General features: G+C 39.7%; 2 protein-coding genes and 2 non-coding genes across 7 annotated transcripts; 1 reads left to right on the forward strand and 3 right to left on the reverse strand.

Moving 5' to 3' along the window:
- Positions 1 to 15,759: 15,759 nt before the first annotated feature.
- On the forward strand, positions 15,760 to 43,075 carry Smn1 (survival of motor neuron 1, telomeric). Of its 3 annotated transcripts, XM_046427447.2 has the most exons (10): positions 15,760 to 15,893; positions 19,844 to 19,915; positions 22,302 to 22,421; positions 23,625 to 23,825; positions 24,346 to 24,501; positions 26,165 to 26,254; positions 27,588 to 27,695; positions 31,239 to 31,289; positions 39,533 to 39,558; positions 42,715 to 43,075. In XM_046427447.2, exons 1-8 carry the CDS (start codon positions 15,813 to 15,815, stop codon positions 31,284 to 31,286), a joined length of 876 nt encoding a protein of 291 aa, XP_046283403.1. In that variant the 5' UTR covers positions 15,760 to 15,812; the 3' UTR covers positions 31,287 to 31,289; positions 39,533 to 39,558; positions 42,715 to 43,075. The 3 variants fall into 3 exon arrangements, with proteins under 3 accessions (XP_046283403.1, XP_046283413.1, XP_046283417.1); XM_046427457.2 differs by lacking the exon at positions 39,533 to 39,558; XM_046427461.2 differs by lacking the exon at positions 26,165 to 26,254.
- On the reverse strand, positions 41,427 to 41,494 carry LOC124082851 (small nucleolar RNA SNORD42). Its single transcript, XR_006848517.1, has one exon. It is a non-coding gene; the product is annotated as a small nucleolar RNA SNORD42 (small nucleolar RNA).
- A 5,265-nt stretch (positions 43,076 to 48,340) lies between the features above and the next one.
- On the reverse strand, positions 48,341 to 83,269 carry Naip (NLR family apoptosis inhibitory protein). Of its 2 annotated transcripts, XM_046427470.2 has the most exons (16): positions 83,148 to 83,269; positions 77,423 to 77,993; positions 75,667 to 75,766; positions 74,024 to 74,105; positions 72,191 to 72,242; positions 70,324 to 70,443; positions 68,473 to 68,572; positions 64,824 to 64,905; positions 62,296 to 62,353; positions 58,894 to 61,011; positions 55,695 to 55,862; positions 53,891 to 54,043; positions 53,222 to 53,308; positions 51,135 to 51,299; positions 49,346 to 49,399; positions 48,751 to 48,866 (listed from the first exon to the last, which is right to left on the reverse strand). In XM_046427470.2, the coding sequence occupies exons 2-15, from the start codon at positions 77,988 to 77,990 to the stop codon at positions 49,392 to 49,394; spliced, it is 3,861 nt and encodes a 1,286-aa protein (XP_046283426.1). In that variant the 5' UTR covers positions 77,991 to 77,993; positions 83,148 to 83,269; the 3' UTR covers positions 48,751 to 48,866; positions 49,346 to 49,391. The 2 variants fall into 2 exon arrangements, with proteins under 2 accessions (XP_046283423.1, XP_046283426.1); XM_046427467.2 differs by lacking the exon at positions 49,346 to 49,399 and having other exon boundaries at positions 48,341 to 48,866.
- On the reverse strand, positions 63,723 to 63,826 carry LOC124082873 (small nucleolar RNA U13). Its single transcript, XR_006848528.1, has one exon. It is a non-coding gene; the product is annotated as a small nucleolar RNA U13 (small nucleolar RNA).
- Positions 83,270 to 109,031: the final 25,762 nt, after the last annotated feature.

Consider the following 109,031-nt stretch of genomic DNA (forward strand, 5'->3'; position numbering starts at 1 on the left):
AGACGCTAAGCAACTCACTGAGACCCCGACTCGAAATAAATTACAAAACAGGGCTGAGGATGTGGCTCAGTGATTAAGTGTCCCTGAGTTCAATCCCTGATATCCCCCCAAATTTAAAAAATACTGTCTTAGCCAGACATGGTGATGTTTGCCTGTGATCCCAGCAACTCTAGAGGCTAAGGCAGGAGGATCCCAAGTTCAAGACCAACCTCAGCATTTTAATGAAACCCTATCTCAAAAAATAAAAAGGAGCTGGTGGTGGCAGACATCTATAATCCCAATGGCTTGGGAGGCTGAGGCAGGAGGATTGTGAATTCAAAACCAGCCTCAGCAACTTAGGCCCTAAGCAACTCAGCAAGACCCTGTCTCTAGATAAAATATAAAAAATGGCTGGGAGGGTGCTGTAGTTGTGGCTCAGTGGTAGAGCACTTGCCTAGCACATGTGAGGCTCTGGGTTCAATCTTCAGCACCACATAAAAGTAAATAAATAAAATATAGGTATTGTGTCCGTCTACAACTAAAAAATATTTTTTAAAAAGGGGCTGGGGATGTGGCTCAGTGGTTAAACACCCCTCGGTTCAAACCCCAGTACAAAAATAAATAAAAAGGACTTGGGGTGTGATTCAGTGGTAAATCACCCCTGGGTTTAATCCCTAGTAGCAATTTTCTTAATTCTTTTTTTTTTTTTTTTTTTGAGGGGGGTACCAGGGATTGAACTCAGGGCACTCCACCACTAAGCCACAACCCCATTTTTTGTTTTTTATTTTATTTAGAGACAGGGCCTCACTGTGTTGCTTAGTACCTTGCTTTTGCTAAGGCTGGCTTTGAACTCGTGATCCTCCTGCCTCAACCTCTAGAGCCACTGGGATTACAGGCATGCACCACTGTGCCCAGCTGACTTAATTTTTTTTTTTTTTGTACCCGGGATTGAACTCAAGGGTGCTTAACCACTGAACCACATCCCCAGCCCTTTTTTATATTTTATTTAGAGACAGGGTCTTGCTAAGTTGCTAAGTACCTTGCTAATCTGCTGAGGCTGGCTTTGAACTCAAAATCCTCCTGCCTTAGCCTCCGGAGTTGCTGAGATTATAGGCCACCCCGCTCAGCTTGACTTAAATTTTTTTTTAAATTAAAAACTGTCTTACATCATCCTCAAAAGGAGGTAGTGCATTATCCTTAGCAATTTTCATGAGTCCTGTTGAAAATAAGGTGTACTGAGTCAGTTTCACAAGTTACTTGATTCTTTTTTTTTTTCTTTACTTAAAAAAGGTTTATTTTTGCTCGCTTGCTTCTTTCTGAAAAAATTTTTTTTATTAGTGGCATGTATAAGAAATTGTGATCCATTTATCAAACAGTAGCCTGTTTGTGAAAAATTAAGCTAAAAGGGAAAATTGATCACTGATATTTTTCTGGCTTTAAAAAATTATATTATTTCCTAACTTTTAAAATATGCATTTTTGTTCTTTTTCTTTATATTTTTACAGATGAGAATAGTTTACCCACTTCCAAAAATTCACAATCTTTTTTGTATAAGATTCTTTTCAAGGGCTGGGGATGTAGCTCAGTGGTTGAGCACTCATTTCACAGGTGAGAGGCCCTATGTTCAATCCCTCGCACAGCAAAAAAAAAAAAAAAAAATCCCTTTTAAGCACAGTGATGCTTGCCTATTATCCCAGCTACCTGAAAAGCAGGAAGATGACAAGTTCAAGGCCAGCCTCGGTGACATAGCAAGACCCTGTTTCAAAAGAAGAAAAAGATTCAAGTTCTACCTTGTAAAGAAAGCTTTTCTGTTCAAGGCAGTACCATGTAGTACCTTAGCTTTGAATCTACAGTCTGCTTCAAAACTAGTGTACTTCGAAAAATATCCCTAAAGTGAAACCTAATAAAAAAAAAATTAACTTTGAAAGAATATGATATTTTTGTTTTATCCTCTGTATCAGGGTTTTCTAGCAGTGATATAACCTAAACAGGGAGCATGTTAACTTCTTTAGATTAATTCTAATTCCTTTTGGTGATGAGGACCCATTAAAGCAATTCCAACAAAGAAAAATTCAATTCCTAGTACCGTCAAAAAAAAAAAAAAGTCTACTATAGTTATCAATCAGTTCAGAACATCTATTAAACCGCCTCCTTGGTTGGGCATGGTGGCACATGCCTATAATCCCAGTGGCTCGGAGGCTGAGGTAAGAGGATTGGAAGTTCAAAGCCAGCCTCAGCAATTTAGGGAACCTCTGAGCAACTGAGAAAGAACTTGTCTCTGAATTAAATTAAAAAAAAAAAAAACTGGGGATGTGGCTTAATGGTTAAGCACTTGTCTTCTATCCCTGGTACCACAAAAGGGGGATTAAATAGGACTGTCAATTATAGCCGGGGATATGGCTCAGTGTTAATGCCCCTGGGTTCAATCCCTGGTACCAAAACCAAAAAACCTGCCTCCTACAACTTTCTCTACTAATGTACTTGTTATATGGTAACTAAATGTTAGAATTATTATCTTTAGAGATGGCCAAATCATAAAAATATCACTGAAAAAGAAGAATGACAAAAGTCTGGGGCTGGGATCGTGGCTCAGTGGTAGAGTGCTCGCCTAGCATGCATGAGGCACTGGGTTCGATCCTCAGCACCACATAAATGTAAAATAAAGACATGTGTCCACCTAAAACTAAGAAATAAATATTTAAAAAGTATGCTCAAACACACTTCCCTATAAAGTCCATGAATAACCAGGCCTGGTGTCCTATTCCTATAAATCTAGGTAGTGAGGCTGAGACAAGAGGATCACAAATTTCAGCCCAGCCTGGGCAAATTATCGATACTTGTCTCAAAAAACAAAAAGAACTGGAGATGTGGCTCAATGGTAGAGCACCCCTGGGTTCAGTTCCCAGTATTGGGAGAGAGAAAATAGATGTTTCTGTAGCACAAATAATCTAATGCACATTAGAACTTCATAGATTAGTCTACAATTGGATCATTTGCCAAGAGAAAATTGAGATTTTCCTAATTTGATATAATAATTTGTAGAAATATTTTCCATGCCACATACTATTTTTGCTACTTTGCCAACTGTGTATGACTTTTCTTACTGGATATAATATAGAAATGTTTCTTTAAGGACAACATAGTTTTGTTTGCTTGTTTTTTGGTTTTGTGGTACTGGGGATTGAACGTAGGGCCTCACTTGTGCTAAGCAAGCACTCTACCATAAAACTATATTCCTTCTCCACAGGCAGCATAGTTTTATTATTGAGCTTTTTTTCATACTTGTGTGTTTACAAGAAATTTCCCTACCAATCTGGCTATAATTGACAATCCTATTTAATTCCCCCCCCCTTTTTTTTTTTTGGTACTGGGAATAGAACACAGTTGAGCCACATCTCCAGTTCTTTTTAGTTTAGTTTTTTTTTAATTTTTTTTTTTTTTTAGTTGTCAATGGACCTTTATTTTACTTATTTATATGCGTTGCTGAGAATTGAACCCAATACTTTACACATGCTAGGCCAGCACTCTACCACTGAGCTACAACCCCAACCCTCTTTTTAGTTTTTGTGATAGGGTTTCACTGAAGTTGATTAGGGCCTCCCTAAGTTGCTGAGAATGGCTTCAAACTTGCAATCCTCAGTCACTGGGATCACAACCATGAGCCAACACTCCCAGCCCTATTGCATATTTTTATAAGCATTTACTACATGACAAAGACTCATTATTAGACTTTTGTTGTTGTTGGAGTGATGCATACCTGTATCCCAGCGACTAAAGCAGGAGGATCTCAAATTCTAGGTCAGACTGGGCAAGTTAAGTGAGATCCTGTCTCAAAACAAAAAGAGCTAGGAATGTGACTTAGTGGTAGAGCACTTGCTGGCAAGTACAAGGCCTTGTATTCCATCACCAGTACTGGGGCTGGGGAAAGCTACTTTCTGTTGTTCAAAGTCTCATTTGACCTTGAATCACTAAAGGTGACTATTAGAGTAGCCTATGAATACACAATATAGAGTCAGATTGGTTGTTTTTTTTTTTTTTGGTACTGTGCTTTGAACCCAGAGTTCTCTACAATTTTGAGACATGGTCCCGATAAGTTGCCAGGGCTGACCTTGAACTTTTGATCCTCCTACCTCAGCTTCCCAAGTGATTGGGATTACATGTGTACACTACCATGTATATATGCTTGAAGAAGTACCATACCAGCCAAGTGTGATGGCACATACCTCTATTCCCAGCAATTTGGGAGGCTGAGGCAGGGGGATCACCAGTTCAATGCCAGCTTCAGCAATTTAGTGAGACCCTATCTCAACATAAAAATAGAAAGGGCTAAGGATATGGCTCAGTGCTTAAAGCACCCCTGGGTTCAATCCATGGTACCAAAAACAAAACAAAACAAAACAAAAAAAACACACACACACTCACACAGAAAACCTCTGATTTCATATTAGAATTTTTGTTTGCAAGGAACAGAATGAGATTAATTTATTAATAACAAAATATTCGAATGGGTAAGACTCCAGAGTCAAGGAAAACTTGAAGATTCAAAGTTCTAGAAAGATCAAGAATGGGAATAGCTCCAGGTTCCTTATGAGTAGGCGCTGTAAAGTTTTTTTTTTTTTTTCTCACAGTGCTGCTGCTAATCAAGTTGAAAATTTGACAACTATGTATAGTCTTTATGTCAGAGTGCTACCAACTGAACTAATTTGGGTTATGTTTCCAACTCTCAGCAAGGGGAAGGCAGGTTGCCTACATTGATGATAAAATCAAGACTACATCCTATAACCAATTGGTAGTTCCTCCAAAGAAATTGAGGCTCATTGCCAAAGGGAAAATGATTTCTGGGCCAACTAAAACAATAGGTGTTCAACCCTCTTATTACAAGGCTAAGACTAAATCTTATTTATTTTTAAGACTAAATCTTATACATACAAATACATGATAAGGCAAATCATGAAGGAATTAGGTGAATGTTTGATTTGTGTCTACCAACATTTCAAACCCCCAAACTGCAGTGCTTCCTCATTTCAGAAAATCTGGTAAAATGAAAAAAAAAAAAAAGAAGAAGAAGAAGAAGAAGAAGCAGCAGCAGCTAAAAGAGACTTGACATTAAATTCTAAATAGAAGTTTCTTAGAAAACATCTTTCCTTTATTTTAATCCTCCCCTTCCCCCAGTACTGGGGATTGAAACTAAGGACACTCTATCCCTAAGCTACATCCCCTTTTTAAAATTTTCATTTTGGGACAAGTTCTAAGTTGCTAAGATTGGCCTTGAACTTGCAATCCTCCTGCCCACTGTACTTGGAAACTTTTCACTTTCTTAATGGTGTTTTTTGTTTGTTTTGCTCTGTTTTGTTTTGTGGTATGGTTTTGGGTATCAAACCCAGGGCCTCACACATACTAAGCTCTCCACTCTACCACTGGGCCACATCCCCAGCCCTTAACCAACCTTATTAATGCTCTTGAATTTATCTTTTACTTTGTTCAGTGTTATTTATGTTGTGCTTACTTTAAAAACTGCCGCAGTCTGGCTGGGCACAAATCACGAGCCACTCAAGCAGGAACAAACTTTATTTCCTTTATTTTATTTAACTCCCACAGCATTCCTCGCACACTCCCCGGGAACTCTCCCAAATGCCATCCACGCGGCTCCTCCAGGAACACACTCCCTCCACCGGGCTCTGTCCAATCTCCCCGAACCCCCGGGAGAACTCGCGGGAAACCTAAGCTCAGACCATGAAGATGTTCTCTCTCTTTTTTTAAATTGATACCAGGGATTGAACTTAGGGGCATTTCACCAGTGAGCCATGCCACATCCTCAGCCCTATTTTGTATTTTTGCTGAGGCCAGTTTTTTTTTTTTTTTTTGGTGTAATTTTTGGTGCTGGAGATCGAACCCAGGGCCTTGTGCATTCAAAGCAAGCACTCTACCAATTGAACTATACCACAAGTCCCCTGAGGCTGGTTTTGAGCTTGTAATCCTCCTGTCTCAGCCTCTTGAGATGCTGGGATTACAGGCATGTACCACCATGACCAGCAAGATATTCTCTTTTAAAAGATATTTTCTCTTAAAGTGCTGGGCCACTGTACCTGGCTCCCCTTCTTTTTCTCTCACTTTTTTCCCCATGTCCTTACAAAAAAAATCTCAGACTGATGACTGACGCGGGGGCACTAGGGGCACTCTACCCCTAAGCTATGCACAGGTAAATGTGTGTGCTAAGAAATAGCATAGTAGACTTCTTTTCCTAAAGTAAATCTGACCTGCATCCACTTAGATTAGGCGCCCCTGCTGAGGAAGAGAGACAGGAGGAGTGGGTACAAATGGAGAGTTGAGAAGCCTTTTAGAATTACTAGCATTTGGATCTGGAATTGTTAGACCAGGACGCAAGAAAAGACCACTGACTCCAATTAAAATCAAATTAAAGCAAGCTTATTATTTCGACCGGCCGGGCTGCCTCTCCCTCCCAAAACGGCGGGAACAAGACAGCACCCCAGTTTTCCTGCAGCCCAGCTTTATAGCCCAGAAAGTTACACAAGGGGGGGTTACAGATAACAGAACTCTGACAAGCATCACACTAATGGTAGTTTACATTTTTTGCTGGCCCCAACATCAGAATTTATGGGGACCATTAGAGCCTCAGAGAGGGTCGTTGTCTGGCCAGGGAAGGCCAATATTTATGAGGTGTCACTAAAGTTTCAGAAAGGGCTGCTATCTGGTCAGAGAGCCAGGCATGGGTGAGTTCAAGGCATGGACAGGCATTCCAAGCAGGTTCAGAATTTGCAGTAATTTATAGTAAAGCCGAAATTATCTTTTCATGGCTTTGTGGCGAGATGCCCAATTTTAAGAAAAGATCAGGTTGGGTCTATCAGAATGTACCCCAGAAGCCCCTGTGTTAAAAGCTTGGTTCCCAGTTTGGTGATATTGGGAGATGGTAGAAACTGGAAGAGGTGGGACTTAGGAGGGAGCCTTCAAGCCCTGGAGACAGACCCTTGAAGGGAATTAACTGTGGGTCCCTGATATCTATCTCTCCCAGACCCACCTCTCTCCTTCCTGGAAGTGAGGTGAGTGGTGTTTTGCTCTGCCAAACACTTCTGCCAAGATGTGCTGCCTCATCACAGCCCCATGCAATTTGGCTGATCAATCATTGACTGGAATCTCCAAAACTGTGAGCCAAGATAAACCTTTTCTCCTTATAAAAAAAATAAGAGGCTGGGGTTGTAGTTCAATGGTGGAGTGCTTGCCTACCACATGCGAGGCACTGGGTTCGATCCTCAGCCCTGAAAAAAAAAAAAAAAAAAACAGCACTGTCCTTTTAATTTGCACATAACCTGTGTCCATCTTGAATTAATTTTTGTATATGGTGTGAGAAGAAAGCACAGTTTATTTCTTTTCTTTTTTTTTAAATAAATAAAGGTTAAATTTATTTTAAAAAATGATCTTAGGGATTGTTCTAGAAGAGCACATGTAGAGCTGCCATATCCTTTTTCAGTAGCTACAGAACAGAACATGGCATTATTTAGATGGACCATTGCTTATTTAGCCAGGTTTTAATTGTTGAATGTTTGGATTGTACAATTTTTTTTTTTGCCATCTCAGCAACAGTTAATGGTATATCCTTGAACATGCATCTTTGAGCGCACGTGCTGATTTATAGAATCAGATGGCACAAATGGAATTGCTCAGTCAAAAGGCATGTACTTTCTTGTATGAGTAGAGCTTGCCAAATTGCCCTCCTCAATAGGATTTTTTTCCTTTATACCTGCCCAGCAGTACATAAGAGAGCATATCCCTAAGGTCTTTTTCCCTGTCCCCATCCCTCTCTAGGCCATATCAGAGTCTGTTTTTGAAAGGAAAATGATTTCAGTCTGGACATGAACATTATTGTTTTGAAAGTTCACACTGTGGATGTTAGCAGTCTTTCAATAGCAAGTCACAGAAAATCTACATCAAACTAATTTAAGCTGGAAAAAAAAAGTTAAAGACATTGGGCTGTGGTTATGGCTCAGTGGTAGAGTACTTGCTTGCCTAGCACATTTGAGGCACTGGGTTCAATCCTCAGCACCTTATTTAAAAAAAAAAAAAAAAGTCAAGACATTTATTGGCATGTGTAACAAAGGTCCAGGGTCAAAATGTGCTTCAGGCATAGATGATTTGAGGGAGAGCTACCAAGTTGTTCAACAGCTTCCTGGGGTGCATGCATAATCTATTAGAAGAGTGCGAATGGGGCTTCCTAGAGTTAGGGGCTGTATTTCAGGGACACAATTAAGATCGTGAGGACTTGTCTCTTCACATTTCTCAGCCCTACGTCTTTGGGGGTTGCTTTGTTCTCAGGCAAGACTTTCTCTAAGCTCTCCTAGTTGTAGTTGTAGGTTTATATTCTATCCATATTCTATTTATAACCTTACAACAAAGAGCCTCCCCTTCTCTGTAGATGCAGTAAATATCCCCAAGTCACTTCTCATTGATCTGACTCATCCCTAATAGTGGTCACTCTTGGAAACATTTTTTGGTTTGCTTGCTTGTCATCCATTCCCTGTTCTTCTAATAATAGTACCTTAATTTATTTCCTAGCTCTCGGTCCACAAGTTCAAGGGCCCTGCCTTCTTCTAGGGGGGAGCATGCCACCCAGGCTTGGCCTGTCAGCCAAAGCCATTCTGGTTCTCAGCCACCATCACCACCCATGCCACTAATCTTTCTGTAGCCTAGATGAGTTCTTCTCAAATTCAGATACAACTGTGCATACAGATTACATGAGGGTCTTGTACAGAAGCAGTTTCTGATTTGCTGGATCTGAGGTGGGCCTGAGGATGCTGCATTTCTAACAGTCTCTCAGAGGATGCCAGTGCTGTGGATCCAAGGGCCACACTTGGAAGCAAGGGGATATAGTTGTGCATCCAGTGACCTTTCTGGGTTCTTTCTAGTCTTAAAATTTTGAGATTCAATAGAAAACAGAAGGATGTGAAACAAAAATCTCCACATGCAGTCCATTCAGTTTGTCCCTGTTTCTTGTAGAAAAGGGAAGTCAACATTTTTAATGTCACATTTATCAGATAATATGAGTTTTATTAAAACATTCATTCATTGTATGAATACAGTTTTGTTTCCTGCCTTGTAGGATGGGGGATATTTCTTTTCTATATGGATATACAATTGACCCAACAACAATGATTATTTGTTTCCTTGAACTCCAATTTCTTTTCTTTAATTAATTTATTTATTTTATAGTAGAATGAATTTTGACATATTGTACACAAATGGAGCCCAACTTCTCATTCCTCTGGCTGTACATGGTACAGAGTAACTCCAGTAGTGTAATCATACTACTATGTGTATAGGGTAATACTGTCTGTCTCATTCTACTGTCTGTCTCATTCTACTGTTCTTCCCATCCCCACAGCCCCACCCCTGCCCTCACTCCCCTTTATACAAACCAAAGTTCCTTCATTCTTCCCTATCTCCCTCCCTCTCCCCTCATCCCCCACTATGGATCATAGTGCAAATGCCATAATTTCATTCTTCTTCAAGGCTGAGTAATATTCCATTGTGTATATGTACCACCTTTTCTTTCCCATTCATCTGTTGAAGGGTACCTAGGTTGGTTCCATAATTTAGTTATTGTGAATTGAGCTGCTATAAACATTGACGTGGAGGCATCACAATAGTATGTGGATTTTAATTCCTTAGGGTATAAACTGAGGAGTGGGATAGCTGAGTCAAATGGTGGAGCCATTCCAAGTTTTCTGAGATACTATGGTCATTTTTTATTGACAATTACCAAATGCCATTTCACACAGTCAGGTAAAATGAAGAAAAAAATAATTACAAAGAAAAAAATTAACTTTCCAACTAAATACACCCCTCAACAAACTTATCTCATTCTCCTGAGCAAACCAATGTCAATAGCTACATATTTCTCTTAGTGCTCATGCAAACATGTATGAACACACATACACATAAGTAAGGGATATGGGGTGTATTTGTTTCTGGGAGCTGCCACAACAAATGAACACAAACTGGGCTGGGGTTGTGGCTCAGTGGTGGAGTACTTGCCTAGCATATGTGAGGCACTGGGTTCGATCCTCAGAACTACATAAAAATAAGTAAATAAAAATAAGGTATTGTGTCTGTCTACAATGAAAAAATATTTAAAAATAAAACAAATTACTACCAACTTTCTGGCTTAAAACAATAGAAATTTACTTGTTCACATTCTATAGGCAGAGTTTCAGCAGGCCCACACTCCCTATGAAGGCTCTAAATTTTATTTATTCCAGACATTGCCTGGTTTGTGGCAGCATAACTTCAATCTCTGCCTGCATCTTCTTGAGATTTTTATATCTTTTGTTACATCTTTCTTTATTTTTTTGGTTCTTTTTAGATATATCTTTAATTTTTTTAAATTTTTTTGAGGGGAGGTACTGGGGATTGAACACCGAGGAGCTTTACCACTGAGCTACATACACCCTAGTCCTTTTTTATTTTTAAAACAGGTTCTCATTAAGTTGCTTAGGGCTTCACTAAGTTGCTCAGGCTGGCCTCAAACTTGTGATTCTCCTGTCTCAGTCTCCTGGGTTGCTGGGATTATAGGCAGGTACCACTGGAATGGTTGCAACTTTTGCCACTACAACAATTCTGTAATATATAGGGTCATACTTGTTTATCTCTATTTATTGGTGCTTTTATTTCTTTAAGAATGGATTTTAAATGTAGCATTCCTGTTTTAAATCTTTATTTTTCAACACGAAGGAAACTCTTCATTTACCAAAACTCTTGATAATATCTCTAATATTACCAACCTGAGTGGAAAGTGGTTAGTTTTTTTTAAATTAATTAATTTATTTGTATGTGGTGCTGAGAATCGAACCCAGTGCCTCATGCATGCTAGGCGAGCACTCTACCCCTGAGCCACAATCCCAGCCCCAGAAAGTGGTTAGTTTTTAATTTGAAATTCCTTGATTCTAGAAGTTAAGCATTTGGGGGGGTGGGTACGGGGGAAACGGCCAGCATCTCATTGGAGGGATTTTCTGTACAGAGGCATCCAAGCCACGCTAAACGGCCACCCTAAGTGTTAGTATCTCAATTAAACCACACTAAATCTTAATATCTTAAATAATTAACAAATAATAAAGCACAAACACTCAGAAATATATTTACAAAAGCGAAGCCCCTGATAGATCTCGTCCACATGTGTTTATCCCACGTGACAACTCCAAAATATATTATTCAAATTGGAAATGTGATTACTAATCATTTAAAACTTTTTTATTTGGTCATAGAGAAGTTCCAAGAATTACTGAAGAAAAGGTTTTGGGCCAGGCACAGTGGATTACATGCCTATAAACCCAGTCACTTGGGAGGCTGAGGCAGTAGGATCATAAATTTGAGGTCAGCATGAGCAACTTGGTGAGATCCTGTCTCAAAAATGAAAGGGCTGGGGGTGCAGCTCAATAGTAGACTGCCCTGGGTTTGATCCCTAGCCCCCCACAAAAACAGTTATTTATCTTATGGTAAGTTAATTTTGCATATATAAAATTGTACAGATGCATGAGATCCTAGGTTGAAACACCCAACTCCAAAAGAATTATGCATGCACACACACACACACACACACTGTGTGGGGGGGTACTGAGGATCAACCCAGGAGCACTTTACCACTGAGCCACAACCCCAGCTCTTTTTATTTATTTGAGACAAGGTCTCACTAAGTTTCTTAGGTCTCATTAAGTTGCTGAGGCTGGCTTTGAACTTGCAATTCTCCTGCCTCAGCCTCTCAAGTTATTTATGCCACCATATCTGGATATATATATATATATATATATATATATATATATATATATATCCTATCTCATAAATCTCCACATGAGATACTTATTTCCATCATATATATATATATATATATATATATATGTGTGTGTGTGTGTGTGTGTGTGTGTGTGTGTGTGTGTATTTTTTTAAGAGGAAAAGTTTATTTTGGATCATGGTTTCAGAGGTTCAGTCCATGGTCCATAGTTCTGGACCTGAGGAGAGGCAGAACATCAATGGTGGAAGGGCATGTGGGTGGAAAAGTGCTCAGGACATAGCAGCCAGGAAATAGAGAGAGAAGCCTTTTTATTTTTTTGTCTTGAAATAGGGTGTCATTGGGGCTGGGGATGTGGCTCAAGCGGTAGCGCGCTCGCCTGGCATGCGTGCGGCCCGGGTTCGATCCTCAGCACCACATACAAACAAAGATGTTGTGTCTGCCGAAAACTAAAAAATAAATATTAAAATTCTCTCTCTTTCTCTCTCTCTTTAAAAAAATTAAAAAAAAAAAAAGAAATAGGGTGTCACTAGTGTCACTAAATTGCCCAGGATACCCTCAAACTTGCAGTCTTCCTACCTCAGCCTCCAGAGTCACTGGGGTTACAGGCATGTGCACCATGCCTGGGAAAAATACGTATATTTACTATGTACAAATTGATATTTTGATATGCATCCTGAAATTATCACCACATTCTAGGTAAACGTAACCACTACAGTTACTATATTTGTACTCTTTGACCAATATCACGCATTCTTCTTTCCCCCAATTCTGTGTGTGCATGTGTGTGTACACTAGGGCCTCACACATGCCAACCATGTGCCCTACCACTGAGCTACATGCCTAACCCTGGTATTTTGAATACATATAGAAATCAAAGACATTTAGGGAGGATCCCTTGAACTTCCTTTGCTGGATTTAAAAAAAAATGTATAGCCAGATCTGGCAGTGCATACCTGCAGTTCCACAGACTATGGAGGCTCAGGCAAGAGGATCACAAATTTGAGAATACGAGGCCAGTTATGCAATTTAGAGAGTAGGGCTGGGGGTTAACTCAGTGATAAAGTGCCCTTGGGGTAAATCTCTAGTAGTTCATGAGAACACAGACACACATTATGTGCATGAAAGGAATTTGATAAACTCAGAACATTAATAAATACTTTGGCTTGGTTGTAACTCAGTGGTAGAGCACAATGCTGTGAGTTTGATTCCTGCTGCAGTTGTAGCTTAGTGGTCAACAAGTACTTAGCAGGTTCCAGGCCCCAGGTTCAATGCCCAGAAACAAAACAAACAAGATACTAGAAAAGTGAATGGTAAGTTCTTATAAAGAATTTAAAACCTGTTTGATTAAAAAATAAAAATAAAAAACCTGTTTGATCCATGTAAAGATAAAATATGTTTTGACAGTCAGGATGGTGGTGTGTAGGAGGGCAAAGATCCTTAGTCAAAATGTAGAGAGAAGGCTGTGTCCTGCCTGGTCTGAGTTACTCCATGATATATAGAACAACAATTTCAGGCTGTATCTAGCCCCAAGGTGGTCCATTTTACAAAATAGCAGTTTGCCATGAGTTCCTCCATTTGAGTACAAGTGCCATGGTGGAATGACTCTATACTTTTTTTATACAAATAAACAATCACCATCTGCTCAGCCCAACTATAAGGCACAGTTAATAATTTATTCCTGCCTACTTACCATATTAAATAAGGAACACATGGACTCTTGGACATATCAAATCATATCAGAAACACCAGATATAGGAGCTTATTGAGCTCACAAGATGTAACTCCCTCATAACACATAAAAGGAGACACACCCTAAGACTGGACACAGTGGTACACACAAACTCATGAGGTTTAACAGGCATTGAACTCCTGATTCTGTTCCCAGGGCTCCAGCACAGCAAGATCCCCCTGCTCGCCATGGCCCACTTTGGAACTGCCTACAGTCAATACCCACACCTAGATCCAGTTCCATGCCCCCAAACAGCTCTCACACACCAGTAAGTTTTTTGGCTGGTTCCTGATTAGAAACTTTTCTGATCGCTTGCATTTGTATCTGGTCTTTGCCTTTGTTCTTGGAACTGCCTCTTAAAACTCTGTGATCCCCTAAACCTTTTTAAAATTTTATTTTTCTGAATTGTAGTTGGACACAATACCTTTGTTTACTTTTATGTGGTGCTGAGAATCAAACCCAGTGCCTTGCACATGCCAGGCGAGTGCTCTACCGCTGAGCCACTATACCAGAACCCATTCCCCACTTTTTTTTTTTTTTTTTTGATTGAACCTAGAGGATGCACTACATTCCCAGCCCTTTTTTTTTTTTTTTTGAGACAGTCCCACTGAATTGCTGAGGCTGGCTTTAAATCTGTGATTCTCCTGCCTCAGCCTCCCAAGTAGCTGAGATTAGAGATGTGTGCCACTACACCTGGCTTCTCTGAGCCTTTCTTAGCCATTCTGTAACTTATATATCCTGTAAAGTGTGATGTGTGACGTCAATGTTTTAGTTGTTAGTAATTAAGATTGGAATGGAATAAAAGAACCTGTTATACCCTCAGTCACAACACCAAGTGAACTATGTTTCTGTGAATTGAAGTGGATGAAATTAATGTAACTTGTAAATTTATTCTGACACTGTGGGAAGATAAAATGTATCCAGTTTATGTTGATAGCAAAGCTAGCTCAAGATAATCTATACAGTATTTTATAGGGGGAAACTGGGGATTGAACCCATGGGCTCTCTATCACTGAACTACAACCCCAGTCCTTTTGATTTTTTTTATTATAGGAGACAGGATATCCCTAAGTTGCTGAGGTGAAGGCTGGCTGGAACTTATGATCCTCCTGCCTCAGCTTTCCCAGTCACTGGGATTACAGGCTGGCGCCCAGCTTTTTTACTTTTGAGACAGGTTTTTGGTAAATTGCTGAGGCTGGCCTTGAACCTGCCAATCTCCTGCCTCAGCCTCCCCAGTTGATTCTACTTTTTTTTTTTTTTTTTAACTTTTTAATTTTGGAGCCCAGGATCGCTTTGCGCAAGAAAGGCAAGCGCTTTTTTAACACGGAGCTACATTCCAGCCCACTTTTTTAAAAGAATATATTTTTAGTTGTTGATGGACCTTTTATTTATTTATTTATATGCAGTGCTAAGAATGGAACCCAGTGCCTCAGACATGCTAGGCAAGAGCTCTACCACCGAGCTCCAACCCCAGCCCTATAGCCCGCTTTAAAAACAAAACAAAACAAAGAAAACTTGTCGGGCCTAAGTTGTGGCTCAGTGGTGGAGCACTTGCCTAGCATGCGTGAGGTACTGGGTTCAATCCGCGACACCATACAAAATAAAATGAAGGTATTGTGTCCATCTACAACTAAAAAACAAAATAAAATGTTTATATTTTTGAAACAAGGATTTAACCCATGTACCACAGAGCCACATCCCCAGTCCTTTTTATTTTGAGACAGGGTTTCACCGAATTGCTTAAGTCCTCCTTAAACTGCTGAGGCTAGCTTGAACTTGAGATGCTCCTGCCTCAGCCTCTTGACTCGCTGGGATTGATTACAGGAGTGCGCCGCCACCACGCCGGGCTGCTGACCCTCATTTTCTTAATTACCTTCCATTAACATTTCTGAGAGTTCATTGTTTAAAACAAGGCAAAACACAAAACCCTGACGGGAGCCGTCAACTCCAGCAGCTAAGTGAGGCCCTAAGCAACTTTAGGGTCGCAAATTAAAAAATAAGGGCTGGGCTGTGGCTCAGTGGTTAAGTGTCCCTCGGTTCAATCTCTGGTACCAAAAAAGAAAGAAAGAAACACTGATGGAATCACTTTACAAAAATACAACAAAGCGAAATCAAAGAGTTGGCAGAGAGAGGAAAGAATCACCCACGCGACCAACCGGGAGGGCGGTAACAATTCAAAGCCAGCTTGAAGAGTCGCCCAAGCCGCCCTCCGGGACACGGTGCTCTTCCTGTCCCAGAAGCCCCCGCGGCGGAAGTCGTCACTCTTGGGTCTGCACCCCACGCCGTCCGTCCTCCAGAAAGCTCGCCATGGCGATGGGTCCAGGTGGAGGTAGCAGCGGCGTCCCTGAGCAGGAAGACTCGGTGCTGTTCCGGCGCGGCACAGGCCAGGTGAGGTCACGGTCCGCGGAGCCTCGGTACATGCGCCCAGTGCGTGCTGGTAGCGTTGGCCTCCGGGCAGGACCTGACCGGTCTGTTCGCGGGTGCTAAGGTCCTGCTTTACATCTTTCCCCACTCCCCTACTAGTGAGCCCCATCCACAGGCCCCTTCCGTGCGCAGTCGGGGGCTTTGATGGCTTTGAGGCGAGGCCATACTGCATCTTGATTTGTCTACTGGTTCCTGACCTGGGTGGAGGGTGGTCAGGGTCAAAGGGGAGCAGGGAAACCTGGTAGGAGTTTATTGAAATGATCCAGACCTAGATCGGCGTGTTAGCAGTGGATTTAAACTAAAGGTTTTGGGTTCTAGATATACTTTGTCATCAGAGAGACCAGGATTTTCAGGTGGATTCGATAAGAATGTTTTAAGAGAAAAAAGTCAAGGGTGACACTGAAATTATCTTGAGCAGTCGAAAAGCAAAGTTGCCATTTACTGAGATGCACTGAGATGGGGAAGAGGGAAGATCCCATAGCTCAGTCTAGGTCATGACATGGTGAAATCTGATTGAAGTTGAGCGTGGGAAAAGACAAATACTTAAAGGAATTTTATTATAAGTAGAAGTTAGAGCAAGTGGGCAATAGATGAGGGAGGGTATGAGGTAAAGAAGATTTAAAATTGTGGTATTTGTTTTTAAGATGCAAGCCACATGCTTCAGTTTCTTTATGGGCTATGATTGGAAAGATTCAGCAAAGTTGGAAAAATTAATTATTCGTGAAGAGAAGAGAATTCTGGAGCAATAGGTAAAGTAGGTGAGAGGGATGAATTTAACCTTTCTTAGAAGCATTGACAGTAGTGAAAGTTATTTGGATTACAGATCTCTGAAAGAGCAGACATGGTAGCAGGAGATTGTTAAAGTTTTCTTTTGATTTTTGCCGTTCTCTTAGAGAAAGAGGCAAGGTCATCAGCTGGATGGAAGGAGGGGGGAGGAGGTGTTGAAGGTTTGAAATATGAAAAGACAGGAAGTAGTTCCCTAGGAGAGGGGATCAGTGTTGGAGGAGGAAAATTTACAAATGGCTAAGCATCATGAAGGCTTACTTGAGATTTGGGGTTGTGAGCTGTAGGAGGTCAGACATGATTGTATTTTTCTCCAGTTAAGTTCAGGTGAGTGAGCGAAGGCATAGAATAAGCCAAGAGTTGAAATTAGCAGTATTATAATTTTGCCAAGTAGATAAGAAGTGAGGGGAGGGCTCACTCAGTGGTCCAGCGCTTGCTTAGTGTGAGTGAGGCACTGAGTTCAATACCCAGCAGTACAAAAAAATCAAAAAAATGAGAGAGAGGTACATATGGGTTATCCTTTTTAAAAAAATATCTGTTTGTTTGTTTGTTTAATGTGGTGCTGAGGATTGAACCCAGTGCCTCACATTTGCGAGCAAGTGCTCTGCACTGAGCCACAACCCCAGGCGCCCCCCTCCCCTTGGGTTATCTTAATGATGGACCATACAATTTAGGCTGGCTAGAAAAGGAAGTGAGGACATTAAAATGCTGAGAGACAGTTAAAAATTGTGAGGATTGCCAGTCTCAGTGAAGATAAATGATTGTCATCAGGCTACTAGAAGTAATAAATTGCAGATCTTAGAGGGTGGTTATTAGGGTGTGGGATTCTTGAAATTGAATTTATGGATAGGTTTTAGTTATTATTCATGATAAACAAAGCCCATAAAAGTGAGTAGCTGACTTTGAGGATGTCCAACCTTGTTGGCAGAGGAGTTTAAAGACTCAGAGGATATTGGAAGGATAATTTACATCTTTGTTTAAGTCACCAAAAATTCTGACAGGACTAGTGTTAGAATGCTGACATGTAAACTTTAAAGAATGAGGAAGAGTGACCCAGGAGGTTGTAGATGACTGCAACTGCAGACTGATGACAGAATTTTTTTGAGGGCAGGGTATGGGAGTTGAACCCTGAGGTGCTTTACCACTGAGTTACTCATCCTCAGCCCTTTTTGAGTCAGGGTCTCTCTGAGCTGCTGAGAGTGGCCTTGAACTTGTGATTACTCTGCCTCAGCCTCCCAATTAACTGGGATTACAGATATGCAATTGCGCCCAGTGGACTGGGAATGTTTTAGAGAGATGGGAAGGAGAGTAATCTGAAAATGGAAGTAAGAAACAAGGAAGATTCTTCCCCACCTTTGGTGTAGGGCTATGAAGAGTATGGAAGAGAAAATATCTGCCTTTTGAGATTGCTTCAAGGAAAGTGGCATCCTCAGGGAAAGGCAGATTTTGGTTAGAGCAAGATGATGGGAACTTCATAGAAGAGGTTGCTTTTTTTTTAACTAATTGCTCAAGAGAGCACAGTTGAAGTTCCAGGAGTTGAGAAGTAATAAAAGATGGCAGGACAGAGGAATAACTTTAGAGCTACTGAGAGTTACCTAATCTTCTGGATTGCTGTGTGATAAATCACTCAAACTTAGTGGCTTAATGGTAGTAATGATTTGTTTGAACCACTCAGGGTTTTTGTGGGTCAGGAATTTGCTAGGCAGTTCTTGTTCAGTGCTCTCATGTGGTAGCATACATACATTTGCGAGAGCTACATATGTATGTAGCAGGGGACTGGGCAGCTAGGGAGCAGCAGAGCATTTCTTCATGTAGTTCCAGGATATCTCCATGTGGTCTCAATGTGTAGATTGGTTTGGATTTCCTTATAGCATGGTGGCCTTGGAGCAATTGGATTCCACCTTTATGATGCTCTCCTTCCATTCCTCCTTTTCTTTTATCCCCAGCCACTGATTTACTTTTTTAAAAAAAATATTTATCTTTTAATTTAATTTTAATATATTTAATTTATTTATTTATTTATTTTGTGGTGCTGAGGATGGAACCCAGGTCCTTGCACATGCTAGGCGAGCACTCTACTGCTGAGCCACAACCCCAGCCCATGATTTACTTTTTTTCCTCCCTTCACTGATCTACTTTCTGTCACCACAGATTAGTCTGAATTTTTTAGAAGTTTATAAACATGAAATCATACAGTATCTTTTATAGCTGTTTTGATTTTCATCCATTTTGTGTATGTCAGTTTATCTTATTTTATTGCTAAGTAGTATCCCACTGTGTGTGTATGTTGTACTTTTTCCATTCACTTGTTCATGAACATTTGGGTTGTTTCCATTTTGGGACTGTTTTAGATTTCCCATGAATATTGGTATAATTAATTTTAGGAACAAATGCTTTCATTTTCTTTTTGGACATGGGGTAGATTATTTTAAGTCTTTTAGAAGTTGCCACACTCTTCAAAGTGTATGTATCATTTTACATTCTATTCAGCAGTGTATGAAAGTTCCATTTGCTCCTTATCCTTGCAAACATTTGGTATAGTAGAGCTTTTATATATATATATATATATTTAGTTGTAGATGGACACAATACTTTTATTTATTTATTCTTTTATGTGGTGCTGAGGATTGAACCCAGTGCCTCACACATGCTAGGAGAGTGCTCTACCACCAACCCCAGCCCTATAGTCCGTCTTTCTAATTTTAGATGTGGTAATAGATGTATAGTAGTATCTTAGGATTTTAATGAGTATTTTCCTAATAACTAATGATGTTGATCTTTGTTTTATGTGCTTATTTGCTATCCACATATCTTCTTCAGTTCAGGTCTTTTACCCTTTTTTTTATATTGGATTGTTTTCTTTTTATTGAGGTTTGAGAGTTCTTCATATATGCTTGATTAAGTCTGGATTAAGATGGCTCTTGGTACTAACATACTTTTTTTTTTTTTTTTTTTGTAAATAGCTTCTGATAACCATGTATTTATTTTTGTGGTGCTGGGGATTAAACCCAGGGCCTTATGTATGTAAGGCAAGCACTCTCTACCAACTGAGCTATATCTCTAGCCCCTAACATACATTTTTGATAAAGTGTATCTGAACATGAATTGTTTCTATTCCTTTCCCTTCCCAGAGTGATGATTCTGACATTTGGGATGATACAGCATTGATTAAAGCTTATGATAAAGCTGTGGCTTCCTTTAAGGTATGAAATGTTTATTTTTCCCTATTCCTTCATGTTATTCATTTGGAAAAAATAATTGGTAACAGTAAGACATTGAAGTACATATTATTTTGTTTTCATTTTGAAGCTTAGATAATAACATGGGTTAGCCAGGTGTGGTAGAACATGCCCGTGATCCCACTGGCTCATCCTGAGGCAGGTTCAAGGCCAGCCTTAGCAATTTAGCAATACCTTGCCTTTGGGAGGGATATCAGGAATTGAACTCAGGGGCACTAAACCACTGAGCCATATCCCCAGCCCTATTTTGTATTTTATTTAGATTTGCTTAGTGCCTTGCTGTTGCTGAGGCTGGCTTTGAACTTGCAATCCTCCTGTCTCACCTCCAGCTCTGCTGGGGAGTGGACCACCACACCGAGCTCAAATAAAAAATTGCACTGTAGCTCAGTGATAGAACACCCCTGGGTTTAATTCCCAGTACATGAAAATAAATAAATAAAATATGGGTGAGTTAATCATCCTTTAGAAGTTGATAGCATATCTGCATGTCATTCCTTTTGCAAAAGCAATTTCAGTATTTTAAACATTTATTTTTTTTAATACTTTTACATCATATCAAACTATAGATATCCTCTAATTTATCCAGGCATGGTGGCACATGTCTTTACTCCCAACCACTTAGGAGTTTGAGGCAGGAAGATCCCAAGTTCAAGGGCAGCCTAAGAACTTAGTGAGACCCTGTTCCAAAATAAGAAATAAAAAGGCTGGGGTGTAGCTCAGTAGTAATAGCACCTCTGGGTTTTATCCCCAGTACTGGGGGAAAAAAAAGGTGGGGGGAGAGGGAGGGAGGGAGGGAGGAGGGAAGAAAAAAGTGAGGAAGGGAAGAAAAGAAAGAAAAAGTAAGATGTCCTCTAGTTCAGATAAGTAGGAAAAGGACAGTCTGAATTACATTTTTAAACAATTAATAAGCTTTTAGTGAAATAATGATGATATAAATAGCAGTAGTACAATAATTAATAATAAATAACTATAGAGTATAACAAAATTCTATGCATTGTGCTTTACATATTTTGGTATTTGGGGTTTGGGGTTTTTTTGTTAGTGGTGTTGTTTTTGTTTTGTTTTGTTTTGTTAAGTACTGGGGATTGAATCCAGGGCTTGGTGCCTGCTAGATAAACACTCTACCACTAAGCTACATCCCTAGCCCCAATTAAATTAATCCTTCCAAATCCCATGAGTTGGGTGTCAAGTTAAGTGTTCCTGATGTAGGATTATACACGTTTTTTAGGAGGTAAAGTCTGGTTCTGTGGCTGAAATAAGAAGTTTATATAAATGTTTAACATCTTCATTTTCTTCACTGTTCAAAATATTTAGTCTTATTGAGCATCAAGTGTTTGTTGGTTATCCATCATCCTGTTTAGAATGAGCACACAGAACATATATTTATGCAAAGCACCAGACAGAGAGAGTCCACTTCTTTCCATAATTACACTTGTAACATGAGTTAAGGATCAGGTCATGTGTCATCTTTGTATCCAAATTCTAGATATTTTAATGCCTTCCATTATACAATGAAACTAGAAGTTGGCTCAGAAAGAGTTACTAAGAGTTCTGTAAAATACAGATTGAAATGGGGCTTAATGTGGGATAGGGTTGATCATATTGAAGGGTGAATTAGTCTGAGTAAAGGAGGAAAAGAACTGGTTGGGGAAAAGGTAATTAGGTTTATTCACTTTGAGTGTGAAAATGTGAAATTGATAATTCAAAATTTTGGGTTAAACTAAGGAGAAAATTCAGACCTGGATAGTAGCTTTGGAAGCATTATAATTGAACTAATGGGAATCAATTACCTTGAGCAAATAAAGACGGACAGCCAATTCCTGTTGGGAACGTGTAAGTGTAAGACTTGGTTAGAGAAATAACTAAAGCATTGGGGCCTTATTTTTTTTTATAATTTTTTTAGTATTTATTTTTTAGTTGTAGTTGAACCCAATACCTTCATTTTATTTATTTATTTTTATGTGGTGCTGAGGTTCGAACCCACAGCCCCACACGTGCTAGGTGAGTGTTCTACCCCTGAGCCACAACCCAGCCCCGGGGCCTTACATTTTTGTGTCATCTAAATTATCATGAATATCAAGAAGAAGGAGGTGATCAATTGTAATAGTAACTGTCTATTGTTACAGAGGCTGAGAGCATGGAGACTTGATTTGGGAGTCCTTAGAGCTGGTATTCAGGTGGACACCATCTTCATGGGCAGTTCCTGTAGAATGTGAGACAATGAAAAGAGGAATATAGGCTTTCGAGGTGATGAGCCTTGAGACCAGCTTATAGTAGAAACTGAGTTATACTCTGACATTTTTAAATGTATCACTCTATAATGTGTACATTTTTATTTCTATTTTCATAGCATGCTCTAAAGAATGGTGACATTTGTGAAACTTCAGATAAACCAAAGGGCACACCTAGGCGAAAACCTGTTAAGAAGAATAAAAGCCAGAAGAAGAATACTACAACTCCCTTGAAACAGGTTGTTTTAAAACTTTGAAATTTAACTTCAAAGAATTTCTTCTGTTCTTATTGAATAGTGTCAAATACCTTTAACTTAAATGATTAATTTGTTCAGTGTTTTCTATTGACATGTGATCTTGCAACTTTTAAAATGACTATTAAACTTTCTGTTATGTAGGAATGTTCATGTTAATAATAAAAGTATAGGGAATATTAGTTAGGATTGACAAATATTAAGATCAGGACAAAAGCCGGGTATGGTGGCACATGCCTGTAATCTCAGCGGCTTGGGAGGCTGAGACGGGAGGTTTGTGAGTTCAAAGCCAGCCTCAGCAATGGCGAGGCGCTAAGCAACTCAGTGAGACTCTTGTCTCTAAATAAAATACAAAATAGGTCTGGGGAAGTGTAAGTGGCTTGGGAAGCTGAGACGGGAGGATTGTGAGTTTAAAGCCAGCCAGGAGGATTGTGAGTTCAAAGCCAGCCTCAGCAATGGTGAGGCTCTAAGCAACTCAATGAGACTCTGTCTCTAAATAAAATTCAAAATAGGGCTGGGGAAGTGACTTAGTGGTTGAGTGCCTCTGAGTTCAATCCCTGCTACCAAAAAAAAAAGATCAGGACAAGATTTACTTTGAGGATGGAATAGAGGAAAGGTGATGATGCTGTTTGAGGGCCTTATACTGAATCAGCAGTGTTTATTTCTTAAACTGAGATGGATATCCTTTTTGTTTTTCAAAAACACTAAAATTGCTAATTCCAGACAGCCAAAAATTCTGGATTAAAGTAGTTTCTGTTAATTAGAAACAGTTGACTTGGAAGCTGTCTCCTTAGTCAACCTTAAATTCATCATTACCAAGGGAGAAGAGAGTTAACGTGGCTCTGTGGCAGGCACAGAGCTGGGCTGGTGCTGGGCATTTAATATACTTTTCCTGCTTCTCTTCACATCAAATATGGAGGTAAACTGTATTATAGCCAGTCTATAGACAGGTAAAAGATGACTCAAAAGTGTTTAAGAACATTGTCCATGATTATATAAATGCAAAAGCTGGAATTCAGATTTGCATGGATTTAGTCCTAAGCCTTTTTCTCTTTCTGCCTTCCAAACGTATTAATTAGAGACTGTCCACTATACCTGTCACCCCCACCCCATCTAAATAAGATTACAGTTTACTCTCTTTCAAGAAATAATTGTATGTGTATTTGTGTGCATATCTTTCATTTGTAGTGGAAAGTTGGTGATAAGTGTTCTGCCATTTGGTCAGAAGATGGCTGTATTTACCCAGCTACCATTGCTTCAGTTGATTTTAAGAGAGAAACCTGTATTGTGATTTACACTGGATATGGAAATAGAGAGGAGCAAAATCTGTCTGATCTGCTTTCCCCAACCTCTGAAGTAGCTAATAATATAGAACAGAATACTCAGGAGGTAAGGATACAAAAAATTTCGGTTCCTGAGCTGGGTAGGGTGCATGCCTCTAATCTCAGCTATTCAGGAAGCTGAGATGGATGATCACTTGAGTCCAGCTGCAACAACCACCTGGGCAACATAGCAAGACCCCATCCTTTAAAAAAAACAAAAAGGAGTAACTGCATACCAAGTTATCCATTTGATCCACTGAGACATTATTTCTTTCTCTTTTTTTTTGAGAATTTTTTAATATTTATTTTTTAGTTATTGGCGGACACAACATCTTTGTATGTGGTGCTGAGGATCGAACCCGGGCCACACGCATGCCAGGCGAGCGCGCTACCGGTTGAGCCACGTCCCCAGCCCCAGAGACATTATTTCTTTCTCTTTTATTTATTTATTTATTTTACATAGGGCCTCCCTGTGCTGCCCAGACTGATCACCTGGGCTCAGGTGATCCTCCTGCCCCCAGCCTCCCAAGTAGCTGGGACCGTAGGTGTCATTTTCATATAACACAATTTTTTTTTTCTTTTTAAAGAATGAAAATGAAAGTCAAGTTTCAACAGATGAAAGTGAAAACTCCTCTAGGTCTCCTGGAAATAAACCAAATAACATCAAGTCAAAAGCAACTCCATGGGACTGTTTTCTCCCTCCACCACCCACAATGCCAGGGTCAGGATTGGGACCAGGAAAGGTAAACCTATTATCCAGAAAAGGTTTCCAGAAATAATTTATATTGGAAATTAACTCCTCCATTGAGTAGTTTCCCTGTGAAACTTTGATAGCTCTCTTTAGATGTTAGACTTACACAGGTGAGAATTTTTTGAAAAGAAAATGATGCAAAATGGTTCATATTGAAAGACCTACCAAACTACTTTTGTGGAGTAGTAGGTATTAGACTTAATAATTTAGTTTCTTAGAAGTTAGAAGATATAGGGCTGGGGATATAGCTCAGTTGGTACAGTGCTTTCCTCGCATGTACAAGGCCCTGGATTCAATCCCCAGCACCACCAAAAAAAAAAAAAAAAAAAAAAAAAAGATATATATTATTATATGTACAATATAAGAATAATATTCTGTCATCACCTGGACAATATGCTATATATAGTTCCATGTGTTACCCATATCAGATATTTGGGGGGGGGGGAAGAATACAGTTTTTACATCTAATATGGATAAAATTTTGAGGAGTCCTCAGATTGTTTTGTGGATTTACACTATTTTTATTTGTGGCTCTTTCAGGCTGGCTTTGAACTTGCAATCCTCCTGCCTCAGATTCCCAAGTCATTGGGATTATAAACATGCACCACTGAGCCCGACAGAAATTAATCATTTTAAATGAAAATTATTTTTATGCCAGGTATGGTGGCAAATGCCTGTAATCTAAGTGACTCAGGAGGCTCTTGCAGAAGAATCATAAGTTCAAGGCCAGCTGGGCAACTTAGCAAGACCTTGTCTCGTTTTTTTTTTTTTTAAATATTTTTTAGTTGTAGGTGGACAAATACCTTTTTATTTTATTTATGTGGTGCTGAGGATTGAACCCAGTTCCTCACACATGAGAGAGGAGTACTCTACCGGTGAGCCACAACCCCAGCCCCAAGACCCTGTCTCAAAACTTAAAAAATAAAATACAAAGGGCTAGGATGATGTATGTAGCTCAGTGGCAGAGTGCCCTATGAGACTAGATTCAGTCCCCAGTACCAAAAAAAAAAAAAAAAGGTCTTATTATAGGGTAAGCTGTTTCAGAACCCAAGTGATGTCCCTATCTAGTTCTTTGTGAAAGAGTGTGGTATTCTGATAATAACTTAAAAATCAAGATTCTCCTTAAGATTTTTCATGATAGCTTTTTTTATTGAGTTAACACTGTATTAGAGGTTCTTGAACATAAAATGATCAAAGCTCTTAAAATTATGCGTCTTTAGTCTTGGGGCTGATTTTTGTTAGATGAGAGGTTTTGCTAATTTTTACAGTATGTGCTCTAAGCATATATGACAGGGCTTCATAAAAAAGATTATATAATGTAGTTAATAGAAGTAGGGGAGAGTATATAATCTTTTATAATTAAAATAGCTTGCTGAATGCACTGTCTTTGATTCATTAGGTATTTAAAAATCTTCCTTACTTTGATTTTATTTCCTTAATGTTTACACAGAAAAGAAATGAGAAAAATCTAGAGATTATTATTTGACTTATAGGTCTCTTTGACTGTAGGATTTAGTACATGAAATTCCACTTAATCTTTTTGATATGTATGATACAGTATTATTCTGGGTAATTATTTTTTTTTCTTTTGGGTTTCAGTTCTTTCCCTTCATTGAAATTAGTAAATTAATTTTCCTTTGAAACATTCTTTATAGCCAGGTCTAAAATTCAGTGGCCCACCACCACCACCTCCACCACCCCACTTCCTATCATGTTGGCTACCTCCATTTCCTTCTGGACCACCAGTAAGTACAAAAGAATTCATATTAAATTTTGATTTTATATATAGTTTGGAATTTAGCAGAATATAGGGGATTAGGAATTATCATCTTAGATCATTCCTTGGGCCACAGAATAATGGGAAAAGATTTGAACTAAACCTCAGTTTTCATTTTGAATTCCCTTCTGTTACTCAGACAGTGTTCTCAGAACCCCAATTCTGAACTATATGTATTGCCTGTTTTTTCCTGGCAAAAGTTGGTATCTTTTTATATGAGGTAGTTCCTAATAGGAAGAACCTCTGTGCCTTCCCCCAGTTACATAGCAGGCTGAGGCCCAGGGATAGAAAGCTCAAGCACAGTCTGGGTAACTTAATGAAACCCTGTCTCAAAATAAAACATAAAAAAATGGAGGAGAGGCTGAGGTTGTAGCTCAGTGGTGGAGCACTTGCTTCGCATGTGTGAGGTGCTGGGTTCAATCCTCAGCACCACATAAAAATAAATAAAATAAAGGTATTGTGTCCATCTATAACTAAATAAATATTTTTAAAAGGTGTGTGTCAGCAGGCAGGCTATAGCTCTGTAGTAAAGTACCCCTGGGTTTAATCTCTAGTACTTCCAAAAAAGGGAAAAAGGACATAGTTAGGACTGGAGGTATAACTCCACCAAAAAAAGGAAAAGAAAGAAAGGACTCAATTACACCACATATAAGACGTTGATTGTTTTATACCCCTTGGATATACTTTGGATATTAGCTTTTGATCATGTAACTTATTTCTGATGATGATATTTAGGTGTTAACAATAGATATAAATAGAGTTTGGCAGACTGTTTTGGGGTAGGGATAGGGCAAATATTCTACCTAAGACCTTTACTTAAAATGGTCATGAAGTACTGTGTATGTGTGTGTAGGGAAAATAAGGTATTTGTGCTTGGTCTTTCTACTCATATCTTCATAATGAAACAGAAAAATAGTCTAATCAAATTAGAACATCTAATATTTTGAATTGCATAGTATCTTTTTAAATTTTTAAATATTTTTTTTAGCTGACAATGGACCTTTATTTTTATTTATGTATATACGGTGCTAAGAACTGAACCCAGTGCCTTATACATGCTAGGCAACTGCTCTACCATTGTGCTACCACCCTAGGCCAGGCCTAGTATCTTTTGATCTTTGTTAAATTTAATTTTGGTCTTTTTATTACTGTTAACTTTTTCCAGGTATTAGATTCAAAAATAAAAACAAAACTTAAATAGGACATGCCATGATATGTTGGAGAAGATACAATTAATACCCAGCATCCTCTGTGTAAAACATATTTTTGTTTGCTGAATTAAAAATCTTTTTCCCTTTCAGATAATTCCCCCACCACCTCCTATATGTCCAGATTCTGATGATGCTGATGCTTTGGGAAGCATGTTAATCTCTTGGTATATGAGTGGCTATCATACTGGCTATTATATGGTAAGTAATGGCCAAGTCAGGCATTTTTTCTTTCTTTCTTTTTCTTTTTTTTGAGTCAGGATCTTGCCCAGGCTGGCCTCAAACTTAGATCCTACCTCCTCAGGCCTCCACGTATCTGGTAGCTGGGATCATAGGCGTATGCCCCTAGGTTCAGCTCAATTACTTTTTTTTTTTTTAATAGAGAGCAAGAAAGAGAATTTTTTAATATTTATTTATTTATTTTTTTAGTTTTCGGCGGACACAACATCTTTATATGTAGTGCTGAGGATCGAACCCGGGCCGCACGCATGCCAGGCAAGCGTGCTACCGCTTGAGCCACATCCCCAGCCCCCTCAATTACTTTTCTATCCATATTTTTCTTATTGGTACATTATAGTTATACATAATTGCGGGATTTATTGTTACATAGTCATATATTCATACAATGTAAAAGTATAATTTGGCTAGTATCATTCTCCAGTATTTCCCCTTAAGTTATTTTTTAATCTCAGTAGCTTTTTTGCTTTGATTTGAAATAAAATGAATTGTAGGTAATGGGGAAAAAAGGATTTTCTCTCTTTTTTGCTGTGCTAGATACCAAATCTTGGATCTTGTACATCCTAGGCAAGCACTCTTATCATTGAGCTACACTTAGCTCTGGCTGGTTGGGCTTTTTGTTCAATGTTTTGTTTGTGAGCTGAATCTACATTATTATGTGTAGTGATAGCTAGGTTACATTTCATTGAGTGGATATACTATAATCTGTTAATTCATTCTACTACTGATGAATCTTTATGTTCAAACCTTTTACTCTAGTTTGCAGAGTATGATGTGTATTTTCCCAGTTTGTTTCCAGTTTGGAGCTATTAAAAATTATGTTGCTGTGAATATTTTCTTTTTTCTAATAAAACCTTATTTAGATATAATTCTCATGACATACAGCTCCCCTTTTGAAGTGTACAAGTAAAAAGTTTATGTTTTTAATATATTAACTGCTATGCAACTGTCAGCATAATCAATTTTAGGACATTTCCATCACCCCCAAAACAAACTCTGTACTCTCAATTTTCCCAGCCCTAGCAGCCAATAAGCTTTCTGTCTCCATTGATTTGTCTATTTTGGGCATTTCATATATACAGAATTATACTATGTATAGTCTTTTATCTATGGCTTCTTTTATTTAGCATAGTGTTTTCAAGGTTCATCCAAGTTGCCGCATATACCAGTACTTCATTTCTTTTTACAGCTGAACAATCCATTTTATGCATAGTATACCTATTATACAATATCAATTCATCAGTTGATAAAAGGAATTCTTTTTGGAGCTATTTTGAATAATACTGCTATGAAAATTTTTACATAAAATTTTATGAGCATATTTTCAGTTCTTTGGGGTACATGTAGAATTGTTGACTCATGATTACTCTGTTCAACTTTTTGAGAAACTGCCAAATTTTTCCAAAGTTCATGGGAAAGAGTTCTTTCTTTATGTCCTCTTCAACACTTCTTATTATCTCTGTGCTTGATGATAGCCACTGTAGTGGGTATGAGATAATCCCTTATTGTGGTTTGCATTTCCTGATGATTGAATGATGTTGAACATCTTTTCTTTTTGGCTACATATCTTCTTTGGAGAAATGTTCAAATTCTCTTCCTAATTTCTTACTTGGGTAAAGTTTGTCTTTTTATTGTTGGGTGTGAATAACTCTTTGTATGTTTTAAATTGTCAGATATCATCATTTCTTACTGTAATAGTTCAGAACACTCCTTGCTTCTAAAATCTCACCTCTCACCCTGATAAATCCATTCTCCACGAAGCAGCTTGAATAATAGTTTAAAATGTAAAGTCCATCATAGCTGTTCCTTTGAGACCCTCCAATGGGTTTTAATCACACTTAGGTTAAAATCCAAGGCTTTTACACTGATTTGCAGAGTGTAATATATGTGTCTTCCCAGCTTATTTGCCCACATCTCATTTCATGCTCTCTCTTATCTCTACTAACACTGTAGTAAAAACAGAGATTTATGCTTTCTTCAGGGCCTTTGAGTCTCTCTGGCTCTTTGGTCTAAAAACTACCCCCAGATTTCACTCGTCCGGCTTGTTACGATTAGATATCAACTTAAGTTTCACCTTCCCTCTTCAGTGCAGAAGTGATACTCCTTATTCTCTTACCACTTTACCTCACTTATGTTTCTAAATTACATTTATCATTCACTCCCTGGTATAATTTTTCATGCCTGTTTGTCTCCTTCCAGTGGAATATAAGCTCCATAACATCAGGGACCTTGTCTGTCTTGATAACATTGGATCTCTGTAGAATAATACCTGGTTTATGATAAGCTTGGTTCAGAATAAGTTCATAGTTTCTCAATTGATGAACATTAGCAACTTTTTATTCTGATGGTAACCATTTTTACATATTAACTGTCTTGTGTATCCTTTCCTTATGATTTCTAGAAGTGTTATTTTCAGGTCAAAGAGCTGGGGATTGCACCCAGTAGTGTTCTACTACTGAACTACACCCCTCAGCACCACCCCACACACACACCTTTTTTTAACCCAGGATTTCTATTTAGAGACAGAGTCTCACTAAGTTGCTTAGGGCCTTGCTAAATTGCTGAGACTGATTTTGAATTCACAATCCTGCTTTAGCCTCCCAAGCCACTGGGATTATAGGCATGTGCCACCGTGCCTGCTCTAGCTCTAGTTTTTGATTCTGCTAACTGGCTTTTCCAAATTCTTATGCACTGTCTCCTGTGTATTTTGAAAATTCCTATTTTAGCCAGGTGCAGTGGCATATACCTGTAATCCCAGCAATTCAGGAGGCTGAGGCAGGAGGATCACAAGTTAGAGACAAACCTCAGCAACTTAGTGAGACCCTAGCTCAAAATAAAAGAGTAATGTTATTGGAATAACATAAAATGAGTTCTAACTTTTTTTTGTCCTCATTAGTAAAAAGTCAGTTCCAGTGTACCTTCTGGCCTCATAGGTATACATTGGTAATGAAGTGGAAAGCCTCTACAAGTGGTACAGATGTAGGGAAAGATAAAAGGCATTGAAACCCAGAAAGAAGGATACCTAAGACATTTGGGCTAGATCTGATGAGGAGAAACAGTAAATGAGTATTGATTTTTTTTATTTTGTTTTATCTTTTACATTTTTATTGAGTGCTGGTTTTATTTATTTTTTCTTTCTTTCTTTTTTTTTTTGTGATGCTGTGGACTTATCCCAGGACCTATACCCACATCCCAGTTTTATATTAACAAATGGGTGGATTACACTGTACCTTTTACTTCTTAGAAAGTGTAAGGGACCTTAGGAATATAATTGGCCTTGTTAAAATAAAAAATGTTTAATTCCAACTTAATATTTTACTTTGGAATCAATCACTTTGAAAACATGTTGGAAGCCAATAAATTTATTTTATGATGATATTTTGTTAAATAAAATTAATAAAATGAAACTTTCTTAACATCTATATAAAAATATGCTAAAAATATAAATAAATACAAATAAATGTGTATGCTATTCTTTTAACTTCCTTTATTTTGCTTTTCTTACAGGGTTTCAGACAAAATCAAAAAGAAGGGAGGTGCTCACATTTCAATTAAGGAGTAAGTCTGCCATCATTATAAAAATGAATTTTATTTTTGTATAAATTTTCTGATTTGTGGAAAACCAATGCTTTTTAAATATTTCTAAAAATTGAAATATTAAAAAGTTGGAAAGTTAAAGATATTTTAATGCCAAAACTATTAGATAAAAATTTGGGCTGGTGCATGCTTGTAATCCCAGCGGCTCAGGAGGCGGAGGCAGGAAGCAGAAGGATTGCATATTCAAGCCAGACTCAGCAAAAATCGAGGTGCTGAGCTACTCTAAATAAAATACAAAATAGGGCTGGGAATGTGACTCTGGTTGAGTGTCCTAATATGTGCCCCTCACCCCCAGAAAAAATTTTTATCTATATCCCCACTAGAATAATCTTGATGTCAGAATATCATCTCACCAAATACTTGCTGGTTGGTCATGTAGACAAAATGTAATTTATCCCTCCCCCCCAAAAAAAAATCCTAAGGATTACTTTGCATGACCAGCATCGGTTGAATAGCCAGGCAGCTTTTTAATTTGTGATGTAGTATAAAGTGTACTGCATTATCTATGAACTTTCTTTGTCAAAAAAGTTTAACTGAAATCTAATCAAGCCTTTAGGTCTATTTCCCATTTTGCAGGGAATATTGGAAATAGAACAATAAATTCAAAGACATTAATGAAAACACTGTGAAACAGGTTTTAGAATATGAAATGTTATAGAAGATAATTGGTTTTGTTTCTTCAAAATATCAGAAAGAAAAAAAAGAGATGGTTTGGGTAACTATTCTTGATTAAAAGTTACTTCAGAGACATAACAGACCAACGTAATGTGAAATCTCTTCTGGTACTAGTGATTAAAACCTGTGCAAGCCAAGCACCCACTGTACTACTGAGCTTTGTCTCTAGTTCCCAGTGTTAATAGCCTTGAACAGACTCTGACGAGAAAAGCCATTTGTAAAAACCTTGAGTTGGGGGCATTGAGGAAATTTTGAATATGGATTGGATTTTAAATATTAGATCATTTCTGATTTTGTGAGGTGTAATAAAACTTGTTTATAGAGTGATTTTTTAAATTAGTACACTGAAGCATTCTGGAATGAAATATTATAATGGCTCTAAAATATTTTTAAATGGTTTCACCAAGTGTGTTTGTGGAAGGTATATGGAAAATGTTAATCTAACTGGTATGTATATGAATATGCACTGTACTATTTTCCTATTTTTTGTATGTTTAAAAGTATATAATAAATATATTTAATTTTTTTAAATCAGCAAAAATTAGCTGTGTATGTCATTGTATTCCTTTTTTACATATTATTGTACACTGTCTGGGTTTTTTTTGTGTGTGTGTGTATGGTATTGGGGATCAAACTAGTGCTTCACTTAGGATCTACAAATGCTATACTACTGAGCCCCGTTTTATACTTTTATACTGGATGTCATCGTAGCATTTGGCATACACACTTGCATGTGTGTCTGTCTGTCCTAAGTCACATTTTGCATGTCTTTGCCTACTTAATATGCCACTATTCCTTTATGCAGTAGATTTTTCCATTTTGAATAGCGTTACAGTAAACACCTTCATGTATATAGTAATTTGATTCTATTTTGTCTTAGTCTCAGGATAAATTTTTCTGTTTTGTGACATTGGTAAGAGATTGTGGGTATGTTGATTCTTGGTAGATACTTTCATGTTTCTTTGAAAATCAATTTTTTTTTTAAAGATAGAGAGGAGAGAGAGAGAGAATTTTTTAATGTTTTTCAGTTTTCGGTGGACACAACATCTTTATTTTATTTTTATGTGGTGCTGAGGATCAAACCCAGCGCCCCGCGCATGCCAGGCAAGCGCGTTACTGCTTGATCCACAGCCCTAGCCCTGAAAATCAAATTTTTGAAGATCATATTTTCTTTTTTGTTTTTCAGAATGTGAGATGTAGTCCTAGGAGGAGTGCTTTTTAAATAATATAAATGATAATATTTAAACGTGTATTGCCAACAATGCAAAACAACAAAAGAAATTTTTAAAAAGTAATTACCATATTTCATTTTTTAGTTAAAGTTGTCTTAATTCAATTGAAGTTTTTTTTTTTTTTTTTTTTGATTTTGGTTTTTGTTATTGTTGGTGGTGGATTTTTTATTTTGTTTTAGAGAAAGAAGATTGTGCTGTTCAAGAGAAACCACATTCCTACTTGAAGAAACAATAGTTCTGTGGCAACTGTAGGGACAATATTGTATCACACAGAGGCTGGCTTCAGAATGGTGGGTTTTTTAAATCGGAAGAGGGCTGGCTGTGAAGACCTTGACCTTCAGAGGCTGCTCAGCACAAAAGAATACTATAGAACCAATTCAGGTGGCTCCTGTAGCCTCTACCTAGGTCCCATCCCTTTCTTCTTTGTCAGACCTTCTACTAGGCATCCCACACACTTTGATCTTTGTGCTGGGCTCCTGCTGGGTGACCTGATTTCCAAGCACCCTCTCCTTATTTCCAACTTCAAGCCTCCAGCTCCTCATTTCCACCCTCCTCCTCAGCATAAGCAAGGCCCGTATTTTAAAACACACCTTGACATCTGCATTTTTCTTCTTTTCTCTCATCAGAAACAAAAATGACTTTCTTCTTTGTTTCTCTCAGGAGTTTCCAACAGTCCCCCACTTTTTTTCTATTTCCCAATCTTCTTTTTTCCCTAACTTTTCCCTCCCTAATCTCCTTTTTTGAAGTTCTTTTTTTAAAATATTTTTTTAGTTGTCAATGGACTTTTATTTATTTTTTAAAATATTTATTTTTTAGTTGTAGTTGGACACAATACTTTTGTGTGTGCGTGTGTCTGTGTTTGATACTGGGGATTGAACACAGGGCCTTGTGCGTGCAAGGCAGGCACTCTACCAACTGAGCTATATCCCCAGCCCAATACAATACCTTTGTTCCATTCATTTATTTTTATGTGGTGCTGAAGAGGATCAAACCCAGGGCCCCCGCACATGCTGGGCGAGCATTCTATTGATGAGCCACAATCCCAGCCCTGCTTTTATTTATTTATATACGGTGTTGAGAATCGAACCCAGTGCCTCACACGTAGGCAAGCACTCCACCACTGAGCTATGACCCCAACCTTCAATTGGAGTTCTTTACCTAGGTTATTCACCAAATCTGAAAGGGTAAATAGAAAAATTAGCTGCGTATGAAATGAGTTTAGACCATTCCATGTAAATGTGCAAAGCCAGAAGTTTCAGGGCATAGTGTGTTTAGAGGCCTAGGGTAGTTCAAATGTATCTCTATTCCATTTTTTTTTCTTTTTTTAATTCTGTATTAAACTCAGGTTCCCTCTATCACTGAGTTACATCCCTAGCTCATTTTATTTTTTATTTTGAGACAGGGGCTTGCTAAATTGCTGACGCTATCCTTGAATTCATGATTCTCCCTGCCTCAGCTCTAGTCACTGGGATTACAGGTGTGTGTCTCTGCACCTGGCTTGAATCTCTATTCCTAATGCCACCCAACCATCTTACCTACTAGTCCCCATCCATGTAATTCACTCTCTTTGAATCAGCTTAAAAAAAAAAAAAAGAAAAAAAAATATTTTTTTAATTACATAGCTTTCCACAGAATCTTTCTTTTTTTTGGTGGGGGCGGGGTACCAAGGATTGAACTTGACCACTGAGACACATCCCAAGCCCTACTTTGTATTTTATTTAGAGACAGGGTCTCACTGAGTTGCTTAGCTCCTCACTTTTGCTGAGGCTGGCTTTGAACTTGCGCTCCTCCTGCCTCAGCCTCCCGAGCTGCTGGAATTACAGGCGTGTGCCACCTCACCGGCCACATAATTTTTCTTGATTACATATGTGCCTTTCCTCTATAGAAAGCTATATTCTATTCTTCATTGTACCTACAATATCTGGCAAGTTTTGAAATTAGGAAAGGTTTCAAGCCTAGACTAGAAGGAATGTCAAGAAAGAGAAAATGGTAAATAAAAGAGAAATTTCAGAATTGTTTTCAGATCGATCTTTGTTTATCATGAAGAAGTTGAGCATGCATTCTTGCTAGATTGAACAGTTTTTTAAAATGATGCCAGGGATTAAACCCTCCCAGCCCATTTTATTATCATTATTATTTTTATTTTAATTTTGAGGCAGTGTCTTGCTAAATTGCTTAGGGCCTTGCTAAGTTGTTGAGGCTAGCTTTGAATTTAAATTCTCCTGCCTCAGCCTTCTGATTTGCTGGGATTACAAGTGGGTACCACCGCATCCAGCTGAAGGTATTTCTTCTGATAAATCCTTTGTTAGGTGAATGGTTTTGAAAGTTGAGTTAATCGTAATAGTGTTTAACCTAGAGTTATTTTTAAATAATATTTACCTTAACTTAAATATAGAATAATGAAGCAGCTTCCCCCATTAGTACAGACAGAAAACAGCAAAACCACCAACCACACATCTAGAATAATCCTAACAATGAAATCAAAGCCGAGCTATTACAGCAATACCTACATTCAGAAGAGATGTGCATAGGTGCCCTATCTCCTTAAGGGATCATCCAGAGATTACTTAGTATCTGAGTCATGTTGTTAAGTTTAGATTTTTTGCTTGGTTACTCTTAGCAGAAAGAAACTACAGGTTAATGTTTTGTTTTTATGAACTTCAGTCTTGTGCTTGAAGCTCCTGGTAAATGGGAAAATAATATATTTAGTTTAGAAATCAAATTCTGAAAGTTAAGAAGAGCAACTCCTACTACTATGAAGTCCATGTTTTACATATAGAAAACAAAAGACATTCAATATTTGGTTATCTTAGCAAGTACTGGGCATTAAATAATTTTTCTGTATGAATCATGGCCTTCAAAAGAATTAATAATTTGAAGAAAGTACTCAACTTTTTTTCCAGTACTTTTTTTTTTTTTTGGTACTAGGGATTGAACCCAGGGGCAATCAACCACTGAGCCACATCCCCTGTCCTTATTTGTATTTTATTTAGAGACAGGGTCTCACTGAATTGCTTAGGGATTCGCTAAGTTGCTGAGGCTTGTTTTGAACTAGATCCTTCTGCCTCAGCCTTCGGAGCTGCTGGGTTTACGGGTGTGTGCCACCAACCCTGGCTCTAGTACTTTTTTTGAGGTATAATATTTATATGATAAAATGTAAGGATTTACATCAAGCTGAATCAGTATTGAAAGAACATTCCTTCAACCCAGGACATTTCTTTGTGCACCTTTCATCACACTTGCCCCTCACCGTTCTGACTCCTGAGCAAAAAATAAGTCTATTTTAGAACTTCATTAATGGAATCATACAGTATGCACTCTCACACAATTTTTTTTTTTAAGGTGTGTGAGTTTACCTGCTTTCTGAGATAATGCATGCAGCATATGTTTTCGTTTTCTTGTTTGTTCTTCTGTTCTGGGGATTAAACCCAGGCCTCACACATGTAGGGCAAGCTCTCTACCACTGAGCTCCTTTCAGCCCTCTTTAAAACTTTTGAGACAAGGTGTTTTAAGTTGCCCAGGCTGGCCTCAGAGTTCTGATTCTTCTTCCTTAGTTTTCCTGAGTAACTGGGATTACAGGTGTGTGCCACTGCACCCATCTTATGTAGTACATTTTAAAGATATTAGGTAATATATTTAGAAAAGCTTTGGTAAAGCATTCATGATTCTTTGTAATCTTAAACTTTTCATATGATTGTAGTACACAAATTGACCTTTACATTTAAAAATGGCATGTGATTTAGGGTTAGGCTATATTTTCTCTTTTAAATAAAAAGTCCTTGGTTACTGGATAAAAAATGAGAAATGTGAAGCAGTATACCTAAGCATTAATGAGTCTTTATGTTTCAATAAAGATTTTTAATTAAGAACAAATGAAACCTTATTTTATAAATATTAGTTTCTGTAGACTCAGATATATTTTAGTGGATTTGGGTTTTGTTGCAAAGGAAACTGAAAACTACCACATGAAAAATTTTTTACCTTTATAAGTAATCATATTAGCTTTACTTTGATTTCTGTATGATGTGCATAGTTATTTTGTTTAATCTTTATAGTATCCATAAAATTAGATGCTATTTTCCCATTTTACAGATGAGAAAACATATTCACAGCAGTAAAATGAGTTGCATTGGACCACATAGTAGTTCCATAGGTCATGGAACTCTGTATATTACCTCTGAACTCTCCAACTGTCAGCTCCCAACAACTGCTTTTTTTTTTGGTACTGAGATTGAGCCCAGGGGCACTTAACCTCTGAGCCACATTCCCAGCTCTTTTTAGATTTTTTTTTTTTTTTAATTTTGAGATTGAGCCTTCCTAAGGATGACTTTGAACTTGCAATGCACCTGGCTCCCCAGAAACTGCTTGTGCCATGCCCTGTAGAAACATGTCCTATATACATACAATTGAGAATTCGGCAAGGATCTAAGTGGAAACCTTCCAACATTTCTACAGCATTTTCTCTTCAAGTTCCTACTCTCTGCACCTTGCTTGCTCAGAGTCTAGCTGCCTTAGTCCAAGGCCTGAACTGGAGAACTGAATTCTATTCAGGAATATCAGAAATCTCAAGCTCCACTTATATATAGGCACCTAGTCTGGGAACCATAACCAGCCAAAAAAGGTGAATGCTAAGTCCATGTCAAAGGTTTCTCTGTTTCTCAAAGATCTCAGCCCTGCACCATTTGTTACTTAGTACCTGGAAATAGTGGTATATGTTATGCCCAGTTTTGTAGTCTTTAGTGGGAAGACAAGTCCACCTCCAGCTACTCACTTTTTCTAAAGACTAGTTGGTTTTAGGGCTGGGGTTGTAGCTAAGTGGTAGAGTCCTTTCCTAGCACGTGTGAGGCAGTGGGTTCAATTCTAAGCACCACCTATAAATAAATAAAATAAAGGTATTATGTCCATCTACAACTAAAAATATTTTTAAAAAGACTAATTGGTTTTAACAAATGTTTCATAATTTTTTTCATGAATATTTGGCTGGATGACGCAAATCATTATCATCTTTCCCATTTTAGAACAATTTCCTTCCTTTCTTCCTTCTCCTGTTTTTCCTACTCCTTTTTTTTTTTTTTTTTCCTTCTGATGCTGGGAATGGAACCAAGGGCCTTGCACATGCTAGGCAAGTGCTCTGCACTGAGCTATATCCCCCTGAAGAATAGAATAATTTTCAGTTGTTTCATGTTTTTAGAAAGATGAGTTTGTTGTGATGGTTAAAACAAAATGTACTACGCAATGATACCATATAAATCCCAAGTACATAGGTTTAGATGTAAAGTTTGAGATTACTGATACATATTCCTACATGGCTATAATCTATTTTGGTCTGGGTGCAATGGCATATGCCTATAATCCTAGCAGCTCTGGAGGCTGAGGTTGGAGGTCATAGTTTCAAGGCTAGCCCTGGCAACTTAGCAAGATCCTGTCTCTAAATAGAAAATGAAACGGGCTGGAGATGTAGTTCAGTGGTAGAGCATGCTGGGTTCAATCCCAAGGACCCAAAAAAGAAAATCTATTTTGAACTCTTTTGCTTACAGGTATCATGGAAGTGATTTTATATATTTATTAATTTTGTATATGGGTTCCTAGATTCTAAGTAATTCTAAACGTCATGTTGTCATATTGCTTCTCTAAAAAGAACAGTTAGTAAAGTCTTCATTCTGTGCACTTACCTAATTACTGTAGTCTTTCCTGTATTATTTTAAGTAGTCTTTCAGTTCTTGTTTATAAAAGTTCTAAAATAGTTTGAGTCTGTTTTTGAACATTATTCAGTATATTCTTTCAATTTACTTTTGTTAGATTGTTGTTTAACAATTTGTTATACTTTTTAATTGTTTTTTAAGAAGTAATATTGTTGGTATGGGGATATAGCTCAGTTGGTAGAGTGCTTGCTTCATATGCACAAGGCCCTGGGTTCAATCCCCAGCACCAAAAAAAAAAAAGGAATATTGTTGCTTTGCTGTCTATAAAATAGTCTAATAGGAAGGTCTACCTACATTTAAGTGAAAAAAGCAAGAGGCAGAACTATTGTATTATGTTAATCTGCTATTTGTGTAAATATATATTTATGTGTTTGTATGTATATATGTTAATTATGCCCGGGCAGTACTTGAATTACCTCTGGAGATATAGAAGACACAGGGACATGAGGGAGATTTTCCATAGTGTTTTTTAAATTTGTGTCCCAAGATAAGTTTTTTTAAAAAAAATCTATCTGAAATAAAAAATATATAATTAAAATAAATCTAGTATGATATATTATTCTCCCTTTAAACTTTAATTTTTTTATTTTTATAGGTAACTCATACAGTATTCTTTAATAGGTAAGTACTTTTCCCTCAATATATCTTAGAGAGCCCTCCATATCACTATGTAAAACCTTCTCATTCTTTTAAATAGTGCAGGATGTTCTTATGTGGAGATGCATATAGCATTTAATTGAGCTTTTGTAGATGAAAGTTTAGGTTGAGGCTGAGGATGTAGAATGAAAAAAGAGTTGAGGTTGTTTCCAGTCATTTAATATTTAATATGACAGTCAATATTCTTATTACATAGTTCTTTTGTAGGAATGAATACAGCTTTAGGATTAAGTACCGAGAAGTATAACTACTGGATATGCACTTAGCATTTTAATAAATTTTTGACAAATTACTCAGAGTAGAGGTTGTATTAGTGTAAATTTCCACGAGCATTGAGAGTTCTGTTTCCCACAATCTAACCAATAGTTTACTAAACCTCTGGATCTTTGTCAGTCTGTTTTTAATTTTATTTTTTATATTTTTGGCACTGGGGATTTTTTTGGCAGAGGTGATTTATCACTAAGCCCTTTTTATTTTTTATTTTGAGACAGGGTCTTACTAAGTTGCTTAAGATCTTAATAAATTGCTAAGGCTGGCCTTGAACTTGCAATCCTCCTGCCTCAGTCTCCCTATCTTTGTTAATCTAATAGTTGAAATTGGTCATTTCATAGTATTTATAATTTTTAAATTTATCTTATTGTGAGGTTTAGTATTTTGTTTATGTGTTTGAGAGCTATGTTAAATTTTTTCTCGGTGTTTATTTTCCCAATTATTTCAGATATTTATGTTTACTCTTTTTAAGTGTGTGTGTGTGTGTGTGTATTGCCAGGAACCAAACACAGGGCTGGCATATACTAGACAAGGGCTCTACCACTGAGCTTCATCCCCAGCTCTGTTTTGAGGCAAGGTCTCATTAAATTGCTGAAGCTAGCCTCAACTTGTATTCCTCCTGCCTCAGTCTCCCAAGTCCCTGGGATTACAGGTGTGCACCACAGTACCAGGCTGCTTATAAAACTGGTTAACAGTTGAACCTCATTATTTGTGGATGCTGTATTTGCTTATCTGTCCACTTGCTCAAATTTATTTTTAACCCCAAAGTCAATACTCATGACATTGTGGACATGCTCAGAAGACAAAACGCTTTGAGTACCCAACAGAGGTTCCTGATTGGGGTTGAACATGCTCTGTTTTCTTATTTTAGCTCCTATGCTATAAACAAGTGTCCCTTTCAAAAACATTTTATTTAGTACCACATGTTTCTCATTGTTTGTGGCTTCTCTTTGTGAGTTTTCTGTTTAAAATGGCCTGCATGCATTGTGCTTAAGTGTTGTCTTCTACCCCTAGGTGCAAAACACACCCCTCTGTGATGTGTTTTACAGAGGAAATACATGCATTAAATAACTTTGTTTAGAACTTCATTTGGGCATGAGTTATATTGCTGTGAGGAGTGAGTTCAATGTTAATGAATCATAATATTTGTTAAATACTGTGTCTTTTTAAACAAAATACACATAACGGGCAACCTGCTAAATAGGGTTCCCTCTTTCCCCTGCTGGAGTTCCATTTCTGTTCTTCACACTTGAAAGAAAAAAACATACTGTTTTCACTCTTATAAAAACAACAACAACAAAAAATATACACAAAACAAGATTATGTGTATTGATGGATGATGAAAATGAGGCCAGACCTGGGGATGTGGCTCAGTGGTAGAGCACTTGTCTAATATTGCATAAGGCTCTGGGGTTCAATCCCCAGCACTGAAAAAATTTTAAAAACTATCTTTGTTCCATAGCAGCAAAACATTTTTACATTCATAAGTACCAATAGAATGATCAGTCCAAATATTGTTTTTATTTCTATATTTTTACCTTCCAATTATTTTGTCCACATATGTTCATCAGTGGGTTCCTTAAAAGAGATCACAAGTCTCAGGAGATTAAGAATTTTTCATCTTATGCTCCCAATTACTTTATATATACTTCTATAGACTTTAGCAAGTACACTTTTTTTTTTTAGTTATAGATGAACACAATATCTTTCTCCCTTTCTTCCTTCCTTTCTTCCTTTCTTTCTGTAGTGCCGAGGATGGAGTGTACACATGTACTAGGCAAGCACTGTACTACTGAGCTACATCCACAAGCCTAGCAAGTACACTTGTTGTAGACAATCATAAAAGATTAAAAAAAAAAGAGAGAGCATTTTTTTCAACAATCGCAAAATGGGATGGTTCAGTTTTTGTTTTGTTTTAAAACAGGGTCTTATTCTTGCCCAGGTTGGATCTCAAACTCCTGGGCTTAAGCACTGGTCCTTCCTCAGCCTCACAAGTAGCTGGTACTTCAAGTACCATGCTAGTGGTTCAGATTTTATCACAAAATATTGTATTATGTAGTCCTCTGTTGAATGAACTAGCCTGATAAGACTCTTTTATCCTTAAATATATCAGTTCTCCACTCTTTTCTTTCTTTTTCTTTTGGCATCACTGGGATTGAAACCAGGGGTGCTCTACCCCACTGAGATAGAGACTTGCCAAGTTGCCCAGGGTGGCCTTGAAATTTGGATCCTTCTATTTTATCTTCCTGAGTAGGTGGGATTACAGGTATATACACCATGACTGATTTGTGATTCTTAAATTGAGTTTTGTTTTCAACCTAAAAACATTTAATGTTATAATTTCTAGGTGGTTAGGTTTACTTTCTAGTTATTAGTATACTATGGTTAAGAGAAGTTGTGGGAAAAAAGTTTTGCTGTTGTAATCATTTAAAATTTTTAACACATGGGTTTTTTTTTTAAAAGATTTTAGATGTTGATGGACCTTTATTCTATTCATCTATTTATATTCAGTGCTGAGGATCAAACCCAGTGCCTCACACATGCTAGGCAAGCACTGTATCACTGAGCCACAATCCCAGCCCCTTAACACAGTTTTAATAATTGTTTTATAATATTTTTAATTCTAGTAGGACCAATAATATACCAGTATTCCTTAATTTTTTTTTTAATTATTATTAAGTCTTTACACTGGCATATTTTTATTTTTTGTGTTCTATACAAAAGTGTTATATTTTTATTCTAGTTTGATGAGTGTATTACTTTATATTTTCTCATTTCTTTATGATTTTATAAGGTTTTATATTTTGTAATTGGACCTAGCCTTTATTTATTTTTTTCTTTCAAATTCAGGTTCAACTTTCTCCCAAGGAGAATGGTATTTTGATGTTCCTTGGTTGATATGAACAAAAGTCTCACCCTTATCTTCATGGATTATCTTCACAGACACTTGGTTGGGTGACACCATCATCTGCATTTTCCCCTGTGTGTGTTCTATGCCTAAATAACCAGCAAGGTGTTTTTAGGGAATAATCAGTTTAAGGGACTGAACAATGGGAATGTAAGTAATTAAAAAACTCAAGGTCATGTTCAGTGCATTAAGGTCAATCTGTCAAATTGTTATTGAGCGCATTTGTATAATTGTAACTTTCTTAGTATATTAAGCTTTTTATTACTGCCTTTAAAAATAAATGAAAAAATTTGAAACCCTGAACATATGAATATTTTTCTTTGGAATGTATACAATGAAGTGGAGTCTGTGTCTAAAGATGTGGAAAGAAAACTACTCAGGTTTACTTGTATAAAGGGTAATATTGTAAAGAAGGAACAATTGTAAAACACTCCTACTGATAATCCAAGGTTAGGAAACATGAGAAGGACATCATATTGCAAGAAATGGGAGCACATGCATAGGTTTTTTGGTCTATCTCCTTATGAAGCTACCAGGTTCAGTCATGGGGCCTCTACCTTATCAATTCCTAATCACCTCCTAAAGGCTCCATTTCTTTCTTTGTGTGTGTATGTGTGTGTGTGTGTGTGTGTGTGTGTGCGTGCGCGCGCGCACGCACTAGGGATATTGAACCCATGCAAGGCAAGCATGCAAGGCAAGCACTCTACCAACTGAGCTATATCCCCAGCCCTCAAAAGGCTCCATTTCTAAACACTGGAGTCAGAAAGAGTTTCTACTCTTAATACCACACAATGAGGATTACATTTTAACATATGAACCCTTGAAGGAACATGCTCAAACCATATCCAAACCAAAGCAAGAAAGAATCTTCCAGGAAAAGGAAATGACAAGTGCAGAGGCCTTGCACAAGAGTGGGTATGGAATGTTCAGGGAACAGCAAGGAAGCCAAGAGGGAGAGGGAAAGAAGAGATTTGGGAGGTAGAGGAACAGAAGTAGCAAAGGGTCAGGCCATGTGTAAGCCATTGTAAGGTTTTCAGCATTTACTTTGATCTGGGAGCCAGTGGAAGATTTTGAACTAGAGGTATAGTATGCTCTGACTATAGAAAGCCTTCCAGCTACATGTTGAAAACACTACAGGCGCCAAAGAAGGAAGTAGGCTAGTTCGGACCAGTGGGTAATGTTGGATCTGAGTGTGTTTTCCAAGTGCGGTCACCAGGATTTGTTAGTAGGTTAGATGCAGAATATGAAAGAGGAGTCAGGGATGACTCCAGTGACACTAAGGGTTTGGGCTAAACAACTGGGAGGAGAAGGTTTAGTGTGAAGGAAGCCTGTGAAAGGACTTTTTGTGGAGGGGAAGAATAGGACTTAGATTTTAGAGATGTGACATTTGTGATTCCCATTAGTATGAGTGGAGGGGGATAAGGGTGTAGCTCAGTGGTAGAGCATTTGCCTAGCATGTGTGAGACCCTGGGTTCAATCCCCAGTTCTCAGGGGTGGGGAGACGTCAGAGAATAGGTCTTGGCTAGAGATGGAAGTGTAGAAATTGGTGTAGACAGAAAATTTTAAAGCCATTCAACTGGTTGAGATAACTGAGGAAGTATTTTTAAGTTGAGAGGATGAACTGGGCACAGTGGCACATACTTGTAATGCCAGCAACTCCAGAGGTTTAGTTAAGTAGGAGGATCACAAGGTCAAAGCTAGCCTGGGCAACTTAGCAAGACCCAGTCTCAAAAAATAAAAAGGTCTGGGATGTACTTCAGTGGTAGAATGCCTCTGGGTTCAGAGATGTCAGAGAACCCTGGGATACCCCTAGGGTTAGATCAGATAGAAGAAAAACAACAAAGGAGACTGAGATGAAGCTCTCAATGAGGGAGGTTCCAGAAAGCCAAGAGCCATGTCCTGGAAGCCAGTGGAAAAAAGTGTTTTGAGGAGGAAGGGGAGGGGGTAACAGGCTATCTCAAAGCCACCAATAGATCAGTTCCATGCTGCTAACAAGATGAAGATAGGAATGTTCACTAATCCAGCAGTGTGGAAGTCATTCACGATGCTCAAAACAGCTATGACAATGGAATGGAGGAGATAAAAGCCTGGTGGGAGACAACATAAGGATGAAAGAACATTTATCAGAACATAAAACAAACTCTTTCAAGGAAATATGTATTTCTGTATTTTTATAATTATAATTCTTGTGTATTTCTGGATATTAATAAAATACTTGACATAGCTTTGTTTTAGTAAGTTATTTACATGACACTTGTATTCATGTATGTTTTTTAATTTTTTTGACATTTTTTTTTTAGTTGGACACAATACTTTTATTTATCTTTATGTGTGGTGCTGAGGATCGAACCCAGCGCCTCACACATGCTAGGCGAGCACTCTACTGCTGAGCCACAACCCCAGCTCTATGTGTGTGTTTTGATGTAAAATATATTTCTAATTGTGGGTCATGGTAAAAAAAGAAAAAAAGCCTGAAAATAAGAAGTTAGATCAAGAAGGTGCAGGGAATGTTTGGGAAAAGAGGTTGAAAATATAGGGGATTTTGCAAGCCCAGCACAGTGGCACATACCTGTAGTCCCAGCTACTTAGATGGTAAAGGTGAGAAAATCCTTTTGAGCTCATGAGTTCAAGTCTGGCTTAGGCAACACTGAGACCCTGTCTCAAAAGGGTAAGGGATTTTTTTTCCATGTGAGCACAGTAAAAGGATGCAGGAAGTCAGAGTGGGCTGGAGTGTGTACTCAAGGAGACAGAAATTTAGGTTCTTTTCCATCCACACTCTTACTGACTTACACCAGTTAATCAAGTTATCAGCCTTCATTGCTGGTCCTGCAAGACCCTCTAAAACTTGTCCTAACAGCAGGCTCAGTGTAAAGCCTTGTCAGTAGTGGGATACCGCTGAGGAAGGGGCTTCTTTTCCTAGTTCAGTGTGCTCCTACAGGCAGATGGTGCAGTGCCCAACTCCTATTACACCTTTTACAGAGCCCAATTCACCAGTACCAAGTAGTTAACCACATGCAGCCCTGTCCCCCACCCCTGACTCTTCTTAGCAAAGTGCCCCAAGCCCACACCTCTGTATGCTGCAACTAAATAGCACTAGCGAACCTGTCTCCTCTCCCACCGGAACTGGATTTTTTTTTGGGGGGGGGGGTACTGGGGATTTCAACCGAGGGGCATTCAACCATTGAGTAACATCCTCAGCCCTTTTTTTATTTTACTTAGAGATAGGGTCTCACTAATTTGCTTTGGGCTGAGTTGCTGGGGCTGGCTTTGAACTCTCAATCCTCCTGCCTTAATCTCCAGGTTATTATTTTTTGTAGCCCTTTTTTTGGGGGGGGGGGACAGAACCAGGGATGGAACTCAGGGGCACTCAACCACTGAGCCACATCCCCAGCCCTATTTTGTATTTTATTTAGAGACAGGGTCTCACCGAATGGCGAAGCGCTTCATCATTGCTAAGGCTGGCTTTGAACTCATGATCCTCCTGCCTCAGCCTCCCGAGCCACTGGGATTACAGGCATGCACCACCATGCCCAGCTTGCAGCCCTATTTTTTATTTTATTTTTAAAAATACTTAGTTGTAGATGAACACACAGTATCTTTATTTTTATATGGTGCTGGGGATTGAACCCAGTGCCTCACACGTGCGAGGCAAGCACTTTACCACTGAGCTACAGCCTCAGCCCCCTATTTTTTATTTTAAATATAATATTATAGGCAACTGTTAAAAAAAAAAAAACTACAGGATGGGAGTGAAAAATAAAAATGCCTTCTAGTCTCTCATCCCAGAGGTAAGTGGTATTAACATTTTAAAATAGTCTTCCAGAAATCTTTTTTCCTCAACTTTATTGAGGTATAATTGACAAACAAAAATCATATATTTAAGTTGTACCGACATGGATATTTGTTTTAGTCAGTTTTTTCATTACTGCGACTGGAAGACCCAAGCAGAACAACTGTAGAGGATAAAAAGATTATTTGAGGGCTCATGGTTTCAGAGTTCTCAGTCCATATATAGCCAGCTCTATTCCAGGGGGCTCCAGGTGAGGCTGAACATAATGTTGAAAAAGAGTGGCAGAAGGAAGCAGCTCACATGATGATTAGAAAGTGGAGAGAGAGACTCCCCTCCCAGATACAAAATATATACCTTAGAGCCACACCCCCAACCCCTTACTGCCTCCACCCACATCTCACCTGCCTTTAGTTACCACTCAATTAATCCCATCAGGTGATTAATTTACTGATTGGGTTGAGACTTACATAACCCAATTATTTCTTCTCTGAACCTTCTTGTATTATCTCACAATTGAGCTTTTGGGGGACACCTCACATCCAAACCATAACAGTATTCAATGTGATGATTCAACATACATTGTGAAATGATAAATGATTATCACAGTCAAGCTAATTAATATATCCAGAAATCTGTAATGCAACTAGAAATATTAAGAGGAGGGCTGGGGATGTGGCTCAAGTGGTAGCGCACTCGCCTAGCATGCGTAAGGCACTGGGTTCAATTCTCAGCACCACGTAAAAATAAAATAAAGATATTAAAAAAAAGAAATATTAAGAGGAGTTTAATTTTTGTGTGTGTGTGGTACTAGGAACAAACGGTGCCTTGTGCACAACTAGGCAAGCACTCTACCACTGACTTACTCCCAGCCCCAAAAGGTTTTTTTGTTTTGTTTTTTAAGTGGGATTCTATCATAGTTATACTGAGTAGAGTGGGTTCATAAGAAATCATAAGGGCATTATACATATGTTAAGCTCTCAAAAGCCTCTGGAATAAAGGCATTTTCCCCTGAACCCTATTTCTTCACATTGGCAATGTACAAAGAAATGGTACTCACTATACCAAGGCTAAATATGTAAAAGAAATCCTGCAAAGATTAAAAAATATCTCTTGGAAGAGATTCATCTGAATCCTGTGTTAAAGTCAAGTCTTGTCTTATTTCTGTGCGAAACTAATTCAATTATTAAATTAGCCACTTCTTACCCAAATTGAACGTTTCTTCATATTGTGGGGGTAGATTGTGTGCCTTTCACACCCTCTCCTTGTGGACCTTGACAGTGGAGGGTTCATTTTGTATTAGTGATTGTAGAGCTAATCAATAGCAGGAGAGCATCATTCAGAGCCTGCACAGGTACTGGTGATGATTTGTTTCTTAGATTCAGTAATGGGTGAGCAGACTTTTAAAATTATCATTATTACAAGTCTTACACATTTAATGATTATTCTTTAGTATTCAGTACTTAATAAGATGCTGGGTACAGTGGTGCATGCCTGTAATCCTAGTAGCTTGAGAGGCTGAGGTAGGAGGATCACAAGTTCAAAGCCAACCTCAGCACCTCATCAAGGCCCTGAGCAACCCAGTGAGACCCTGTCTCTAAATAAAATACAAAAGAGGGCTGGAGATGTGGCTCAGTGGTTGAGTGTCTCTGACTTCAATCCCTGATACCACCCCCCCCCCAAAAAAGATGGTTTTGATAATTAGGTTTTTATTTTTATTTTATGTTTTTGGTCTCGGAGATTGAACCCAGAGGTACTTAACCACTGAGCCACATCCCCAGCCCTTTTTACTTTTTATTTTGAGACAGTGTCTCATTAAATTGCAGAGGCTGGCCTCTGATTTCCAATTCTCCTGCCTCAACTCCTGAGTCAGTGAGATTACATGTGTGCCACTGTGCCCAGCCTAAATATTTTTTGAATCAGCAGTTCTTAGCTGAATTATTTACTTCTGAATGATTGGAGAGAATGGCAGTGTCCATTTCCATGAAATAATCAGGTGTTTCGATTTAGGATGTCTTTCTTTCATGGCATCAAGCAATGCAAGGTCTTCTGCATCCAGGAGCCAACTTAACATTTGAAGACTGGTGAGGCGTGGCAGGCGCAGCACACACTGACTCAAAGCCTTGACAGTGGTGGCCTGAGCTTTGATACAGGCTGTGAAATGCCTGGAGATGGTCAACTCTTGCAAGTTGGGCAGGTTGTCCAGTGCCCGAAAGAAATTTCTGTATCCTTCCTCTGTAATCTCATGATTGATGGAAAGATTTAAGTTCTCAAGCTTCTGGAAGCCTCCATTGATTGCAACCTTGGCTACAAAAACAAAAGAGAATCAGAAGGACTTCTATTTCAATGATGGTAGATGAGGGTTTTTAAATCAGCTTCCTCTCCCGCCACCACCATCATAATGAAGGTAGGAAATGCTGAATATAATTTTTTAATGTTTATCTTTTAGTTATAGGTGGACACAATATCTTTATTTTATTTTTATGTGGTTCTGAAGATCGAATCCAGTGCTTCACGCATGGCAGGCGAGCGCTCTACCTCTGAGCCACAACCCCAGCCCGCCAAATATAGTGTATTTTTAAATATCTCTTTAAAAGCCCCAAAGATAGCCATATTGCCAAAAGCAATATATAGATCCAATGCAATCCCATTAAAATACCAATGACATTTTTCACAGAACTAGGAAAAGCAATCCGAAAATTCATATGCAAGAACAAAAGATCCAGAATAGCCAAAGCAATTCTCAACAAAAATAGCAATGCAGGAGCTGGGCATGATGGTGATACCTGCAATCCCAGTGATTCAGGAGGCTAAGACAGGAGGACCCCGAGTTCAAGACCCTGTCTCAAAATATAAAAAGGGATAGGGATTTAGCTCAGTGGTAGAGTGCCCTTGGGTTCAATCTCCATTATTGAAGAGGAGAAGGGGGGGAAGCAATGATGTTGGAGGCATCACAATACCCAACTTCAAATTATATTACAGAGCCATTGTAACAAAAGCACCATGGTATTGGCATACAAAGACACACAAACCAGGGGAATACAATAGAAGTCAAAGATAAACCCACACAGCTACAGTCATCTGTTTTTGTTTTGTTTTGTTTTTGTGTGTGTGTGTGTATGTATGTGCCTAAAAATATGTAAGAGAAAAGACAGCCTCTTTAATAAATGATGCTGGAAAACATTAATTAATTTTGAGGCAAGGTCTTGCTAAATTAAGGAGGCTGGCCTCAAACCTGTGATCCTCCTGCTTCAGCCTCCCAGGTAACTGGAATTAGAGACCTGCACTACCACACTGAGCTGTGAAACACCATCTCTTTTTTTGCAGGGGTACTGGGGATTGAACTTAGGGGCACTCGACCACTGATCCACATCCCCACCCTTTCTTGTATTTTATTTAGACACAGGGTCTCACTGAGTTGCTTAGGGCCTTGCTAAATTGCTGAGATTGACTTTGATCCTCCTGCTTCCGCCTCGCAAGCTGCTGGGATTATAGGTGTGCACCACTGTACTTGGCTTGTGAGACACCAACTCTTTAAAAGAAAAAAAATCTTAAAATCCACCACAGTGGGAAAAGATAACATGACATAAAAGCAGACAGCTCATTAAACAAAATAAACAATGCAAGCTAGAAAGGTGAGAAGATAAATGCCAAGACAGAATTCTATACTCCCTGAAAAAAAAAATACATGTCAAAGATGAAGGCAAAATAAAACATTTCCAGACAATCAAAACACAAGACAGTTCATTACCAGCTAACCCACTGGAAAAGAGATATTACAGGAGGTCTTCAGACAGAAGGAATGTGACCCCCTCATGAAAGGAAGTACAGGAGACCATAAAGAGCAACAGGCATAATAAATGTGTGGCCATGTATAAGAATATTCATAGAGACATTATTCATAATAAGCCAAATGTGTGTGTGTGTGTGTGTGTGTGTGTGTGTGTGTGAAGTGCTAGGGCTTGAACCCAGGTTCTCACACATGCCAGGTAAGCACTCTACCACCGAGCTACACCCTCAGCCCTGATGTTCTGTGTGCTAATCTGCTTCATTGTTACCCATATGTGGTATGGGTATTTTCAAGTATGTTCACTGGAAAAGTCATTGATTTGTATACTTAAAAGAGTTTTATGCCTTTCTGTATGTATATTAATCTTCAATTGAAAAAAAAAGTACTTTGAAAATATTTGGCCAGGTGTCTGAAACATTAGTTGTCAAGAATACAGACATGCCTGGGGATGTAGCTCACTGGGAGAGTGTTTTCCTAGCACACATATGTGAGGCCCTGGCTTCATCCCCAGTATCTCTCACACACACAAACAAAAGAATAGAGACTTGCAGGCTTGGATAGCTTCAAAAGGGAGGCGTTCTTGAACGTCCAGATCTGACTAGGATGAATTTAAATCCACAGAAGGACATGGAAGGAACAATATGATAGTAAGAGTGAGGAAGTAGGTTGAAAACTTCAGGAGAGGCAAATGTGTTTATAGATACTTCGCAGCGGAAAGCTTGAGTAGCCCCCCGCCCCCACCCACTTCCCTGTGAGCTGAAATCCTTTCTCTAAGAATAGCTCACCAATTTCCATCAGGCTGTCATCATTCAAAACTTGGTAAAAGGAGAGGACTCGGAGACATTGAAGCTGCTGACACTGCTGGATAATCAGTTTTGCCACTTGACGAATCCCATCCCCAGTAGGAAGGATCAGCTCTTCCAAGTGATTAAGAGAACCTAAAGTATAGGCTGTCAGAGAAATTAAATTAAAAAAAAAAAGCTATTCTCTTTGTACAGTTAATTCCTATACATCAGTAGTCTGTAACTTAAAAAATCATGCACCATCTGAAGACTCCATGTAGCGTAAAGGCCATTCCTCATCCTCTCCATGGGAACGAGAAAAGGGGTAGCACACACTTCCTCCATCCTCCCCTGACCGGTTTCTACTGTCCTGAAGTCTAAGATGCCTATTATATTTCCATTTTCTTTTTTACGGTGAATTGTGGTTACTCTGGTAGCTCTGCAGTGCTTTCAACCCCCTTTCTTCCCATCCCACTCCCTTTCTTCCCATCTATACTCACTGAAAAAAAATCATCTTCAATGATTTCCACATTGAGGAAATTTACACTGAGTACTAAAACCTCACCATCTACCACTCTGATAACCTTCATTTCCACTTTGACCCCTCCTTAGCATGCCACATTGTGAATCTCTTTAAAAATTTTTCTATGCATTAAAGTTTTTTGAATACTTTCTAGCATAAAACAAACTTCTAGGCTTTCCCAGTTTCAGTTCTTGAATGACCCATTGCTCCATAGACTGTGGTTCCTTTATGAAAAGAAAATTTAGAAATCAAGATCTGGGGGCTGAGGATGTAGCTCAGTGACACAGTAAGGACCTTCCCCAGAACCAAAAAACATAACAAAAACAAAAAATCACTAGAAATCAAAATCTGGGCCTTTTGCCTCATTGTGTCTCTGAAAGCAGGATGGGTCACCCACAGCTGTATGCGAGCCAGCTGCAGAAATTCCGCCCCAGTTCTGGTTTTCATCCTTTGCTCACACCAAGCAAGGTTTGATCCAAAAATACAGCTTTAATATATACTGCCAACGACACCACTAGCACACAAAGATATAGTCTTCATTAGTTAGACTATGTAATCTTCCTTGAATAGATTATCCAAGACATCTGCCCACTGAAAGGAACCATACTAGCTCTTTTTTTTTTTAAGAGAGAGAGAGAGAGAGAGAATTTTTTTAATATTTATTTTTTAGTATTCGGCGGACACAACATCTTTGTTTGTATGTGGTGCTCAGGATCGAACCCGGGCCGCACGCATGCCAGGTGAGGGTGCTACCTCTTGAGCCACATCTCCAGCCCCATACTAGCTCTTTGTACAGAAAATTAAAATATTTAATCAGGCACAGTGGTGCACACCCATAATCCCAGCACCTCAGGAGGCAGAGGCAGGAAGATTACAAATTCAAGGAATTTTTCCAAGACAATTTTTCCACATCATTATTCCCTAAACAATGCAGCATAACAGCTATTACATAGCATTTACATTATTTTAAGGAGTATGAGTGATCTAGAATTGATTTAAAGTATATAGAAGCCAGGCACGGTGGTGCATACATACAATCCCAACTCCTTGGGAGGTTAAGACAGGAGACCTCAATTTCAAGGCCAGCCCCAACAATTTAGCATAATCCTGTCTCAAAAAACAAAAAGGATTGGGGACATAGCTCAGTGGTAGAGGACCCCTAGGTTCAATTCCCAATACTGGGGGTGTGGGGGGAAGGAGGAAGATGTGTGTGGGTTATGTGCAAATACTATACCATTACACCATTATGAGGGACTTGAGTATCTTCTGATTTTGGTATCAATCAGGGATCCTGGAAACAATCTAGTGGATACTGAAGGACAACAGTACATATCTTTTTTTTTTTTTTTTTTTTAGTTTTCGGCGGACACAACATCTTTGTTTGTATATGGTGCTGAGGATCGAACCCGGGCCGCACGCATGCCAGGTGAGCGCGCTACCGCTTGAGCCACATCCCCAGCCCAACAGTACATATCTTGCTTTGTTGTAGCTAATTAAAAATAGAAGAAAGGGGTTGAGAGAGGGAGGGAATAAGGAATAAGTAAAAATAACTGCTTTGAAAACATACCAAATTTTTCAGATGTTTCCTTGTCTGGAAATTGTTGGAATGAAAGATTTAATATCTTCAGAGAGAGAAAATTTGGCAAAATGGTGACTATGAGAGAGAAAATAAAAATTTAGTTATATCACTTATATTTCTTATAACAAAGAGTAACATCTTTAAATAATATTTGAGAAGTGATCAACATTAATAAAATAATTCAGACTGAATTAGTTTGACTAAGAGGATACAAATCCTTGCTCAGAAAACGATTCTGGAAACAATAAAAATGTTTTTTTTTTTTTAAAGTTTGGATATTTTATTTTATTTTTGAGAGAGGAGAGAGAGAGAGAGAGAGAGAATTTATTTATTTATTTTTGGTTTTTCGGCGGACACAACATCTTTGTTTGTATGTGGTGCTGAGGATCGAACCCGGGCCGCACGCATGCCAGGCGAGTGCGCTACCGCTTGAGCCACATCCCCAGCCCCAACAATAAAAATGTTTAAAATTATAGAAACAATTAAGCTTTATTATTTGAGAAATTCATTAAAGATCAAGTATAAAATGTTCCTTGACATCAACTGCATTTTAAGATATTGACTCTTTTTATAGTGACTTTGACTTTGTAGAGTGCCTTTTAATATGATAGTCCACAGAAACATCTTAAATCAAAATTTTAAGTTTATAGTTCTTACCAAATGGGATGACATTAAAAAATGATTCAGAAAACCAAATTTCTTCAAGTTTCTTGCAGGAAGTGAGTGCAGTCATGAGAGACTCAAAATTCGAAAAGAAATTACATTTCAGATGGAAAACACGAAGGTTTGGAGAATTCTGAATCAATGTGACTGTAAAATATCAAGGGTTTTCAGAAATTAGAGGAAACTACAAAACTTTTTAAGTATTTTTATTTTTTAGTTGTAGTTGGACACAATACCTTTATTTTATTTATTTATTTTTATGTAGTGCTGAGGATTGAACCCAGGGCCTCATATGTGCTAGGCAAGTGCTCTACCGCTGAGCCACAACCCCAGCCCCAAATTACAAATTTCTATCAAAACAGCCTTGTAATTTATTGTTTTGTTCCAACAATATTGAATTCAAACAAGGCACCATGATATAATGATCTAAGAATCAGGTTGCTTTGGACTTGTATTTAAGTTCTGCAACTGACTGACGAGCAATTTAAACTTGGACAAATTACTGACTCTCTCTGGGGATCAGTTTTCTTTTCTAAAAAATTAGGGTTCAGAAGCCAGATGGTGTGGCACATGCCTGTAATCCTAGTTGTTTGGCATGCTGAGGCAAGAGAATCACAAGCCCAGCCTGAGAGATTTACTGAGACTCTGTCTCAAAAAAAATAAAAAAAATAAAAAATAAAAAAAGGCTGGAGGTACAGCTCTGTTGTTAAGAGTACTTGCATAGTTAGGTGCAAGGCCCTGAGTTCAGTCCCCAGCGGTACTAAAAACAAAAACAACCATAACAAAAGACTCCATAAGGTCACTTTCAGCTTTAACATCCTGTCTCTAAGTTTGTACATTGCATTTACACAATAAAAATGCTATGCAAAGAAACATAAAATGATGACAACTTTAAAGCAAAAACCTAAGTTTGATTCAAAAATTGCTGGCAAATTTAAGAAAACTATCTCTTTCAGCTTCAATTTCAATGAAGTTTTGCATGTAACTCTGTAGTCAATTTCATATGGAGCTTTACATTTCTTTAGTCTTTAGTGTTCAGCACTTACTAAATTAAGGAACTGATAGTGACTAAGTCGTTTTGCGAATATTGTATTTTAAAAGGAAGGTTGCACAAACTGTCCATCAACCATGAGAATAAGATGGCTAGCAACAGGAAAATGCTATCAATTACATATTCATCCCCCTGAGCTGGCAAATGTGTAAGGTGCAATGTAAGAACAACTTAAACAGAAACAAAATAAAAGAACCACAAACTAATTTGGAAAGGCAGGATGTTAAGGTTTAAGAAGGTCAGACTTAGGAGTCAAATTTTCTGTCTTTCAATCTATGTTTCCTAACTGTATGAACTTGAGCAAATTACTTAACTTCTTTGTGCTTCAATTTCCCCAGCTGTAATGGCAATAATAATAGTACCTTACCTCACAGAATGGGTATGAAGATTTAATAAGTTAAAATTTGTGAAGTACTTAGAAGAGTTCCAAGAATGTAGTAAACACTCAGTAATTACAAAGAGCTCTCTGCTTTCTTAATGAGAAAGAATGCTATTCCCACAATTTACCATAGATATACCTCAGTGGGAGAGGGCCCCATCCCCAATTCTGAAAAAAAAAAGTACATAGGAAAATGTGTGTAGGTTATGTGCAAATGCTACACCATTTTAAATGAGGGACTTGAGCATCCTCTGATTTTGATATCAACAGGAGGTCCTGGAATTCTAATACCTGTAAAAGTTTTAATTCTTAAATTAAAAGTAGTTTCTCTAACCAATGCAAAGACAAATAAATTGAGCCATGCTTACCTAGTTTTGAAGAATCATCTTCACCTAAAATATGAATCAATAATTTCTCCATATGGTGGAGGTTTGGGAATTCTTCAGGAATGACTGAAAAAGTATTTGGTTTGTCATCTAGTTTCACAGACAGTTCTTTCAGGCGCAGGAATTTGTCCAAGTTAGGAAAGATTTGATCTGGAAAGTGGCACACGTTTCTCATTATTACAGTGCTCCAAATAGAAATGTAGAAACTTTCATTTTGATTCATCAGCTATTTTCACATTTTCAAATGAAAACCTGTCAGATACCATTAAGTTTTCTTTTTTAGAAAGTATGCATATGCAGACATTGCTACCTGCAGCCTGTACTAATTACATTCTATATGGGAAGCCCTGTGTGACTCTCTGGACTTACAAAAATAAATAAAATATCTCCTCAATAACTGGCGTGAGAACAATTGAGTTTGCAGAAGCAAGAGAATGTAAAAAAAAATTAAATTCATTGAAATGGATCAATGGCAAACGTAAGAGATAAAATCATACAACTCCTAGATGATAGCATAGGGGTGAATCTTCATGACCTTGGACTTGGCAATGGATTCTTAGATATGACATCAAAAGCACTAGGGAAAAACAATTAATTAATTAATTAGACCTCATCAAATTTAAAACTTTTGTGCACTGAACACTATAAAGTGAAATTACAATCTACAGAATAGGAGAAACTATTTTTCAAGCCATATTTCTAATAAGGGTTTGATATACAGAATATACATAGAACTTCTACAACATAACAACAATATCAACAAAAAAATTTAAAATGGACAAAGAACTTGACTAGACATTTCTCAAAAAAAAGAGATACAGCCATCATGAGAACATGAAAAGATGATGTTCAATATCATTCAGTCATTAAGAAAATGCAAATCAAAAGCTCAATGAGATAACATTTCACATCTATTAGATGGTTTTATGATTAGCAAAAAAAAAAAAAAAAGAAAAAGAAAATAAAAACTGAGGATGTGGAGAAATTAGAACTCTTGCATATAACTGGTGGAAATATAACATGGTATAGCCACTGAAGAATAGTTTGCAAGTTCCTCAAAAAGCTAAACAGAATTACCATATGAAGCAGAAATTCTACCCATAGGATATACTCAAAACAATTAAAAAACAGGGCCTCAAACAGATACTTGTAAAACTAATGTTCATTGCAGCATTGTTCACAGTAGCCAGAAGACAGAAATCACCTAAGCGTCCATCAAGGGAGCAATGACTAAATGAAATGTGATATATAGGGACTGGGATTGTGGCTCAGTGGTAGAGCACTCACCTAGCATGTGTGAGGCACCGGGTTCGATTCTCAGCACTACTTAGAAATAAATAAAATGAAGGTCCATTGACAACTAAAAAAGCTTAAAAAAAAGAAATGTGATATATATATTGGACCTTCATTTTATATATATGAATATCATTCAGCTACAAAAAGAAATAAAGGGGCTGGACTCAGTGGCACATGCCTGTAATCCTGACTACTCAACAATGTGAGGCAGGAGGATAGCAATTTTAAGGTCAGTCAGACAAGTTACTGAGACTCTGTCTCAAAATAAAAAAAGAGCAAAGGCTGTCTCTCCCTTTGGAGATCACCCAAATCCTTCCTTGAATGTGTGCTCCTTCTTTATCCCCCAAACTGCTCACTCTTAAGATGACTGGTATTCTCCCTTGAATGTGTACTTCTTATTTTACCCCTAAAAGACATCTCTCCCTTGACATAGACTGCATTCTCACTTAAATGTGTAACTGCTATCCTAAATAAATCTGTGTCTGGAGAAAAAAAAAAAAAGAAAGAAAGAAAAAAGCAAGGTTGTATGCTGGAAAATAGCTCAGTGGTTAAGTACCACTGGGTTCAACCCCCTGTACTGCAGAAAAAAGAAAAAGAAAGAAAGAACAGAACAGAACCAGGGTGGTGCATGCTTGTAACCCCAGAGACTGCCGCAGGAGGATGGATCACAAGTTTGAGGCCAGCCTCATCAATTTAGCATGGCTTTCAGCAACTCAGCGAGACCCTGTCTCAAAATAAAACATAAAAAGGTCTGGGGATGTGGTTCTGTGGTTAAACCCTCCTAGGTTCAATCCCCAGTACCAAACAAACAAACAAAAAAAACCTGTTAAAATGGAAAATTTTATTATATATATTTTACCATAGTAAAAACATTTTTAATAGTCAAACTATTTCTAAATTTAATGATAAATATCAACCCACAGAATTAAAAAAAAAAAGCTGAATGACCCTCAAGTAAGACATACGCAAAGCAAAGCACAACTAGATATACTTCAGATTGTTGAAAGTCAAAGTTAAGAGCGGCAACAATTAGAAAATGAAAAAAAAAAATTAAATGCCATTTACAATGACATCAAAAAATATATGTACAAAGAAATAAATTTAAGGAGAGGTAGACAATGTTTACGCTAAAATGATCATATGTTGCTTAGAAGACACAAATGTATGAGAGACATTATTTCCTGTTTATCCTTTTCTTTTCTGGAGAAGCCAAGCACTTTTTTCCATCAGGTAGTTAGCATGAAGGTAATTTTTAAGCATCATTTAATATATAGATCATTATTTGCTAATAACAAGTAATTCACATCTGTTTACAAAGAGAAGTCACTAGTTAAATATTGATATTAACGTTGTTGTTGTTTTAAAAATATTTTTTAGTTGTTGATGTACCTTTATTTTTTATTATTTATATGTGGTTCTGAGGATGGAGTCCAATGCCTCACACATTCTAGGCAGGTGCTCTGCCACTGAGCCACGACCCCAGCTCCATGTTGTTGTTTTTTAACTGGGGATTGAAACCAGGGGTACTGGAGAGAGGGTACATTGCCAACCTTTTTCATTTTTAATTTGGAGACAGAGGCTTCCTAAATTTCCCAGACTGGCCTCAGAGGTGTGATCCTTCTGCCTCAGCCTCCAGAGTCACTAGGATTATAAGACATGTGCCACTACACCCATCTTATTTTGTTAATTTTATCTCAGTTATCTGAAAACCGTTCTATTTTTCAGGGGTCTTTCATTAATTACAGACTCAAAGCTTATTTTATGCCATTCTATCAAGGAACATTTTTGGTCTCATGTCCTCAGAAATTTTCATCTACCTAAAAACTAAGAATGAAGAAATAAAGTGTCACATTGGAACAGTCACCCCAAATCTATTTAGGTTTACCTTGTAGCTGGATTGTCCCTGAGATGTTAAGAGATTCCAGGGAAGGCAGGGTGAGAAGCAACTCCTGTTCTGGGGCACAGAGTTCACACTGGTGTATAGAGCACTTGGTGACAGAGGTCTTATTTAGCTCCAGAGCTGGGCGGATGCTTTCAATAAAGCCACTGCTGTGATCTAAATGGAGTTCAATGTGCTGTGAAGCTGAGAAAACTTCCATTAGAACCCTGAGCATCTCCTGATCCACAGCATCCACACTGGTCACCTGGACTTCCAGCAGGGGAATCTTGTACTGCTTGGAAGGCAGTTTCCAATAGCCAGCACTGATGTCTGGTGGCGCCCTGTGTTGTAAATCCAGAAAGCTGTTTATGGTCTCTTCCTGTTCAGCTACATTTTCCTCAAATTCTTTCATAGGTTTAAAGGTAGAAGCATAGTCCTGATCTATAGTTGGTACCTGTGATTTGTTGATTTCCCAACATTTTTCCAGGGATGAAAATTTTGGGAAATTTTTCCTTTTCTTTCCTTGTATGGAGACAACAATACTCTTCAACAACAACAGGCTTTCTGGGTGGTCAAAAAAGTACTGTAAATTAAGTATATTCAAAGTCAGTGTTCTCCCTTGAAGGAATTGCAAAATAAATGGAGAACATGCAGCAACAGTGTTACTTTGATAAGCAATTTTTAGAGCAAGAGCCAATAACTGTTTTGAAACCAGTGAATAGTAAGTGTTTGGAGCCAGTTGCCATATCACCCTAAGAAATTCCATATATGTTGAAATATCTGGACGGTGCTTCAGGTAGTCATCATTTTCTGACATATCTTCCAATGATTCTTTATTATCCACCAAATGAAGCAAATGAGATACAAGTTTTGGCCCTGCCTTTGATGAAGGGTGGCTGGAAACATATTTCAAAAAATTCTCATAGGGAAATACAGCCATCATGGATGACTTAATTTGTTTCAAATAATAAAGTCCCAAATCTTGATCATCCTGCCTGTCTGAATCCAGGAGTTCAATCAGCCTTATCCCAGCAAGAAATTCTTGAAAAGTAGGACTTAAAAACTGATAGACTGGTCTCAGTCTTTGGGCTGTGAATTTGCTCATCAAACACATGGTTAGATCTTCATCTTCATCAACCCCTGCTTCTTTGAGGTCATTGTCAGTAAACTCAAAGCAAGATGAAAAAAATCCTTTCAGGGCCAGCTTACTGCAGGAAGATATAATTTCTTTGAAACGTTCAGTTATAGATTTGTGCTTTAAAAAAAGGTAATCCATATAGGATTTGAAAACAGCCACATCATCAAAGAACTGATCAAAAGGACACTGAAACCAGTTAGTACAGATTGCTGCCACAAAGAGGGGAGTTTTCTGAATTCCCTGCAAATTTGTATTCTTTCCAAAGTGAACCATCATCTTTCGCAGACGAGTCATATTATGTGGAAAGAGCTTCCGTAATAGAAAGATAGTATTATAAAAGGGAAACGCTTGGATCTCTAGAATCGTATCTAAGTATCGGCGGATGTTCCTGGCCCTGTTTGTATGGATGGCAATCAACAAGCAGGATCTTAATGAGTGGTTTTTTTTAATCAGCTTTTCTATGACTTGAGGGAATGAGCACATTTCTTTGTAATCATCCAAAAGGAATAACACCTGATTCTTTAACTGCTGGATGATGTTCATCAGGCATATTTCAGTAACAGTTCCTTCTGTCTCTAGGAGTTGGTCACAAATGATGCTGGCCAGCCCCTGGTCTGGTCTGGTAGAACTAAGGGAGAGATAGAAGACCAGCTGGAATCTGTTCAGCAGAGGACAGCATCCTGATGCCCAGAGAAAAGCTATTTTCTTCAATAGGACCGTCTTTCCACTACCAGTTTCACCTTCCACACACATTACAGAGTTCAAGTTGGCAAAGACCTCAGGCAACACCATGGGTTCTTGCACAGTGCTGCTGATATGCTTTGAAATGATGGACAGATCACAACCCAGCAAGTGGTCAGTGGCTACTTTGGAAGAGAGCTCCAGCAAAGACATGTGGCGGAAACTGGCACTGGTGTAGACTGTTCTCAGTTTCTCACTCAGATTCTTTGCCTCTTGAAACCATTGGGTTTTGTCCTGTGCCACTTCTGTGGAGAGAAGGGAGGCACAGCTGGGATTCACAGTCACATCTCTCTCAATCCTAATACCATATTCTTTCCATACCATGATTCTGCCTATCTACTACAGATGGACTAGGACCTTCCACAGCTATCCATGATCCCCAGTTTGGGATTCTCTTCTAGCTTTTTCCATGAAACCAGAATGTGGGGAGCATGAACCCCAGTACCCTACTTGACATGGGGACCTAGAAATGTGCTTATTAGGAGCATCCTGGAATTCTATACTTTCCCATTTTAAAACCTCAGGAGAGAAATTTGCTGCGTGGTGCCTTTCAACATTAGTTTGTATCTGAAACACATTGATTACCATGGATTCAGTCCTGCATTCACTCTGGAAATGCCAGAAGAACCCTGAGTTTCTTTCAATATAAAATAGTCTCCATTTCAGTGCTGCTCTGATCTATGAGATCTTTGGACAATTACAAATTTTTTTTAAAAAAATATTTTTTAGTTGTTGATGGACATTTTTATTTTATTCATTTATTTATATGTGGTGCTGAGAATTGAACACAGTGCCTCATATATGTGAGGTAAGCACTCTACCCCAGCTCCACAAATACTTTTTTCTCAAATCTTTGCATACAAATATATTTACACATACATATAATCCCATGTGCTGCTTCCAAGTTTTTTTTTTTAATTTACTTAGTCTTTTATTATTGGACCTTTAGAATAAATCTAGAATAGCTTGTTGTCTAGAACACACTTGACATGTGTTACCTGTTACATGTTCCATGATTACCTGGCAACTTTGGAATTAATGATTGTATTTCGTTAGCATTCTTTCATTTATGAGTACCAAGACCCATTCTATGATTAGTAAAGACATGCTTTACATGCATTCTCACTAATCCTTACCACGATTATTCCAGGAGATGGTATCACCTTTTCATAGATGAGAGATATGAAGTTCTAAATGGTTTGAAATTAAAAACTAAGGAGTTCAGATAGGATTCCTGCTTAAATTGTCCAATTCTACCATGGAGAGGGGCAACAGAGCATAAGGGTTTAGTGAAACACAATGCATGGGCCGGTTCTAGCTCTGCTACTTATTACTGCCTTTCTGATCTTAGATAAATTATCTCACCTTTCTGCGTCTGTTTCCTGAAACTAATAATAATACTTACATCATAGGGATTATTGTGATGATTAAATAGGAATTAATCAACTAAGCCTCAAGTACATATATTATCAATGAGTAACTATTATTATTCTACCTCCTAAATAAACATTTTACTTCCAAGTTCTTACCTGGCCCTATAGAATTTACTGCTTCTGAATATTCAAGATTGTTTTCGGTTGTAGTTTCCTTCAAAAAAGAAAATTCTTTATTAAGTAAAAATTTGCATAAGAGAGTGGGACATCATATTATTATTGAGGATCCAACATCTTCTAAACACAGCCCATCCTCAAATGTTTATGCTAAAAGGAGTGCTCTAAATGCAAAATAATTAACCATTTGCAAACATCTGCAAGATTGTACATGTGTTCTTAGACGACTGTGTCAGTCAGCTTTCCGTCACCGGGAAAAACTATCTGATTAAAAAAACTTGGAGGAGGAAAGATTTATTTTGGCTCACAGTTCCAGAAGCTTCAGTCTGACCAGCTTCAGTCTTCCAGAGCTGACCAGCTCCAAGGCAGAAATATCACGGCAGAAGGACATGATGGAGGAAAGCTGCTCATCTTGTGACAGCCACAAAGCAGAGAGAGGGAGGAAGGGGCCAGGGACAAGATATACCCTTCCAAGGCATGCTCCTAGTGACCTACTTCCACCAAGTAGGCCCCACTTCCTACTGTTTCCATCACCTCTCAATAATGCCATCCAACTATTAGTCCATCAACGCATTAATCCATTAATTTGGTCAGAGCCTTCATGATCCAATCACTTCCCCAAAGCTCCACCTCTGTACTTTGCAAAGTACATGCAACACACTGAAGACTAAGCCTTAAACACATGAATCTTGGGGGATACTTCATATAAACAAACATAACAATGATACATATATGGTACATTCCATGGTGAATACTTTTAAGATAATCAGAATCTATAATAATGTTTAGAGCAAGAAGAACCCTGAGGTGCAGCCTCTGTCCTTAGTTAATAAATATATGTTTATTATTACACACCTGGAATGTATGTTTCTTCCTTTTAAAAATGAACTATTTTGGGCTGGGGTTGTAGCTCTGTGGTAGAGCACTTGCCTTGCATGTGTGAGGCACGGGGTTTGATCCTCAGAACCAAACAAAAATAAATAAATAAGTAAGTAAAGATATTGTGTCCATCTACAACAAAGAAAATATTTTTTAAAAAATGAGCTATTTTTAAAAGGGGCTCGGGGTATGGCTCAGTGGCAGAGAACTTGTTTAGCATGTGTGAAAAGAAAAAAAACAGTAAGAATAACCTATTTATATGTCTCCAAATATTTTCTTCAATGCCACTTTTTAAAAATTTTTATTTTTTTGTGGTACAGTTGATTGAACACAGGGGAACTTTACCACTGAGCCATTGTCCCAGCCCTTTATTAATTAATTAATTAATTAATTTTGAGACAGGGTCTTGCTAAGTTCCCGAGGCTGGCCACAACCTTGTGATTCTCCTGCCTTAGACTACTGAGTTGCTAGAGTTACAGACTTGGACCACCATGACCAGCTTCAATGTCACACCCTTCACCTTTTTACATCAAATGGGTCACATACAGACATTGTAACAAGGTTTGAGGGAGACACATCTCACAAAATGGCATAAAAACCCAATCATCACACTTAAACACCCACTTATGATCACAATGTTATTTTTGCGGGGGTCAGGGGACGGGTACCAGGGATTGAACTCAGGGGCACTCGACCACTGAGTCACATCCCCAGCCTTATTTTGTATTTTATTTAGAAACTGCGTCTCAATAATTGCTTAGTGCCTTGCTAAGTTGCTGAGGCTGGCTTTGAACTTGTGATCCTCCTGCCTCAGTCTCCAGAGCCCCTGGGATTACAGGATTGCACTACCGCGCCCAGCTTCAATGCCATTTTGAATTAGATTTTATTGTTTGTTTGCAGTACTGGAGATTAAAGCCTGGACCTTGTACATGCAGTGAACTATATCCCTAGACCTTTTTTAAATTTTATTTTGAAATAGGTCTCAAAGCTGCCCAGGCTGGCCTCAAAGTTGTGATTCTCCTGCTTAAGCCTCCCAAGTAGCTGGGATTTATAGGCAGGCACCAACATACCTGGTTTCACTGTCAATTTTTAATTCTCAAATATAAAAGACATACCAAGTGAACAGAAAATTGCTTTGTTTTCTTTCTGTGGGATGACAAACATAACAGTCCAAAATAAGGTGGTATGTGTTTGTTATCTATCAAACTGATAGTTGGCTTATATCTCAGAGAACTAATAGGATTTCTCAGTTTAAGGGGGTCAACCTATTATCTGGATTTATGATTTTGCTGGGCATTCATTCCTAAAAAAGGCCAAGTAGGAAGTCAGGCCTTACTACTTGCCAGATGAAGATCACAGGTGAGATCCATTTAGCTTGGAGCTGATCAACTCTTAAGTCTGAAAGAGTCTGAGCCCCAAAGTAGAAGGAACTGATTGTACCTTTCATGAAGCTAGAGATTGTACCATCCTGGTTTACGTGGTATCCCCATCTGCACCTAGCACTTGATAGGGGCTTAGTAGATAGTCATGGAATTTATTTATTTACTTATTTATAATGAGCAATTACTCTTCAAAACAGTTTTCAATCACATGATCACAGACTGCTGAAGTAGACAGGTGTTCATTACCATTACTTCAGGAAGTTCACCATGGCTCTGAAGGTCTGGAATCACTTCTGCAGTGGACTTCATATTTTGGAGAAATGGACAACTAAGCATAAAAGGTATAAGTTACACAAGAGTTGCTCTAATTAAACACTTGCATTACACTTTTTTGGGGGGAGATACCGAGATTGAACCCAGAGGTACTTGACCACTAAGCCACATCCCCAGCCCTATTTTGGATTTTTTTTAGAGACATGGTCTCACCGAATTGCTCAGCACTTCGCTTTTGCTGAGGCTGGCTTTGAACTCATGAACCCTCCTGCCTCAGCTTCCCAAGCTGCTGGGATTACAGGTGTGTGCCACTGCACCTGGCATATTATGCTTTTAAAAAGCAGAGTTTTAATGACAAGAATTAAGTATAAAACTAACATTTTCAGTGACTCTGTCAGTTTCATAAACACATAAGACATTTAGACTGTGGCTTTCAGCAATAGAAATGTACATAGTTTGTAAAGCCAGGGAATTTGGTGGGATGAGTGTATATTTAATGTTCATCCATAAAACCAACTAGGATTAATTTAAAGAATCAAAATTAGAGAAAGCTACATGTACAAATCTAAGGCATTTGCAGGGAAATGGATGGCATTAGAGAAGATTGGCTAAGTGAAGTTAGCCAATCCCCCCAAAACAAATGCCGAATGTTTTCTCTGATATAAGGGGGGTGACTCAAAGTGGAATAGGGAGGGAGAGCAGGGGAGGAAGATTACATCTAGATAGGGAATAGGGGTGGGAGAGAAAGGGAAGGAGAAGGGGAACAACAAGGATGGTGGAAGGAGATGGTTATCATTATACAAAATACATGTATGAAGATGTGAATTTGGTGTCAACATACCTTATATACAAACAGAGATATGATAAATTGTATATAAAGGAGTATTAAGAATTGTAATGCAGGGCTGGGGATGTGGCTCAAGCGGTAGTGCGCTTGCCTGGCATGCGTGTGGCCCGGGTTCGATCCTCAGCACCACATACAAACAAAGATGTTGTGTCTGCCGAAAACTAAAAAATAAATATTAAAAAATTCAAAAAAAAAAAAAAAAGAATTGTAATGCAGGGGCTGGGGATGTGGCTCACGCAGTAGTGCGCTCGCCTGGCATGCGCGGGGCACTGGGTTCGATCCTAAGCACCACATAAAAATAAAAAAGAATAAAGATGTTGTGTCCACCAAAAACTAAAAAATAAAAAAAAAAGAATTGTAATGCAAAAAAATCAATAAGAGAGCTCATGTATAATGTCATAATTTGGCATGAACATACTTTATATACAGAGTTATGAAAAATTGTGTTGTGAATGAATTATTATGAATGTAATGCAGTCCACTATTGTGATGTATGAAAGAAACAAAAGACATTAGTGGGAAAAAAACAGTCAAACAGCTCAGTGGTAAATTTCCTTTGGGGTAAATCCCCAGTACCAAAAACTAAGACAAAATAACTTCCAGTCTAGAATCCTATACCTAACTAAATTACCAAAATTGTGAGAGTAGGAGAAAATAGATACACCCATTAAAATATATGTGTTATATTCAAACTAAAATCATATATCTCTTACACAATCTTTCCAAGAGTACTGTGGCTGAGTAGTCCTCCAAAATGAGAAAGTAAACCAAGAAGAGAATGAGATTAGATCCAGGAAATAGAAACAACACAGGAGAGGAATGTCCAGGATGATCATGAAGATCCCAGGATCCCAGGATGACTATAGGATAAGTAGTTCATGCTGCAGCGAGTCAAGACATTCTGGGAGAAACTCCTTCAAGGAGATGAAAATGATGAGATATTTGATAGATTAGAATGACTGAGAAGATATCTAAACACTTGGGAGAATTTGAAGATGAACTGGTGCTAAGTGCATAAAAAGCTAAGGAAATAGCTGTAAGATAACTGAAAAAAAAACAACCGGAAAATAAGTGTTGACGAGGCTATAGAGAATTTGGAGCCTTCATATATTGTTGATAAGAAATTAAAATGGTGGAAAACAGTTTGACAAAAAGCTAAAATTGAATTACCATATAATCTAGCAATTCAACTCCTCTATACCCAAAAGCATTGAATACAGGTACTCAAACAGTATCTTCCACTTTGTAGTAGCACTATTCATAAAAACCAAAAGGTAGAAACAACTCAAATGTCTAAGAACCAGTGGATGGATAGATAAAATGTAGTATATCCATATAGAATATTATTTGGCTTCAAAAGGAATAAAATACTGATACGCTTTAGAACATGGATAAACCTCCAAAAAATATGCTAAGTGAGAGAAGCCAGGGGGCTGGGGTTGTTGTAGTGGTTGTTGCTGGGGTTGTTGCCTAGCACATGGGAGGCACTCGGTTTGATGTTCAGCACCACATAAAAAATAAATAAATAAAATAAATATAACAAAGAAAGAAACACACCAGACACAGCATGGAAGCATATTGCATGCTTCCATTTGTGTGAAATGTCTACTTGGGTAAACCCAGAGGCACAAAGCAGATTGGTGTCTATCAAAGGTGTGGCATGGAATAGCACGGAAAGATGAGGAGTGACTGCTTAATGAGTAGAGTTTTCTTTTGGGTTGATGTTTTGGAGTTAAGAAGATGATTGCACAATATTGTAAATGTACTAAACACCACTGAACTGTGCATTTAAAAAATGGTTAATGTGGGGCTGGGGTTGTAGCTCAGTGGTAGAGCGCTCGCCTAGCATGTTTGAGGCACTGGGTTTGATCTTCAGCACCACATAAAAATAAATTAATAAAACAAAAGTATTTCATCCATCTACAACTAAAATATTTTTAAATGGTTAATATGCGGATTTTACTTCAAAAAATATACAAACATCCTCTTAAGGCAATTATTACTTCCTACATAAAATGATGTACGTGCCAGGCCTGGTGGTGCACACCTATAAATCTAGCTACTTGGGAGGTTGAGGCAGGAGGATCACAAATTGCAGGCCAGCCTCAGCAACTTAGTCTTAAAAAATTAAAAAAAAAAAGACTGGAAATATATCCCAGCGGCAGAGGATGTGTCTATTTTGTGCTAGGCCCTGGGTTCAATCCTTAGTACTGGGAGTAGGGGCAAATGACAGGAAAGGAAAAAAAATGCCACAATTTATTACAAGCTTTAGCTCTGCATTGTATTTACGTAGTTATAATAAAGTAAACATGTAAAATAAAAATATTGATCTGGGGTGGGGTTGTGGCTCAGTGGTACAGTACTCGCCTGGCACAAATAAGGCACTGGGTTCGATCCTCAGCACCACATAAAAGAATAAATAAATTAAATAAAGGTATTGTGTCCATCTACAACTAAAAATATTTTTTAAAAAATATCGATCTGGGCTGGGGATATAGTTCAGTTTGTAGATAGGACAAGGACATAGGTTCAATCCCCAATACCACACACACACAAAAATATATATATATTGATCTAACCCAAACCAAGACATAACTATAATGAGAGGAAAGATAGACAGGAAGTGTCATGGTAACAAAGGGATGAAAGACATGAAGACACGTCCTCATCGTCTGAATCAGAGAAGAAACTAAACACTTCATCCATAGATATAATAAGGGGGAAATCATTAAAGTGCACTCAAAGTCATAGACACTAAACATTCATTCTGCTCACTTGGGAAAATGTTTGGTGTGATCTTCTAATGGGTCATCCTCTTCCTTCCAGTTATGCAAACATCCTCCACAGGAAAAACACTGAACAATGTCCTCTACACCTGGAAGGAAGAAAACTTGATCAGTGTCACTGTTGTGTGCATTCATCAACTGACCAGATAATAACCATCAGATCTTTATTAGCAAAATCTAATTCTCCTCTAATTGGATTTTGTGGAAAAGTCCTAAGCTGAGTCACCAGCAAGGTAATATTCTGTATAGGAAGGACTCTTGGTCCCCAGTCAGAAGTGGGGTAGTCACTGGATGCTCCTATGCACTTTGATGAACACCCTCTCCTGGCCCCATTCTCCTATCAACAGAGAGATTTGCAATCAGAATCTGGAATTCAAGATCCACAAGGGGATTTTTGTCTGTTTTGCTTCTCATGAACCTGAAAGAGTGCCTAGCACTTCTTGGGCAAACTGTATTTGTTTAATAAATAAATCAGAAAGAAAGAATATATTTGGAGCTCAGTGGGAAAAATAAGGAAATTATTGTCAAATTTATTCTTCTAGAATAGGACCAAGTTTCCTACGAGTCTATATTTCTTTGGAAGGAAATTAGTATTTGGATTTGCCAAGTGAAATGAACCCTTGGAAATGAAGCCTCTAAAACTTTCCTTTCACTCTTGGACTCTTGCAGGTACTACAAAGCTGGGTCAAAGAAAAGTCTCCCTTTATGTCTGGCCAAAAGTATGATGAGGTCCTAGAGCTTGAAGGATCCTAAAAGGGCCAGATGACTGAGTTTGAAAAGGAAGAGGGTGAGCATCCTGGACAGTAGGGAGCTTGAGGGAAAGTGGCAAGAGAAAAACATAATAGGGTGAGTAGGAAGAAAGGGTAAACACTCCTTCCAAAGGTTTAAAATTGTGAGGCATTGAGATTTTTTTTGTTGTTGTTGATGGCCTTTTATTTTATTTATTTATATGTGGTGCTGAAAATCAAACCCAGTGCCTCACACATGCTAGGCAAATGTTCTCCCACTGAGCTCACCCCAGCCCAGCATTGAGATTTTTCATGCCAATGAAATATGTCTGTTAGATAAAGTGACAGTCACTTTCCCCTGTCTGAGCTGTCCTTTTAAATTTGTGATACCTAAAATCTTTTAGTTAAACAGTTAAATAAAATTCTGCTGTAACTCGGGTACACTTGGTCTGAGGAAGACCAGCAAGGTACCTAGGAAAGGTCGAATAGTCTTACCCTAGTCCCCCTGTTGTCCCTCAGGCAAAAATTTGACTGAGGGCAAAAAGCTTTGTGGATTACAGAGTGGAACTGCCTGATGACCACAAGCTAGAGAATACAAGGAACTGGTGGAAGATTCTTCATGCTTCCAAATCATGCAGATGAATTCCCTGATTTTCTTTTCCAAGCAGAGTGTAGCCAAGATTGCTTTCCATATTCCCAGTCTCTCACATTCTCCCATAGAAATAGAAACTTCAATTCTTAGCTAGGCATATTGCTATCCAAGACAAATATTAAGTTTCCTAGCCCCTCTTACAGGAAATTATGTCCACCTAAGTTGTGGTTAAAGAATAATAAGCAAAAGTGTTCTGTGACAGTCTCCTGGGGCTGGGGAAAGTAATATATAGAAAGGAAAAGATGCAATAATTATCCCAGACTACTTCTATTCATTGTTAATCTGGACCTCAAGGTTCTACCTCCTAAGGGAAGTAGGGAAAACTGAGAGAGATTTATGATGAGCAAGGAAAGTAATCTGGAAGGAATGATGCAGAAAAGGGATAGCAAGTCTAGAATCATAAGGTCTATTTGGGATTTAAATGGTCGAAGAAGCGAGAAGGTACCAACCACCGACTCACCTGTGTAGAAAAGACCTGCTCTAGCCAAAGCTGCAGTTTTCAGACCTGATTTGTGGGGCCATTTCTTAAAAGTGTCCAGCCGTAGTTCTTCATTAGCAAAGACACTGTCATTGCAATAAGCTAGAATAAAGAAAGGGTGAGACCAGCAAGCTTTGGTATTGTAAAATTCAAGTTATCCCTCCATATTTACAGAAGGATTGATCTGACATGTTGAGTTTGTTTCAAAATAATGGGGTTGGTTAGGAAGGCAGACGTGATGTGGATGAAGCAAGACTATCACATAAGAATGGCTGAAGCAGAATGTTGGATATTGCATGAGTATAAATTCAGTTGTCTAATTTCTGTATGTGTTTGAAATTTTATATAGTAAGATATATTTTAAAATTATTTCTTCATCATCTAACACCAGAATAAAATAAGAAAAAGCTCGAGTAGATTTCCTTCCTTCCAAAGTCAGTGTCAAGATTTTAAAAAGATAGTTTTCCTTGTAAGCTCCCTTAAGAACAGGCAGTTTTATTTCTTGCTCTTTGGGATATACACTCTTGGTAGTCTCCTTTGGACTTTCTGCCTCAGACTAGCCCTGACCTTTGATTCCTATCTTTAGCATGCTGAGAGGTTTTGAAAAATAAGTTTATATTACCTTTGTTCTGCAAATTTCCTAAAAACGAAAGCTTGCTCCAGTGTTCCACTTAACTCTTGGGTTCTTACTGTTACTTCACTTTTAATATGAATATTCCTTAACTTTTTTTTTTCTTTTTGATACTGGGGATTGAACCCAGTGGTGTTCTACTACTGAGTTACATCCACAGCCATTTAAAAAAAAATTTTTTTGTAGTTGTTGATGGACAGAATGCCTTTATTTTGTTTATTCTTATGTGGTTCTGAGATTCGAACCTAGTGCCTCACACAAGCGCTCTGCCGCTGAGCAATAGCCCTAGCCCTCCACAGCCATTTTTATTCTTTATTTTGAGACAGGGCCTTGCTAAATTGCTGAGACTGGCCTCAAATTTGTGATCCTCCTGCCTCAGCCTCCCCAGTCACTGGGATTATAGTGTGTGCCACCATGCCTGGCTCTAACTTCTTAAAAGCACATTGAGCTACTTAAAAATGATTTCAAGACATTTTATCTGGAAATTCAGTTGTTTTCAAGGAAATGGCAATTAAGGAACAAATCCTACTGTATTTCCCTACGTTCATCTATACTAAACCCAGTTACTCTATAAGCGCAGAAATCTCTTTATGAAAATGATTCTTAAAAGACAGTTAAGGGAGACTGGGGCTGTAGCTCAGTGGCAGAGTGCTTGCCTTGCACGTGTGAGGCACTGGGTTTGATCCTCAGCACCACATAAAAATAAACAAGTAAAATAAATATATTATGTTCATCTATAACTAAAAAAAAATTAGAAATAAAAAGACAATTAAGGGGTTGGGGTTGTGGCTCGGTGGTAGAGCGCTTGCCTAGCATGCGTGAGGCGCTGCGTTTGATCTTCAGCACCACATAAAAAATAACTAAATAAAGTTATTGTGTCCATCTACAACTAAAAAAAAAAAAAAAAATTAAGGAGGTATCCCAAGTTTTTAAAGCCAGCCTCAGCAATTTAGCAAGTCCCTAAGCAACTTAGTGAGACCCTGTGTCAAAACAAAATGTAAAAATGGGCTGGTGATATAGCTCAGTGGTTAAGTGACCCTAGGTAAAATCCCCAGTACCACAAAGAGAGGGGGGAGCAGGGAGGGGAAAATGGGGGGTGGGGGTGGGGAGAAAGTGCTGTAAAATGAGGAGCTGGAGAGTTTAAAAAAAATGATGGGAATCAAAATGCCAAAGAAGAAATAAACAAGCAAAGCCTTTGGAATATTTCTGAGTTTTTACCTGATGCCATAAGCAATTCTCTTTTAACCCAGGAATTCACAAAATGTTCTCCCTGAGGAAAATTAAATTCATGTTATTGATTATTTAGCTTATATATACCTATTTGTGAATAAGAACTGAAGAACCCCCATATACACCATGAAGAATCTATTAAATAAAAAGGGCAGAGTTGTTGGAGAAACATTCTTTTAATGAATTCTCTTAATGCTGAATGTGTTTTCAGTGACTGTTTACCTGTACCTGTTAGGGGACAGACAGACCTGAACGGTGGGAACATGAGGCTAAGAGAATAATTCTGTAAGATGGGCCCACTGTGCTGACCCCCACATGCTTTCTTTTCCAAGAGGCAATTTGCCTGCAGCCCTGCCTGACCTCGGTGGACAGGCTATGTCACATTTTCCAGCAAACTACCTGTTTACTGCAGGAGAAATGCATGTCCAAATTAATGTTGATGAGAAGAACCTGAGACACCCTGAAGGAAGAGACTTTTGTGATCAGATTGTGAAACTCTAAGAGATAAGGGTAGTTTCTCCTAACGATAAAGTCTGTAAGAATGTATGGTTAAGAATCCAATTAGAACTGGTCAGCATGGGCCAAAGTGACCCAGAGTTGCCATGGCAGTGGGAACTTGAAAGTCTGATGTCACTCTGCTGTCAGTCAAAAGTCAAGAGGTAGACCTGGGCAGAACTCTCTGGAAACTTCTCTGGGAATAAAATTGGAGTGCAGGAGAGGCAAATTGTCCCTTTCCTTTCTGAAAGGACCCACTCCCCTCCTTTTTCCTATCCTTTCAATAAACTCATTCCTGTTAGGCTGAGTGACATGTCTGAAATCTCTCTGACTTGATCGTAAGAATCAGGGTTTGAAGAGGGGGTCTTCATGGTGCCTCAGTTTCTCAGAAGGCCTCAGCTCCAAAACATACCCAACAGGAAACCTTGTCAGGGTCCCTTTTTCAAGAGACTTGACTCAAAAACAGAAGTGCATTTAGATACCACAGATTCATTTTGACTAATGAAGAAGTACAGGACAGAGGAAGGAAACAAAATTCAGAAGTGCATTAGGTATTTAGCAACAGATTTTTCTGGGAAAATTGCCTGAAGAGGCACCCCTCCTCCCCCACTCTTAGTCCAGGTTCTCTGCTGGGTTCCAGTCTTCTGTGTCCTGTTAGCCAATCAATTCCTTTGTATTTAAGCCAATTTGGGATGGGTTTCCTGTCACCTGCCCCTAGGAAGTCCTTACTGATTGAGGCTAACTAAATAACCAAGAGGAAGACCCTCTGTGGATGATGGTCTCTCATCAGAAGAACTTACTCAGGCAAGTGGTCAGCTCCAAGAATCTGCGGGAATGGCCTCAGCAAAAGAGCAAAGACTATCAGGAAGGCAGGCAGAGCCAATTAAAAGCCAGTCCCAGAGGGGTTGGAGGGGAAGGGAGGGGGTATGGGATTATAAGTGATGGTGGAATGTGATCATCATTATCCAAAGTACATGTATGAAGATACGAATTGGTGTGGAATATACTTTTTATACAACCAGAGATATGAAAAATTGTGCTCTATATATGTAATAAGAATTGTAATGTATTCTGCTGTCATATATAAATATAAATAGTTAATTAAAAAAAAAAGAAGGCAGTCCAGGAAAAAGAAATTCTAGGGGCTCGAAATTAACAAAAGGATGTGATTTTTTTTTTTTTTTTTTGCAGAAGAGAAGCTGGGAATGAAAGGACAGAAAAAAGAAATAGAACCCATGACACAAAAAGAATGCTTCCCACCTTGTGATTCAGATATTACTAGGCAACCAAAGACACTTTGGGAAAATTTTTGCTGTTCTAATTTACCGTTACATCAACAAATCCCTTGTAGCTTTCAATATACTCGGCAATTTCATCTGAGGATTTCTTACTTTGAAGATATTCACATCTATAATAAAAAATAATTAAAAATTACCCAATAGTGTGATACAGTTGTCCTATATCCCAATGAATATGTATTAAAAATATACTGAATTGTTGAATTTTCAATAAAGCTATCAAAAATTTTTACCCTGAAACTTACTTGTGAGAATTATCATTGTTCTGATGTAATTATTCTTTATTTCCATATTGACAGCATGTGTAGTTATTTAATTAAATCTTCAAAGAATCCCATACCACCTCACCCACAGACAAAACCAAACCAAGGGGTATCTACTGCTTGGTTTAGACTTTTTCCTATATAGATCTTCAAACAAGTCCCTATATAGCTTGTATGGTTTTCTATTTTTTTTTTTGTTTCTATTTTTTGGAAGTTCTGGGGATTGAACCCAGGGCCTCACAAAGACTAGGCAAATCATCTACCACTGAGCTACATCCTCAGCCATATGTGGCTTCTTCTTTTTTTTTTTTTTTAAATTTATTTTTTAGTTGTAGCTGGACACAACACCTTTATTTTATTTAGTTATTTTTATGTGGTGCTGAGGCTCAAACCCAGGGCCTCAAATGTGCTAGGTGAGTGCTCTGCCGCTGAGCCACAACCCCAGCCCCATATGTGGCTACTTTAATGAATAAATGACAAGGAAGAAAAGACAGGGAAGAATGAAATCTATAAATTAAAATCTCAAGAGGAGAGAGGTGAGCATTGATTACTGACTCAGATATTGGATTACATTGAGAATTAATGGTCATCTTCTTTAAAGAGAGATAATAATATTGTGATTGTGGTTTTTAAAAAGGCACTCATAATTCAGAGTTACACACTAAAATATTAAGAGTATTAAAATATTATGGATCATGTAATAGCTGGGATTTGCTTTAAAATAACCTAGTTAATATTATTTCCAGGGCAGATGGGCAGGAGATAGATGAAATATGATTTAGCCACATGTTGACAGGTGGTTAAATAAAAAAACTTTCTTAAAAAACTTTAAAGAATTGAATCTGTCTGTGGTAGAAATAGAGAAAGCCATGTTGAAGACACTAATTAGTATTACAAATAATTAAAATATGCTTCCTTTTCTAAATAAAGACCATTGTAATTTAAAAACAAATTCTCAAGTTTTTGAAATGAAACATTTTCATTTGGCATATATCAGCAGTATGTGAAACCATTTGTAAGATTGTTTCAAACATTGTTATTTACTTTCTAACTTCTTCTATAAACCATTTTACACTATCTCTGTGCAAAGTATCTTGTTTATTAATTGAGGCAAATCATGAAACTTCAACTTGGCAAAACTTATCTTTGCATTGGGGGTAATAAAACAACATTTATAAACTGTTTAAAATTACATAATTCAATTTTTTTTTACACTGTGACCAGGTCTATCCCAATTGCAGAAGAGAAGCTGGGAATGAAAGGATAGAATAATTCTGGGATAGTCCAGTTTTGGATAGGGAAAGATCAAAACTGATACTCCAGCAAGGTGGCTCTTTTGTCTTTAATTTTGTCTGATTTTTTTTTTTCAAAACTGAAAAATTTTATCAGAAAATACTTATCTACTTACTTGGGGAACCACTTGGCATGTTCCTTCCAAGGACTGTCTCCTTCTTCCCAGTCTCCTAAGCATCCACCACAGGAAAAACACTGCACAGTGTCCCTTTCACCTACATGTGAAAGAAAATGTTTTGATCACCCAGCAATGCCACCAGAGGTGATCATTTTGTGTATGAACAAGACATGCTCCATCTTGCCTGTCCTCTCACAACTCTCTGGCTGAATCTCCATTTCATAGTCCTGCCTTAAATGACCACTTTTGAGCTCTAGAAAGTGACCCCTTGGCCATAGCTATCCTTCACAGAGGACTCTAAGCTATAGAACTCAACATGCTGCCCTAGGTGCTTCCTGGGGCTGGCATGAATGACATTTTGCTCTTTAACCTCTCAGAACCAAAATGATGCAGAAGTGGACAAACATCAGTGAGAAGATCTAAGTTTGACTTTTGCTATGCCATTTCTGTAGAAATGCAGGCACATTTCTTAATTATTTGAGCTCAATAAAGAATAACTAAAATCTGAGGAAAAGGGGCATATTGGTTGGATTAGAATTAGTGCTCATTCTGTGCCTAGCATGAAGTAAGTACTCAGTAAATGATATTTGTTCTTAGAATTCTCATTCACATCCATCAGAACATCTATGTCATGACTATGGCAATTCAAGGTGCCATGCTCTGAAATGCGTTTTGCCCTATATGTTAGAGTAAGATTTAAGATTAAAATAAACAAGCCAGGCGTGGTGGTGCACACCTGTAATCCCAGCAACTTGGGAGGCTAGGGCAAAAGGATCACAGGTTTGAGATCAGCCTCAGCAACTTAGAGAGACCCTAAGCAAATTAGCAAGACATGGTCTCAAAATAAAAAATAAAAGCTGGGCATGATGGTGGCGCATGCCTGTAATCCCAGGGGCTTGGGAGGCTGAGACAGGAGGATCATGAGTTCAAAGCCAGCCTCAGCAACCCAGGGACCCTGTCTCTAATAAAATACAAAAAAAGGGCTGGGGATGTGGCTCAGTAGTTAAGCACCTCTGGGTTCAATCCCCAGTACTACTACTACTACCATTACTACTACTACTACTAATAATAATAACAATAATAAAACCAGTATTACCTAAGGTCAAATTTAAGGACCAGTAACATTCTTATTTTCTATATACTTGACAAATTAATACACATTGTGCTAAATGCAAAATCAAAACAAAATTACTGAAGTTGAATTTTATTAACTTATTTAAATTAATGAAATTTTTTCAGTACTGGGGATTGAACCCTGGAACACTCTACTACTAAGCTATATACCCAGCCATTTTTATTTTTTATTTTGAGACAAGTTCTCACTAAATTGCTGAGGTGGGCCTTATCTTGCAATCAGCCTGCTTCCGCTTTCCCAGTTGATGGGATTACAGGTATGTTCCAACATGTCCTGCTTGAAGTTAATTTTTTTTTTTTTTAACCCAGAGACACTTAACCACTGAGCCAGGTCCCAGCCTTTTTTATATTTTATTTAGAGACAGGATCTCTCTGAGTTGCTTAGGCCTTGCTAAATTGCTGAGAACTCGCTTTGAATTTGCTATTCTCCTGCCTCAGCCGGGAGGATTACAGGTGTGCACCATCAGGCCCAGACTTGAAGTTCAATTTTAATAAAACAGACTTCATATCGGATACAACACACTTAACAAGTGAGGGTTCATAAAATATTGAGAAATGCCACCGGAATATGGAATTTAAACACTTTAGAGAAACACTTCAGAAAAAGATTTCAAGTTACCTGTAAAGATGAAGCCCGCAGCTGAGAGGGCATGTGGGGATATCCCATGGGCATAAAATGGCCAATTCTTGAAGGATTCGAGTCTGGTCTCCTCATTTCGGTACCTTGCTTTGTCCCCTCTCAGCTTCTTCCTTGGATTCTTCACCCTTACGTCATACTTGGCAATGTTACCAACATCTTTGCCCAGAAGGAACTCACAGTGTGGACGAAATTTCTTGTGATTTTCTATGGGAAGTTTTCTGAGGCTGGTACCAAAGAGGATTAAGCTACAGCAGAAGCACTGAATCCCAGATTTTACCCCAGTGAAGTAAAACCCAGCTGCTGCCATCTCTGATGGTATCCATGAACTAAATGACTCGTAGGTCACGAAAGTCTTTAACCTTTTGACTTCACTGCGCATTTGTGAGTTAAAGCCTTTCTGCATTTTCGCTCGGATTTTCTCTTCATTTTCTTCCATTTCCTTTGCCATCTGAACAGCATCTATGCCCAGAAGGGTACTCAGCTCTGGGAGCAAATCATAATCAAATTGAGAAATCCTCTCCTCAGAGGCCTTCCCCTCAGTGGCCATTTTCTGAAAAAGGGACAAAAGGAGGTTGATTGGCTATGGTATACTTTTACTATAAACAGCCTTGCCTTACTGTTTCTGAAGAAGGCAGAACTTGAAGGAATTCAGAAATTACCTGGATTTTCAAGGCAAAAAAAAAAAAAGTTGCTTGGACAATGTCAGTGCTCATCCACTTTATCAATCCACAAATATTTGCTAAATGCTCACTTGTGTGTTAAGCACTGTGAAGGCACTGAGGATCTGGCTCAGTAAGACAGATCATGAAACCTTCCAAATGTCCATCATGGACACATGCAGTAACATGGACATAAATTTACATTTGTGTTAAGGGAAAATATATACAAAATGTTATAGTCCAGTAGTGGTAATTTGATAAAATTATTTAGCTTCTTGTCTGTTTGTTTTCATTTTTCTGGTATTAGAGATTAAACCTGGGGGTGTACTACCTCTGAGCTGCTCTGCTCCCCCAGCCCTTTTTTTACTTTTCATTTTGAAAAAAATGTCTTGCTAAATTGCTGAGACTGGTCTCAAATTTTCTGTCCTCTTGCCTTAGCCTCCCAGGTAGCTGGGATTACAGGTATACATCACCATGATGGCTTAGATTTTTTAAAAGTTATTATTTTAATTGCTTTCACTTTCTAATTGTGCTCACTTTCTAAATGGCAGTGCTCTGTACCCAAGCTATAGGTGACCCACTATACTTACTGTTATGTGTGTGATACATTTTATTTTATAAGCTATTTTCCTAACTAAAAATTATAAGGTATTATCACATTAATAAATATATTTCTTCAGTCAGGGCTGTGGCATTGTTATGGGGCAGGCTATATGGGCAATGACCAAACAGACTCCATTTTACCCTGAGACTCCATATCATGTAAAAAATGCTTCTCCCTTGGGAAAACCCCACCTCTGTACCCATTAATAGTTACCTAGCATAGCATATCTGGCAACACAAAATAGCAATTCTTATACAATGTAAAATTGTTCTCTTTGCTTTCCATTTATCTTGGACAATATACCTTGTCAGAGATTGTCTAGACGTTAGTTACCATTCTCTAACTTGTACTCCACTAGTGTCATTTTGACCCCCTTCCCTTCTGCTTGCTTGCTGCTATGCCAACCTGGAAAGTCCTGTGGGAAATACCAATGTAGCCATTGCATTGTCTCTCAGACTGCCCAATCCAGTGTCTGTACCTGCTTGCTTACAGCAACGTCAACCCAGATGTAGTTTTTACCTTTAAATATCCTAAAATTCTCAGGCTTGGGGCTGTTCCTGCAGAGACAGTCCTGTGGGGAGCAGTTGCCGGCTGGCTGGCTTAATAAAGACTATTCAATTTGGACAAAACTGGGACTTGGTGTGTTTTCTGAGTGCCCTGCCCCACAACAGCATATGCCTGTAATCCCAGCAACTCAGCAAGCTTGAGGCAGGAGGATGACAAGTTTGAGGCCAGCTTCGGCAATTTAGCAAGACCCTGTCTCAAATAAAAAATAAAAAAGAGCTGGGGATGTATCTCAGTGATTAAGTGCCCCTGGGTTCAATTCCTAGTACCTAAATAAATAAATACATTTCTTCAATGTACTTTTTTTTTTTGGGGGGGGGCACCAGGAATTGAACCCAGGGTTGCTTTGCCACTGAGTCACATCCTCAGCTATTTTATTTTGAGATATGGTCTTGCTAAGTCTCTTAGAGCCTCAAAAAATTGAACTTGTGATCCTCTTGCCTCAGCTTCCTCAGCCACTGGGGTTACAGGTGTGTGCCACCATGCCTGGCCATATTGCATTCTTAAAAACCACATCAGACATGGCTGAAGCTATTGGAGGCACAGCTGGATTTCATCCTCTGTAGTCCACAACGAATATCCTGTATCATCAATTTATATCACAGGCCATACCAGATTTTTTAACAAAGAACTCATCATCATTAGTACAACTGCATCTAACATGTCCTTAATTGGGGCTGAGTCTCTTGACATCTCCCAAACATCCTGCATTGCTTCAAATGAAGCACTTGAATAGGCTTGAGTCATTCTAAAGACCCCTATTCCAGCATCTCCAAATAAAATCAGATGAAGACCAGATTTTCATGAAATCCTTTTCCTCAAAGGCTTGGGTAAGGGACATATTCCCCATTCAGACATCATGTCCATTTCAATAATATATCAGGGAAAGATAGCACAATAATTATGGACAACATAATTATATTCTAGTACAACACAATTTTTTCCTCATTAATTCCTGCCATCTTTCATTTTTAAATCACAGCTTTATTGGGATATAATTCACACATCATAATATTCACCTGTTTAAAAATATAATTCCAGAGATTTTAGCATATTCAGACTCATGCAACCCTTACCACACTCGATTTTTAAGTAGTTTCATCACCCCCCTCCCCCCCAAAAATGCTCATTAGCAGTTGTTTCCCATTTTTCTCTAACTCTCCTAGCCCTAGATAACCACTAGGTTACTTTCTGTCTCTGCTAGATTTATCCATTCTGGACATTTCATATAAATCGTACAACATGTGGTCCTTAATGTCTGGTTGCATTCACTTAGAATAATGTTTTCAAGGTTCATCCATGTTGTAGCATACATAATACTTCATATTTCCTTTGTTGTCAAATAATATTCTATTATATGGATATACCACATTTTATTTATCCATTTATCAACATTTGGCTTATTTACATTTTTTTTGGCTATTATGAAGAATGCTACTGTGTGCACTTGTGTACAAGATTTTGTGTAGACTTTTTTTTCCTTAAACCTATAGTTGCATTGTCATATCATAAAAATTAATTTAGTTGTACTTTAACTTTTCATCAGTAGGTTTAGATATGACAATACATTATGCACTACTAAATTTTTTTTTTTACCATCTGTAGGCTATTTTATCCATAACAATGTAAAACATCATCAGGCCCCCCGTGGGGCAGCACCAAGAGACCTTGACCATCCTCTTCTTCACATCACATTGTTTTAGTTGTAGATGGACACAACACCTTTATTTTTATGTGGTGCTAAGGATTGAACTCAGTACCTCACACATGCTAGGTCAGCACTCTACCACTGAGCTCACATTGTTTTAAAAGGACTGTAGATTTCACTTTTGTATCATCATAATTTTTTTTTAATTCATCAAGGCTAGTATAAATTAGAAATCCATTGTGATTCTTTCACAGTTTAAGGATTAATGGAGCAGACAGACTAACCACCATAATGAATCATCTTAGAGTGGTGTGTTGAAATTTCAGCAGCAACTCCATTTCTTTCCTCCTTTTTTCATGTCATTTCTTAGTTCTATTTTGTTTTTCAGCATGGTGACTGAATCCAGGGCTTTGTATATGTTCAGCCCATGGTATACCAGTGAGGTACAATCAGCCTTTTCATATCATTTGTAATTATCCATCTGAACATTCATTCAGTTCTCTTGTCCTGAGGGTTTATTCATCTTTTATTCTTTTAGCACAACTAGGATCAAATGAGCTAGTTGGTCGGCAACAGCCTTTCTTCACTGTTCTCCTGACATTCAGGTCACATAAGCAATTAGAGGACCTCTTATCACAGCATCACTTAAGTCAAAGGCATAAAATTTAGGCTACCTTTGTATCATCATGTCACCAGTCCAAAGGTGCTTGGTTGCATCTCAACATTTCTGTAATCTCACCTATAGATGTAGTTTGACAGTTTCCCTTTACATGATGTTTTATGTACCCCATTTTTTCCAGCTCAACCAATTTGGAATTTGCCCACATTTCTGCAAAAGCTGCAACAAATTGAAGATCATTATCAAGACCAAGCATGCCTTTCATGTGAAAATACATTTGACAGTACTTTAAAAAAGGAAGAGCTCCTTTGTCACAAATGTATTAAATATACTTTAGCTGGGCATGGTGGCATACACCTGTGATCCTAGTGGCTTGGGAGGCTGAGCAGGAGGATCATGAATTCAAAGCCAGCCTCAGCAAAAGCAAGGTGCTAAGCAACTCAGTGAGACCCTGTCTCTAAATAAAATACAAAATAGGGCTGGGGATGTGACTCAGTGGTTGAGTGCCCCTGAGTTCTATCTCCAGTACTCCCCCAAAAAACTTTAAAAAATAAAAATAAAAATGGGTGGTGGAGCATCCCTATAGTTAATCCCCAGTATCATGAAAAACAGAGCAAAAAACAAACAAAAATAAATAAAATTAGCAATAGTTTAAGAAGCTCTCTGTGACAATCTACAGTTTACTTATCTCTTTGAATAATTATATTTTTAGTTGTCTCTTGATGTCCTTTCCCTATAGAGTCACTTTAGTGATCATCTATAAGATGAGGGTCATAGTCCCACCAAAAGAAACATCTTCCCCACTCTCATGTTCCTTCCCTATACAGAAGGAAGTGGTCATGGTTTGGCAACCTAGGACTCTTTTTTAACTTACTTTCACTTTTGCCAATGCCAGCTAATATACAGTATCCTTGACTGACTTCCTCTGTGCCTGGATTTCTTTTTTAATCAATTTAGTTATTTCTTTTGGTTTTAGATCCACCGCCTTCAAATTCCATTAACAGATGCATAACCGTAAAGCAAAAACCATAAATCATCTAAGAAGGGGTCTTTTATACTCCTTGGAGTCAAGTGGCCCAAACTAGGATGTATAACCAGACTTGGAAACATAAACCAGATGCTACAGGGCTGTCCCCCGGTCTAACTCACACCCTAGCATAAGACTACATTCATAAATAGTTTCTTTCATTCAGGTTTGGCCAATAAATGCCACAAAGCTCTTGTCCTCCCTGGAGATAAATAAGCACAGGGTTGCAACAAACCAGTTGTTTCCCATAAGGCGCTCTGGCCCACATGAGAATCCAGAACCAATATATTGACTCAACAAAGTTTTGGTCAATTTTGCTGGCTGTGAAATCATTTCTGGGGAGAAGAGATGATTGCCAAGGCCCTTTCCAATGCTCTTTGACTATAAGTACCAAGAATGCCATTGAAGTAAATATGGTCACGGAGCTAGGATTTAAACTCAAGTTTAGGTAACTTCAGCCCCTGTCCTTTTTCTTCCATACCAGCCTTCCTCTGAAGAAAGAAACAAGAACAAGAGAAAGAAGGGAGGTTGTAAGTTTAAATGTGGAAGAAAAGTCCCTTTGTCAGAGAGATCACCAACTTACCTTGAAATTTATCTGGAGTCACGGTCAAGTGGAAGGAGAAAGCCAGCTAACTGGAAAGAGAATGAGAAAACATGTGACTTAAATACAAATGCTCTGAGTTTGTCCTTTAATGGGAAATTGTGAGAAAATATTTGAGGAACTAAAACTCAAAACAAATTGCACAAAAAAGTCACCAGTAAATGTGCTAAGATACTGAGTCAACAGGGTTAGTGAACTAACCCTTTCAGGACCAAAAAAGGAATAACAAAACATACCAATTCCCACAACAGGAAATTTTTTATTCTATATATGCGATTTGGTTAATAGTTATGCTGCAAGTGCAAGTCATTAACAGTGACAAGTTTCTATCTTTCTGGTTCTTTCAGGATCTTCTCTTTTATGCTTGGAGTTATAATATTACAAAATATTGTGTCTAGGTGGTCTTTCCATATTCACTGTGCTGGAGCAGGAGACCCACGATTGCCAGGGGAATGTGCAAGGGGAACAGAAGAAAGGGGCTGTGCGAGGACCAGGAGACAGAGGGAGGCGCAAGGGGCACCAAGGGGAGTGTGCTAGGGGCCCTTGGGTCACACCCGACAGGAAACAATGCCATGCAACTCCATGGGACACTAGGAATGCAGTCAGAAGCTCAGGCTAGCGGCCAGGCCCAGGGACTGGAGAGCAAAGGGTCAGGGTTAGGGAGAACTGGATTGGGGTAGGGGCAGCATGCAAGGCGAGAGGGCAGGGGAAGAAAGGGAGGGGATCGCTTAGGGCTAGGTAGGCCCAAGTCCCCCCTCCATTACCAGGTGTCAAGGTTTGAGCTGCTAAGGGGACCCAGGCAAGGGGCAGGGCTCTGTTTCCCATAGGCAGCATTCAGGGCCCAGAGGCCAGCCAGTTCTACTCCTCTGCCCCAGGTGAGTAGATCCTTAGAGAGGGACCTGGAACAAAGGAGGGCAGAAACAGGGCACTGTGAGGGGATACCTGGTGTGCAGAGGTGGGGGGTGGTCGGTGGGAAGCCAGGACCCCCTGGAGGAGCACTGGCTAGGGAGAAGCAGGGGGAGTGGAGGGTCCAGGCAGTGCCAGTATACCACAGCACACGGGGAACAGAGGGGAGGCACAGGAGGGGGCCAGAACAAGGGGCCTGAAGTCAAGAGATAGGGACAGGGTCCTGGAGAAGGGCGGCCAGGAGCTCAAACAAGGAGCCAGGCCTAGGAATGGAGAGCCAAGTACAAGTGCTGGGGTGTGGTGCATGAAAATGGACAGGGCTGGGGAGGGGAAGGGGGGGAGAAAGGGGAGTGGCTGGTGCAAAGGGAGGAAGGCTCATGAACCAGGTCCACTGCTGGGTACCAGGGTTGGGGAACTGGGTCCTGGCTGAGGGAGGCCAAAGGGCCCAGGCCAGGACTATGTTTTCTTCAAGGGAGCCAGCAGGGACAAGAGGCCAAATCCAGTCTCCTGGCCCCAGTGAGCATCCTGGGAAGGGGATCGGGAAAAGGGCCCTGGCAGGGACAGGGATGATAGGAGGGCGTAAGGAGGGCACAGCCTGAAGGGGAGGAAAACAGGTGTTGGTGGGGTGGGGGCCAGGACCTCAGCAAGGAGCCCAGGTTAGGGACTTAGAGGAGGGCCCAAGCCAGGGGAGAGCAGGGAAGGGCAGGGCTGGGAAGGCGGGGCTGCACTAGGGTACTGCAATACAGGGAAGCCAAGGGGAACAGGGAAGAGGCCTCAGCGAGAGACTCTCAGTCAAATCCCAGGGACTCACATGGAACAAGAAGAGCCATCAGAGGCTCAAGCGAGGAGCCAGGCCGGGGAATGGAGAGCCAAGGGCCAGCGCTGGTGCAGGGGGCTCAGGACAGTGGACAAGGCTGGTGAGGGAAGGCAGGGGATCTGGCAGCGGGGAGCTAGGCTCCAGACCCAGGGCCACTGCCAGGTGTCAGAGTTCTAGGTGCAGGACCAAGGGCCCAGGGAGAGCAGAGGCCCAGGCGAGGGGCAAGGCTCTGTTTTCCATGAGGCACTCTGGCCCCAATGAGAATCCAGAACCTGGGAACGAGCTAAGGACGCCTGGCAAGAGAAGGGGGCCAGGAGAAGGGTGATGGGAGGGCACGGCGGGGGTGGTGGTGGCTGTGTGGAGGAGCGAGAGCCAGGACCCAAGCCAGGTGCCCAGGCAAGGGACCCACCCCACCCACAGAGGATGAGGAACCCAAGGAGCAGGAGACCCGCGAGCGCCAGGGGAAAGCGCGAGGGGAAGAGGAGAAAGGGGCTGCGCTAGGAGCAGGAGACAGAGGGAGGCGCATGGGGCATGGAGTGGAGCTCACTAGGACGACCATGCAAGGGGCCCCCAGGTCAGACCCGACAAGAAGGACGCCACACTACGCCGCCACGTGACTCGAGGAACACAGTCAGGGGCTCAGGCGAGCGGCCCTGTCCAGGGACTGGAGTGCAAAGGCTCAGGGTTCGGGAGGGCTGCCTTGGGGTAGGGGCAGCCTACAAGGGGAGAGGGCAGGGGAAGGAAAGTAGGGGATTGCTCAGGGCTAGGTCAGCGCAAGAGCCAAGGGGCAGGGCTGGGGCAGGGGGCTTAGGAAAGTGGACAAGGCTGGGGAGGGAAGGCAGGGGATTTGGCTGCGGAGAGCTAGGCTGCAGGCCTAGGACCACTGCCAGGTGTCAGGGTTCTGGGTGCAGGACCAAGAGCCCAAGGAGAGCAAAGGCCCAGGCGAGGGGCAGGGCTCTGGTTCCCAGAGGGGCACTCCAGATGAGAATCCAGGGTTAGGGACCAGGCAAAGGAGGACTGGCAATGGAAGGGATCAGGAGGAGGGAAACTGGAGGGCACAGCGGGGGAGGGGGGGTCGCGGTGAGTGCAGAGAGGGGCGAGAGCCAGGACTTAAGCGAGGAGATCAGGCAGGGGACTGTCTGACCGACCAAGAATGAGGGATCCCAAGACCAGGAGACCAGAGAGCACCAGGGGAAAGTGCAGGAGAAGGGGACAAAGGGGCCGCGCGAGGCCCGGGAAACAGAGGGAGGTGCAAGGGGCACCTAAGTGAGCGTGCTAGGAGGCTCAAGCAAGGAGACCCCAGTTTAGGCTCTACACGAAGTGACCCCACCCAACGCCTGGTGACACGAGGAACGTGGACAGGGGCTCAGGCAAGCGGCCAGGCCCAGGAGTGGAGAGCGAAGGGTCAGTGTTAGGGAGGGCTTGGTTGGGGTAGGGGCAGCATGCAAGGCAAGAGGGCGGGGGAAGGAAGGAAGGGGATTGCTTAGGGCTAGATCAGCCCAAGTACCATGTCCACTGCCAGGCGTCAAGGTTCGGGAGGTGAATGGGACTCAGGGGAGTGGCAGGGCTATGTTTCCCATGGGAACATTCAGAGTACAAAGGCCAGCCAATTCCACTCCTCTGCCCCAGGTGAGTAGATCCTCAGTGAGAGACCTGGAGCAAAGGAGGGCCAAAAGAGGGCTCTGTGAGGGGATACCTGGTGTGCGCAGGTCGGGGGGGGGGGAAGGTGGGGAGCCAGGACTCATTGGAGAAGACCAGTGTAGGGAGAAGCAGGGGGAACGGAGGGTCCCGGCAGTGCCAGGATACCACAGCACAAGGGGAACAGAGGGAAGGCACAGGGGGGTGCTGGAAAAAAGGGCCTGAAATCAAGGGACAGGGACTGGGTCCTTGAGAAGTGCGGCCAGGGGCTCAAGCAAGGAGCCAGGCCCAGGAATGGAAAGCCAACTGCGAGTGCTGGGGTGTGGTGCATGTAAAGGGGGACAGGGCTGGGAAGGGCAGGGAGGGGAGAAAGGGGAGCAGCTGGTGCAGGAGGAGGAAGCCTCAAGGCCCAGGTCCACTGCCTGGTGTCAGGGTCTGGGAGCAGGCCCCGGGCTGAGGGAGGCCAAAGGGCCCAGGCAAGGGGCAGGGCTACGTTTTCCCAAAGGGAGCCCCCAGGGTCAAGAAACCAGGTCCAGTCCCCTGGCCCCGGTGAGCATCCTGGGAAGGAGATCCCGAAAAGGAGCCTGGCAGGGATAGGGATGACAATAGGCAGGCCTAAGGAGGGCACAGCCTGAAAGGCTGGCAAAAGGATGTAGGTGGGGTGGGGGCCAGGACCTCAGAAATGAGCCCAAGTGAGGGACCCAGAGGAGGGCCCAAGCCAGGGAAGGGCGGGGCCGGGAAGGCGGGGCTGCACTAGGGTACTGCAGTACAGGGAAGCCAAGGGGAGCAGGGAAGAGGCCCCAGCAAGGGGCCTCAGTCAACACCCAGGGACTCACGGAGCAGGAAGGGCTACCTGAGGGAGGCTCAAGCAAGGAGCCAGGCCAGGAAATGCAGAGTCAAGGGCCAGGGCTGGGGCAGGGCGCTCAGGACAATGGACCAGGCTGGGGAGGGAAAGTAGGGGATCTGGCAGGGTGGAGCTAGGCTCCAGGCCCATGGCCACTGCCAGGTGTCAGGATTCCAGGTGCAGGACCAAGGGCCCAGGGAGAGCAAAGGGCCCAGGTGAGGGGCAGGGCTCTGTTTCCCATAAGGCACCCCTCAAGTATCATGTTTTGAATCATGGGTTACAAACCAGGCAAGGTGGCACATAACTGTAATACTAGCAACTAAGGAGGCTGAGCCAGAAGGATAGCAAGTTTGAGGCCAGCCTCAGCAGATTATCAAGGCCCTAACTCATTTAGTGAGACTCTGTCTCAAAATACAAAATAAAAAGGGCTGAGGATGTAGCTCAGTGGTAAATCACCCCTGGATTCCATCCCTAGTACCCAAACCCCTGACCCTCAGCATCTCAGAGGCTTTCTTCTTTAGATGGGACATGTGCTTTCCAGAGGCCACCCCTCTTTGCCTCACCTGCCTGCCCCTTCATACATGTGAATTCGTGCAGACCCATTTCACAGCTCCTCCTTCCTACTCCTCTAACACTTGGGGCAGTATTAGTACTTTCACATGGACTTCTTGACAGGGCTGCTTATTTTTAGACTGGGAGGTTCACAGACCCAGGAGGTTAGGGCTTATGTCCTCTTTTTACTGTCCATATCCCCAAGGCCTAGGATCTTGTTGGACTTTTAGATGACGTACAAGGTCTGTGGGGTGAATCAATAAATTAATGAGTGTGCCTTGTTTCCCGGGTCCTGGCCTGAAATGTAATTCAAATAGCACCTCAGGCCAAATCAAGAATTTAATCCCACAGAGAGCCTGCAGAGTCCCCAGTCCACCTTCTAATAATACCTGTCTTCAGAACGGAACTAGGCAATATGCAAAAAAAAAAAAAAAAAAAAAGGTTAGTAGGGTTTCCATAAGCTTACCTCTCAGGCCCAGCAGCCCTTGGCCAGGCTCAGTGGGCACTAGGACTCCAAGATGGCATCAGTCAAACCAGTGAAAGCAGAAACTCATGGATGTCAAACTAGGGGAGCTTCCACAACGGATACTGATGAGGGATTTCACCCCTAAAGGAACAGCGGGAGCATTTCAGAGAGATTACTACCATTACCGCAGCAAGTACATTGACATGAAGAAGGGGAACATCGCCCGGGCTAACATGGGGCTGGAAGCTTATGTGCTTTTCAGCTACTGCCTTCCTTACAAGGGACTCAAGCGTGAGCAGTGACACTAGTGCCACGGAAGAGGGGCCAATGTGGAGAGTCTATTTGACCAGGACCGCCTCCCCCAGGCTCCCCGATGAAGAACTCAAGTCACAGTCAAGGCTGAGTTATTTCATATTCCTGAGAATTGACAACCATAAAAGGTGGCTGGTCTGTGGGGGAAAAAAATGTGACAACATCTTGTGCCCTTTTCTTAGGGGACTCAAACTTCTTGCCTTTTCTCCTCAACTATACTACCTACTAAAGGCATAGTATTAGTATTCTACTAACCCATTTCCCAAGGACTGGTTGTGACCCTTCTCTCTTACCATTCATGAAATTAGTCCATGTTATGAATTTGCTAACCACTAAAGAGATAGAGATGGACACAGACATCACCACAAACATGAGGAAGTCACGAAAAATTGAGTGATCTTGAAAAATCCCTTCCTGTTTTTTCCCATTGTTATTCCGAGCAGCAGAAGCCCTGCTGACCCCTGTTGCAACATATTAATATTTTTCTTTGTTTAAAAAACAGCTTTATTGAGATAAAATTCATGCAACTTAAAAAACTCAAAAAGATTATAAGGGAGGCTGTGTCTGTGGCTCAGCGGTAGAGCGCTCGTCTAGCATGTGTGAGGCCCTGGGTTCAAACCTCAGCACCACATAAAAATAAATAAACAAAATAAAGGTATTGTGTCCAACTACAACTAAAAAAATATTTAAAAAAAGATTATAAGGGAATACTGTGAACTAGAAGATATAGATAATTATTGTTAAAAGGTATGGGTTTCTTTTGGGGGGGTGAATATGTGAATTGTAAGATTTAGAATAATGTTCCTCTTTCATTCCTGATATTAGTAATTTCAGTCTTTTTTCCTACTGAAAGATTTGTAAACTTTGTTGAACCAATTTTTGGTTTTATTGACTTTTCTCTATTAATTCCCAGTGTTTCTTTTTCTTATATAAATGCATATTCTTATTTTTCCTCCTTTTTTATATAATAGGTAGCTCGTGATATACTTGGAATGTTATTATATTCTGAAGGATGTGCTTCAGGTAGAAAGAAAATGATCCTAAATAGATCTAAGATGCAAGAAATGGAGAGTCAAGAAAATGGTAAATATATAATTAGATTAAAAAAATTTTTTTTGTAGTTGTAGTTGGACAGAATGCCTTTATTTTATTTGTTTATTTTTATGCAGTGCTAAAAATTGAACCCAGTTCTTCACACATGCTAGGCAAGTGCTCTGTCACTCGGCTACAGTCCATCCCCTAATTAAATTTTAATAAACATTGACTGATTAAAATGAATATTAGTTGGAATGGAACCACCATTTGACCCAGCTATCCCACTCCTACGTTTATACCCAAAGGACTTAAAAGCAACATACTACAGCGATGCAGCCACCTCAATGTTTATAGTAGCCTCAATTCACAATAGCTAAACTATGGAAACAGCCTAGATGCCCTTTAATAGATGAATGATAAGGAAACAGGTATGTATACACAATGGAATACTATTCAGTGTTAAAGCAGAATGAAATTATGGCATTTATGGGTAAATGGATGGAGTTGGAGAATATCATGCTAAGCGATATAAGCCAATCCCCCCAAACCAAAGGATAAATGTTTTCTCTGATAAGTGGATACTGATCCATAATGGGCGGGGGGCAAGGGAAGAATGCAAGAACTTTGGATAGAGCAGAAGGGAGGGAGTGTGTGTGGGGGGAAGATGGTACAATCAGATGGACGTTATTATCCCTATGTATGGGTATGATTGCTCTAATGTGTGACTCTACTCATGTACAACTAGAGAAATGAAAAGTTGTGCTCCATTTGTGTAAAAAAATTAAAAATTAATTTAAAAAAAGAAATATGATAACAGGGAAAAATAAACAAATATTAGCGCTGCGGATGTAGCTCAGTGGTAGAGTGCTTACCTAGCATACTTGAAGCCCTAGATTTTATTACCAATACAGCAAAACAAGATACTCAAATATTAGTATTTTATGAAACAAAAAATTAAATATATAACAATAATAATATATATGAGAGAAGGAGTTAAATGAAATTAAGGTAATTTTTTATTTCACTTAACATGATGTTCTCCAGTTCCACCCATTTACTGGCAAATACTATAATTTCTTTTTTTTATTTAAAATTTTTTTAGTTATTCATGCCAGTATAATGTATTTTGACAAATCATATATACATGGAGTGTAATTTTCCATTCTTGTGGTTATATGTGATGTGGAATTACACTGGTCGTGTATTCATATATGAATATAGGAAAGTTATGTCTGATTCATTCAACTGTCTTCCCCATTCCCAACCCTTTTCTCCCCATTTCTCCCTGTCCAATTCGGTGAACTTTTACTCCCTCCCCTACCGCCTATTGTGAGTCAGTGTCCACATATCAGAGAGAACATTTGGCCTTTGGTTGTATGGGATTGGCTTATTTCACTAAACATGTTAGTCTCCAGTTCCATCCATTTACTAGTAAATGCCACAATTTCATTCTTCTTTTTGGCTGAGTAATATTCCATTGTGTATATGTACCTCATTTTCTTTATCCAGGAACTTGCGGATCTGGCAGCAGGTAGAAGGGACTGGAATTGAGCAGACTGCTTGTTTGGAGCCCAGTTGCTGTTGTCCCTGAGTTAGATAGAAACCAAGATACTTGAATTTTTCTTGACATATTTGGACTTTCTTGAGACTTTGTAACCAGCTTTACATAGGACAGTGAGGAGTCTTGTAGAGACATCGTAGAGACATATTTGGGTTGCTCTGGCCAGCAACAGATCCTCTACATACTGGAGAAATGTGCATTTACATTGTTTTATAGGAAAGGCCCTCAGAACAGGCCAGCACCATCCCAAAGATGGTTGGTGAGGTTTTGAAGCCCTGTGGCAGCCTGGTGCAGGTCAATTGGCCCTTGTTCCTGTTAGAGTCTCCCACTGGAAGGCAAAGAGTGGATGACTCTGAGGTGCCAATCAAATGTAGAAGAAGGCCTCTTTGACATCCAGGCATGTGAAATAGGCTGCCTCAGCAGGGAACAGACTTAGGAGAGTATATGGATTGGGGACCACAGGATGTAAGGTGACTGTGGCCTGATTCACTGCATGCAAATATTGAACTGGCTGTTAGTCATCAGTTCCTGCTTTCTGGACAGGCAAAAGATACGTATTCTATGGTGATTGGTAAGGATTGAGAATTCTATATTGTAAAATTCTGTCCAAATGTTTTTGAATTCCAAGTTGTGCTTTCTGAGGAATATAGTAGTCTCGGGCAGACCAGTATGGTTCCTGGTTTTAATTCCACCACCATGGGGGATGTCTGGGCTAGTCCAGGTGACTTGTCCTCAGCATGCTCCTGGTACCCAGAAAGGGAGCTGTTGTCCCTATTGTGGTGCCAATGTAAGGCCAAAGAGGCACCACTACTCTTCCCAGGGAATTGTAAGAGTTAGAACCTTTACTTCGGGTTTGCCCGGTGACAGGATTGCCTGGTCTCTAGCCAGGTTGTCAAAGGTTATCTGGTCTTAGAGTTTTCCCAGCAGGTCTCAACCCATCATGGCATCAGGCAATCTGGCATGTACAGAAGCTCATGGATCACTTTGTGACCTGCTACGTTGCAGTGCCAGGGTATCAGGAAAGGGTGACACCCCTTGTAGCCAGTGGGTCCCACAATTATGGTCTGTTTCTTTGAAAGCGGGCCCACAGGTTGGGTTACCATGAAATGGTGAGCCCCAGTGTTCGCCTTAAAGTCAATAGGATGTTCCCCATAATCATTAGGACCATAGGCTCCTGGGGGCCCAAAGGGATGGAGCCCAGTTGGTCCTAGTCCTCATAATTTTTCATGGTTTTCCAGACCCACAAAATCCTTCTCAGAGGCATCATAGAGATATTCACAGTGTTGAGCATCAAGGGGATGTGTGTGGGGCTGGGATCACTTGGCCCTTTTATGCTGGTAAGGAGTAATTTTAGCCCAGTTGTCTTCCTCTAGTTAGGGGCATGCATTCCTCCAGTGGCCCTCTAGATGGCAGTAGGCACATTGGTTTAGTCTCAGCCTTGTCCCCAGATCCGTCTGTCCTTCCATCCAGACCTTCCTTGAGATCTGCATTTGGCCCCAATTTTGATATTTGCTTTGGTTTTGTCCTGGTGGGACACCCCCCACCCTTTGGGTGACTTCTGGGTTTGTGGTGAGGGGCAGCTGAATGGAGATCCATCTTCTTCATCTTCCAGTCTGCCTCTCATTGAGCCTCTTGGTCTCCGTTGATGAAAACTGGGGTGGCCACTTCAATCAGCTCACTGGCATTCTTTCAAGCAAAACCCTCTAGTTTTGTTGATTTGGGCGAATGTCTCCCTGAGTTTGTCCCACAAAGCTGGCATTAATCATCTGCTGGTTGTGTGGTGCCTTAGGATCAAAGGGAGTGAATAGTCGGAAGGCCTTGCACAGTCGTCCATAGAACTTACTGCCTGGGGCTCCCATCGGGCATTTGGAGTACTTGTGATATTTAGTTCACATTTAGGGCTCTTTTTCCCTCTTCTTTCAGGCCACCAGTGAGAGCCTTTTGATATCTTTTTACCTTTAGAAGATCTTCCTCTTTGTTGGAGTCCCACCTGGGTCTGTGTCTGGGAATCGGGTTTGGGCATAGGCTTGAATGTTGCCTTGTGTGTCTGGAACATGTTCCTCTAGTCATTTTATTTGTGGATGAAATTTTATTTATTTATTTATATGCAGGGCTGAGAATGAAACCCAGTGCCTCACGCACGCCCTATAGGCGCTCTACCACTGAGCCACAACCTCAGCCCCATCCTCTAGCCATTTTAAAGCAGCTTGGGTCACTCATCTGCATTCCTCCATATTAAACAGAGTCAGAAGCAGGGGACAGCAGTCAATCCAGGTGGGCTGGTGGGTCTGAGTAATGGATTACATCAGATCAATTTTGAAAGCAAGTGTCTCAAGCAAGGAGCTCATGCAAGGGAACACACAAGGGGACATTCAACCTTGTGCTCAAGCCACAAAGCCAGGCCAGAGCCCAACCAGGCAATGTGGCATAAGAGTGGAGGACAAAGGGGGCACAGGATGTCTTCTGTGAGTTTCTAGGCAGATGGCCCAAGAGAGGAGCCCAAGCCAGGTGCTTGTGCAATGTCCCAGGTCCGACCTGGAGGCGCAAGGGAACCGTGCTCCATGGGTCAGAGCAATGAAACTGCTCATATCAGTGGACTTGGTATTTTGTACACAAATGGATCCAAGGGATCCATAGAATCAGTCTCTCAAGTAGATCCCCATTGGGAACTGTTTCAGTGCTCTGGCTAGTGTGGGTCCTTGGCAAGGGAACAGCTGAAGCACTGTGCATTGGGTGTTGAAGTTGTGCATCAAGATTCCAGTTTGGAGCAGATGCAAGCTTGATTCTTCTTGAACGGGTTCTTGATTGCTGCTGCGATTGTCTGAGGATTAGTTATGGCCAAAACCCTCTATGAAGCAACAAAGGGCGGGTAGGGGGAACCAGAGCCTCTGATGTGGGGACTAACACAACAAAAAGTCTTTGAGGACATTAAACAAGTACTCACCAGTGTGCTTGGACTAGGAAGCCCTGCCCTCACAAGCCTTTCTTTCTATATGTCCATGAACAGTCTGGAATAGCTGTAGGAGTCCTAACTCGAATACTTGGGGACATTGCACCATCTAGTGGCCTATCTTCCTAAGCAGCTGTGATCTGGGGCTCAAGGCTGGCCACCTTGTCTACAGGGCCCTTGCAGCCTTGGCTCTTCTGGTGGTGGAAGCTGACACTGACTATAGGACAGAAACTGACAGTCTAGGTGCCCCACTCTGTACTGATGCTGTTAGAATCCAAATGACAATATGGCTACTAATGCAAGGATGATCCCATACCGGGGCATGTTATGTAAAAATCCACATGTCTGCATTGAAGTTGTCAGGACTCCTCTAAATTCAGCAACTCTGCTGCCCATTGGGACTGGACAGCCTAATCACAACTGCACCAAGGTCATCTCTAGTAGACCAGACCTGACAAAGCAGCCCCTAAAAGACCCTGATGTGCAGTACTTCACAGATGGAAGTAGCTTTACAGAAGGTGGAATATGTTTTGCTGGACATGCAGTGGTCACTGTGGACTTCACTGTTGAGGCAGATCTTCAGCTTTAGGGAACTTCAACACAAAAGCAGAAGTAATCTCTCTGACTCAAGCACTCCAGTTGGCACCAGGAATTGGTGGCAATATTTATACAGACTCAAAATATGCCATTACCACTTTTCATGTTTATGGGGCCTTAGATTAGGAAAGGGGGATAATTAATTCAGGAGGAAAAGACATAAAACATGGCCAGGAAATGATCTTTTAGATGCAGTAGGGGCACCCAAAAATTGTGGTTATATACTGCTGTGGCCACCAAAGGCACCACTGCCACCATTGCTCAGGGCAACCAAAGAGCAGACCAAGAAGCAAGATTTGCAGCTTGTAAAAAGCAGACAGAACATCCAGCTCCCAATCTTAAACACTGCTCTTCTTCCTAATCCTCTAACAGAATGCAAACCATAGTAATCCCAGCAGAAAAATAACTAGTTTAAGACTGAAAAGGGAAGCTATCTCCCAAGTGGATGATGGAGATATACAGATATTCTGATAACTGAATAGCCATCTCTGAGACTGCAGCCCCTGCCTTAATCATACGGTTCCACAGGGGAACACACATTGGCCAAACAGCACTCAAGTCAGCATTTCTACCCCCACCCCATAAGCATCTCCTGTGTGATTTGTGAGCAATGGGAAACTTGTACCTGCAACACCCACACCAGGGGCCAAGGCATCCACCAGGAATCCAAACTATAGGAGAAGCACCTTTTGAAGACCTAAAACTAGACTTTACTGAACAACCATGTTTATGAGGCTATAAATATCTTTTGGTTTTTGTGTGCTCATATGCTGGCTGGTAGAAGTCTTTTCAACTAGCACTGAAAAGGCTCAAGAGGTAGCTAGGATGCTCCTCTGGGAAATTGTTTCCCAGATTTGGCATCACAGTAAACATTAGCTCAGACAATGGGCCAGATTTTGTGGCAGAGATGATACAATTATTGCAAAAGTTTAAATATTAGATGGAAATTATATACTGCTATAGGTCACAAAGTTCTGGTAAAGTCGAAAGAATGAATACAACTTTAAAGGCGCAGATGGGTAAACTGTTTTTCAGGAAACTCACCTGCAGGGATGAAATCCTCCCTACTGCGCTTTTGAGAATTACATCCTCTCCCATTAAGAGGACTTGATAGAGTCCTCTTAGAGGCTGGGAGAGCCCTATGAGACAATGTGTGGGAGACCTCTCCCACTTACAAGGGGATTGCAGGAAATAGAGAATTAACATTAAGACAACAGCTTCACAATCATGAAATTCATCTGGAAAAATAGGAGACCCAGAATAGCTAAAGTAATTAATTCTAAGCAGGAAGAGTGAAATTGGTGGTTATCGCGATTCCAGATTTTAAACTATACTATAGAGCAATAGTAACAAAAACAGCATGGTACTGGCACCAAAACAGGCTGGTAGACCAATGGTACAGAATAGAGGACACAGAGACAAATCCACAAAATTACAACTACCTTATTAGACAAAGGTGCTAAAACCATGCAATGGAGGAAGGATAGCATCTTCAACAAATGGTGCTGGGAGAACTGGAAATCCATATGCAACAAAATGAAATTGAATCCCTTTCTCTCACTATGCACAAAAGTCAACTCAAAATGGATCAAGGAGCTAGGAATCAGACCAGAGACTCTGCGTCTAATAGAAGATAAAGTTGGCCCTAATCTTCATCACGTGGGGGCAGGCCCCAAATTTCTTAATAAGACACCTATAGCACAAGAGTTAAAACCAAGAATCAACAAATGGGACGAATTCAAACTAAAAAGTTTTTTTCTCAGCAAGAGAAATAATATGTGAGGTGAATAGGGAGCCTACATCCTGGGAACAAATTTTTACCCCTCAAACATCAGATAGAGCTCTAATCTCTAGAGTATGCAAAGAACTCAAAAAGTTAAACAACAAAAAAGCAAATAACCCAATCAACAAATGGGCCAAGGACTTGAACAGAAACTTCTCAGAAGAGGACATACAATCAATCAACAAATACATGAAAAAATGCTCACCATCTCTAGCAATCAGAGAAATGCAAATTAAAACTACTCTAAGATACCATCTCACTCCAATAAGAATGGCAGCCATTATGAAGTCAAACAACAATAAGTGCTGGCGAGGATGCGGGGGGTGGGGGCGAGGGGGGAAGTACACTCATACATTGCTGGTGGGAGTGCAAATTGGTGCAGCCAATTTGGAAAGCAGTATGGAGATTCCTTGGAAAGCTGGGAATGGAACCACCATTTGACCAGGCTATTCCCCTTCTCGGACTATACCCAAAAGACCTAAAAAGAGCATACTACAGGGACACGGCCACATCAATGTTTATAGCAGCACCATTCACAATAGCTAGAATGTGGAACCAATCTAGATGCCCTTCAATAGATGAATGGATTAAAAAATGTGGCATTTATACACAATGGAATATTACTCAGCACTAAAAAGTAACAAGATCATGGCATTTGCAGGCAAATGGATGGCATTAGAGCAGATTATGCTAAGTGAAGTTAGCCAATCCCTAAAAAACAAATGCTGAATGTCTTCTCTGATATAAGGGGTGTGACTACCACTAAATAGGGAAGAGAGGTGGGAGGGAAAAAGAGGGAGAAGGGGAGTTGCATGGAAGACGGAAGGAGAACCTCATTGTTATACAGAATACATATATGATGTTGTGGTGAGAAAAAGAAAAAAAAAGTGTGTCACATTAGATTGGATAGAGAGAAAGGATGGGAGAGGAGGGGAGGAGTAGAGGGGATAGGAAGGGCAGCACAATAGAAGAGACAATATGATTGATGCATGTACATTCCATGTATGTATTATATGTCAAAATACATTCTGCTGTCATGTATGACTAAAAAATTAACATAAATCATATGGTAAAAAATTATTTATGTACAAGTATAATGTAACAATTAAAAATATTAGTAAATTTTTTTTAAAAAGACAATAGCTTCAAGCTTTAGGAAAACACAGACTCTCAATCAATGGGTCAGGGAAGGTTGCCAGTAAGTTTGACCACAGGTGCACACTCCTTCAGGCATGGAGATTAAGTCTAGGTCAAAGGATAGACTGTTCCACCCTTAAAACCTCTTTGGAAGGGTCCTTGCACTGTTATTTCATCCTCCCCAACTGCAGTAAAAGTTGCAGATTCAGGCCCCTGGATTCATTACACCAGGCTCAAGCCCATAGCCATGGACTGAAAGTGCACTCCAGATCCCACTGCACCTCGTAAGCTGACCATCTAGAGGAAGGAAACAGCAGACAAGCTTGAGGATCAGAAGGACAACAGCCCTGCTGCGGTCACTCTGGAAGCTGACTAGCCTGCCCATGGCTGAAGCTTGAGGAAACAACAGCCCTGCTTCAGCCACTCAGGGGCTAGCTCATCAATGCACAGTGGAAGATAAACTAACCAACAGGACAAATGAACTGTTTCATCCTCTAAGAGGGTTCTTATATTGTGATGCATTGCCACCCCTTACTTCTAGCTGTATATGTAGTCCTTTCCTTGATCTTTGCCACAGGACTGATACCAGTAAGTCCTGCTGACTGGACTCTTGGTAACGAAATTTCATTTGTACTTTTTAATTTTGCTTACATAGGTTTTCCAGGCTTTGGTTGGTGTTATTAGTTTTACTTTATTGACTTACACAGTTTAACCCATGCTAGCCAAAACGTTAATCTATCACTTAGTAAGTTTTCCTTTGATAATCTTAGAGGGCCGTTCCCCACTATGGACACATCTTTTGCCATCATGCGATCCATGTGTCCCACTAATTTATTATAACTAAGGGACAGTTCAAATATATATATTTAGGACCTGCACCGTCAGAGAGATGCTATAGTTCAGTGGCCACTTGCCTCTGGGAAGGAGAAAGAGTCAACATAGCTAGGGTCAAATCCCAATATGTGGAAGACACAACTTACGCAGGAATTTACCCTCCCACTTGGTATTGCTGGCGATTGGCCACTCAGCCTCTAACGGGAAATAAGAATTTTGATTCAAAAATGAACCAACCTGGGCTGGTGTTGTGGCTCAGTGGTAGAGCACCTGCCTGCCACATGTGAGGCACCAGGTTCAATCCTCAGGACCACATAAAAATAAATAAACAGGGTCTGGGGTTGTGGCTCAGAGGCAGAGCACTCGCCTAGCAGGCGTGAGGTGCTGCATTTGATCCTCAGCACTACATAGAAATAAATAGATAAATAAAATAAAGGTATTGTGTCCAACTACAACTAAAAATATATATTTAAAAAATAAATAGAGGTATTGTGTCCATGTAAAACTAAAAATATTTTTTTGAAAAACATCAACCATGGGGTGGGGATGTGGCTTAAGTGGTAGCGCGCTCGCCTGTCATGCGTGCGGCCCAGGTTCGATCCTCAGCACCACATACAAACAAAGATGATGTGTCCGCTGAAAACTAAAATATTAAAAAAAATTCTCTCTCTCTCTTTCTCTCTTTAAAAACAAAACAACAACAACAAAAAAATCCAAAAAAACAAAAAACCACAAACAAACAAACAAACAAACAAAAACATCAACCATCCTGGGCTGGTGATATAGCTCAGTTGATAGAGTGCTTGCCTAGCATGCACAGGGCCCTGAGTTCAATCCCCAGGGCCACAATCAATCAATCAATCAATAAAAAAATAAAAATAAAAATAAATCAATCATCCTGATCTCCATTACAAGCCCTGGACCAGCTGCTAAACTATATGAGGGTTTAATCCCAAATATTAACCTTCCTTCTTTGGGAAGAATTCCTTTCTGGACCTAGCAGAAAAAATAGCCAAAAGTCTTTGGGTTAAAAATTGTTAGGTCTACGGAGGAGCCCTCATGAGTGAATGGCCCTGAACAGGAATAAGTTTAGATGCTTATTCGCTATTACTGTGAAGTAAGACCTGCACTGAACAAAAGGGTGAAAGACCCCAAGGCTGGGATCTTACTTCAGAAGTACCTGGAAAGAAATGTAGAAATGGCAGATTTGGACCCCACCACACCCAGTGTGTCCATGAAACCCCATGTAACAAAATACTGTCCTGGAACACCTCCTAGTGGACAAAGAAAACTACTTGGTTGTGAACAGATAACCCCTATGGGCTGAGAATTAATGGTCTCAAATGCAAAAATCTCCAAAAGAAATGAACTCTTTTTAACTACACCACTTCAGACACTAACCAGATCAGTTCTTTTCAGGGCATCCCTGAGATCCATAAAATTATGGAGTAATTCAGTCCAGACTGAATGGAAAGACCAGATGGGCTGTTTTGAATCTGTGGGGAAAAGGCACATACGTACCTCCCAACAAACTGGAGGAGGACCTGTACTATTGGTGTTATTAGACCTGGATTTTTCCTACTGTCAAATAAAACTTGAAAAGACTTAGGTGTTCCCTTGTCTGAAGACCGAGGACCAAAAAAAAAAAAGTCCATTGGGGATGGATTTGATCTTGGAGGTCAACAAACTTGGGGTGAAGACATCTGGCCACCCTAGAGGATAATTGCCAGTTATGGTTCTGCTACCTGGGCACAGTACAGCAGTTGGGGCTACAGAACTCCTGTCTATATGCTAAACCAGACTATTCCCTCAAGTGGAGGTGTTGGATACTCCCCCACTCCCATTCCACTGGGACCCAGTTTGGACCCATCAGTAGTTTCCTCCACTTTGGGTTCATGGTGTCTCATAGTATTATGTGCATTGAGTACCGAAGTGGGCTGACAGTATTGGTTGCAAGTCCTACTAGCCAATTGGTGGGGATAGATGATGGAGGACTGACATCCTCATGGACACCAGGGTATAAGCAATGGAGACTTTTTTTTTAAATGAAAGCAGAACAACTGCAGGTGATGGCTCAGTTACTGAGAAGTTCCTGGGCCCAGGACCAATAATCCTCACAGGTACTTTCTCAGATCCATCCACCCAGGTCTTCCTGAGTGATGTGTTCCTTCTGTCTCTCTCCATATTGGGCGTATGGGCAATTGGACCTGGGAATGCTTTACCACTAAGCTACATCCCTGGTTCTTCCTATTTTTTATATTGAGACAGGGTTTTGTTAAGTTGCTGAGGGTCTCACTAAATTTCTGAGACTGGCCTCCAACTTGCCATCCTCCTGCCTAGGCCTCCTGAGCTGCTGGAATTATAGCTTTCAGCTACTCTTTTCTTTCTCCTTCTTTCTCTTCTTCTTCTTCGTACTGGGAATTAAACCCATGGACATTCTACTATGGAGCTACATACCCAACCCTTTTATTGTTTTTTAAACATTCTGAGATGGAGTCTTGCTAATTTGCCTGAGCTGGTCTTAAATTTGTGATCCCCCTGCCTCAGTCTCCAAAGTCTCTGAAATTACAGGCATGCCCCACCATGCTTTGTCTATCTGAGCAACTTTTCCTGGCTCCAAACCTGGCCACAAATTCCTCTTCTTCTTTCCTTCATCCCTGTATATGTTCTTAAGAAAAATGTTTGCTTATTTTTTTTCTTTGACTTCCTTAGAATTCTTCTTTCTCTTCCTCAAACCTAGTCTTAGTTTCTTCATGATAGAGTAAAGTACATTAGGCTCAGAACCCATTCCTTCCTTTGTTTTCAGAATACGGAGAAATTGACTATTAGACCCTCCCAAGACAGGGGAAAATCATCCTATATTAATTGTTCTTATCACGATCATAATGATATAACATAAAATTATTTTTATAGCATTTTGTATTATTGTGTTTGGATATTGTTGAATTATAAATGCTATAATATTGTTATTTTCTCATAATAATATTGTTATATACTTATATAATGATTTATAATATGAATTGTTATATTTTAATGCATAATATTCTTTTTTTTTTTTTTTAGGTACTGAGGATTGAACCCTCAACCCTCAGGGGTTTTCAACCACTGAGCTACATACCTAGACTTTCTTTTATATTTTATTTAGAGACAGTCTTGTTGAGCTGCTAAGTGCCTCACTAAATTGTACTCGAAATCTTCCTGCCTCAGCCTCCTGAGCTGCTGTGATTATAGGCAATGTCACTGCTCCCAGCTTAATGTATAATATTCTTATACTATTTTATTTATTTTTTTGGGCAGGGGGAGAATTACTGGTGATTGAACTCATGGGCACTCAGCCACTGAGCCTCATCCCTAGCCCTGTTTTGTATTTTATTTAGATACAGGGTTTCACTGAGTTGCTTAGCACCTTGCTTTTGCTGAGGCTGGCTTTGAACTCGTGATCTTCCTGCTCAGCCTCCCAAGCTGCTGGGATTACAGGCTGTGCCTCTGTGCCCAGCTATCTTATACTATTTTAATGTAATACATTTTTTCTTTTCTTTGTTTCTTTTTTGTTTTTGTTTTTGGTACTAAGGGTTGAACTCAGGGGCACTCGTCCACTAAGCCACATCCCCAAACCTTTTTTTTTTTAAATTTTATTTAGAGACAGGGTCTCACTGAGTTGCTTAGCACCTGGCTTTTGCTAAAGGTGGCTTTGAACATGGGATCCTCCTGTCTCAGCCTCCTGAGCTGCTGGGATTACAGGCATGCCCAGCTTAATGTAATACATTTAAAAATCTCAGTTTGATAAAAATATAAAAATTACTTTTATGTAATATTACATCATTATTATATGAAACTGGCCTAACATTCTTTCCTTTCCATACAACCTACTGTGAACATAACTGCCCAGATGTGGGGTAATGTTGGGAAAGTTTCTAAGAGAATGAGAATGTGAAGGTGGGAGTGCATAACCCACTTGAATCAAAGTGTGGAATATGATATGTCAAGAAATTTGTAACGTTTTGAACAACCCACAATAAAAAATTAAAAAAAAATGAGAATGTATTCTGTCATAGTTATCTGTTTTGGTCCTCTAAAAGAGAATTTGGATTGACTTTTTTTTTTTTAACTTATCGTTTAGTTAGTAAAATCCCTTACTCATTTTCCTCATTATCGTCAGCACTCTTGTCCTTCAAATGGAACTCCCATTGCATTTTTACACAGTACTCCTATTGAGTAATGTGCATTCAATGAATGATGGGGTTCTAATGCTGTTATTGTCAGTTGTGTTTTTATTTGTGTGATTTCTAATGAATGTTAGATGTCTCCTCCACTAGACTGTACATGATGAGAGACTGAACCTATTTTCAACTCACCATTATAGTGAAATGTGCCAGCACCATGTCTGGGACATAATGTTTCCTTAATATTTATATAAATGTTGCTGTATTTTTCCTTTAGAAGAATTCTTGAAAATTTATCTACATTTTAGCAATAAAAATGAAGAAGAATATCAGCAGACCCAGGTTAAAGGTGTTATCTTCCATGCCCCAGCTCTCTGATTTTTTTGTTTTTGTACTGGAGATCTAAACCAGGGGCTCTTTTACTACTAAGCTACATCCCCAGCACTTTTTATTTTGAGACAGGGTCTCGCTTACCTGGTGATCCTTCTGTTTCAGCCTCCCCAGTTGCTGGGATTACAGGTGTTCACCATCTTATTCAGTTTCTCACTTTTTTTTTTTTGAGCTCCTAAACTCTGAAAGTCTAATACCACTCAAGCTATTTATCTATAAGCAATTGCTTTTCTCTTGCACTTAATGATTTTTCAATTCAATTTAGCAGCTTAGACTGAACACTTATTGTCTTGGGAACATGCTGGCTGTGCTCAGTACACACGAATTATAGTCACCACTCACTTATTTCTTCTCTTGGCGCTGAGATTGAACCTAGAGCCTCTCGCTTGGTAGGCAAGCACTGTGCCACTGAGCTACACTCCCCTACAACCCCCTCTACTCACTTTTTGATAGATTTTATTTTTTAGAGAAGTTTTAGGGTAACAAAAATTTATTGTTCATTTTCAAAGTCTGAATCAGTTATTTGCAAATTTAATGAATTGCAGTTTTTCAAAGGAACCCATATAGAATGCACATGCATGTGCTTGAGCATCTGTGCATGTGTGCACATACATGTGCATGCGCGCGCGCACACACACACACACACACACACAGCCCTCTCTCTCTTTATTTTCTGATGTGGTCCTGGGGATTGAACCCAGAAATGCTCTACCATGGAACCACACCCATAGACCTTTTTTATTTTTTTATTTTGAGACCAGATCTCAATAACCTGTCAAGATTAACTTCAAACTTGTGATCTCCCCACCTCAGCCTCCCAAGTTGCTGGGGTGACAGGTGTGCACCACTGCATGCCAGCTCCACTTCCTTTTTCTAGCATTGTTATAACTTCTTCTGGACAACATTTCTTGGATTAAAGGGGAAGGGGAAAACCTATAAACTTCAAAATGCAGCAGGAGCATTTTTATGTCACACTATTAGGAAACATTAAAGGAAAATTTATTGGTCAAATTTTCAGTAAGTTTTAAGCTATTAATTGCTGGACACTTGTCAATTAATATTTTGCTTTTGGAGAAAATGTTGGGGGAATAAAACTTTTACTCTAAGCCAATTGAAATGTTTCTTAACTGGAAGGTTTCTGAATCATCATTCACATAGATGAAGACAAAAAACAAAGAAGAGCCCTGCATATTCTAAACACATTCACTGCTAATCAAAATAGCACCAGGAAGTCAAAGAAGTCAAGCTTCTGTGTGTGTGTGTGTGTGTGTTACTGGGGATTTAGCCCAAGTTAATCTCTACCACTTAGTTACACTTCCAGCCCCTTTATTTAAAATAAAATATTTTTTAAGATAAGGTCTCACTAAATTGCTGGGACTATAGGCATGTGTCACAACCCTCAACTAAAGGTTCTTAAATGGAGTGTCAGCAATTATTTATTTATTTATATTTTTGGTACCAGGGATTGAACCCAGGGGCATTCAACCACTGAGCCACTCCCCCAGCCCTTTTAAAATTTCATTTAGAGACAGGATCTAGCTGAGTTGCTTAAGGCTTTGCTAAGTTGCTGAGGCTGGCTTTGAACTTGAGATCCTCCTGCCTAAGCCTCCCGAGCTGCTGGGATTACAGGCGGGAGCCATGGCGCCAAGCTTTAGCAATCATTCTTTGAATTGAAATTCTCATAAAGCATGTCTAGAGACTAGTATAGTAAGTAGTTTAGTCATTCAAAATTATTAAAAATTACTAAGACATCTAACAAAGTATATAAACATTCCCCTTGGCTGTATGAAATAAAAACCCAATTTAGTGGGGCTGGGGTTGTGGCTCAGGGGTAGAGCACTTGCCTAGCACCTGTGAGGCACTGGATTCGATTCTCAGAACAACATAAAAAATAATTAAATAAAATAAAGGTATCATGTCCATCTACAACTAAAAAATAAAAAAAAAACCCAATACAGTGACTTAATCAAATGGGGTTTAGTTTTTTGACTAATGGTGTTCACAGCACCATTAACGTCTCAGCTTCCTCTCATTGTTCCTTTTCTTAGAGTATGGTGGTCACCTCCATGACTGCCTCATGGTCACAAAATAGTTGCTTCACCTTCAATATAATATCCACCTTCCAGGTAAGGGACTCAGAAGAAAAAGAAAGATTAAAACAAAAGCCTAAATCTGTTCTTTTTTTTTTTTTTTTTTAAACAGAAAGCAATAGCTTTCCCAGAAATCTTGCTTCTAGACTTCTACTTATACCTCATTGGCCATAACTTTGTCACATGGTCAACTAGTTGCAAAAAAGGATCAGAAATACATTCTTTATTAGATGTATTTCTACCTCTAACAAAAGGTGAGCACTTGCTGTGAATGAATTATTGGTGAGAGTTCAGCCCACAATTATGCACAAAGACTCTGAGTCCTAAAATGACAATTTATTTCATGGGGGAGCTGGGAGCCTGGGAAGCTGCAGCCTGCTTTGTTCTTGCACAGCACATCTCTTACAGGGCAGTGTGAGGTTAAATCTTAACTATGGCATAACACATTGAAAACAACTAACTGGTTTGCTAGTACTAAGAAAACATTTCCCCAGTGACAAAACAGGATATGTTCTCATAAAATGGCAGGAAACATACACCTAAAGTACACAGCAGGTAGTATAGTTGGGGCCTTAGTTTTCTCCTTAATCAGGGTCAACATGCCCCACAAGAATTAGCCTAGTGTCAGGAGTCATTGCTGTCCTGCTACGTTCAGCATTCCAGCCTCCTTGGCTTCAGCTAATAGACAGGAATTCTGTGTTGGGATTCCTCAGGGTACTTATTCTCTCCATGACTTCAGGAGGTTGGACCCCCAACAAGTTTCCCTGTAAGAAAGTTGGGGGAATGGCTATTCAGTTAACAACCTAGCAGTGTCTATCTCCAAAACAGTTTTAAAAATAGAATTCAGAGCCAGGTGCTGTGGTGTATGCAGCTGGGAAGGCTGAGGCAGGAGGATCACATGTTCAAAGCTAGCCTCAGCTATTTAACGAGGTCCTAAGCGACTTAGGAAGACCGGGTTTCTGTTCTCAACTAAAAGGCTCAGGGGTCACTCCAATTAAAGTGGGCTAACTGGTCTGCACAAAATAACCACACAAGAGACACAAATACCTTTTTCTTTGGGGTTGCTGTGACGGCTCCTCTGACCTTAAGGGTCCGCAGGAAGAGAGAGAGTGAGAGCATATGCTGACCCCTTTTATTGAGGAGAAGCTATTCAAATGAGGCAAGCGGTCAGGTTTCAGGGGGCTGAGTATCTTCATGATGTCACTGTCAGCAGGTTGACTGATACCTGGGTAGGTCACACCCAAGGGCACAGAAAGAGAAGGGGACACACAAAAGGCACTTCCATGGAAGATTCTATCCTAAACAGGGCAAGGGGTTATATTACAAAGGAAAACAGGTGAGCATAGCTCCACTCATGGGGCTGTAGGAAGACACATCCATGCACCAGACTGACCCTCGGACCCAAGAAGGGTGGGGAAAGCTCTGCCACATTTCTGCCACTGAGCGCCTCAGCACCCAGCCGGGGAGTATAACTCAGTCACGTGTAAGGTTGGTCTCCCACACGTGTCTCAAAATAAAAAATAAAAAGGACTGGGGATGTGGCCCAGTGGTTGAGCATAGCTGAGTTTAATCTCTGTATAAATCAATCAACAGAAATCAGAAAGGGTCAATTCACAGGCTGTTTGGAAACGATGAGAAAATAAATGATTTACTTAAGGTTTTGAATAAAAGTTTTTTACAGGCCAAGGCCAGAGATATTACAAGAGATTATTAAAGCTCAGCATGGATGGGCTGGCTTGAGTGAGATTTTTGTTTTGTTTTTGGTACTAGGGATTGAACCCAGCAGGGCTTAACACTAAGCTACATCCCCAGTCCTTTTTATTTTTTACTTTCAGACAGAGTCTTTCCGAGTTGCTGAGGACCTCACTGAGTTGCCAAAACTGGCCTGGAACTTGTAGTCTTCCTGCCTCAGCTTTGGAGTCCCTGGGATTACAGGCATGTGCCACCACACCTGGTGTAATGAACACCTTCAAAAGAATTTAACATCAATGTAGAATTGCTAATTTTTGTAGCCAATTTGAATACTGAAAAATAGAAATAAGCCAGTCATGGTCAAAGAAGCACAGTTCAAAGCATAACTTTTAAAATCCATACTTCATTTGCATCTCTTGAAAACTAGTACTTCATAGTATCCAGCAGCCCTTATTACATCCATGTTCTCTACATACCCTCCCTGCCCCATTAACTCACACATTTTGTTGTATATTACAAATACATCAATCCAAAATGGATTGGAACATTTTATTACATAGTCCTTCACCAAAGAGAGTTTGAGAGGTTCAGCTCCAGGATAATTCTTTGATCTTGAATCTTGAAGACCTAGGATTAGGTCTGTGGAGACACACTATTCTCTGAGGGTCAGCATTCTCATTATTGGGGGGAAAGAGAGGGGAGGAAAGTATAGGAACATTTATAATATAGTAATATATTTATTAAGGGGATTAAGCCCAGGGACTCCACCCTCCACACGCCCCCCACCCCATGTCAGTGAAGCACCCTACCACTGACCTACATCCCCAGCCCTTATTTTGTGCTTTAGCTATGGGCTCTGGCTATGTTGCCCAGGCTGGCCTCAAACTCTTGGGCTCAAACAATCTTCCTGCTTCTCCCTCCCAAGTAACTTGGACAACAGATGTGCACTACCACACTCAGCTTAATAATTTTTAAAATCATTATACAATCATAAGATAAAGGTATAAATGTAAGAGTATCTGTTGGGGATGGAGAAGTTCTTTGGCTTCCTTTACCATCACTCCAGTGTTTCAATGTTACATCCAACAATTTTTCTCTTGGACCTCCAGGGGAGGAAATAGGTAATAGTCAATTGACCAAAGGTAATATGGAGCAATAAATCAGAACTATTGAAATGCTATGGCTCCCCAGACATCCTTCTGTGACATAAAGTAAGATCAGGTAGGGGAGAGTTAGCTACCCACAAGATCCAATATAAATTATGATAAGCGAATGTTCATTAAATAAAGAACTGATGTCTAAAAGACATGGGACATAAGTTAGGCTTTGTTGAGTTGATAGTATTCCTCTATTTTGGAATATGTAGTATTTCAGGTATTTGGACCCCATCTGCTGAAACTCACAAGCTCTTGGAATGGCTCTAAGTCAGGCTGAGCATAAGTTAGCTATTGCTCCATACAGAACACCCAAAACTTTAATAGCTTCAAACAACCACATTATTTCTCACAAGCTTGAGGGTTGTGTGGGGGCTGGCTGATCACCACTGGCATTGATAATGTTCCTGAGGGTTCCCTGGAGCCTCTGCCCTAGTTGGGCTTAGCTCTGGAGCATTTTAGTTGGGAAAGATCTGCTCCATGTGGAACTCATCCGCCTCCTGAGTCCAGCAGAATCCCAGAGAGCAGGCATACTACTGAGTCCTCTTGAAAACTAGATTTAGAAGGGGTTTTCTCTTTGGCATATTACTTCATTCTACTGACTAAAGCAAATTATATGGCCAAACCCTAGACTCAAAGGCAGAATGGAGAATCTCTCTCTCTCTCTCTCTCTCTCTTGTTATTATTATGGGGATTGAGTTCAGGGTGCTCTACCACGAAGCTATATCTCAAGCTCTTTGTTGTTTTCTTATTTATTTATTTGGTACTGGGGATTGAACCTAAAGTGGCACCCGCTTTCTCCACAGAAAAGTCTTAACTGGGCTTCTCCAGAAATCTTTACCATGGCTGATTTTAGGACTGTCAGCAAAAGAGTCTCTGCAAAAGAATTCAATGTAGATAAACTTCCTATTTTCATGTTGCCTTGTTTTACTTGGCCACTGGCCG

This window comes from Marmota monax, unplaced genomic scaffold (genome assembly GCF_021218885.2).
Source record: "Marmota monax isolate L192 unplaced genomic scaffold, Marmota_monax_Labrador192_F-V1.1 WCK01_AAM20220418_F8-fsc00018, whole genome shotgun sequence".
NCBI classification, from domain to species: domain Eukaryota; kingdom Metazoa; phylum Chordata; class Mammalia; order Rodentia; family Sciuridae; genus Marmota; species Marmota monax.

Coding starts and splice junctions, on each gene's coding strand:
- Smn1 (XM_046427447.2), top strand. CDS start 15,813: ATGGCGATGGGTCCAGGTGGAGGTAGCAGCGGCGTCCCTGAGCAGGAA. Junction 22,422..23,624: donor CTACAACTCCCTTGAAACAG/GTTGTTTTAAAA, acceptor TTTCATTTGTAG/TGGAAAGTTGGTGATAAGTG. Junction 27,696..31,238: donor ATCATACTGGCTATTATATG/GTAAGTAATGGC, acceptor CTTTTCTTACAG/GGTTTCAGACAAAATCAAAA.
- Naip (XM_046427467.2), bottom strand. CDS start 77,990: ATGGCCACTGAGGGGAAGGCCTCTGAGGAGAGGATTTCTCAATTTGAT. Junction 62,354..64,823: donor GTGAACTTCCTGAAGTAATG/GTAATGAACACC, acceptor TCTTTTTTGAAG/GAAACTACAACCGAAAACAA. Junction 54,044..55,694: donor AGATGATTCTTCAAAACTAG/GTAAGCATGGCT, acceptor GATATTTTACAG/TCACATTGATTCAGAATTCT.